Raw genomic sequence first — 144,179 nt, 5'->3', positions numbered from 1 at the left:
AATGCAAACTGCTCATGAATCACACCATCTGGGGACAGAGGGCTAGGGAGTTACTCTGCAGAAAAGGACATTGGGGTCTGGCGGACAACAAGCTGAGCACGATCCTACAGTGCCCTGGCATCAAACAGGCTGCATTAACAGGAACAGAGCCAGTACATCAAAGGATGGTATTATCCTCCTCTACTCAAACCTTGTCAGACCATCAGACCACAGCTAGAGCACTGTGTGCAGTTTTTGACCTCCCAGTATAAGACAGATACGAGTAAACTGAAACAAGTATAGTGGAGGGCTGCCAAGACAGTCATGGACAGGGGAACTTGTCATGTGAAGAGAGGCTGAGGGAGCTGGGCTTGTTAAATCTGGGAGTAGCAACAGCTTCAGGAGGACTAAAGAGCTGTTCCCCCAGAGCCTATGGGAAGGCTAACAAGAAAATAACCAGGATCCAGGGTCTTCATGGAGGACCATGGCAGAAGGACAAAAGATTGTGTGCATAAACTGAAACAAGCATGGTTCAGATTGGGTGTAATGAGAACATTTTTCCTTTTCAGGACCATCAAGATTTGGAAGAAGTTTCCCGGAGAAGTTGTGTAGTTTCTGTCTGTTCTGAGATTCTCATGATACAATTAGGTAAAGCCTTCAGCCACCTGGGTCTGACCTCAATTCGACCCTGGTTTGAACAGGAGTATGGACCAGAGAGCTCCTGAGGTTCCTTTCAATCTGAATGATTGATATGATTTATGATTTTGTTTTCTGACCTTTGATTTTAGGACTTTCTCACTCTAAGCTAAGGACCAGAATGGATTGTCTGAGAAGGTTGTGGCATTTTTACCCTGGCAGAATTTGAAGGGGCTAGAGGGGAAAAGGAGGAGTTTGGCAAACACACACCTGCTGGAAACGCATTAGATGGTGTTGTGCTGAGATTGGGACATAGACTACATTCTAATAGTGAAGTAAAGCTCTGAGAATTTATGAACTGATTAACCTTCTATGATGAATATCTGATTAAAAAGACATCAGAACAAAGTAACCAACAAGCTAGAGCGCATACTATATAAGCTATTCCCTTCTTCCTTAGAATTCTACAGAATCTATCTAGTGGGTCAACACTTTACAAGCAGTTTCACTGTTTCTTGCTGCAGATCTGTCTATATTAATCATATTTCAAATAAGATGCAATACAATAATGATTCTCGACCTCCTGTCCACAGACTGCTCATGGTGTATAAGGCATCAGAAAAGGCATCCACAAAAACTTTGCAAAGATGCCTACATAAAAGTATGTACATATGTGCATATTCATACAATGTATGGGCATACCTACATTCTCTTCTGAAGGATGCACACTGATGCTGTCTGCCCCAGCACAACTGAGTACTTACTTTCTCCCAGCTGCTGTTTCTATCTGTAGTAAGGCACTATAAACAAACATGCAGGTCACATTAAATAGTTTTCAATATTTTCAACTGAAATTTTTACAAAAAATAACATTCTATCATTATACTTTGATATTAGAAAACAATAGAAAATACTTTTTCCTAAATGGTAAGAACTTTATTCATCATTCTTTCCATACGTGCTGATTCATTAAATATTTTTGAGATGCAAGATGGTTTGCAGACATATTTCATAACATTTAGGCAAAATTAAGAAAAGTAGACACTTTCATTTGCAGCTTGAGAAATGGCTTTAAGCATGTGCTATCCATTTGTGATGCATGATTTTGCTATTAAGCTTATTAAATAAAAATGTGTATCACTGTACAACTGGTTGTGTTTATGCTCTCAAACCACAATGGTCATCCATAGAAAATAAACACACATCATTAGCTCCCCTTGTTTTCTTGAATTCTTGAAAAAGCAGTGAACAGTTTTGTCTCCTGGTTTAGATAACAAAGATATAATTCCAAGAACTGAGATAGCATTTTTAATTCTTTTGATTTACATAGGAGAATATTTTAACGAGTACTGTATTTATTTATTTATTTTTGCTATTTTGTTGGGTTTTGTTTAAATGACAAAGAGATTTCTTTTGTTTGCTCTCAAACTAACAGATTTTTTTCCCTTCTGTATGTTTGATACAAAAAGAAATGTGCACCATGCAACCTTCTCTGTGGCTTTTATCCTTTGTGAAGGTTACATTCATGAGATCTAGCATTGTAACTGTAGTAGAACATGATATGTTATTCAGCTGGGATTCTTGAAGTCAAGTTGTTTACAGTCCTCTTGTGCACTTGTAGTCTCAGCCCATAGGTCTGTTTATACTGTTCTTGCCAAGCTGAAAGCAATTCTGTCACTGCGCCATAGGTTTCTACATAAGACTCAGCATTGCAGTGAGTTGAGTCAGTGATATTGGCAAGCAGCCAGATTTCATCACTGCCTCAGGTTTTCTGGCATTTAGCTAGTGTCCAGGTCAGGTTGTTATAAAAGATATAAAAAAGAAAGGCTGTGCCTTCCTTTCAAATGTAGTTTATTAAAGCCATTATTTGCCTAGAACATTAGATGAATATAAACCTTTCTGACTAAATTTGTTGTCTGTGTAATAAAGTTATAAATCCTTAATTTAGATGCCTAATTAAACAATCACATATGGATTTTCTCCTCATTGCTAAATCTAAAAAGGAAAAAAAATATATATGAAAATGGAGGAAACCTGGGATTCTTTTCCAAATTTCCTAAATATTGATTCCTTCTCTGCTGAATAAAAGGTCGTAAGGAACCTCTAATCTGGACTTTATCACTGACTGTGATGGGACATCTCTTATAGTTGTACTGTGCAGAAGCTATTCCCATAAGTATAATAATGCCTGTGCACCTCTACATATTATTGGGGGAAGGGAAGGGAAGGGAAGGGAAGGGAAGGGAAGGGAAGGGAAGGGAAGGGAAGGGAAGGGAAGGGAAGGGAAGGGAAGGGAAGGGAAGGGAAGGGAAGGGAAGGGAAGGGAAGGGAAGGGAAGGGAAGGGAAGGGAAGGGAAGGGAAGGGAAGGGAAGGGAAGGGAAGGGAAGGGAAGGGAAGGGAAGGGAAGGGAAGGGAAGGGAAGGGAAGGGGAGGGGAGGGGAGGGGAGGGGAGGGGAGGGGAGGGGAGGGGAGGGGAGGGGAGGGGAGGGGAGGGGAGGGGAGGGGAGGGGAGGGGAGGGGAGGGGAGGGGAGGGGAGGGGAGGGGAGGGGAGGGGAGGGGAGGGGAGGGGAGGGGAGGGGAGGGGAGGGGAGGGGAGGGGAGGGGAGGGGAGGGGAGGGGAGGGGAGGGGAGGGGAGGGGAGGGGAGGGGAGGGGAGGGGAGGGGAGGGGAGGGGAGGGGAGGGGAGGGGAGGGGAGGGGAGGGGAGGGGAGGGGAGGGGAGGGGAGGGGAGGGGAGGGGAGGGGAGGGGAGGGGAGGGGAGGGGAGGGGAGGGGAGGGGAGTGTGCTATCTCAGTGCTGCACTGTGTTGCTGTAGGATAGTAGCCCCTGTGAGCCCTGAACGTGTGATCAGAGAACATTCTACTCAAAGGAGGTCACGTGAATGCCAGTGAGCAGTCTGAGATAGTGAGCAGTCATGAAGTGTCTTCTTTCTGCCTCATTTCCAGTCCATCACTTTTACCTACTTCCAGGTGCTTACTCCTGAATCCAAGAAAAGGGGAGCAAGAATAGAAAAAAAAAAAAAAAAAAAACAGAAAAAAACAAAACTGAGTAGACACACTCAGAAGCAAAAAAGCAAGATCCAGTGGCCAAAACATATGCTGTTGGTAAATCCTTGATTTTTTGTTTCTTTGTTTTGTTTTGTGGAGGACTAATTGAGGCTGCAAATGTCTGAGTATACTGCCAAGAATGACTAGCAGTTATTGTCGATATCATGGAGAGAGAAGCCCAGAGAAGTTGTTAATATCACAAATCCCTGGTAGTGTTCAAGGCCAGGTTGGATGGGGCTTTGAGCAACCTGGTCTAGCGGGATGTGTCCCTGCCAATGGTAGGGGGGTTGGAATTGGATGATATTTAGGGTCCCTCTTCCAACCCAAACTATTCTATGATCATTAATTAATCATTCAGACAGTTTTTTCCCTATTGGTTGACTCCCTTTGTGCTTCCTAAGGAGTCTGAATTCATAATGCTGAGGTGTGAATTGTTTGCTATTTTTTGCAAGGGGGGACTTATTAACATACAACTTCTTCGGACAGTTTTATTGCCTTAACATAGGCCTTTATCTGAATTTCAGACATCCTAATATGTTTGTAACTGTCAATCCATAACCACAAAGATCCAAATAAGATATGTTACAAATCTGATACACAGATATTTAAAAACATTTTAAATGGCGTTCCATATAGGCAGCAGAATCCGGACCTCTACTTCCAAATTTGATAACAAAGTTCCTAAACTGAAGCTAATCTGTCCAGTCATCTTCTATTACCTTGACACATACAATAAGAATGTGTGTACTTCTGAATAGACCACGTGACATGAATCCCACCCTAATGCTGCTGTTTTGTAACAGCACAGAGAAGTCCATCCCTCCAATCATAGCATTACAAGTACCTGTAGAGATCCAACAAGAGACATCCGTATTCTGATCAATCTTAGGCTGGAGATTTCATATGGAGACATACGAAAGACCAGATCTGTATTCATTGTGATTAGGAATAAATTTAGGTTTGGAATATATTTACATAAGAATGTGGTAGTAAGAGAAGAGATTAATTTGAAGAAGACAGTAATCCTGTGGTTTCAACACATGCAAAAAATCTGTCTAGTTTACATATCAAAATTAATTCAAGACACTTGCCTAACATTAGCATCATCTACTTTCAGTTAGCCAAAAGTTGTATGCTTGGTTTAAACGGTTCATATAGACTCCTTCTGTAAAGTTGAACAGGAAGGAAAAAAAAATAATAAATAAATGGTGTGTCCAGAAAGTAATCTGTCTCACCTGAGGCTCATTTAATTTGAGAAAAATCACTATTTGAGGATTCTTTTTTTAGCTCTTAGCTATTAAGGAAACCTAGACAAATTGTACAGATTAGGCATCAAACTTTAAGATGATAGATGAGATGAAACTTCTCCTGTGTGTTTTTATCCAGACAAGCATGGTTCTGACCAAACACAAACTAAAAATCATACTTCTAACACATTTATTAAAAGGAAGAGGGTGAATATATAAAACTCTGCTAGAAGCTTTTAATACTGTCTGTGACTGTGCGTGGATGAATTGGTCGGTGAGTGATAGGGGAATATTTGCCCTTGCAGAAAAACACAATCATCTTTCAAGGTCATTCACTTCTCTACTGTAAAATTTTGAATTGTTTTTATTAAAATAAGAGTATGGAAAGTAGATTATGCTGTTTTGAATGGATGACAATACCACACATATATATTTCAAAAGTTAGAAAGGCATACATCCTGAATTCACTTTGTGTTTTAATGAAGTATGAGCCATTACGGGAAGGGGAGAAAGAAGCCAATTCAATTAAAATAGAACTCAGACTTTGCAAGGAATCCAAAATAACTGTATTTTAAATACTTCTTAAAAAACGTATTTTTCTGGGATGTTCAGCTTTGAGGAGTTTAAACATTCTTAACCTCTAAAACATATACATGTATGTTAAACTGAGTTTGCCTTCAAAGCCACTGAGGGTCAGAATCAAGTGGCCCACACACAGATCCCTAGTGCAAAATGAAATACCTTAGGTGATTAGATGTATCTGCTCAGAGATAGCATATAATAGAGGCCTATGGGTGACTCATGTCTTCCTGAAGGAGTTGGGTACTTCATCACTCTTTCTCAACCCTATTTCAGTATAACGTCAAAACACTGAACACTATTTAAGCAAGATCCCTAAAGAATTCTAATTTCTATTTACAGATAATCTAAAATCTGATTCCAGTTATACTGTAACATAAGGAAAATTAAAACTCGAGTCTATTTTCCTCCTTTTTTTTTTTTTTTTCTGAAAAGGAATGAACAAAATAAAGTAAGAAAAAATAAAATTATTTTTCTCAGTTCTTTGAAAATGTTATAATTTGCATTATAACAGTTTAGAAAGAGACGGTTGAAACTGCTATGAACTATGTTTTATAATCAGGAATGAAGGTGATCATTAGCTGGAAAAGAAAGCCTGTACTTTGCATGCAGCCAATGTGCAATCTGAAGTCAGAACATAAATACACTTTATAAGGGGGCTGCAAAGAATATTCCAATTGAAAAAAAAAAAAATTAAAAAAAAAAACGGAATTTCTAATCCTATTAGAATGGCCAAACACTACTTCTTATCCAAAAACATCTCTACTACATTAAGATGTTGTGGAGAAATTTCCACCACTGTCATAAGCTCCTGAGAGTACCTATGTGATATTACCTTGCATGAACATGGAGTGAGATTAAAAAGCATTGCTATGGAAATAAGTAGGAATATTAAAACAACGGCATATGTAAGGAACGTTCCCTCAAACATAAAACCAAACTTAATAGTTACTAAGCTATATTTTTACTCAAATCTTAGGAGCATGGATAAATTTCTACATGTTACTAAAACCAAGCAAACAAACAAATGCACTAGCCTTAGTCAAGGAAATTTTGAATTTCTATAGGCTAATGAGGCTACAGTACACAATCATTATATGATTTTGAGGAGACAATGAGTTAGAGCATAAACAAGCTGAGATGAGGAAATGCAGGTATCTCATTTTCAAACATTTTCTTCAAGTGCTGTTTATTTTGTCAAATAAATCATATTTCAGTTAGAATTCTTCTTAATCATTATGTACAGGTACTACATGCAGACTTCTGAACCAAATCTTTTGTTTATGCTTAGTCTGTTGAACTGGAGACATTATATAGGGCTAGAAGGAAGTTAAAATTCAGAGACTGGTCACATATTCCTGTTACCCAAAAAAAAAAGGAAAAAAAAAAAAAGTGAGAAAAAGTAGTGTCAGACAAATACTTGGAACAGGGAAACCACATGGAAGAATGGGAAGGAAGCAGGAGTAGAGATTTTTCCAATAGTTTAGGTTAAAAAGCACATGAAGGATAAGGTATTACAAAGAACGAGTAATAAATAAAAATAAATAATAAAATAAAGAAGACAGAGCACAGAAGAGATTCTAAGCAACTTCTTGGGAAAGCCTTAAAAGGTTTAGTAAGCTTAGGTATTTGAATGCTTATCTAAACCCATTTGCTAAATCTTATGAAGATCTGTACAGTATTTCTAACAGGTTGGAGGTCATCCAGGAGATGACATCTTTGTATACTCTCAAACTATTCCTTGGAACATCATAGCCATAAGGAGGGTATAAATAGATACAAAAATAAATACTTTCTGAATCAACAGCTATCATAAGTTACATAGAATGTTGACCTTTGGGCTGTAAGAATGGACATACTGATTTTGTCTCCCTTGCACACTATCAGAGTTTAGTGAAGCTTTGTGTATTGTTTTTTCAGTGATATAACATGGAAAAAAACATCATGCCTGTAGGAAGAATGGAAGAATAATTAAAATGTGTTGTCCTTTGTCCAAGGCACATGCACTGTTTACATTGCCTTTTGAGTCTGGGTTCAAACTTAGACTCCCCTCTTGGACATATTACATGGACACAGTTTGCACTGAGATGCCAGCCTGAGGAAACCTCACAGCACACAAAGCCTTGACTTGCATTGCAAATGGATCTTATACACCTAACATAATTTATCCCATCTGTGCTTTGCTGCTGATGTGTCCACTTCCTCTGCTATTGCTGCAGAAGGCTAAGTGGCACCACATGAGCAAATGCTACTGAAGTTTGAAATCAACATTAGCTTAGCTAGCTTTTTATGCAGGAGGCATGTTTCACCAAGCTACAAGTGTTTTGATTCCTACCAATTCATCTTTGTGGTTCTCAGTGACAGACTGCTTCAGGGTTTAGCCTACCCCTTTCACCCACTTATAGACAATGTCAAGTAATAGAGCATACCTAGTTGATGTAATAAAGGTCACATACTCTGAGGAACTAAAGCTATCTTCTGACTGAGAAATGACATTTTCCTTTAACAAATCATATTATCTCAAATCGAAGGACCAAATGTTCCCAAGAATGGAACTTTTCTTTAATTTATGAATTCAAGACCTAAAAAAGCTTTCCATCTGAAAGAAAAGCTAAAAGTAAATCACTGGAATTAGTCACAGAAAATTGAAACCAAACACTTACAATTTTACTTGCCATTTTTACTCCTCAGTGCAACTTGAATGGAATCTTTTTACATATGAATACACACATATACATATTCAGATGACAGAATCAGAGAGGCAGAGCAGGTAGAAAAATAAAAGAAAAATAAAGCAATAGGTGAAATTGTGTGTCGTTTGTGAAGCTACTTTACACTGGCAGTCCATCAAATTCTGGACTGGAGAGGTAACATATCCAGCTTCATGAAGACTGCTGAGTCAGTATTTTAGATCTCCTGGTAAAGTAAGCTCATCTTCTGTGAGTATTAGGGGAGCTTCTGGGAAGACTACAGACTGTTTTTTAAGGCAACAGATGTAAAAAGGAAATCCATGTGGAAACTTCAGCTGTAGAACTCAGAAATGGTTGGCATTTATCAATCTGACCCAAAACTGCAAAACAAAACACATGTAGAGCCTATTAATAATTAAATTACATTCAACTGTCAAAAGGTTTCTATGGAAACCAAACAAGTAAGACTAATGTGATAGAAATACTCCTGCTTCAAGGAGTACTAGAGTATCACATGGAATTCTATTTTCATACACTGTGTCTGCTGAAAGGATTATTTATACACGATTAAATTCTAACCATAGTTTTGCGATATTTTGGTACAAAAGCCAGTACAGTAATTAAAGTGCATGAATAAATGTACAGTTTAAGCAGGCAAGAGAGAGACACAATGTCTTTGCATAATTTAAAATGTACATAATTTTCTTTTTACAATTGAACTGTGATCAAGGAGTGATGATGTACTAACTTCAGCTTAGCATACAATGCTAAAAGCAAGACATATAAACAAGAACACATTAAAACTGGAGTAGCCATAGGTCAATAAAAAAAAAAGAAGCAATCAAACTTTCTCATTATATATTCCATTCTGCACTTCAGCTATTGCAAGAGGATGGTTTTGGAACACGTAAGTAAGAGGAAGAACAGCAAGTATATCATAAATTGGTGGCATCTTTGAAGGAATCGATTTTACACCAGTTCCCACAGTAATAACTGAGCACTTAAAAAGGTATGAAAGTCCAATTAAAAAGCAGTACTCTCTCTATGTTTCTCATACCTTCCTGGAAATTGAGAGAACAGTTGCATATTCAAGGATGTCTCCCTTTTAGTTTAGTTTAGTTTTGCTTTGCTTTGTTTTTTTTTAGCTCCTTTCACTTCTTTCACCTCAAACATTTCCTTCACATTTCCTTCTCTTTATTTCTTCCTTAAAAAGGAAAAAAATATATAATAATATATATTTAATATATATATAATATATATATATATATTATAAAATATATATAATCCTGTGTTGTTGTTTTTTTTTCCTAAAAAATCATGAGCTTTCTGGTAAGGGTAGCTTCCACTCTCAGAGGGCTAGAACTGGGGAAATGTGCTCGGCTGAATGAAACAGGATTAATTAACTTAATTAATCCTATCTGAAGTCTTTTCTATATATGAAAATAGGAGGCTTAAAATCAAGGTTCTTCTGTCATTCCAAGTCATTTCTCCAGCTGTTGGGTTGCAGAAGAACATGTTCGATGAACATTTTTCCTTTTCTCTTTTGAGCACTACAAACTGACTAACCCTTGCTTAGCTGAAGATAGTTTTGAAATGTTATTACTGCCTTTTCTCACAGGAAAAAATGTTAGTATAAGAGCATGCCAGCATGTCAATATTTTTCTCTGAAACATCTCTTACTACATATGAATTCACACTAAGTATTTTATATACTAAGCAAAAGAATTCAATTTCTTAAAAATAACTTTAGTCCCAGGTTCAAAAATCTGTCTGCCCACTAGCACTACTTAAAATATAGAATTTCTTTTCCTTTTTCTTTTTCTCCACCAAATTAAAAAACAACAACAACAACAAAACTCTGAAAACAGAAATATTGTATGAGATTATTTTGAACATTGAAAAACTCCATGGTAATGCTGCTATAACAAAATCTGTGTTCTGATGTTAATATGCTATAAGTTGGAGATGACAGAAAAATGTGAGCAAATAATTCATGTAACAACAATCTTCAGTGGAGACTGTAAGAACTGAAAACTTTAGCACTGTATAACAACTGTTATTTATGCAATATTTAGTTTGAACAACCTATGGTGTTCACTTTGATTTCTCTGCCTGTAACAGTCCCACTGGAACCTTGACCACCTACAAGTATACATCCCCCAAAAAAATCATGTCCAGTAACTGGATGGTGGTCCTTGGGACCCAACACCCAAAAAGAATCTATATTCTTCTAGCACAAATTAAGACACCTCACAGGCTGCACAAGAGAAATATTCTTCACATATGCAGAAACAAAGGAAATTACATTAATTTCTGTTAAGATACTTTACATAAGACAGACATGTCCTGATGTAACCTTTGTTTTGTTCTTTAAAAAAATAATTAATTAATTAATTATATTCAGGCTGGGTTATTTTTCCTGGGTAGTAGAGGAAAGGTTGCATCTATCTTGGGTGACATTTAAAAATAATGCAAACTGTACAACAGATGTTACTTCTCTTTGGATAGTGAAAACATGAATAATTTTAATAGAACATTTGAACATTTGAATTTTCTTTTCACATTGACTTTCTGCTTTTTCTAACATAATAAATTAAAAAAATGTATTATAATCTGCAATAATTACCACCTATTATCTCTGTGAATATTATAGCAAATTGATTATTAGGAATTATATATTGTTTTGTGGAAGAGAATACCTTACTGGGCATCATCACACAGGTGAAGCTATAAAAAGGACAATTCAAACCTCAGTGTCTCTTGACTCCACTGGTGAGGCCTCTGTTGGAACCAGTATAGCTGGGATGGCTAATAGTCAGAAAAGAAAAAATGAAATCTGAGAACATGCAGAGAAAGATTACTAGAATGAATGGAGAAAATGGAGAGGCTATTTGATGACAGAAGCCTTAAAGTATTTAGGTTTCTGCATCTCAAAGAAAATGGTACTTAGTGAAAGAACTATATGGCAGTTTTATCTGCTATAAACATACGATGTAACACACGAATTAGTTTTTCCGATTCAAAGAAAAAGGCAGATTTACAGAAAGCAACATTAACAACACATGTGCTACATATATATCACATGTAGAAATGGATGTCTGTAAATTCCCAGATCCCACGGTTTCTCCAGTAGTTGGCTTGTACTTGCCCTTCCAGCAGCCAGGTGGTGAGACTCCCCCACCAGGAAAAAATAGAAATGTAGTTTAATGAGACAGGGCAGACTGCAGTGATCAGATTCAGGACATGGAGGCAAGTGTACTGATGAGTCCCAGTTTACACACATCCATACCCTTTTAACCTCTTACCCCTTTATTTTCTACATTTGATCCTTCTCAAATTGCCTTCACCCTTCCCTTTCCTCTCCTTTGGTTCTTCCCCTTAAACAACTCATGATGAGCTTTGAACAGTCCCTAAATGCTGTTCCTGTATTGTAAAATGCCAATCAGTCTGAACACTCCTCCTGAGATCTTCATAGGTTTCACACCCAGGCAATGGGGCTGAGGGTTTCTTGTGACAGCCCTGGGAGGAGGCAGGGCAGGTCATTGTTAACTCTGACTGAGCTAGTGTGATTCTCCTGCCTGCCATTGCAACTGTGTGCTCCCTAATGTAGGTGAGCCTTTCACAGGTTGATCATGCTTTTGTAATAGCCCTGGGAATAGCTGCGACAGGGTACTACACAGGTTCCTTTACCTGCTATTGTGTCTCTGACTCCATGTATGTGGAAATCCCTTTCCTCGTATAACCAAATGCACTTTGTGTTTTGGTCTGTGATTCGGGGCTCATTGGCATCCTCTTTGGTATATGAGTGATATTTCCCCTTTACTTATGACTGCAAATAAAAGAAAAATAAATCAGTCAAAGCAATCACTGACCGATACTGGAAACACACAATCACTTAATGTGTTACATCAATTTTCAAGGTCCAGAGTGCACTACCCTCACTTCTAGGAATCTGAACTTGACCAGCCATCCTGAGGCAGTGTATGACCCTGGTTCCCTGGACCAGGCCTGATCCTGCCTCCACCAATGGGCTGATGGCCTCAGCCCATACCCATCCTTAGGGAAGTTCACAATGCCCATGTCTGGGGCTGTGCCCAGCTGCTCCCAGGCCACCCAGCTTCTGGCTGGAGCATGGGACAGTCCTTGGCTGCCAGACACTGCTCTGCCACCCCTGAGAGACCCTGACACCCCTGGTACTCCAATCACAGGCAATTTCTAGACCTCAGAGCGCTCTTAGAGAAAGCCCTGAGTCAAGCACAATGAGGCCTGGACTCACACTGTACAGGAGAATCCACAAACACTGCACTAAGACTCATCTGAAGCCTTACCCTGAGGCACTCCCAGACCCTATGTCAAATGTCACCATCTGACACCATGCCACCTCACAGGGCCCAGGATTTAATTATCAGTATCCATCCTCCTCAAAGACATTTGCATCTCCAGACCAAAGTTTTGAACCTTGCAGGAGGTTGTCTTGGAAAGACTGGCTTTGCAGGCAGTACTACAGAAGGACTCCAGATGAAGTTCCCTTCACTGGTTCTATGCCTCCTTCCTTCTTCTGGAAATGCAGCTAAAGTCAGTCTGCACGTTCACTACTTTGCACCAAACCCACTTCAAAAAAAAAAAAAAAAAAAAAAAAAAGGAAGGAAGGAAGGAGAAGGAAAGAAGGAAAGAAGGAAAGAAGGAAAGAAAGAAGGAAAGAAAGAGGAAAGAAAGAAGGAAAGAAAGAGGAAGAAAGAAAGAAAGAAAGAAAGAAAGAAAGAAGAAAGAAAGAAAGAAAGAAAGAAAGAAAGAAAGAAAGAAAGAAAGAAAGAAAGAAAGAAAGAAAGAAAGAAAGAGAAATAGATAAAAGACTACAGAAAATCCTGCAGCTTCACACTGAAAATCATATGTAGTATATGACCAGTCTACTGGCAGAATGTGTAGAGTTATAGTTACATATGACATGCTTAAACCTACGTACTACACATATATGCAATTAACATACAGGTTAAATTCCAAGTTTCCATTGATAAGACGGAAAGCAAAAAATAAACTTTAGCTTGGATCATTCTTTATCTAGAGGCATTTGGATTCAATAGCAGTACTTAGTTGACTGACAAGTTAATTAGAGCAAAAATGATAACTCCTCAGAACAAAACTGAACACCCACTCACACACACGCTTGCACATACACTGGTCGAATGAGAAACTGCTTTCTTTAAAATAAAATGGCCTTTTGTTGGTTAGCATTCTGACCATCTTAGCATCCAACCTACCTTCATTTCAAGCTGTGTTACACGTGTAGATACACGTATTATGGTGATGAAGATACTATTGTACAGAGAAATTATATTGTGTAGGCACATACTTATAATCATCACAACATATGCTGGTGTTTTAAGAATTTTGTTACCCCAGAATAAATATGGATATTTTTTACAAAAGCTTTAAAAGTGGGAACCTTATTCTAAATTGTTATTTATATATTATAAATAATAATCTTATTAATATAATTAATATAATAATATTATATTAATATATTAATTTCAATCCTTCTCTAGCTTGATTGTCTCCAAACCACCCTTGAGTATATCTCAAAAAGCTCAGAACATCTTTATAAAAGCACAAAACATGGTATTTTATATCTGAGATTGGGAAGACATTTCTTTCAGATGTAAATAAAACCTTAAAACCTTGTGTGTGTGTGTGTGTGATTAAAAAAATAATAATAAAAAAAATAAACACATATCAGCAGGAAGCCAACTATGCACCACAAAACTTATCATCAATGTCTACTCAACATACATGACAGTCCCTTGAACTGTGGTGGGTGAATTACTTTATGCTGGAAAGCATTGATAGACCAAAATTAAAAATAGAATATTATGTCTCTGAAATACTATATATGCCTCAGTCCTACTTTGTTTCCTAATTGAGTATATTATTAAATATAAAACCTATCCCTATAACTTCAACACACAAAGTTCTTTATGAAATAAATTTTATTTTTTACATCTGTCCAAACATGCGGAGAGTGAGAGGAGAGGAGAGGAGAGGAGAGGAGAGGGAGAGGAGAGGAGAGGAGAGGAGAGGAGAGGAGAGGAGAGGAGAGGAAGAGGAGAGGAGAGGAGAGAGAGGAGAGGAGAGGAGAGGAGAGGAGAGGAGAGGAGAGGAGAGGAGAGAGGAGAGGAGAGGAGAGGAGAGGAGAGGAGAGGAGAGGAGAGGAGAGGAGAGGAGAGGAGAGGAGAGGAGAGGAGAGGAGAGGAGAGGAGAGGAGAGGAGAGGAGAGAGAGGAGAGGAGAGGAGAGGAGAGGAAGGAGAGGAGTAGAGGAGAGGAGAGGAGAGGAGAGAGAGAGGAGGAGAGAGAGGAGAGGAGAGGAGAGGAGAGGAGAGGAGAGGAGGAGAGGAGGAGGAAGAGGAGAGGAGAGGAGAGGAGAGGAGAGGAAAGGAAAGGAAAGGAAAGGAAGGAAAGGAAAGGAAAGGAAAGGAAAGGAAAGGAAAGGAAAGGAAAGGAAAGGAAAGGAAAGGAAAGGAAAGGAAAGGAAAGGAAAGGAAAGGAAAGGAAAGGAAAGGAAAGGAAAGGAAAGGAAAGGAAAGGAAAGGAAAGGAAAGGAAAGGAAAGGAAAGGAACCCTTCTCAACCCTTCTCGATTTCACAGCAGAGCTAAAGAACTTCACACGCACCCATACAAATAAAAAATAAATATATATATATATAATTTTATATCTCTTTTACAGAGGGCAAAGAAGGATGTGTGAGAAGAAAGTGGGAAGACCCAGGACATGTCATACAGCAAATCATTTTGAGCAGGAAATTGAGTTTCATAACTGAATTCTCACAATACATATGGATTTTTTTTTTCCATTAATGGATTACCTTGATGAAAACTTTAGGACAATGTTTTAATTTTCTAGCTTAGAAATCATCTCCAGAATAAAAGTGTCCACCAAAGTCACTTTTCTCACATTTTACAAATATATATGAGCATTCAATATTTACAGAAGCTGGAATACTTACATCAACAAGTGTAAAAGTCACTTATATTATCTGTAGCCAGAAAGAAGCAGACAAATGAACAAACACATTAAATAGTGTATTTTGGAACACGTAGCTGTGCATTTGTGAGCTTTTACTTTTATTCTCAACAGAAACCATAGACTGAGGCTGTGACATGTTCAAATGTGGAAAAGAAGAGGAAGGATGTGCAAAAAGGTGTCCTACATCTTATCAAAAAGATTTAAAAAAACATTCAGAGTGGCAGTCAGACCTTGTCAAATAGGTGAGCACTGCACATTACAGTCCACTGAGGGCTTTCTGAATTCTGACATGTGTAGCACATCTGCCAGTCTTTTCAAGTTTCCCTTGAAGCCTCATCTAGCAGCTGTTTTCCCTCAGTACTAACTTCTGCCCTCTGTTCTCACATTCCTCCATCTCTGTTTTGTGTTGCCTTCTGGTCTCAGCTTCTCAGCAAAACCCACTGTTCCCTTCTGAAATGTAGCCCCAGGAAATGGTTTATTTCTGAAAAAGTTTCTAATCTGAAGACATGATTATGTAAATTACCTTCTTTAAAAAGTCACACCAAGAATTGGATATCAGTGTTCCTATGATGAATACAGAAGATACACATGACAGACACTTTAAATTGAGAGAAAAACTGACTCTCCATGCATCTTGAATCTTGTATAAAGTAGAATATAGCAAACATCTCAAAGAGTGAAAGGACAAATTCAAGAATGACTAGAGTTTTTGCGGTAAGGAAAAAGAGCATAATTATAAAGAGATAGTATAAATACAATCTCTTCCACTGATTTTACCAGTTAGACATATTTATTAAAGAGGATGTTATACAAATTTAACATTTCTAAATTCTGTTTATTTTATTTATTTCTAATCATAAGGTAGTCATTGACAATAAAATTTACTGATATCTCTTACTTTAATTCTTATCACAAAAGGGAAACAACATAACACGTTTGAATTTCTAGCATTACATGCTAACATTTGTAGCAAACAGCCTTCTCTGCAAATTTACAACATTATTTTGATATGGGTATGGAAAAAAAACTTTTTAAATTTTAACAGATATATTCAGTGGAATCAGAATGGGATGCTGGAAAGTTAAAGTACTTAAGAGGCCAGATGTATCAAGTAAGTGGAATTATTCACCTACTTCCACAATTCTGTATAACTTGCAAGACAGATGTAAGCTTGGGAAGCGAGGTTGGATGCAAGAAATGTGACACCGATGCACTCCTACAGAACATACTGCACATTTGTCAGAAACTTGTTCCTTTTTTAAAAAACAGCCATGTCTGTTTTACTTAATATTTATCTGCCTTCCATGGAAACCCTGAATTCATTCCATAGACCATGCAGTACTAAATATTTTTATCACTTCTGTCATTAAATACTGCATGTGACACATGGTCTGAAGGAACAAGTAAACTTTTCCCACCCTTCTTCACTTTTTTTTTTTTCTTTTTGCCTCTGGCTATACTCATATCCTCTTACTTTCACAGATTATTTATATAAATTTATTCCAAGCATCTAGAAGTACTCATTATTATTCTTTTCCAGAATAGACAGCCAGTAGCTATTATAAATAATAGTAAAATATGCACAATTGAGAGCAATAGGTAATCACACTAAAAAGGCCTACACGTATAAAATAAAATCATAGAATCATAGAATCATAGATAGAATCATAGAATCATAGAATATCCTGAGTTGGAAGGGACCCTTAAGGATCATCAAGTCCAACTCTTGACACCGCACAGGTCTACCCAAAAGTTCAGACCATGTGACTAAGTGCACAGTCCAATCTCTTCTTAAATTCAGTCAGGCTCGGTGCAGTGACCACTTCCCTGGGGAGCCTGTTCCAGTGTGCAACCACCCTCTCTGTGAAGAACCCCCTCCTGATGTCAAGCCTAAACTTCCCCTGCCTCAGCTTAACCCCGTTCCCACGGGTCCTGTCACTGGTGTTAATGGAGAAAAGGTCTCCTGCCTCTCGACACCCCCTTACGAGGAAGTTGTAGACTGCAATGAGGTCTCCCCTCAGCCTCCTCTTCTTCAGGCTGAACAGGCCCAGTGCCCTCAGCCGTTCCTCGTACGTCTTCCCCTCCAGGCCTTTCATCATCTTCATAGCCCTCCTCTGGACACTCTCCAACAGTTTCATGTCCTTTTTATACTGTGGTGCCCAGAACTGCACACAGTACTCGAGGTGGGGCCGCACCAGCGCAGAGTAGAGCGGGACAATCATCTTCAAGCTGCATAAATATTAAACTAAAATGCATTAAAACTCATCTATTGTACCATTACATATTGGAATTATCTTCAAGTTTCAGTGCTAAAAGAAAGAATTATAGAACATCTTTCTCCATAATTTGATACTTTAAATATACAGTTTGCTTTGCTAAAAAAACAGGGGTTAGTTCCAGCCCAGTGTAAGTCTTACACTAGTCATACTTAACTAGTAAATAGTTATAAGGAGTCCACTGACTTTATAAAGAGAGAGAGAGATTCCTCAAATATTTAATTATGCCACATTTCAGTTTATGCTGTATTGATGGAGGATAAAGTACCTTAAGCAGAAACAATTGTTTTCTCTTCTGTGCTAATTAGTAAAGGAGTAGGGACAGCTCTTGTACCTTCAGTCTACCTGGGATTTCTTCTGTGGTCGAACAGCTGCCCCTAGAGCCCTACAGCAATTATTTTGTAAGTGTGCTTTTAGCTTAAATTTTCTGGTATCATGGCATGTGCAGATTACATTCTTTCAGAGCAATATATTTTACCATTAAACTAATGCTTGCTTGCATGTTTTAGGGACCAGAGTCTTTAGGGACCAGAAGAAGGCCTTAATTTTCCTGACCAGACTCAGCTAGGACTCTGTGCATTGTGGGGTCTATTTTCTTTGCTTGCTAGGGTAGCTGGGCATTCTGTGTAGTTCTGCAAGGCATGTTTTTGAAATTATTCCCTGTGCTCTTAACTAGCATGGTTTTTTGTTTGTTTGTTTGTTTGTTTATTGCAAATAAATGGTCTACTGAAGGAAATTCTGTGTATCTGGAATTTTATATTTTACATTTGACAACCACTGATTCTTACAGAAATACCCAGGATTAAGGTTCTCTGAGAACACTCTAAAACTACATGAGCAAAAGTAAACACTTTGTTGTTCATCTTCTCATATTATAATTGCAGTTATTATTTGTGAGCATGTTCACCTTCAAGCAGGAACTGGAGAACACATCCACTTGTCATCAACCAGATGGTTACATGCAGATTTCTATATAACTAAGCACAAAAGAGGCTAAACTTTGATCTCTAAGTCTTCAGGGGAAGCACTTTAGTTGCAAAACTGTGTATAAATATACCTTTTATTATCATTGTTGGAACAAATGTAAATACTGTTCTAGCAGATGCAGTTTCAGAAAAATAGTCTGTAAGCTAGGTAGCAAAATGCCTCTGTAAGCTAGGTAGCAAAATGCCATGCTCTGATATAGGTGCCAAAGTGGGACTGTGAGTGGGAGATGACTTGAGACAGTTCTAAATTAAGCATACCTTGTATGTTTGTGTTAAATTGTGATGCACGTGATCTTAGACACATTTTTTTTTTCCCCCCAAGTAGGGTCGTGAAAGAAAGAAATAAAATTTGGAGATTTTTTTAAAATGATCACACCTGAATTCTGTTTGATCTTAATACATATGAGGAATATTACAAATATTTACTAATTAACTGGCAGAAACACCATGAAGTATATGCATGTTATCTCCAGTACCTTTATTGCAAATATTGATCCTTGCAGAAAAAAATGCAGCTCGACTCAGATAATGCTTGGCAATGGGAAAATCTCTTTTTACAATGGATCTCAATATGTTTAGTATATAAATTAAGAGACAGTAAACAAAGAACCTTCTCAAGTCACTTTTATGTAATTAGTTTTATTACTTTAGAGTTTCCTACTTTAATAGTTTAGCTTTCAATACAATCTATACTTTTTCTTTCTCCTTGCTACAACAACTGTTTTATCCTCTAGTTATAATAGAGGAAAAAGACTTGCACAGAAGAAAATAGTTTTCATAGATGAATGTGATTTGATATGCTGATGTTTTATATCAAAATTATATTAACCTAAGGGACTTTGCATTTAAATATCTGATATCCATTCCATCAGGGAAGTGGATTCACTGGGAGATCTTTTCCAACACAAAGTTTGCTGCTCGCATAGATGCGAACACTAGTATGAAGGTACTACCAAAAGACCAGCTGCAAGACTAAAACACAGAAAACATTTTGTTTTGTTTTGTTTTGTTTGTTTACTTTTTATGAAACAGTGGTATATATACTATCAACTTAGAGCACACCCAAACACAAATTTTCTGAAAACAACTGTATTGATCAAGATTTGTTTTAGAAGACATTCAGTGTCTGTTCTTCAGCTTTCCAAACAAGATGCATATCAGTGTTTTCCTCTGGTATTAGTTCTCAGAGATACAATAATAAAAGATAGGTATTAACTTGAAGTCTATTTTTTGAAATCCCCTAGTTTCGGACGAACAAATGTTCAGAAACTTACTGGACTTACTGGAATATGAACAATAAAGGATTCTATCCAGAATTCTGCTTCTGTCAATTAATCTATAAGATTTTCATTCATTTTTCCTAGAACAAGAAGAATGATATCTCTGATGTTATTTTGCATGTTGACTCCAACCTATCAATGTCACTGAGTAAGGACTGTTAAGTCAGTCATTTTGTATTTAACATATTGGAACAGCTGATAAGTTGATAGAGACAACATGCTTGCTAATGTGACAGTATACAGCATTTTGATATTGATTGAAATATTCATTACCTTTCTGGTTTTATAACCAACAAGTCATCTTTGTTTTTAATTGATATTTCTGTACTTTTCCCTACAGCTGCAGATTCACAAATTTAAAAAGGGACTAACTGCCATTCCTTAAATCAGATAATGCATAGCGTAATTCTTTACATTGACACCTCTGCATTTAAGATTAGGCTTGGGCTCAAGCTGTAGAAGTCTCATTTAGACCATATGGCTTGACTGTCATATTTGATTTAGCAAATGGTGAGGGAGTGTTTTGTTAGATTGGTATCTGTCTCTACACTTGTTTGAGAGGTTAGCAGGCCATTACACAGAATATGGTAGAAACCAGTGTAGCATACAGAAGGGGGGGAGGGGAGAGGGGAAGGACAGGGGATGGAACAAGAGCGAGAAGCTCTGTAAAAGTATGCCTTTATACAGATGATACATATCAGCCTATTCTTTCTCCTTTGTTCTTGCACATCAGAAATCCACCTGTGCCCAGTGCAAGTCTAAAGACAATCTCCATTCCAGCATAGCTCTGTAGGGAAGGAAAATTACTGTCTTGTATTTTAAAGCAAAGAAAGCCTTCCCACTAAATTAAGGGGAATGCAGCTTCTCTACTGAGAGAATAAGAAAGAGAGATTTTTTTTCTCACTTTGTGCCACGGTTCAGGAGACTACAGCCAGATTATGGAAAATGACACTATTAGTTTCCCTTCCAAGATGCCCAGGTGCTCATTCAACCAACAACTCAGTTTGAAATTACTACATAATCATACCTTCCTTAAACATATTTTGGGGGTTTTACTTAGCTGGGCAGCTGAGTTCCACCACAACTACTCTCTCATTCCCCCTCCTCAAAGGGAGATGGGGGAAAAAATATGATGACAAGGGCTCAAGGGTTGAGATAAGGACAGGGAGATCACTCGACAGTTATTATCACAGGCAAAACAGAGTCAATACAGGGAGACTATTGTAATTGACTACCTATTACTAACAAGTTTAAGCAGTGGGAAACAAAACAAAGAAACAAACAAACAAAAATAAAAACACCTTTTCCCCATCCTCCCTATTCTACATCCTCCCCCAAGGCAGCACAGGGGAATAGGAATGGGGACAGTCAGTTTGCAACACTTTGTCTCCACCACTCCTTCACAGTCACTCTCTGCCCCTGCTCCACTTGGGATCCCTCCCATGGGATGCTGTCCTTCCTGAACTGAGGCTGTGGGGACTTCCCACAGGGAGCAGCTCTTCAAAACTACTCCAACAAGGGTCCGTACCACAGGGTCCATCCATCAGGAGCAAACTGCTCCAGCACAGGTCCCCCATGGGCGACAGCTCCCCACAGACCCCTGCTCCTGCGTGGGCTCCTCTCCAGGGGCTGCAGCTCCAGCCAGGGGCCTGCTCCTGCGGGGGTTCCCCATGGGCCTCAGCCTCCTCCAGGCCACATCCACCTGCTCCACCAGGGGTGTCTCCACAGGCCGCAGGGGAATTTCTGCTCCATGCCTGGTTGCACCTCCAGCCCTCCTTCTGCGCTAACCTTGTTGTCTGCAGGGCTGGTTCTCACTCCTCTCTCCCAGCTGCTGTTACACAGCAGTATTTTCTCTTTCTTAAATCTGCTATCACAGAGGCGCAAACAACATCACTTATTGGCTTGGTTCTGACCAGTATCAAGTCCCTTTGGAGCCAGATGAAACTGGCCCTTATCTGACATGGGACAGCTGCTGGGCTCTTCTCATGGAGGCCACCACTGCAGCACCCTGTTACCAAAACCTTGCCACATAAACACAATACACATATACATGGACTTTGGCCTTTAGCAGCAAAGAAAGAATCACAGAATCACTTACGTTGAAACAGGCCTCCAAGATCAAGTCAACGCTAACATAGCATTGCCAAGTCTACCACCAAACAATCTCCCTAAGAACTACATCTGAACATTTCTTGAGGACCTCCAGGGATGGTGACTCAACCACTTCCTTGGGCAGCTTGTTCCAATGCTTCACAACCACTTCAGTGAAGCATTTTTTTGTAATAACCAACCTAAACCTTCTCTGGCACAACTTGAGGCCATTTCCTCTTGTCCTATTGCTGGTTGCTTGGGAGAAGAGGTATGAACAGAAATTAAAACCTGTTTGTTTGTTTGTTCGTTTAATACTTAGGTTTCAAGCACTGTTAATTGCAGAGGAAGATTAAAAGATAGCATGTGGTTTGGTGGTCATTCTTATTGCATTGAACTGTCTGTATTTGTTTATAGTTGAACATCTTTATGCTGAGATAGCAATAAACATCATTCCATGAAAAGATGAGCAGCTTTTTTCATAGACGAACTTTTCAAAAGCTCCAGGACAAGTGTAGAACTAATTTGAAGTCTTCTGTGTTAGAAAACTTTAACTTTTGTTGTGACATGATGCTCTTAATGAAACTCTGACCTACATACCATAAGATTGGCAACTGTGGATTTGATCAGATTTTAATTTTACTAAATATGTCTATTTCAATTCTGCAAGTTTCAGCTGATCATTCTCCAGTTTATGTTTTGGTTCCTATTTATGTCATACAACAGGGTTTCTTTCTAGCAGTACTCTCTGCATTTTCTGTTGAACAATTTTTCAAGTATTCAAGTAATACCAGTTGCTCTTGTATACAATAATATGCAAAGATTTGTTTTATATTTGTTTCAGTAATGAATACCATGAGAAAGAATAACATTAGGAACAAACTTTGCAATCTGCTACTGCTATGAAAGCAGTGTGTTGCTGTACTGTAAGACCAGGACCCTACAATACTAACTCATGTAAAACCCACAGATGAAAGAGATTATTCTCCACTCCAAAGAGTTTACAGCCTTTTTGTCCAATATCAAAATTGTGATACATGTGAGATAATGCTCAGCATGATAGGCCATGTCATCAGTGCTCTGGGAGGTTGGTGGCTATCATGATTCCCACTGGAAATTCTTCACAAACAATTAAAAAGCAGTGAGGTATTTCTGAGTATTGCAGGATACAATTGCAAATGTGAGAGACGTGGCAAAAAGCATGAAGGCATTAGAAAGTTTAACATACAAGCGATCCAAGTTGTCATCAGAAATGGACAGTATACATGGAGCTTACCTTAATGAAGATATTTAAGGAATTACCCTAATGATGATAATATTTTATGTTTGAGAAATGTGAGTGGATGTGCATAGCCAGCATTGAAGAAAATGAATAAAGACAATATCAATACTTTCAGCTTTTAATGACATTCATCACAAGAGTTCTTAGGTTTAACCACCGACAGTTTTAACAGGTCTGTCAAAGTCAAGCATATCTTAATCATACAATAGATTTATGCTTAGTTTTCCATGTCTTTGAAATTTAAGTTTTGTACCCTCAGCATTCCAAATCAGAAAACAGAGTTGTCCTTTCCTTTAGTCTGTTTGGTTATGAAACCAATGAGAAACCAATGAGAAAAACAAAACAAAACAAAAACACACTTCTTAATTGTGATATTGAAGAACACATTTTAGAGAATATATAACATGACAAAATAAACATGTTCTGTCTTCTGTCTCCTCTCCAACTTTCTCATATTTTCTGGACTATTTCTGCACATACAATCCAACTACTCTGAAGAATATTGGAAGTTCTTGAATTCTGTAGACAACCTCCTTTCATATATGACATAGCAGCAATAAGTACCACGTGGTACCAATCACTGCCTGCTTCCAATTTCTGAGGAGGTGAGAACTCATGAGAAGATGTGGTGGTTTTACCGTACTGGGCAGCTAAACCCCACAACCACTCTCTCACTCCCCCTCCTTTAGATGAGGAAGGGGAGAAGTAAAGCAAAGAACAACTCACGGGTTGAGATAAGGATAATTTAATTAAAGGGAAATAATTATAATAATTAAATAAAGACTACCATGAACTAACAATTTAACTAAGGGGAAAATAAAAAGGGAAAGGGAGGAAAAAAAAAAGGAAAATAAAAAGAAGGGAGGAAAACAAACAAACAAAATAAATGAAGGCTATATGGAAGTGCAGAGGAAAGAAATTACTCTCTACTTCCCACAAATGAGCGATGATTGACCACGTCCTTGAAGCAAGGCCTCAACGCACGCAGCCGGTGTTCGAGAGGAGGACCGACGTCTTCTCAACAAGAGCCCACCCCTCCCCTCTTCTTCCTGTTTCCACCTTTTATTGCTGAGTGTGACATCACATGGTATGGAATATCCCTTTGATTGGTTTAGGCCAGCTGCCCTAGTGATGTTTCTCTCCTCACCTTTTGCCCACCCCCTAGGAGGGTTAGAGAAAGGCCTAATACTGTGCCACTGCTGCTCAGCAGTAGACACAACACTGGTGTGATAACACTGCTGTTCCAGCTACAAGTACAGAGTACGGCACTGTATGGGCTGCTGCCGGGAAAGTTAACATTCCAGCCAGACCCAATACAGAAGATTAGACAGCCCTCTAATATATCACTAACTCTTATTTTCAGGTACTTTTAAAGTTGTTTCCTCAAATAGCAATTTCCCCAACTTAAGAAGTGAGAGGCAGCGATTCTTTCCATATGCCACCTGTTTAATAATCAATTAAGATAACAAGAGTTCTGCCATCTGCACCTGATCCAGTGACAGAATAGCACTACCATAGGAGAAACTTCTTCAGTTTGTAATCACCTGAATCACAAATACTAAAGAATGTGAACAGAGGAATCAAAGAGAATAAAAGAACAAGCAAGGTAAAGTCCCAGGTGAAGGAAGGAACAGGAGCTTTTCTTGTCTAGCAGGAAAACATTCAATCTGAGGTGTTTCACCAGAGAGCAATAAACCTTAAAACTTCATACAGAATGATAGGCCTCATTTACAAAGGTTGCCCATTCAGCAAATTCAGTTTTTCAAATCTGCTATCAAAGTTAAAGAGAACCCAACAGATCCCATTTTTCACCTAGAATCTCATAAATTTCCAGAAAAAAAAAAAAATATATATATATATATATATATATAAATGCCATTTTAATCGTGATAGTACATACCAAAGTGCTACCGACCCTTCAGCATGTAGTTACAGTCCTGTCTGATATATACTTTTGTAGTGTATATATTGCTAGACCAAGGCTTGAATCCCTTTTTAAAACAAAGCAAATGTCCTTCACCTCAAATAATTACAGTCCTTTGTGTTATATCATAAAAGGGGAAAAGGCCTCCTAGTTGTCAACCTTTTGCAAGAAGTTACATGCATACTGAGATACATGGTTCCTAATTTCCAGAGTGACAAAAATAAGACAAATGGTCAAAACAACTTAAAGGGATAGATACCTTGAGAGAAATTTCAGCTAGAAAACATGTGCAGCCTTATTATGTCTTTGAAAAGTTATGGCTGTAAAATATTCACAGCCCTTCTCTAGTCAGTTGCACAAGGACAGACAGAGATAGGTTGGAGAAAAAAGGAGCAGCAGCAAACAGCAGGTATTCAAAATGTTAATAATAATATTTCTCCTTGGAAAGACCACATATATTTGAAAAATCTGCTGTAACATGAAGCAAGCATGGGCAACGAATAAAGGTCATTCTGTTGTTTGTAACTTCTTCCAGTATCGAGATAGTATTTACTGCTCATTACCATCTTCTCCATTAACTTTCAAATGAGAGACCTCAAAGATAAGAAAACTGTTCAAGATACCTGCATTTTCTTTACTGACCATATCAAAGTTCCATAAATTAGGATTAAAATCATGTGGATTTGCTACTTTTACTTTGCCTTAGAGAAGAACTCACTAAAAATAACACACACATAGTCTATCTCCAATAGGATCCAGTGCCAGATATTAGCAACAAGATCTCCAGTAAAGCCTGTACTAAAGAATTTATGGCATAAGCCTTCTCATTAGGAGGAAAATCCTCCGATTCTGTCAAATTCTTTTTCAGCCCTAAACTGCACACATTTTCATAACCTTTAATTTTTAATTTTATCCCAGCTGCTATTCAAACTATGAAGTCTAGCAGTGCCTAATTAAAAATATATTTTTATCTGAAAAGATATAGACTCAGGGTTGAGACAAAGGTCTGAATAGGAGATTGTTGCATTTAAAAATAAAATATATAAAAAATAGTTTTCCAGAAAGTGACTTTTTATTTAAACTCAGCTAAATTCTCTCCTGTGAGCATTGAATGTTTTTGGTTTTGTGTTGTTTTGTTTTGTCTTTGTTGTTTTATGTGCTCATTTTATGTAAAGGAAATTCTTTGATCAGATTTACAGGCAGATGTCAGCATGTATAACATATATCCATGATGGGGCAGCATCAGTATGGTTCTATTTATATAAGCTGAGGCACAAAAGATTATTCATTTTCCTTTACATGTTGCTGCAATACAAGAGAGAAAGTCCATAGGTTCAAGATAGGATGCTGTAATAGAGTACTGTCAGGTGTTTTTTCTCCTGACAATTTTATCATTTTGAATAACTTGAGAAACAACTTGTTAGCTATGACAGTTTATCTATTTTATTTTCCAGGGAGACAAAAATGTTAAATCTCACTTTTCTTACTCACTTGAATTAATTTATTTCTTCTAGTTCACTCTAGAACTTTTATCAGTGGTAATTTAATCTTCTACCTCTTTATAATAAATGACCACTAGTAATATAAACATATTAAATAAATCATCTTCTTGTTTAGACTTTTTCAGAACTCTGGAGGAGAAAGCTTTAGGATGACAGATGTTTTATGAAAGAAAAAATAAATAAATGGAAGAACAGGTAATTAATAAAGATGTTACTTCACTTTAAAACATTTGGGTAGGTAGACAGGATGATCTTTCAAAACTGTGTTGAGAATAGGGTCCTGAATGATAAGATCATCCAACTATGTCAACAAGCCCTTGAGATGTTCTGAAACTGAAAAGACATTTTACAACCGTGTCCCAACCTTACCGGTCCTGGGTTTCACTTAATTTTACATAGCCTTGAGATAAAGATAAGAGGGACATTTTGCAAAACGAGGCTGAGTACAAACACAGATGCTTTTAGAAATAACATACACATAAACATAATGCATTCTTCTACCCAAGAGTAAAGCTAATGTAGATTCTACTATGCCTGTTTTAAGGGTATCATAGTTCTGCTTTGAGTAAATCAAGTCTGGCTGTAAGAACATAGCCTGGAAGTGTATCGCGCAAACAGGGTGATTCTTGCTGTTCTTCTTTATGTTTGGAAAGAAGTACACAATCACTTCATCTTTTTTTACATTAAAATATCACCAAGTTCTTATTTAGGTCAAGGTTGGAGAGGAAATGAAAATTTATATGAGTGCATTGTTAGTGATCACTCTGGCCTCTTTATTTTGCCATCCATTTTTTGCCTGCTATGTGTCAAGGAAGCAAGAGTTTGAAGTGCTTCCTAAGTTTTTCAAAGCCTCTCAGACTAGACCTGTTCTTCACTGAGATAAACAAAAGTCATGGCCAGCAATGCAGCATCCTAGGGCTCCCATAGTGGACTGCAATATTTATATAATATTTATATTTAGTATTTCAAGACTTGGTTAGATGAGAAACCTTGAGATCCCTTCCAACCCAAGCCATTCTATAATTCTATGATATTATGATATCTGCCCGGTCATCTTAAGGATTTCACAGGTCCATCACTTGTCCCTGTGGAATTTTCTGCTATCAGTCTGTTTCAGAGAGGCAGCAAATGGGTCACAAGAGCAAAGCCAAACAGCTGACCTCTGAAACATCTGCTGTTAACTCCTTTTAGGAATAATAATGGAAAAGTGATGTAGAGGTTACACTCCTAAAAGTGTCTTGAAGGGACAGAAGTGAGACAGTAAGAACAGAAAATGAGTCCAGCATTGACACATTGTTTGAGATGTGACAAACAGGTTTCACACTCCAAAAATGTTCTACCCAATAAAACTCTTTGCACATCTCTATCAAAGGCATTATTTATTTATACAGATAAGATAAGCAGCCAGCCAGAAGAATACTACAGGAATTATCATCTCTTGTTCTCCATAAGGTTGGAAATACCAGACATTTAATTATAGTCTATCTTATTTTCCCACTATTCTGACAGAATATGTTGAAGAGTTTTTAACTGTCATAAAAAACTGAATGTATTTTTTAACTGCCTTTAAAGATACTATAGGAGTTAAATTTATGAAGCATATTGTCTTTGAAAACAAAGATAGTCAAGTATGAAATCACACTTCGGCCACAAGACCTAAATCCGGTATAGAGACAGTGATAATTCTGATTAAGAACTTAATAATCCTCTAAAATATTTTTTAAATGGCAGACAAATCAAAAGGATGCAATTTTAGCTTATCAGCAGCCAACAGCAGCACTATAGCTAAATTTAGCCATATGAATGCTGGTTCTGCTGCAAGTTGTGTAGTACTTAATCATAAGACCTTGTAGCTGTATAACGCGGAAAAACTACTTCTCAGAGGAGAGTAGCAAAAAAATAGGTACTTTTCAAGCAGTGTGACAAATCTTACAAGTTTAAAAATAAGATTTGACATGAGGGCTAGTCATATATAATCTACATGTTTGGCACCTAGACTTGTCCTGCCTTTTCTTAAAAACATTTTCCACAAGGCACTGCCATTTTTGCTGCTGGGCCCAACCATGCCCTGCACTGGGGCCGTTGGAGCCAGCTGGAACCAGCTGTGTCCATCATGGGGCAACCCAAGGCTCCCCTCACAGAGGAGTTCAGCAGCCCCACTGCTAGCACCTGGGCACAGACACACCATACAACATCGTATGCAGAGGATAGTGGCAATAGAGATGCACATAACAGAGATGTTCAGCTCATGACATGACAGAAACATGACGTTCAGCTCAAAAAGGAAAAAAGAGAGAGAGAAAGATGTCTCTGTACAAGAAGTACCTTACTGGGAAGAAGGATCTGTGTATTTTTTATCTGAGCAACTGTGTAAACAGAATATGCAGAGACATATCTGTCTGGAAGACACAAGTCTGAGCTACAGCAGTTATTGAGGAAAAATTCCTCCATTCATATTTTTGTTCTGGGATATGTTGTCTCTCTAACTGGCCCTACTGCCTTTCTCGTCCCTCAAGAGATGCGGACCCCGCTTCCCCAGTGATGTGAGCTACATGAATAGACACATTTTCCCAGCCAAATATGCTAGAGATAAAAGCAGAGAACAATGAAAAAATAAAATATCTTGATATTTAATTGAATGGGTCAGCCTGACCTTGGAGAAGTGGTGGGAGAGAAAACTTGAGGACAAATATATCTGAGAAAATAAATAAAAAAGGAAATGAACTCGAAATTGTGAGAAGCAAAATGCATAGTAGTGAAGGAGGCAGTGGTTGACACTTGAGAGAGTTGTTCTCCAAGGGAACAGTGAGCCCAGCTATTTATTACCAAAGAGCTCACCTACATGAAGATGGAACTAGCAGACAGCTGAGGAGGTATCAGCAATAAATTCCTCTCTTTAGAGAGAGAAGCAAAATACATCAGAGAAGAAAGGATAGTGGATCAGGGTGAGAAAGAGAGAGGCCACTAATTCTGAATTTTAGTTCAGTCAAGCATTCTCACACAAACAGTTGTATGAGGAGTTTCAGCAAGGACTTTCGGTGAGATGAGGTTTACCTTTATGCAGAACGTGTCCTCTTACCTTATCCCTTGTGCATCAGCTGTCATCCTGGCTCTTTCCCCTCTCACCAGCCTTTTTTCTGTCGCATGTATGTTCATGCCTCCCCTTCTTTTGCTCTCATTTCTATGTGATTAAATTAAAAATAAAATAAAAAAAATAAAATAAAAAAAATAAAGAAAAAAAAAACTCAGCTCTTCTTTCCTAAGTAGTGTGAAAATAATTTCATTAGTTTAAGATGTTTCATACCAAAAATATGACACTAACACAATATATTAAAACTACCATTCTTTCATGTTGGTTTCTCACATTATTCCATTTTGGCTTATCAGCTGGTGCTACAACCACTATTTCTTGGCTTAGTGATCATCTACTCTGTATGGAGTTTCACCCAAAGAGACCTAAACAGTCTAACCGAAAACCAATATTTCATGTGTAGTCAGTTATCTCCCCTTCTAACCTGAGATAGTAACTCTCTTGGTCTTCCAAAATATTTCCTGTAAACAGTAACTAATCATTTTATTCTCCAAATGATACAGGAATACTTCAGTGGAATTTGTTTAGTGCATACATTGCATTTTAATTCACACAAAGCTTCAGGTGAAAAAGAGAAGGACTTCAAGCCACTCTTAAGTAATCCCGCAAATGAGAGTGTGTCTGCGTTAAGAATCTTTACATATATATCTCTGTCTATGCATGCCAATCACAAGACTACAGAAATTAGTCAATTAATTATAAATTAATCAAGTAGCATTAACTGTTCAGACAATGAAAATAACAGGCCAATAGCTAAATTAAATGTTGTGACTTTTTTTCACTGAAAAAAATAATTGTAAGAGAAATTCACAAGCTGGCATTCACTACTGGTGTTCAGAAAAATGCAGTCAGCATGTTTGTAGGTTACAATTATCGAGAGAAAAAACACATTTTCATGTTCAATATGTAATGAATGGTTTTTTACATTACTTCTACACATTGTAAGTTATTATCACTGTTTATTCACTTAGATTTTCATCTCTTTTTGATAAAAAACATGTTTTTTGATTTTTGTTTTTTATTGATATGCTACATAAATATTTTGTAATCCCAACAAATGTTTGCTTGCTTTTTTATTATTTCTGAGCATATTGCATTGTGTCAAAATGTTCAGTAAGTGTAATATGATGCCAACTTAAAAAAATTGTTTTGTAAACAGTTTGGAGTTTTATTATGATAATGCAAAATTTAAATCTTTATCTATTTTGCAATTATTTGGCTTATTCAAAGAGAAATGTTAGATTTCTCGTAGTAATATTGTTTATTTTAGGTACAGCTGAACATTTCTCTGTGCTATTTAAAATTTCTGTGGTAAGTCTGTAATGACTGCTTTCTTAATACTTCCCTGATTTGCATGATTTTAAGAATGAGATTTCACATGTGTTAGACAATTCAAAACAAGTAAATGTATGTTCTTTTTCAGGACCAATATCAATAGTCAGCAAAAACTGTTTGGAATATTAAAAGACATCAATAATCATAAGATATATACTTTAATTGATATAGTCAAATGGAGGTTGCAAGAAGGACAGTGTTAAGTGTCAAAGTATATGAATTATTTTAATATATTTATAACGCTTCTGACTTTTGTTTCCTTCTTATTAATATTATTTTTAGCATCCTCATGCTTACTTCCTGCTTCCTGCAATCTGGGAATACAATCTTTTCTAAAGAAAGCCCATCACAAGTAACAACTAGTTTACGTAGGATCTTGAACAATTAAGCTATTGCTGGCCTACAGCTACAGTGTTCTAATACCAGATACTCTCACATGAGGGTACTATAATTAAAAACAGAGAATGCAAAAACAACATACAGTTATACTATAAAACATATCTTCGCTAGCTACTGAAGAGTCACATGGTTATAATCACAGCAAATTAATAAGAATCTAAAAATAGTTGTCTTCATTTCCTGTGCATTGCACATTGCACATCACTGATAAATTATTTTCACACTGTGTTGCAGGTCACCAATAAATTAGCTGCAAACATTCTGTCCTCCTGAACAGATTAGTTTATCATTAGCTACGTGAATGCTTTCCACATAACTCTTAATCAGGAGTTAGGAAAACTACCTTCAGAGTTATCACATCTAATCCAATGTATTCAATCAGTACTATAAAAACATTATGAAAGAAATCCATTCTTGCTGTATATTACTTTAATGGGATTAATTGATCTTTCATTGATTTTTTTTTGTTTGTTTGTTTGTTTTGTGAAGAACGGCAAGATAGTGAATATTTTACTGTTATAAATCGTGTTTTGAGTGAAGAGTATAAACACAACAATACCAGAAAGAACTCTTTTCTAAATCATTCCCCTTGGCACAATTAAAAAACAAAACAAAACAAAACAAAACAAAAAAAACTTATTTAAAGTATTAAAAGTAGGATCCATAAAAATTGTAGAGCAAAGAGCATTAAAGTCAATAAAAAGACTTGCTGTGATTGTAATGGGTTGTAAATTCAACTGAAATGTAATAGAGCAGTTGTACCTCGGATCTTCACTTTTTTTTTTAAACTCAGGTTCCCAGTAGCAACTATAGAGCCCCATGGCTCCCTCTTTACCACTGAGAAATGACCATTAACCAGACTATCATTTTTGCTGGGTTTTGGTCTTCCTAGCTGCCCTTATGGACAATGTTCTCTTCAGAAGCTTTAGATGATTCTCAAGAAATAGAGATATACTGACATACACTGAAAGCATGTCAATAATAAGTATAAAAATTTTGCTTATCAAAAAGCATTGCTGTTGTCCATGAAAATGATTTCTTGTGTGGGTGCTAATAGAATTCTTCTGTCACTCTATCATTCTTGCAGAATGGAATGAAAATGTCTCATTCAACAGAACTATCTGACAGCATTTCTCAAACTTTTTCACTGCACTGGGCTATACATGTCTTAAAGGAAAGAAATTTTTTATTTCCAAGGGACTGGAATGAGTTAAATTAGTGGCTATTTTCTCATATTCAGATTCTTGCCTCTCCCTTTGTAACATGCAGTAATAGAGCATTTCTAAAAGATGCATCAAAACTCCAGGCCTACCAGGATACATGGTTCCCTATATTTGCTCTTCTGACCTTTGACTTCTGGTTGCAAAAGGGCCAGATGACGATTTTGAACTTAAAACTATGGTATTCAATTACTTTATTGTGAAATAAATGATTCGTATCATTTATTAAAATCCCAACTCATAATTCATATCATAAATTACATGAATCAATTAAGAGAAATGAGTTGGGATTTTCTAAGACTGAGGAGGTTAAAATTTTGATAGCAAACCAAAACACTCTTCAGATAAGTGTCTCTGCAAATTACCAAACTCTTCTCATAATTAACAAAATTATCATTCCTTAGGTATTTTTGTTCCATAAGGAACAAGTTAAACATCTCAGAATAGCAGCAACCTTTGGAAATCATGGAAGTATAATGGACTTTAAAATGGAACTTAAGGATTTATCACATAAAAGCTTATGACTTTCTTTAAACTCAGGAGGCATACTGATAAAACCAAGGAGGAAAGGGAACTAAAGAAGGAGCTCATCCCTTCCTATGTTTTCTATTTATCCTCTTCTACTTATGGAAGTGGAAGTATCTTATTGCATTCTTTTTAGAAAAATAAAGATCCTAGTAGGATCTTTACACTAGGACATACTACGTAAATCTCATTTCATATTTTCTTGTAAGAAGATCCCAAGCAAAAGCACCATGAGTTTTTTTGGTATGATATGGGGCTTGTATTTTTTCCCCAGTACTGTTCTTTGCTTTTTCTGTGTCATTGTCTTGCATTGTCAAAAACAGAGAGATGAGAATTTAATGAGTCTTCAAATTACTGCAGAGTTACACAGTAATATTTAGTTGTCTGTTTTGTTGTGGGTTTTTTTGTTTTTTTTTTAAGGTGCCTTCCTTGAGTTGTTTTTGGTAATTGTTAGTCACAGTTCTCTGGCAAACTTAAATTTATGCCATATTATAATGATTGCAGCAAAGACAAGGTGAATGAATGCAATAGGTCATGATAGCTATGCAGAGATCTAAGCCCAGATAAATGGGTTTATTGCAGTCCAGAAAGTGAAGACAGACCAAAATTACTTGACCAGGATGTCTCCAGAGAGAATCCCAAATAGCTTCTTGCTGTGCAACTGCTTACATTTTTATTTCATGCAAAAAAGTAATAGAATATAGAAAGAAGTGTTAAAAGTGAAAATATGAGCTGTAATTACTTTTTCTATTTCATTTGTAGTTGGGGCAGGGGGGGCGGGGGAGAATCCACTTTCTTTACTTTCTTGGTGTTGCTCAATAGCAGAAACTAACTCAACCAACTAAAAGTGATGTGACTTCAAGCCTATGCAACATTTTGGGGTAAAATATGGTAACAGAATATCAAGAGCACTTTTTCAATCAATACCTGCTACCAGAAATATTTTTAAATTGGTAAGCTATTTACCTAGTAATTGCAGCATACAGCTGAAAGCAAATAACCAGTGGCCAATTAAAAGAAATGTAGACCTAGAGACGGACAAAGCTGGTTTTAGAGTTAATAGAGAACACATAGCATCTAACACACAAAAATGGCACAATCTACAGTACATTCGGAGTAACATGCAGCTGCAAACCAATGAAAGAAGAGAAAAGTTGTAAAAGTATGCTAACAAGCATTTAAAAGACTCCAAATGTATACTAGAGTAAGAAGGGAGAAACCATTAAGGTCATATATTTTCTAATGAAGGACCAGGAACAACAGGACAAAGACAAAACAGGAGGGGTGAGCACAATACCAGAATAATAGGTAGAAACTAAGAGTGTGTCTAACATTTTTAACTGCATTTTTATTCCTCTTTTCTTGTTGTTGTTGTTTTGGTTTGGTTTGTTTGTTGTTGCTGTTTTGGTAGTGGGTAGATCTAGACTGATAGGGACTCTTTAATTAGATTGCTAAGATTTTATTTCTACCTCAATAAATTCTTGCTTTATAGGTTTGCTTCCACTTTACCCATAAACAGGGTTTTGAGAATAACATTGTACATACAGTATCCTTTTGAAGCAATATAATTCTATTCAGGTGATGCAGCTTAATTCAAGGAAGTATTAAAAAAGCTGCTTTCTCAAGTTTTCAAAGCTGAAGCACAACATTATGGAAGTACATAATTAATCATATTGTATCAATATATTAGATTCTAACTCATTGACATATACAAAGTAGGCATTGCTATGAGCAACTGCTGAATTGGCATAGGCCATTTGCCTACAAAATTCGTGCCCTTTTAAAAAGTAACAGTTTTGCGAACATTATGTGAGGGGCTATAAGGCATCAAGATGTGTATACTTCTGTAAAGCATATTTTAGGATGAAATACTCATCAGCACAAGGAAAATCTGTAGAAAACACTCAGGTCTTGTCTGAAGGGTGCTGTCTGAAAAATAAATAAATAAATAACGTAAAACGTGTTCTCCATTCCCCCCAAACAGGGAAAAGAAAGTACACTTTTGACATACATTTCTTTCATTATTCTTTGAGAACGTTGCAAAAATGCTGAGTGAGGTTTTTTTCTGACTGGTATGAGTTCAGTATCTCATAATCAGATCCATGGAGCTTATTGTAGTATCTAATGATCAGCAAGCCAGCCTTCAAATGACTTTGGCTTTATAATATGAAGCAGAATTGCATTATTCGGGTATGACTGGAACAAAGGTCCTGAAGAACACTTAATGTGTAGTAAGTGACAGGTCAGGTCTTTTTTTGGAAGAAAAGAATTTCCATACCAATCATTCCATTGTGCAAGAATGGGAACAGAGTTCAAGATAATTCTGTTCTACTTCTCATGAGGAAAAAAAAAATATATATATATATATATGTATTTTTAGCACAGTTTCTGTTTCATGAATTGTTTTCAGTTGGATTGAAATGTGAATCCTGAAAGCCTGTAGTCCACATAATGAATTTAATCACACAGTAAAACTAAATTAAGGAATTAGCCTGAAGCTCAAGAAGCCACACAGCTGGACACTTGCTCTCTTTATCACTACCAAGCATATTCCTAGACTTCATCAAAATACCCAGTGATGTCTTTTACAGAGTGCCTAGAAAAATCAGTACATCTGAGAAAGAGAAGCAGTCCAGAGATTTAAACACCTGCTAATTTTTTAACAGAAAAATGTTTTCCAAGAGTCTGTGCTCTGAATGCAGCAAAGGCAGTAACACATGGAGAGAAACATCCCTACAAGTGAGAGCAGACCCACTATATAAATCATATTATACCTTTATATTTGACAGGAAAAAAAAAAAGTCACTATTTTTTGTCTGCTTGTGTGTATGTATACAACTTCTTTTGCCTGCAGTACTGTGAATATCAAAGTTCATGTTCAGCAAAGCCTTTGTTTGAATTAACATTTTTATGTTGAAAAGTTAAAGTACGATGGTGTAAAATCTAAACATCTAACACGTCTAACCTCTAAGAAACAAACAATAAAATAAAATAAAATAAAATAAAATAAAATATAAAATAAAATAAAATAAAATAAAATAAAATAAAATAAAATAAAATAAAATAAAATAAAATAAAATAAAATAAAATAAAATAAAATAAAATAAATGTGGTACAATTGACTTAGTAATTGAACTGGTTTATCTCCTCTAAAGTCCACGAATGCAATTTCAGTGTCAGATTTCAGGCCTGAAGTACATCATTAAAAACTTCAAAATATTTCAATTCTAATAGATTAATATGTTCTGGGTGTTAATATGTGTTCTATTACTATGTGGGATGCAGCAAGTGTAAAAGCACACAGAACAGTTGGTATGTTTGGTTTGTTTGCAAGTTGTTTGCAAACTTATCTCAAGACAGTGACAGTGGTAAACGTTCTGCAAAACCAAATATGCTGTCCTTAATCAAAAGTGGATAAGGGAGTTTAATGTTCAAAAAATAATTCTAAGGTTGACAGCTGTCCCTTGTCAGTGGGCAACTCTGAGAGCTGTGTCTTACTCTCAATTTGTATTTCAAACCCCTCAGCTGAGAGAAAACCAAATCCATCCATTCACAGTTCCACCCATCTTACACATTTTCCTTTTTTAAACAAAGAGTTGGTACCTTACCTTTCAATTCTTTACATGCCTATATATCAAATAGCCTTCAGCCTAGTACAGACCTATATAAATTGCATTTGCATGACTTTCAGAGCAAAGTATTCGTCTCCTCAGCACCTGGGAAACACTGAGCACTGTTTGACCTTCCACAGCCTGAGAAACAACATGGTGTCCCAGTCAGGAAAGTGTATGGATTCTCAGGTACAGTGGCAGGTACAGTAGTTACACATTAAGTAGGAGGAGGTAAAAGGGAATGGGTTCTGTTGCACCAGGAAAGGAGAAAGCAGAGGATGTTGAATAAAGGGCAAGGAAAGGAGAGAAACAGGAAATAGTTAAGAATTTTGTGAGAAAAAGAAGAGCAGTACTAAAAAAGGAGAGGAGGGACATAGACATGGGCAAGCTATTGTGGGAAGACAGACCAGACACTGCTCCAGAAAGGGAATATACCAACCCTGTTTGTTGTCTGTTTTATTCTTCACAAAGAGAAAGAAACAGTTGACTTTGCTGATTTTTCACTTTGAAGGGAAAAAAAAAAAAGTATCTCCAGAAGTTTTGGGGCCTCAGACTTAACTTGTATTAGCACCTATATTCTAAACTGTTAGGTGAAGGAGATAGGGAGCTCAAACTGTGCTTGGGATCTTCAGTCTCCAGTCCAGCTTATGAAGAAATACCCTTTATTTAAAAAACTTCAAAATTCCCAAGGTTCAGTAAGGAGATGATGACATATATATGATAACATATTGTTCTCTGGTCTCTAGCAAATAGGAAACAAAAAATATAGCCTCTGGAAAATTTGAGGATGGAGGTCCTTAAACAGCTTCAAGGACGGTGAGTGGCCTTATTGTTCATGTTTTAGATTCCACAAAAACAGAGTACTGGTGCAGCTAATCCTTCCCTTTGACACATAATCGGTAGGTATAGGTACTGGGATTTCCCTTTGCCTCTGAGCTGTCTGCAGCATTACAAGTAGTGGTGATTAAAAGCTAATGAAATGAAAGCATGCCTTTGTTGACATTTTTTTTTTACGTAAATCCAGAACTGATTTGGAGGGAGGTATTCAGGTTCTTTATATCTCCTCATTTTACCCCTCAGAATAATTTAGAAACAGGGAGTTGCAACAAATCATATGTCCTTGCAAGAAGTAGTGTGGCAAAACTCTTTCTGTTTCTTTACACTCACAAGGTCACAGTAGGCTGGCTCTTAAATGTCAGCAATATTAGAAAACAGCAGTATGCCCTTGCTTCCTGATAAGGAATCAGCTTAGCCAGCATAGGACTTCATGTCCAGGCAGCAAGGGCAACACGTGCTTTTCTGAGAAGTTTGTACAAATGCCATTGTTGATATATAAACATTGTGTATATTTGAAAATGATCAGTTATAATTTGACAGGCCATTCGTGTTCCCTAGTATAAGCTTTGAACCCCAATGCAAAACTAATGGTGCATTGGCTATCTGCCTCCTCCACTGATCCATCGTTGATAAAATTAACCTATGAACTTCTTGTACATGTGCATGCTGCTTTTGAAATATATTCACAAAAACACCTTTACAACTGATACTCATGATATAGTCTCCTGATTTGATGTGTCTTAGTGTAGAACGTCATAGATGGTTAGTATATGTGTGCCTTGAATATATTGTTGAATGAGATTGCTAACCTTCTCACTCATACCCATCAGGATTCATTTTCTTGAATTCCCAAACAATCCAACATAAGGATTCAATTATTTCAGTTTTATAAAAAACAGTTTGTCATGAAAAACAAAATTTGGCAGAAATTCATGCAGTTCATCAAGTTTTAAATTAACCGAAGAGGCTTTATTTCAGGAATCCAGTAAAACTTGCAATTTAGGGACATATATTTTCTTATCATTTATAGAACTTTTCCACAATGAGTCCTCACTTTATAAAGGACTCATATAAATAGGGAACAATTTATCTATTCTGACTTTATATTCTGTAGCTATACTGTCTGTAGAGGAAAGTACCATATTAGAAAAAGAATCCCCATTATTTTCTCCAAACTTAGTTGACATGGACTTTATACGAACTCCAGAAAAAAATAATAAATAATAAATGACAGAATAAAATCACAAAGTAACATTTTGATCAATTTCTCTTCTCTCTGGTTTTATAATTTTTGTCTATATTTCAAAAAGAGTTATATCATTAAAATCCATAGTTTATGCAAAAGTATGTAACAGTCAAATTTCAATTATACTTAGATGCAAATCCAGTTCTGCTTTGTAACACACACATGAGGAAGATTTAGGGACACAGTTTCTCCTCACAATCACCAAAACCAGATAGCCTCACTAGAGTTCCCTTGTTTGCAAAAGAGCTCTAAGGCATCTGACCCCCAGATTAAAACTGCATAAATAAATTCATTTTTCTTCTTTCCCACAAAAATGCTTCACCATACCCATCCTTTATTTCCATTACATACATAGAAATACATGTACTAGCCAAAAATATTCAAAGCAAGAATGCAAAGGTATGGCTGCAAACGTACTTTTCCTACTTGTGTTGTAACAGTGAGCCTTCTGAAGACCATTTACTTCAATACGTGGCAGTAAGGAAGATGAAAAACTTCTTTGAACTCTAAAGTAGACAGTGTTTGTCTTCTACTCTCATCTAAGAAAGAATTAAACCCTTCCATTTCTCTAGGACATTTTAAATTGCATTTAATTTTTCTGAAGACTAGACAAATGGGAGAACAAATTAGTAAGGATAATTTTATTACTTTAATGTTCTAATTCATAGGCTCTTAAAAATTATGCTAAAAACTTCTAATCAAACATGCTGGTCAGAGGTAACTTTAACAGCTTCAGAAGAAGCTGTTCAGTCATCAACAGCAGCAGCAATCATCATGTGTGATTAATCCTAAGAAAGTCCTGCATTTTTCTAATAGTTTGGTTCCTATTAACAGACTATATTTATTTCTCAATTATGTGCATTAAAACAGGTAAATTGGGGTTAAAGCAGCAGTTCTTTCTAGCAACTCATTCATATTCAGGCAAAGATACCAGTATGCAGCAACTCTTCCTACTTCTCATGGAAAAATGAAATAATGACCTCCTTTTTCTCACCTCTTAACCCCTATAGACAAGAGTACTGTAGGGGTCATATTAAAGAATTCAAATTGGGTTTGGAGTAGTGAAGACTGACAGCTGCCCACCCTCCTCCTGCCAGGAGATGGAAATGTACAAGACGGAGACAACGATCTATATTCTAAGCAGCATTGGGCAGTGAACCCCAGGGGAGTTAGATTGACAAAGTTGTGACCTAATTAAAGAACATCTCCTAAATATCATTCTTCCTGCATGTCTAGGACAAAATTCTTCTTTCTATAATCACAGTATTAACGCTGGAGACAAGATATAGTATTATATTAATATTGTGTCATGACTCTAAAGTATGTACACATAAGACCAAAAGACATTCCTGAGACTGCCTTGCATTTACTACATTTCAAAAACAAGATCTATCAAACAAGATCTATCTGAACTTTGCAAACTCCAATGTTATTGTTTTGTGTTAGAATCCCAAATTTGAATGAAGTAGTGTTAAACTTTAAAAAACCAAAACAACAGCAACAACAACAACAAAAAACAACACTCTTTTTTTTTGTTAAGCTGTGTGGAAATGTTATGTCATGGATGTTATTAACAAGTGACTTTCTTTAGTAAATCAGATATTAAAGATTTCAAGTGAAATGAAGACATAGTAGGAAGATCTAGTTCCACAGTTTCCATAATCCAGTGTAATTTAGCACTGCAGACAGAAGGAATTATACTTCCCATGCTGATCTCTCTCCTTTAGTCTCTCCTTTAGTTCAGTAAAAATATTTGTGCAACTGCAATGTGAACCACATAAGATCCAGATATTACTAACTCAGGGAAAAAAAAAAAAAAAAAAAAAAAAAAAAAAAGCTCCACTAATGATAAAGTCACTAATACTAGTTGACAGACCACTTCTTTTCCACTTCTTTTAACAGTAGGCAAATGTAAGCAGGCCAAGCCTATAAAGCACAGTTAGTGTACCCACACAGCTAAATTAAGATAAGCTTTCTATGGTGTGGACTCTGCCATGTAACTCATCATTAAATCTAATATTTGTCAGCATCTAACTTGTTTCAATAACACTGTACAGTCACAGTACAGATTGAGTGGGACTTTTCGCTGTTCCCACTTCTCCAACTCTGAAAATTTCTATGAATATGTTTTGTCAGCACTAGCATAATTAATGCAAAAATTCTGAAAATCTATTCAGATATTTTCTCCCCAATAAGTGTGGATCTGTTCTAAAAATGCATAAAAATCAATGAATTGTAAAAGGTTTGCATTATTTTTATCAGTACAGTGAACTCAATAATAGTTTTGACTATTGGAATTTGACTAAGTGGAATTTTACTAAGTGGAATTGAAAATTAGGTGTCATACACAATTTCTTTACTATAAATAAATAAATAAATAAAAGGCTGTTGCTAGCCAACTCTAGACTAATCTTTAGTTTATAATCTCTAATCTTGTTAATTCAGATCCCAAATGCCCAATAAATTAGGATGTCATTGAATTAACCTTCTATGTGATTCTCATCATGTCTGGCATGAAATTAAAATAGAAACTGTCTGTATTAAGCCCTGTACTTAAGGGGTATTTCTTATTTCCAAAAATGATGTGATATATTTTCTTCCCACTGTGTTATCAAGTATGAAACCTCAGAAATAGTAAGTTATATTTCAAAATCTTCAGTTAAGGGATTTTATCCTGTAAAAACAAAATGAAGACTACTTTAAGTATCAAGAAGTCTACATTATGACACCAGCAGAGAGATCCTTATCAATACCAAAGTCAATGTTGTAGAGTTAGTTATCTGGATTTGTAATGCCAGAGAAGACAAGGTGAGGACTCACCTGTATGAGGAAAGGTGAAAGACTTCATTGGTTGTCTAGATAAGGGTGAAGTCATTGGGTTGATTGTGGATACCAACTATTGAGAGAAGGATAAGTCTGAAGCCAGCTAGGCAAAATTTTAACAAAAATCTCCATCACAACATTGGAGTTTATGCAGTATGATTGATAGGACTAGGCACAATGGTGAAGTCTGGTGTTAAGCTCATAAAATACTATGGAAGTAGATTTAGTAAAAGTTGGAGAAGATTCTGCAATAGTAAAGACATTTCCTAGAAAACAGAAACACCAAAGAATGGGTTCCCTGCCAAAGATCATATGTAGACCAAAAGAAAAAAATAATACTGGAAAGGTTTTTAAAGACCAACAAGGAGTATCAAATATGATGTTATGCATATGATCCTTCACTCATGAAAACACTGAGCTTCCAAATATCAAAAGCAGGAACAAGGACTGCCTTGGTATACCATTCATTCCTTAAATATCAACTAGTTTTCACAATGAGAAACAGTTTTTCTTGCCCGTTTTCTCACTTCACCAAAGCAAATATCCGTATGTTTCACTACTTTTTTTCCATTTCATTCTTAATAAAAACTCATTTGACCATCAGATAATTTAATTAATCTTGGACTCAAAGTCATATATCTTTTCTGCCTCGTTTGTTCAGCAGGATATATAATCAAAGTGGTCATATTAGCAATACCTTGTTATTTTGTCAAGGATCCAACATGGTAATAACAGAGAAACCAATAGTTACTTATGTAAATATAATGCAGATGGTTCCCCATTGATGAACAACATATTTCGGAGAATAATGAGTTTGTCTGGTGCCAATTAATGTTCAGCACATGCTGTTCCCTTTGTAAAAATTGCATGTACTCCAGAGGGAACTGAAAGAAAAATATCTTATGGTAGAGGATCATTGTATGGGCATAAACATGTACAAGGTATCCATATGGATTACATACAGTGCTTTGTGAAGTCTTTGATTGATTCTGCCTTACATATATATAAAACCATACCCACTGTGTGGGTATGTGGAGAGGTCACTAGTGAAACAGTTTTCTATTAAAATCAGAATAGTTTGTCATATTTCATTTGAGCAGTTTGGTTGTTTGCTTGGCTGGTTGGTTGGTTTGTTGTTGGTTTTGTGTGTGTGTGTGTGTTGGGTTTGTTTGGTTTGGTTTTGCAAAAATATTGATTTGAAAGATGCAAAAAGCCTATATCCCATGTATCTTCCAGTGGGACTACAGAGCAAAATGCATTCACATCCTTCTATAACCTGGAAGTGGATATCTATGACCTTATAAAAACCCTCATTGACTAAACTTCCTTAATTTTCATTACTTTTATTACGATCAACATCTAATGTGGAATTCTCAAAAGAAACTCATGTAACTAAAACTTGCCTCTGAATTTTATTTTTCTAAGTTTGTTTTAATGTTAATCTAGATTCAAAGTGCTTTTTTTATTTAAAAAATATATATATATATAAATTTGTAGTATTAACTTTATCAACATTCAGAAGTTAAATCAAACTTAATATTAAATAAATAAATAAATACAGATGAACATAGAGTATTAGTGTGCAGAATGTGGTTTTATTTTTCAATGTTATTCTTTAAATATATATATATTGCTGGAAAGTCGCAAAACACTGGAATATTTCAGACTGCATACACCGTTTTCCTATTCCAAAAAAATTATTTTAAGTTTATTCCTCTTCAAACTGAGCATGAAGAAAAATCTTTAGGGGAGGAGAAAGCAGGGTGCAACCTCACTTACTTAGGAGACTTGTAGTCAAATAGCGGGAAAGTTTGGGGCGTGTGTACTAAATGGTGTAGTCTAACCTACTCTACAGAATGAAGTTTGCCACTGTCTTCATACTATGACTCCAAATGTCATCCTCATCAAAACAAAGAAATATGGTTTTAAAGAATAGGCATTTCTGCCCTGTTCTCCATGCCTGCAGAATAAAAAATGATTTTCACTAGGAATTTTCCAGTTACTGCATTGAATTACAATAAAAAAATCAGTCTACTTTCACTATAGGTCTCAAGCGCCAGCTTTGAATCTGGCATTCAATTCACTGCTGATCATTGGGGAAAAAAATAAAATAATAATAATAATAATAATAATAATAATAATAATAATAATAATAATAATAATAATAATAATAATAAAGCTGTCTTTGCAGGCTGATCTAGGTCACAGAGTACTTGTTTTCCAAGAATGAAGCTGTGGTGTATTATTACCGAAGAAGTCAGTAATTGCAGGTTCTGATGGTCAATTGCTTTCCTGCATATTAACATCTGTTAGCTCAATTTATAGAGATGGTCAGGTAAATAAGTAGTCCAAGGGCTAAGAGAACAAAAGAAGGAAGCAAACAAACTAAACACTTTAAATGTCACAAACTGCTTGTTTTATCATTTGTCAGTTTAGTACACAATTCTGAAGTAAGTGTTGGACAAATAAAACCAAAATAAAATCTTCCTAGACAGTCTTTGGGGCTTATTGTTTGTTTGTTTTTGGTCATGGTGGTGGTGGTTCTTTTAATATTGTAAATATTTCATCCATAAGTAGCATAACGTTTTTGAACTCACATTTCTCTTGGGCAGGTATTTGAGTTGTCCACTTACCTTCAGAACTGGGAGAGTGCTACCCAACATCATACCCAGAGCTTTAGTTAGGCAATTTCCAACACATGCTATCTGCAGTACACCATTTCTGCTTCTATTACTATCCTGAAAACATTACCTTTGGTGCCAGGAATAAAATTGAATGAATGATAATAAAGAACATGGAGCAAGATAAGGATGTCTATCCTTGATGTTTCTTCCATTTTATTTTTGTCCTTATTGCTGCCTATAATATCTCTGCTCTGTTCCCATTGGCTTTGATTCTCAATTTACAATTGCCCAAGATTCTATGAGCTCCAGCCTCATATTTTAAGGGACTTATTAGAGTACACATACACAAATACGTACACTTTCTCACTGTATATGGCAGTTTTAAATAGAACACAGACAGCAGATCAGTTAATCTATTGGAGAAGGGCAGAAAAATAAATCTTCACACTAGGTTTTTCAGATTTCCTTTTTTTTTTTTTACCACAACCAGCTTGATTGTACTTTCTGAAATGAATGCGTAACAAATGGATACATATATGCAAATGATTGGACAAAATTAAACAACTCTGCAAAAGAAGAACATTTTGTATCTATACTCTTTATTGTTTTCAGTAATCTTTTAGTAATTATGTGATCAAAGTGTTGATACATTTGCTGTATGGTTCAGGAGCATGATAGGCCATAGGAACCCTTGGATGAACCTTTCTTTAAACACCTTGAAGAAAACTTTTTGTGCCTTCTCATCCTCTGAATTTTTGTAGCTAGCAATGCTGCATAAACTTTAACATCACCCTCCCCATTCCAAAGGTGATTGTCCAATTTGGCCAGAATATAGGCCCTTGCAAGCCAGGAAACTGAACAAACTTATTCCCACTGCAGGAATGTCCTCAGAATTCCAGTGTCTTTATTGGCACTTTTTATGGAGGAAATATAGAAAACCTATATCTTTAACTTATTTTATTTTTCCCTAGACCTCACACTGAAAGTCTGTAACTTCTTTTGACTTTTAGCTCAACGCCAGCTAACAGGGTCAAAGTTGAAGTGAAATTTGTTACTTTGCCCTCACTGTTGTGTCAATAGTAATGCCTTTGAAAAGAATGCAGAGTTTTGTTTTTGCCTGTTTCTGCTGACACAAGATTCTCTTGTTACTATTTTTTTGATGCTAAAGGTTTCTTTTTGCTCCATCACACATAGAAGAACAAGTTGATCCTCTTGACTCGCTGTGGTGAGACATACTTTGCCTAGAAAAAAAAAAAAAAAAAAAAAAGTAACATGTGGCCCAGTACATAGAAGTTTTGTCCAGCTGAGGTCTCTGGGGTTACATTTAAATTCTTCTTATTCAAGCATTCTGGGAGAAGGACCACACAGATGTCCAGTCACAAAGAGATCTGTTTTAATAGCAGCAGAACTGACCTTAGTCTCTGTGGCTATATACTGGTAAATAGTCCATAGCTCACAAACATTCACATTAATTAAATATCAACACAGTTCCTACTGCAGTTTTGGCTCAGCTACTACTCTTTCATATTATGATTGGGAGACACTGGTATATGTTATACATAACAGGGACTATTCCTAGAGATGTGTGACTACTATATTTGGGAAGGGGTAAAGTTTGGGCATGTGAGATATAGCACAGCTTCAGGGGAAAAAAAAAAAAAAAAAAAGGAACAAACAAACAAACAAACAAAAACAGTCACAGGTCTCCTTCATTTAGGAATAGTCAGTAGTCAACTTAATCAGATTTAAAATAGCCCCTTGGGCTGTTGATCTTCAGGCTATTCAAGATCCTTAACCCAAGAGTACAGTGAAGTGGATAAGGTAACTAGAAAACTCAGCAGTGCTGACCCTGCTCATCATCCCTTCTAGAGGATGGGGCCATGGAGTGCCAGAACAGAGAGAAACTCCTAACACACAAGCTGACACTGGAGAATACAGGAGAAGAGCTTCGGCTGGTGGAATCAGGAAGAAATCTGGGTCATATCAAGAGTTCATGTCCTTTGTACGGAGAATTTTATGAAACAAGACACCCCATGACATTTGGCATCAAACAACTAAGAGAGCACAGTCTGGCACTGTGGGTTTAGTAGGTGACAGTGATGTTCTAACAGCAGTATTTTACAAGAAACAGCAATTGCCATGAAGAGGTGATGGTTTATATCAACACTAGTTTTGTTTGCTGACACTTAGCAGAGATGGCACATTTCTCAGCATAACACAACCAAATTCAAATATTACCAGTATAAGATAGTAGCTGGAATTTTTTTAGCCCACTGGCTACTTTTGTTCTAATTCACACAAGACATTTACAAAGTCTCTATGATAAAATAAAGAACCTTTTAGCCCATGCTACTATAATGAACTATACGTGTCTGTCAGCTGCACATGCTTTATATGCAGTGGAGTCCATTGTCACCTGCAGAGACATTAATTTTCTGATTTAAAACACCATAGACCTATAAGCATTTAAACATTTAAACATTATGAGTAGACTTTTAAAATAAAAAGCAGTACAACATGAAATAGTGTGAACATTTTAATTTAAAAAAAAAAAAAAAAAGAAAAAGAAAAAAAGGTATAATTGTTTTTCTCTGTTATTTGGGTGGGTTTCCAGCTGAGAAACTCTGAAATATGAAAAACCTTTTAGATCTATTGATGAATATTACTTTATTCACTTACAGATTTGGGTACATGGATAGACTATACTAGCATTTTGCCTAGTTAAAACAACCTTTATTTCCTCTGGGGACATCCCCTTAGAAAATCCTCACACAGTAGAGTGATCTTCAGTATTTGTTCAGTTTCAGTTCATTTTCAATCTATAAACAAATTTTTTAAAAAAGGGGGGGGGAGGAAGGGATTTAGTAGAAATATAATTGTCTCTAGCATGTGGATCATGGACATCAAAATGCAGTTATATGGAGTAGACTAAATGAAGTACCACTTACTCATGTTTCTTTTTATGGGTCTAAAGGATATTCCTGCTACTTTGCCTGTGCTCATGTTCTTAGGAACTAAGCTCTGGAGCTCCTCGAAGACACAAGAGAAAGAAAAAAGCATCTTTACAACTACATAATATTGATTTTAAAAAAGAAATAAATCATAATAATCATCTCACATTTTCTAGCCTTATACATCTAGTCATATTTATTAGTGATTTATACTATGCGGTCATAATAGCAACTATGAAGAAGAGCTTTCTTCAGTGTTCAGCAGTTACAGAGCACAATAATAAATACATCTCATTTTTGTGTAAATTCTATCTTGGAGCTTTTTACAGATGAATATCTTTCTTCCAAACTGTATTCTAAAATGACAAACATACAAAAAGCTAAGACCACAAAACTGTATGTAGAAAGGTATGGATTTCAAAAAGAGCATAATGAATAGTAATGGAGACACTTTGCTACACTGCATGCTTTCCTGATTTGCAATTCCAGAAGACAACTTTCCAAAAAGATGATTTATTTATTGTCAAAAGTTTATATAGCTCCCCTCCCCCTCCAAAACAAACAAACAAACAAAAAAAAAAAAAAACAAACAACAACAACAACAAACGTTTCTAGTTCCATCTAAAAATCAGTGATGTTTCTTTAGACCATGACTCTTGAGAGGGAGCTTGAGAAACCTCTCATCTCCATTCTAAGTTTAATTTTAGCTGCTGTTAAAACCACATTTCCTTTACTTTCATTCCTTTCTCCAACTTGGCAGTAATCTGCCAGATTTTTTATTCATACCAATAATATCTTACAGTTTATTTTACTAGAAAGATGAACTCAGTCTCTCCTCATAGTCTCCTTAGTCCCTCTCCTTCCACTGAAGGTCTCTACATTCCCCAGTCATCTCTCCTTTACATCATCCTAGGTAGAATTCATTTTTTTGGATGTGAATGATATGACAGTCAAGGGTGGTCTGATTTGAACCCTACATGATGTCAATTCTGGCTTCATGTCTCTAATAGAAGAACTTCGACTTACAAATACAAGAATTTCAGTTTCCTGTGGATTTATTGCATTCATGTGTTGCTCACAAGAGCCCCATGCTTTTGACCACTATACAAAGCTCTCATCTTCAGTCATCTTCAGCTGATAGGGGCCTATAAAAAGACTTCAATTTGAGAAAAGGACTCTGTCCCAGTTCTGTTTCTACATATTACAGCTCTTCATCCTTATATCTTGATGATATGTTTTGATGTTGGCTCCCAGTTTTGTGACATAAACAGTTCTTATTACCATAATTCTGTTTCACTCACATATATCATTAGCTTACATTGAGATGATCTGGAGAACAACCTTTGACTTTCACCAACAATTCACATTTAAAACCAAAGAGATGGTTTTCTAATGCCATGTAAAATTCTGACTTTTTATTTTTAAGCATAAAAGTCAAGGAAATTTGATAGCTGCAGCTATGTTTGTCAAATGGTTGCAAGGGTACGTAGGGACATGGCTTATTGGGTAATATTAGTGGTTGAGGGACAGTTGGACTAGATGATCTTGGGGGTCTTTTCCACCCTTAATGTTTCTATGATTCTGCGAATCAAAATCTAGAGCTAGACTATATATTTGTGTGACCTGCTCCCCCACCTCAAAAAAAAAAAAAAAAAGTGTTTATCTTCAGGTGACTTAAGATCCTGCTCAAGATAAGTTAATGCAAAGAAGTTGAGACTGTACACCTACCGATAGATGGGGACCATAAACCATTCTGAGACTTCATGAACATAATGGAACATTATCCATAGTAAGTAATGTCTTATTTTGAGTTACCAAAACAGTACATCCCAAGCCTTTATAGAAATGTAAAGTATGTAGTTAGGCAACTGAAAATCAAAAAAATACTCCAGAAGGAAATATTTTTCCAGAGCAGTGACACTGAGTATGCTGTGTTAGTTTGTGCTTGTGTGCTAAAAGTCATATTCAGGTACGTAGAAAAGGTTGTGCTTCTGTCATAGAAATGAGAGACAAATGAAAAAGAAAGGAATGATTTCTGAAGAGGAGGCATTGGTTGTCATTTTCTGGCTGAAGTCCAGTCCTATCTTATCTTTCTTCCTCAAGAAAAGCACCTGCAGAACAACAAAACACAATGCAACATGTAGTAGAGACTCATCCCTGAGTCTTCAGTTCTGAGATAACCTTAGCTGTAGATAGTCCTGTAAAAAACTGCTATAATTCATTACGAAACATTAACTAGTAATGTCTGACTGTGTGTCATGTTTCTATGCATGTATATTTAAAAAGGACTGCTGCACAAAGACGTGCAAGTGGAACCTAACCTTACTAGTGGAAAAATTACTAATGGAGTTGAATGGATAACAAGTTTTATGAGGAGCAGCTGAGGGAGCTAGGGTTGTTTATCTTGGAGAAAAGAAAGGTCAGGGGAGACCTAACTGTACTTTACAATTATCTTAAAGAAGATTGTAGTGAGGTGGGGAATCAGGCTCTTCTCCCAAGCACCAAGTGATAAGACAAGGGAAAATAGCCTCAAGTTATGCCAGGGGAGGTTTAGGTTGTCTCTTAGTATTAAGAGAAATGTATTTACTGAAAGGGTTACTGAATGGGCTGCCCAGAGAAGTGGTTGATTCACCATCCCTGGAGGACTTCAAGAAATGTGTAGATGCAGAACTTCGGAGTATGGTTTAGTGATGGACTAGTGCTAGGTTAAAGGCTGGACTAGGTGATCATAGAGGTCTTTTCTGACCTGAATGATTCTATGATTCTATTGATTATAGGTAGATTTCCATGTGTAATAGTAATCTCTGACCATGCTAATGGCTTCATAAATATATCATAGCTTTGTATGGTTAAGGCAATAGTCAAGATGTCTCAGTTTGTGCTGAACAGAAAGTAGTCAGGAAGAAATAGAGAAGAACAAAGATCCTCTTGAAAAGTAAAAGTAGTAGCCCTCTTTTAGTCTGGCAGGTCAAAATAGTTTTTAAATGAAGTGGGAACCATTCCCTTTTTGAAACATGAGCAAACAAACACAAAACATCAAACACTGAAGTTTTAGCACTGCTTTGGACACTTAGCTCTTATAATCTCAGCCACTGGGACTGTACAGACTCTACTGCCTTGAGAAAAATCACATTTAACGAGAGGGAAGAAGCAGGGTCACCTTTCCTAACAGAGGTGAAAAATACAGATTCCTGTATTCCAGTCATTGCCTAAAAACAGGGCCATACCACTTGGCCTCACCATCAGAAAGCATGTGTCTATGCATCACACATACTCCAACAGAACTGTAGTATAGGAAAATAGCTGAGCAAGCTCCATTTGTTAGTTGCAGTTAGGCTTTATTAATTTGGGGAAACTAAGAGATCTGCAGGGCTGCGTTGTGGACACAATGTAAGTCATTAGTGTGAAACTGTGAAACAGGGAGAAGCAGACAATGTTGTGGGTACTAGGACTTCTTTACCTCCCCGGGTTATCAGCATCTAAATGAAAGTAATCCTCCCCACAACCCCCATGCCTGGAATGAATCTAAATTCTAAGTGTGTATGTGTGTGTGTTTCTGATCTCTGGGGTTGTCTTTATATACCTTCTGTATGTTCTGTTTTGTTTGTTTTTGTTTTGTTTGTTTGTTTGTTTTTTAATTACATCTTTCCTTTCTTGAACAAGTTCAGCTTAAATGACAAGAAGAAAAAAAAAAAAAAAGCATAGCCAAAAGGCTTCTGTATCCTGCTGACAATATAACCTGTGGAAATTATCTTGCTTCCAATTAAAACTGATGCTAATTATAGTATATCATATCCAAAATCTTTACTTTGCTTTCTTGATCAAAAAACAAGGACAGGTAATTCCCCTTTCCCATTCTTTTTAATTACTCCTATTGACAGCAAGGATGGTCTCAGATCTCAGAGCCAACACTGAGAGATTAAAGCATGTTTTCTTTACAAAGCCCACAAATTTAAGGCTCAAAATGAACTTTAATGGGAATAGTTTCAACTGCAAATTTAAAATTTAGCATGAAATCTTAGTACTATTGAAGTAGATACGACATTTTCAAGGAGTGATTCAGGTGGAAATAATATTTTATGTTGACCTCCCTCTCATCCCTTAACCTGCCTAAGGTCATGAATATCATCTGTATTTATTCATAATTTGTATTACGTCTTTACCCAGCACTGTTGTGCTAGCTGCTGCACAAATATCTGGTGATATCTAGTTCCAAAATAAATTGTTTAACACGAGTAGAGCAAGAAAGTAAGAAGAGAGTGAAAATCCGAGTGTTAAGTAACTGAGACCATTTTCATTTAAAAAAAAGTGATCCAACAGCTAAGTATGTCTAACAAAAGGAGAATTTCAAATTCGTTGTGTAACACAGACTATTATGCACAATAAGCATACATTCTCACAAGTTTTATTGCATTCAGGTGTTGACTCTTTTCCATTCCACTTCTCCAGTTACTTCTCTGAAGAATGTTTTTTATCTTTTTTTTTTTTTTACTTCTTGGTCATCCTATATGATTAACCTCGGTTCCTAGGGGTCTTTTTGCAAGTTAAAAAATACCCTTAATATTTGAGAATATTTAAATTAATTAAGATGAACATGTCTTACTGCTTCTTGAAATGGGTGCATCTTACAAACAAATAAGATTGATGTGAATAGTATCACATCCTCTATATGGAATGTCTCAATTTTTTAATTAAAGAACCATCTAATCATCTTGTAGATTAAATATTATATATATATATTATATTTATTTATATATTTATATATTTATACATTTATATATTTATATAAATATATTTTTATATATGTTTTTATATATTTATATATATAATAAATATATATATTTCATCTACATATATGAATATCATACATGATATATATATATCATATTCCAGTGTTACCCATAGCTTGCGGGACAGAGAGAAGGACATGTAAAATTAACATAACATTGTTTACATGTTTCTTGTCGCAGAGGATGTAATTGCACTAGCAAGCATGTTGAGACTACTCCTGTGAGCAGTCATAGCTATTGTGCATTGAATGTATGGAGTTGTTAGGAGTTTTGCTCACTTTTTTGCTAGCATGTAAAACACCACCTTCTATGAACAGGCCATCTACACCACTAATCCTTCTATAGAAGGCAGGCTGTCCTGTTTGGGTTTGGGAAATTTGAGATGTTAGCATACTGCAGGTGCAGCTGACAAGACAAGTTGCAGCTTCAGAGTTCATCAAGAGGAGACAAGTCAATTAAGCTAATTAATACAATTTCTCACATCTAGCCGTTCCAGGGGCAGATGTAGAGGAATAGTCTGCTCAAGGCAGAGAGATGAAAGGGATGGTCACCTACCTGAAAGTTACCACTTGCTCCTCATTAGTATGACTGCCTCATGACTCTGTTAATACTGTTAATTGGATAGACTGTTAATACATGCTGTCCAGAATTAAAAACATGTTGCTCACAGAAGATCCTCCTCTTTTTATGCAGAGATGCTGTAGAAATGCTATTGTTCTGTCTATGGAAACAGCTCATGTTTTTGTTTTCTCTACTACTCTGGAAGTTCTCAATAAGAAGTTCACAGATACAGTTTATGAGACATAAATTCTAGCTGTAATGACTGAATTACACATTTAAATTAAGGCAGGATTAAAAGCTTTTGTATCATTTACCCAACTCTCAAAGCTAAACACGTGATGCATACGGCATCATGAGTGCAGACACTGTGTTAAATTCACTATATTCAAACTGCCTCATTTTAAGTGATCATGCAACACAGTTGAACTCTGTGTTGAACTGTGATTAGAGTGCTTATACAGCATTTTAATGACAGAGACAATAGCAGTACTTGTACCTTCCTGTGCAAAAAAAGTTCCTTAAAACTAGCAATATTTTACATAAGAAGGATGAATTGTTGTTCTTTTCCCCTGCCCACTACCAAACACTGGATGGCAAAGCAACGTACTGCATCAAGTAGGAAGTCATGATTCTCTAGTAGCACAGAAGAAAATATCAAGATAGAGGTTCTTCAAGAACTTCAAGACTATGAGTAACTCCAGACCACCATTGCTATATATGTCAGGGTAACAAAATATTGAGTGTCCAGCAGGGTGAAGAGAGGATCAAACCACAGATTTTGTGTGGGAGCTTTGCTCCTTTTATTGGATTATTTAAAAGGGCTTTGAGTTTTAGTTATATAAATTTCTGTGTTCAGTCATGACAAGTTCAAGTGTCTGGATTCATGAAGACTTGGCACATGTTGTACAAGCAGGCATGTAAACTGGATATTAAAATTTTAACATCTTTTGCATTTTCTGGTCCAAATACTGGTTTCTAATTTGCCTTCCTGTCATTTTATTTGTCTTAGGCTAACGCAAAATGATTGATAGACCAAATGGCCACAGGAGAAAAACAGAGATGGTACTTTGCTCAGAGAGAGAGTTGGGTGAAGCCAGAAAGAATCATAAAGGTCATTCAGCCTAATCTTACATTATTGTTTTCAGGCAGTGATTCCTGCATCTGATTAGTAACTGCAGTAACTTATAAAACAATAGGGAAAAAAAAAAAAAAAAAAGCATCCCAGATTTAAAGACTTAGTATGCCTAAGACTCACACCTTCTCTGGGAGTTGTGTCTGATAGCTCTTTATCCTCATGTTAGGAAAAAAAAATTGCAGTTTGAAATATGACCTGAAATTTTAGTCATTTTACTTTTTTTTTTCTGTTATGTTATAAAGTGCTTCCCATAATTTAATGAATTAGGAAAGACATAATGAAAAAAATGCAGTTCTTCCCCCCCAGACTAATACAAAAATATTATTTTTGTTCACTCAATACTATAGTTATGAGAAATTTAGATTTTATAAAAAATATGCAGATTTCTAGTAGATATGAAAGCCATATGTATTCTCGTATAAATTTAACATTATCAAGTGAGTCAGCTTTCACTGCCAACAACACAGTGTATCACCACCTAATTTAATTAGGGTGAGAGCATATTTTGTGGGTTATGTTTAATGGGCAAGCACAGTTGAAATAATGAACATAAATAGCAAATAAGCAAACACTGGAGGTAATACAACCATTCAGAAGCATAACAGTTTCTGCGTTCCTCAGAACAAAACATATTGGAACTATGAGTCCTGTCTGAGAAAAAAAGATTTGAATATAATAATACATAGACATTTGAATACAACCAGCATTTCAATGTTGTCTATGTCAATGACAGAGATGCGCTTCATACATGCAAATAAATTGCAATTGAATGAGAATCTCTGAATCAGCTCCTTGGGCTAAAATGATATTAAACCTCAAACACAGGCAGGGATAATATATTATATGTGCATCAAAAAGCCCTATTAAGTTGAGAGTATCAATAAGGTAAGAAGTGAAACAGACTGTAAAAATTAACAGATAGCAAATGATAAGCACATGGCCAGTGTTCTATGTTAAATCTATGTTAACATAGACTTAGGGAATTGACTATGTACTGTTAAAAAAAATATTAAAAAAAAAAAAAAAAAAAAAAAAAGAGTTGTCCTGCTTGAATGGTGTTTGGTTTAAAGCAATGAGAGATGTCCTTGTTTAGTATTTCAGAAAAAATAAAATAAAAAAATCTCATAGGTCAGTAATTTATATATGTATGAGGTGTATGTGCATGTGTGTGTGTATTTGTATATTACATGTATATCTGATACGCGTTGTGAAGGCAGTTGGCAACTTCTGTTGGTAAGTATGACTAATCAAAGATTTTGTAGAAAGTGACAGAACTCCAAACTGCATCTGTGTAGAGTCCAAGAGCAATTCTGTGTTTTGCAAGAAACACATCAAAACAGATTTTTGCCCTGAAAATATTTTCCATTGTGGTGGCAGGAGGATACCAGTAGTAGGAGGATACCAGTAGTAGGAGGATAGTAATAGTAATAGTAATAATAATAAATAATAATAATAATAATAAAAGCTTACTATTTAGGCCACTAGTCCAGTAAAGGGAACTGTTAGCCATTGAACATATTTATGCAGTTGAGAGAGTGCACAGAAATAAATCCTGCTTCAAGTTGCATATAATGGGTTGAAAATTCTAGAATAAACATTTAACTTCAGTAGAATGTTGTGTACCACCAATTTAAAAGTCCACTAGAAAAGCCACAGTTAAAACCATACAAGCAACATATCAAAAGAAAACTGTCAGAATTAAACAACCATTTGCAAATCATGCACAGAAACAGCAGGACAAAGGGTCTGTTATCCTCTGTTTATTTCCTTGAACCCTTTAGCATATATTATGTACTCCACTGAAATTAAGGAAACAGTTGAGCAATCCGTAATTTGTCCCAAGTTTGGAGCTGGTGGGTAGAGACATTTGCCTTGATGGTGTCACATGCTTCCAAGCAGAATTATGCATGGGAACAGGCCTGATTCTCCCATCAAGATTTAATCTTGTTTTGGACCGTATAAGAGAGATGTTGCAGGCAAAGAGTTTGACTAAAATTCCACCAAGACAATTTTGTTGTGGAATATTAACAAGTCTCAGTAAGACAGGGGACTACTTTTTTTGTTATATAAGATTGTTTTTCTTCTTTTTTTCTTCTTTTTTTTTTTTTTCAATTTCCTTTGACATAGGATTCGAGTTCAATGTTATGTTTTCGTGCAATCTTAAAAATTTAGTTCTATCACTGTTATCTCAAAGCTGTGTAATTTTCTGACTTTTCAAATCTGTTGATCAAGACAGCTGGCAAGAGGCAGAAAATAAAGAAGTCTAGAGTCTCAATCTACAGAGGTCATCATTAAGTTATTAGTGCTTATCTACAAATAGTATTTGAAGACTTTATTTGTAGCTATTTTCTCCATCTAAAGCAATTTCTTTTGATGAAATATATTTGCAGATTAGAATAAGTCCAAATATATTTCACCGCCAGTTTTATAAATTGATATCCTATATAGTACATGCATGTTTTGGAGACTGGTCTGGTTCTTTATATCAGAAAGTATGACAGATTTTCCCGTGCCTCAAAAACCAATAATCAATTTCTGAAATATATTAAATAGATAATAATTTATTTAACTATCTCTTAATACTCTGAATATTTCAGTTAAGCACATTTTAAGATCACTTCACATGCTTTATTAGAGGACTGGAACCTCAGATATGTTTTATTCAGAAATAATAATAATAATAATAATAACAACAACAACTACTACTAGTAGTAGTAGTAGTAGTAGTAGTAGTAGTAGTAGTAGTAGTAGTGGCCAATATTATCTTGTCCTCTTTTTCAAGTTCTGAATTGACTTCCTGCTACGAGACAAAAGAATGAGTTGACTTGGTCTGCCTTAATACATATTTTATGCATATATAGTCCTATATATACTTGGCTACCAAAACAGTGTACTTACACCTAAAGCCTTAAAAACAGATTTTAGGTAAAAAATAATGGTTATAAAGGAGAGCCAAGAATTTAAAATGCCTTATATTTCATTTCCCAAAGCTCTAATTCTCTTCCATGTCTACTCAATAGCCAGTGATATGATTCAGTGAAAAGAACAGAACCAGCTACTCTCAATAAGCAGATTAATGTGTATCACAGGAACATGAAACATGATTTTAATTTTATAAGTGTTGAGAGCAAATATTTTGATTATTCATCAGTTCCTTCTACAACCATGTAAAAGTGTAAGAATTCAGTCTCGTGGAGTTTTCAATGCCTTCTGTTCTCACTTATGATCCCTTTTATTCACGTGTTTAGGGAAAATAATAAAATTTACAGAGGGAAATAAACTGCCCGCAGAATAATGGTTGAATGTCGAGTTGTTACCTGTTATTTCATACTTATATTTACCACCAGACTGGTAAATAAAAATCATGCACAATTTGAACAGATGTTGAGGGGATCTATGGAGGCAATAGAGAATAATTCATGTTAATGTGGTTCTTTCCCATCTCCCCAGTCCTTTCTACCTGTACTGTTGTTCAGAGAAAAAGAGATTTGGAGTTGTAAAATATGCTCTTTTATAAATAACATATATCAATGACTGGGGTGCTAGGAAGTATTCAGGGGCAAATCACCCAGTTTCAGCAGCTTGATCAGATACTAATGTGGATTGTCAATTTTTCCAAGCAGTAACGTCTATTCTATTTCACAAGAAGATTGAAGGTCTGACTTAAGTATTACTGCTGCATTGGAGGTTTTATAGACCCCGGAATATCTCTGTGCCATTTGTCAGAGTACTGTAATGAAATAATAGCTCTTGTCTCCAAGCAGAGGAATATCTAGTGCCATAGAAATGCCCTTAGTGAACAAGGGAAGTGATCCTACCACTTTTATTCACTTATGAAGGGCTTTACCCCTTTAATAGAATCACTTTTCCAAGACCCAATTTGTAAGAGTGAAGGAGGCAGAATCTGGCCTTTCATAAACCATTTGCTACCTCTGAAACTACATTTACATTTTCCAGGATACAATTAAAAGCACAACATTTTGCCAAAGACATTTGAAGTTTAAATACATGTTATTGCAGTTTGGTATTTGTGGGGATTACTTGGGTGTATAACCTTTAAAAGTGGAAAAAAGCCAACATTTTCAAGTTGTTTGGATTGTAAACATTTAGAGATTACACACTCATGTAACAGAAAAAGAACTTTGTTCCACTTACATAATCATGTCACTAAACATATAAAGAAGCCTCTTCAAGCTGATATTGTGCAGGCTTAAAAATGACTGCAGTGTTACATACATCATGTCATTTTTTTTATAACAAATGCCTTCAGGCACAGTACTGCATAAGAGAGGCCAAGTAGCAGCACCTCCACAAGGGAACCCTAGGGGACAAACAAACAACTTTAAAAGTCATTACAGTTCCTTTTCTGTTCCTCTTATTCCTAAGTGTATGGACAGAAGTGGGAATTAGCTGACATTGGTGTCCCCAAACTATCTCTTTTTGTATCACTTATTGGGCATTTCAGAGATTCCCCCCATCTAAGAACACACAAATATGAATCATAGACATGCTGAAACACATAAAACAGGCAATCTATTTCTGTAGGGAAAAAATATTAATCACAATCTTAATATACCTTAGAATAATTTCCACTGTAAGCTAAGTGAAGAGAGTCTGGAAAGGATTTAATACTGCACAGCTTACATTGTCTTCAATGGATGTAAGATTAAAAATTCCAAAGAAAGTGTGGCTTGCATGCTAAAGTATTCTGCTTCAATAAGGAGCTTTATATGTTTAAGCTACCAGCCATTCTCTTTTATAGGATCAGGACAAATTAAAACACGCTGGAGCTAAGTAACAGACAAGTTACAATCAGATCGCAATGCAGAAAATAAAATATTCATCTGTTGCTTATTTTTGTTGAAAAAAAAATAAAGTTAGCCATAGATTGAACCCATGTTCAGTATTGCAAGCCCAAATCCAGTAGGTAGAACATTGCAGACATAAAGGCACTTCCAAATGTATGTTTCCAAATGTCTACATTAACTAAGTCAAGCTGACAAGAACATACTGTGGATATATTTTCTTCTATATTGTGATCGACTCAAAGCTGTGTAGTCAGGGAATACTTACTAAAACACTTTGATTTAGACTTGTATGACTCCATGATGTGTTCCTTTTATTTGTATTCTAGCTGTTTTATTTATGTGGTTTTTTAAATAAACCATTAAAATAACCTTTCTTCAACTCCTCTTTTCCAAGTATCGCTTTCCTTGGAGATGTATTTGGTCAAAGAGGGCACGCACCTCCTTCTAACACTCACTCTTGGTAGAAATCATGGAATCTTAGATTGGAAGGGAGCTTAAAGATCGTCCAATTCCAACCCCCCTTCCATGGGCAAGGATGCCACCCACCAGATCAGGTTGCTCAGGGCCCCATCCAACCTTGTCTTGAACGCTTCCAGAGATGAGGCATCCACAGCTTCTCTGGGCAACCTGTTCCAGTGCCTCACCATCCCCTGAGTAAAGAAATTCTTATATCTAATCTAAACCTACCCTCTTTTAATTTAAAAATAAATAAATAAATAAATAAATAAATAAATATGACATTATTTGACTAAGCAAAAAGTTGCTCTCCAGAAATATACAGCTTGCTTGCTTACTTGTTACTATAGACAGTCTTGCACCTCCTGCCTGTTACATATATGTATTATTAAAAGGGCTGCAACAGGAAAGTCATTGTTTGAATTCTAAATTTGGAAAATAAGCAGTCTTTCCATATAATCATCTTCTTTCCCCTTCTTTTACCCACATTTTTTCCTCACCATTGTAAATTAAAATTTTCCCTTTTCCTTCCCTGTTTGTTTTTTGTTTGTTTTTTTTTGTTTGTTTGTTTTTTTCACTTACCAGAGATATATCACTTTTTCAAGAGGGCCTATTTTCTTGAAGAGAAATTAGAATAAAAGTAAACTTCAATAAGGAACTGTTGGGGAAAGGACAAGGTGGATTAGACAGTTCTTTCAAATGACATCTATCTTAGGAGATGTTGTGCTTTTATTTTTGGAAAGGACTAAACTTCTTTTCTTCATCACAAATGGGGCTAATCTTTCTAAAACAGTGCAACTTCATTCTAATGAGAAGGATATTACATTAGAATGCTCTCTGGAAAAATGGAAGGGACCATACTTACACATGCATAAAAATTTGAGCAGCCCTTAATTTCTTTCTGATAGACTTTCACTTGTACATGGAAATGGGTGTAGATTAAGAGAAAGAAAAAATGTTCAAAGAAAGTAAAAGACTGCAATGTCATGCTGTTAACCTCTGCCTCTGGAGAATCACTGTGCTCATGGCACATCTGAAGCCATGCTAAGTTATGGGCACACACTAAAAGGTGAGGTCACTACAGTGCAAGCAGCTGGAACAAAGCCTTTGAGTACATGTGTGTGCATCTGGGTGCACGTGCATGAGTATACAGCCTCACTAGTACCGGCTCGAAGAGCAAAACGCTGATCCCTCAGCACAGTGTGCATGCCAGGAATTAGTTTTATAATATGTACAGGAAGATCACTTTTGCCATTTAGTCATTTAAAAAACTGAAAGTGTGGCTTTTTCATTTTCTTCAGGGGAATCTGTACCCACAATAGAAAGATACTGTAACTACAGACATATTACACCATATTATATCACATTATTTATTAGATTGTATTTCACAATATTAATGTGAATTGTAATTAACACACTGGGCTCTCTCAGTTAGATATATATTGTGAATGTAAATGTCATTTGCCCCAAGAGTTAGTTAGGACTTGAAGGCAAACTGCAGAATAGCTAATTTACGGCACACAGTAGGATTGCAATGTCTGGAATCCTCCATCAAGAGAAGAATCACTGGAATAATTTAACTTAAGGAAACTGGGCATGCAACATGATCCTGGGGAGCTATGCAATTAATGTTCTGTCTGCCACATTAAAGATTTACCACGGAGATGGTCCATTTGCATACAACATACCCCTAGTGCCAGGAAAAGCTTCACTTGCTTTCACCACCCAGTAAGGCACCAGACAGAAATAGTGAGATGCTGTTTTGATTCAGTTACTGCTCAGCTGTATATCAAACATGTTATAGAAACAGGCCTTGACTTCAACATGTTTGGTTTGGATCAGTGAATTGAGCACTTGCTGAGCTCTGGAATACAAATGATCAACCTATCTGTCTGAGCAGTTCCCCTGTCGGTGCCATCCTCTCTCCGCCTATTGCTAATGCAGTAATATGTATGCAGCACACAGCATCCTATGTGACTGCCACTTGACAAAATGTGCCAGCTCATCATTGTCTCCAGACGAGACAGATTTATTATAATTCAATATGTTCCTCGTGAGCACTTTTTTCTGTCTTATGTTACAGTCTGCATAGCATTCAGAATAATAACTACATGCTCTTATGACATTGCAGCACTGAATTCTTGCGGCTGAAAAAATCATTTCCTTGGCTCTGACAGAAATTCACCCACAGCAATACCTTCTTGTTGTTGAAAATTAATATGGGATTTCCCTGCCCCATCCCAAAATAAGCAGTTTGTGAAGTAAAACTAAGTGGAATGATTTTCCTTTTTTATATAAAACTTGTTCTGTATTCAAAAACTGAAAAGACATCAGATTGACTGTGTTGTGCTGAAGAAAGCACTGCAGATAAAAACCCATTGCACAAGTGAATGAAATTCTGAGATTCTAGATGCAGTTTTTGTACTCTTAAAGTCAAATAAGGCACAGCAAGAATCAGTGAAAGCTGGGCAGAACCAACAGCTGTTCTTGCTAAATTAAAGCTACACTGTATGTTGGGGCTGTCACCTGATAATGGAAACAGAAGTGTTTACAAGTGGCCCACATAGACTACTTGAAAATGCACAGGTTTCACACTTTCTGAGAGAATGGTGTTCTTTTACAGTGGAACAGTCATTTTAGTTAACTTTAGATGCCAGAATGACCTTTACAAAGTGGTATAGACAATAGCATTGAATATGCAATTCACCAAACGTGAATATTGGCACATTTTAGCTCATGAATATTTACCATCAAGACTGCTGCTGACAGCATCTCAGCAGCTCTAATCTGCAGTCTGGCAGCCAGCCAGGTTTTCCACTTTTCCTAAACACAGTGAAATTCCAGCCCTACTGGCCAGGAGGCAGGGAAAGATCCTGGCATCCCCATTTGATTTGAACTCCATCTGTAAAAATAATAACTATAATTCTCTGGTTAGAAGTAATTATGAAACTAGATACTGTAGAAGGCACTACACCCAGGATCACCCTGCAAAGTGTGTGAATGCCATAATAAGCATTACAACATGAGGCAAAAAAGGGGCTACGTATTCCCTACCCCGAGGCAACATCAACTGCACTTTGAATGGACCATACAGCATTTTGAGGTGAGAGTAATCAAATGCCTTTTGTAAACCTCTAGCCTATGTATTTCCATCATACATACCTAGCTGTAGTTGACGTGGTTGTTGTGCTTCCCTAACAGCTCTTTCCTATGTCTACGACACACACTTCCACACTGCAGGTTTCTTATTAACATCGTTCCTAGCCTGGAACTGGTAAGCTCCTGCTCCAGTGGACATGAAGAAGAATAAAACTAGTGATTACTTTGGTTTGGTTTGTTTTCATTGTGTTTGTTTTTTGGGGGGTCTGTCCCCTGTCTTCCTTTCCCCTACAACCCTTCTCACTATTTTAATATGTACCTCATATTACATTTTTCTTCTGTTCTCGTTGCCCTTCTCTCTGGTGCCCAGACCTGGATATATCAGCTGAGGCTACACTTGTTTAGAGGGAAAATTACCTGCTGGGTGCAGAGGAACAATTTTATTGATGCATCCTAGCAAGGTATTTGCCCTTCTGACAGCACACTGTGTTAAGTTGAACCTGTGAGCTCAAACCTCAAGATATATTTTCTGCAACACAGCCAATTAACCAGTTATTCTCCATTTTGTATTTCTAAATTTTGTTTCTCCTACAAAATAACTATTCTTTATTGAATTTCATTTTATTGATTACTAACTCTGTCTAATTCATCGAGGACTTTTTGAAATCTAAACTTGTATCTCTCTCCTCCTCTTCCAAATTACCATAACAACATTTAACTTCATATTGCCATCTTAAAGTATATTTTCTTTTACATCATTCTTATTACCATCATGATTAAGTAAAATATCGACTGGTAATAAATCCATCTAAGCCCTCATGATTTCTCCTCCCATTTTTGGCAAAAAGTTAATAAAAGCTGCACAGTTTTCTTCAAACAGCTTTTACTCCATACTAATTTCACCCAACCATGTCTTCCTAATTTGCATGTGCAGAATCATGTCCATGTTCTTACTAAAGCCAACATAAATTTAATCCCTTGTTTTCTTCTACTCGCCAAACTGATTAATCATTGGTTTCCACTAAATACAAACACTTAGGCCCACTTCTGCAGCAGCATCACATCCACCTGGGAATTGGTACGTCCTGCTTGGTAGCAACATCTGACCTAAGCTGCCATTGATCTTGCAGTATGACTTGCTTCCACCACTCATTCCCATTCATCATGAAACTCCCTGTTTCCAGTTCAGCTCCCACTAGCTGGACTTTTTCCTTGCCTGCCCTGCAGGCCTTCCCTGATAGCTATGCCTTACTACTGCCCGCTCCACCAACTAGGTTTTGGATTTTGGATTTGTCTTTTGTCAGTTCTCCTGCCCAACTCCTGCTTGGCAGCTGCTCTCCATGCCTACTTTTCTTGCTTTCCCAGCTACTGCTGCACAGGGCTTTTGCTAACCCATCCAGCTATAGATATTCTTAGCAAGACTGCATGTAACACTGGGGACTAGCACAGTTCTCAAGCATAAGAGACCCACAAACACCTTATCTCACTCTTAAGCAGATTCTCCTCCTCTTCTTTTTCTCTTATATGCTGTTATCTTGTTATCTTGCTGTTCCATGGTGCTGGAGGACATTGCTTATACTGATTACTCTCCTGCACATTGGAGCTCCATATTTGCCTCCCTGCTTCCTTTTTTGTCTCCCCTCTCCTATAGTGTTCCCAGGGGAAGGAGCAGATTGTGTCATCCTTGCCGTCATTTTTACATCTCAGCCATCAGGTTTATGTTTTGTTGTTGTTTTTGTTGTTGTTTTGTTTTGTTTTTGAATACAATCATAGAATCATTTAGGTTAGAAGAGACCTCTACAATCATCTGATCCAACCTTTAACATAGCACTGCCAAGTTCACCATTAAACCATGTCACTAAGTTCTACATCTAAACAATTTTTGAAGACATCCAGGGACAGTGACTCAACTACTTCCCTGGGCAGCCTGTTCCAGTACTTTGCAACTCTTCCAGTGAAGAAATTTTTCCTAATGTGCAACGTAAACCTCCCCTGGTGTAATTTAGGGCCATCTCTCCACTTCGTGCTTGGCAGAAGAGACCATGTCCCACTTCACTGTAGCCTCCTTTAAGGCGATTTTAGAGAGCAATAAGGTCTCCCCTGAGCATCCTCTTCTCCAGGCTAAATAACCCCATTTCCCTCAGCCACTCCTCATAAGACTTAGTCTCTAGACCCTTCACGCACTTCATTGCCCTTTGGACATGCTCCAGCACCTCAATATCCTTCTTGTAGTGAGGGGCCCAAAACCAAACACAGTATTCAAGGTGTGGCCTCACCAGAGCTGATGGCAGGGGAATGACCATTTCCCTGGTCCTGCTAGCCACACTATTTCTGATACAAGCCACAATGCTATTGGCCTTGGCCTCCTGAGCACACTGCTGGCTCATATTCAGCCGGCTGTTGACCAATATCCCTAGGTCCCTTTCCACTGGGCAACTTTCCAGTCACTCTTCCCCCAGCTTTTATAATTACATGGTGTTGTTGTGCCCCAAGCGCAGGACACAGCACTTAGCCTTGTTGAACCTCATGCAGTTGGCCTCAGCCCATCAGTCCAGCCTATCCAGATCCCTCTGCAGAGCCTTCCTTCCCTTGAGCTGATCAATACTCACAACTAATTTGGTGGTGTCTGCAAACTTACTGAGGGTGCACTCAATCCTGTCATCCAGATCATTAATAAAGCTATTGAAGAGTGGCCTGCCCCTTCTTCTAAAGGTCACAAACCCTCTTTTTCTTCCCAAGCCCTAGCCACAGCTCTCTTATTCAGCTGTGATCCCTCTTTTCTTTTGCAGACCATCAGGACAGTTTGCTCCTGTGCTTTAGTATTAGTTGTTAGGAAATGCCATCTTTTTCAGTAGATCTATTTCCTTTGGAACATTATTTACTGGTTCAAGACCTAAGGTGTTTGTTTGTTTGTTTTGTGGTTTTGTGCTTGCTTGCTTGTTTTCCTGAAATTTAGAGTATTTGTTTTCTCTAACTCTACTTTCTTCATAGACACAAAAACTTACTAGGGAATCACTTTCCCTAAAATTGAGTTTCACCTCCAGTTAAGAATTTCAGTCTAAAAGTCATCTCCAACAGCTTCTGCTGCATTTGGAAACAGAAGTTGCTACAAATATACTCTAAAGACCTATAGGATAGTCAGTATTATCTTCTTATTCTGTTTTTAGATTGTAATTAAAGATTCCCTTTATCAACAAACAGATCATTTGGACAATTAATGGTGACATTCAAAATTTGTCTAATTTCTTTCTTTTGATCTGGTATTTTCCAAGAGCTGTGAGTGTTATCCTGAGTCCTTGTATTTTTTTACAGAGAATTTTGATAAACTTGTCTCTTACCTTTTACGAGCTTCAAAGAGTATATGTAGTTTCTTTATATAAATGTTTTTATCCTCTCTCTTTTCACTTTCACCCCATTCACCCTAAATAGACCAAGGTCCAGGTTTGAGTGCTTTAACTGATCTCACCAAATCCCTGAAGATGCTTCCTTTTGATATAAAGGACTATTTCAGTCTTCTGACAAAAAATAAAAAAATTAAATTAAAACAAACAAAATCACTGAATGTGGGAATTCATCCTATAAGTCTTGCTAGCTCTTGAAATTCAGGAGGATAAAAATATGAAGTTTAAATTGTCTTTAAGGAGCAAACCTAGCATTTTCTGAAGGAAAGAAATTGTGATGTGGGGATTCCTGTTGCCATATTAGATTTCTTCAGATTTGGAAGTGGAGAACAGACGGATGGATGACAGAATTATCAATTAGAAAAATAAACATTTAGCATTTTTCTTTTATTCCAGAAGAGATCGCTCCATTTTTTTTTGTTTTTTTTTTTTTTTTTTTTTTGGTAATGAAGGCAAAGAAAATGAAATGTCAAACCTGAAGCTTTTATAAATTGTGAAGATTTTTTTCTTCCTTATGGCAATTCTGTATTCCTTTCTAATATCACACCTGTAAAAATAATCATTTAAATTGATGCATAATGAAAGCAGTGATCATAATGGCCTCATATTTATAATGGCCTATACTTATTATCTTCCTTTTGCCCTAAGCCACCCATGACACTGCAGAATTGGTAAGATTTAAAAGGCTTGCATGCCTCAGTACACTTTTTAAATATCATAGACAAAGCGGTTTTTTTGGCAGAAATGTCATGAGATAATAAATTATCTTGGATGTGGAATAAGTTAATAATGAATCATTTTAAATATTTTTTCCCCTGAGAATCACCAAATTCTGTAGAGAAATGAAAATCTGCAGCAAACCTCTGAGGTAAGATATGACCATATATTACATAATACAAGCACAGTAAGGTTAAGTTAAAAGTGTCATAAAGCTAGATAACTAGGTCAAAAATAGAGCTTAAGAATCTCCATTGCCAGTTCCTGCTTCAGCCACTGAAGTATGACACATTTCCTGCTTCATTATAACTTGCTTATGTTAATACATTGCTCCTTTGGGGGCTTATTTTTTTCTGACATTTGTCTTGCTCTTTAAACATGAAAGAATTCAAGAGGTTCTCCCAGCCAGCACATGCTTGCACTCAGCAATGTCAGGGACCACTGAAAACCACCTCTGTGGTCCTTCAGAGAGATGGAGATGAAGAAAGGCCACAATATTTCTCACCACCCACTCCTTTTATTGCATGCAAACTGTGCTGCATCGTATATAGAGTTTTCTCTACTGGCAGGATGGGTCTAGTTGACCAGAGGATCCCACCTGAAATATTTAGTAAGAGCACTGTATTCGTTATAGTAAAGACTATTCTGGGAAGCAAAGTCATAAATATCAAAACTTGTTTTTTACTTCAACAAGAACTTTCATGGCAATATTATGATAAGAAAATAATAATAAATAATAATAATAAAAGCAATGGTTGTCACAAAGATGGGGAAAATGAAATGGAGTGGAAGACATTTCTCATCTTCCTAGGTACAGACCTGAATCCTCATTTCAGGAAAGCTGTACAATCAATTGGAGAGAGTTCAGAAAGGAAAGAAAAAGAGCCATTGAAGAGCAAGCCCTTTGAGGGAAGATTTCAGAAGTTAGAAGCTTGTGAATAGAAAAGTTTGAAAGTGACTATTGCTCTGCAGAAATATTTTGCATTGGATAGAAGAAAAAAAAAACTGACAAAAGGAGGGACTCCTCAGCCGTGCTGACAAAAGTATAGCAGGATTAAGTGCAAAGAAAAAAGTCAAATATGGATAAATTCAGCCTTGAAAATCTCACCTATAAAGACAGATACTGTATCAACAAGGCAAGGAAAGTGAATGCATCCCCAGAGTTTGCAGTACTTGAGCAGAGATACTGGTTTCATAGATCAAATGTATATATATATATATCCAGTTTCTAATGTAATTTTTGGACCATCTTTGTACTACTCTCAGTTGTCTCTAACTGTTTGACCTTGATTGTTACTTCTTCTTTCTGCATCCTAAGAAAAGAACCACCAGGTGGTTGCAATAGAGCAAGCTGCAAAGCTTCAGTTCCCCATGAGGCAGACAATTCCCTCCCCATGAACCCAGAATAACTACTGTTACAGACCAGCCATTCCTGTTAAGCAATTCTACACTGATGGGGTCTCATACTCTTCCTCTTCTCCTGTGACAAGTGACATATAGTTTTGATTAAAGCAGAATACATTTGGTTGTCTGATCTAAGCTCTTCAGCACAGTGGTGGGGACACTAACTGAAGTATAGTCTACAGCAAATCTGTCTGAAATGTTAAATGGTCTGTAGTGGGTAGGTTTGGGCAGTGGGGTTCCATAGGAGTAGCTTCTGTGAGAAGAATCCAGCAGCTGCCCCATGTCAGATAAGGGCCAGTTTCAGCCGGCTCCAAAGAGACCCAATGCTGGCCAGAGCTGAGCTAATAAGTGATGTTGTTTGCACATCTGTGAGAACAGATTTAAGAAACGGTGAAAAAATAATGCTGGGGAACAGCAGCTGCGAGAGAAAGGAGTGAGAAACTGCCTTGCAGACCCCAAGGTCAGTGCAGAAGGGCAGGAGGTGCTCCAGGCACTCAGCAGCAGTTCCCCCGTGGCCTGTGGAGAGGTCCCTGGTGGAGCAAGCTGTCCCCCTGCAGCCCATGGGTCCCACATGGAGCAGATCACGCTGCAGCCCGTGGAGGAGCCCCCGGTGGAGCAGGTGGATGTGGCCTGGAGGAGGCTGCAGCCCATGGAAAGCCCCCACAGGAGCAGGCCCCGGGCCGGAGCTGCAGCCCATGGAGAGGAGCCCACGCAGAAGCAGGGGGTCTGGGGGGAGCTGTCGCCCATGGGGGACCTGTGCTGGAGCAGTTTGCTCCTGATGGATGGACCCTGTGGTACAGACCCTTGCTGGAGTAGTTTTGAAGAGCTGCTGCCTGTGGGCAGCCCCTGCAGGCTCAGTTCAGGAAGGACGGCATCCCGTGGGGGGGACCCCAAGTGGAGCAGGGGCAGAGAGTTACTGAGAAGGAGCAGTGGAGATAAAGCGTCAGGGACTGACCACAGCCCTCATTCCCCATCTTTAGTTCCTGATCCACTCTATTAGGCATTCCTTTCAGTCAGAAATGTTTATGATTGGCAAAATTAACTGAAGCTAGCAGAGCAACAAAAGTTGGAAATATATATATATATATATATATATATATATATACACATAAGGAAAAAAAAAATAAGGAAACAGATGGTATTGAATGTTTCTGACCAGTTGCACTCACACACCAGAACCTAGCCACAAGCTATGTCAAATGAACATTATGTATCATGACAATTTTATTTTGTTTCATAAAATTTAAAGATGAATAATGAAAATAAAATATATTATTAAATTTTTAGACAACAATTCATCCAGTGTACTGTTGAAAATACTATTTTACAAGAACACTGTTTCATCTGCTGTAGAAAAGAAAACCATGGTAGAATGAAACAGAAAGCTGAAGAGCATTCAGCAGTGTTAAAAACACATTTAGCGAAGAAAGAAAAGAACCAGGAGGTAACTGGAAGTTAGGTAACTGTACATGTAACCTGGTTAAAGGCAACACAATTTATTGTGTTGGAATTTGGACAATTTATCTGTAACAACACTTTATTCTTATGTGCTCAGAGGAATTAGGTTTTCATCTCAACTATAATGTAGATAATCTTGTTAAGTGTGTGACAGAACCATAAAAACATAGGCTGAGGTGATTAGTGATGTCCTGAACTGTATATCTCCAGTACAACTGTACATCTCACCAAGACCTTGTTTTTGCAAAGTTTCCCGTTCAATTGCTTTTCATGTTGCTTTTGTAGTCTGGTATTCAAAATTAAGAGGTAGTAGTGCCTCAAAAAGCGAATCCTTCACTGTGGTGGAAGGCATGTAAGTTGCATTTGGATTTTGATTGTCTTTTGTACATATATAGCATATTTTGATTAAAAAAAAAAAGAAGTCTGAGAAAGGAATAGCCTGACTGCAGGCTAGGCAATATCTCCTTGGCAGCACACTAAGCAGGGAGACTCATTGTGCAAGGCAGTAGGAGTTATAAGAGCTGAAATAATCAGTGAATCCATATCACATGTAGTGATTCCTGAAATCTTTAGAATCATAGAATCATAGAATATCCCGAGTTGGAAGGGACCCATAAGGATCATCAAGTCCAACTCTTGACACCGCACAGGTCTACCCAAAACTTCATACCATGTGACTAAGTGCACTGTCCAAACACTTCTTAAACTCCAACAGACTTGGTGCAGTGACTGCTTTTCTGGAGAGCCTGTTCCAGTGTGTGACCATCCTCTCAGTGAAGAACCTCTTCCTGATGTCAAGCCTAAACTTCCACTGCCTCAGCTTAACACCATTCCTGCAGGTCCTATCACTGGTGTTTACAGAGAATAGGTCACCTGCCTCTCCACTCTCCCTCATGAGGAAGTTGTAGACCACGATCAGGTCCCCCCTCAGACTCCTCTTCTCCAGACTGAACAGGCCCAGTGACCTCAGCAGCTCCTCATATGTCTTCCCCTCTATGCCCTTCACCATCTTCATCGCCCTCCTCTGAACACTCACCAACAGTTTAATGTCATTTTTGAACTGTAGTGCCCAGAACTGCACACAGTACTCGAGGTGAGGCCGCACCAGTGCAGAGTAGAGTGGGACAATCACCTCCCTCAACCAACTAGCGATGCCGTGCTTGATGCACCCCAGGATACAGTTGGCCCTCCTGGCTGCCAGGGCACACTGCTGGCTCATATTCAACTTGCTGTCAACCACAACCCCCAAATCCCTCTCTGCAGGGCTGCTCTCCAGTGTCTCATTGCCCAGTCTGCACGTATTGCCAGGGTTGCCCCATTCCAGGTGCAGGACCCGGCACTTGCTCTTGTTAAACTTCATGTGGTTGGTGATTGCTTAGCTCTCCAATCTGTCCAGGTCTCTCTGCAAGGCCTTTCCACCCTCATCTGAGTCCACAGCTCCTCCAAGCTTGGTGTCATTGGCAAATTTGTTCAGAACATCTTCTAGTCCTACATCTAAATCATTTATAAAAACATTGAAGAGGACTGGCCCTAAAAAGGAGCCTTGAGGTACCCCACTAGTGCCCATCCGCCAGCCAGATGTGGCCCCATTTACCACAACCCTTTGAGCTCTGTCCGTCAGCCAATTGCTCACCTATCATATGATATTTTTGTTAAGTTGTATGCTGGACATTTTGTTCAGTAGGATCCTATGGGAAATTGTGTCAAAAGCCTTGCTGAAGTCCAAAAAGATCACATCAGCTGGTTTCCCTTGATCAACTAGACAGGTGATCTTGTCATAAAAGGAAATCAAATTTGTTAGGCAGGACCTACCCCTCATGAACCCATGTTGGCTGGGACCAATGACTGCATTGTCCCCCACGTGCACCTCAATAACTTCAAGAATCATCTTCTCCATAATTTTACCAGGCACTGACATAAGACTGACAGGCCTGCAATTGCTAGGGTCTTCTTTCTTACCCTTCTTGAAAATTGGCACAACATTTGCCAGCTTCCAGTCTACTGGGACCTCTCCAGATTCCCAAGATCATTGAAAAACAATTGAGAGGTCCCACGATGACATCAGCCAGCTTTTTAAGCACTCTGGGATGAATCCCATCTGGACCCATGGACTTATATGGATCCAGGCAGAGCAGAAAATCCCGCACACATTCAGGGTCAGTTGGGAGTTTGTCATTCCCACCATCATGGTCCTCCAGCTCAGGGCACCCTGGGTCCCGAAGCCCATCATCAGAGTTGAAGACAGAGGCGAAGAAGGCATTAAATGTTTCTGCCTTGCCTATATCATTGTCTGTGAGGAGACCTTCCCCATCAAGTAGCGGACCTATGTTTTCTGTGGTGTCCTCTTTTTTCTGTTCACATATCTAAAAAATACTTTTTAATTGTCTCCCACAGGCATGGCCAGTTGCAACTCTAGTTGGGCTTTGGCCACATGAATTTTCTCCCTACAAACACAAACAGCATCCCTGTATTCCTTCCTCGTCACCTGACCCTCCTTCCAGCAGCCATACACTTTTTCTGCCTAAGCTCCAGTAGAAGATCCCTGGTCAGCCAGGCTGGCCTGACTTCCGATATTTTGGAATTGCCTGATCTTGTGCTTTCAGGAGGCAGTGCTTAAAGACTGACCAGCACTGATGGATGCCAATGCCTTCAAAAGCAGTTTCCCAGGAAACCTTGCTGACTAGTTCCCTGAGCAACCTGAAGTCTGCTTTCCCCATATCCAGTACTGAAGTTTTGGTAGCAGTTTTCCTCCTGTTGCCATAAATTTTTGGAGGAGAGCCTACAGACAAATCTGGGAGGGGGGTGGGGGGTGGATGTGGACACTTTCTCCAGCTTGTTGTATTGCAGAAGGTTACAGAAGGTTACAGAAGACTGGAGTGCAGTCTCTGTCCTGCACGGACTAGCTGAGTTCTTTATTTTCTGGGTAGTTACATTTAAATATCACATTACTTTACAGTCTGATGAAACAGCTTCAACAAATGCAAAGCTAACTTGCAATGTGCCTTTTACATCCTCGTGATGACTAGTGTTCCGTTCACTTTCCTCTTCCAACATCTCTGTGCTTTTAGGTACCCAGCTATGACCAGGTATTAGACCAGAATCTGTTTTGCCTGTCTGTTCAAGGTATAGTGAGAAATGAATCAAAAGCTACCATATTATTTCAATGACTTTCCCCACCCGTCTCCAAAAACCCACAACTTACAATTGGAGTGAAATGCACATAAAGATTATGGTTCAAGCTCAGTCAAATAAGAGAACTAATGAACATTGACAATTTCCCCCTGCATCACAAATTTACTTTATGACACTAAAAATTAGTCACACTAATCACACTGTCACACTGTCACACTGGAGAAGCTCTGTCACACTGGAGAAGATCTGAAATGCCCCATTTTTTTAGCAGCTTACCAGGTGTGCTTCTGTGAACTTAGTATTCAGAGTTCTTCTACAACACAAGTCCATAAGACCTTTCAAGAGAGCAAGGGCTGTTGTGCTCCTCATGTCGCAGGCCCTCAAGACCTAAGGCAGTCTGCTGCCAAGATGGGAGCTTGTAAGTGAAAATAAAGAAACTGTTCCTCTTCTCTTCAATGTTTCCCAAAAAGCAATCATTGTCTCTACAACTCCCGATGAAGGAAAAGAAAGCATATTTACAACCTTTTACTTTAAGCTGGGAAAAAAAGTTGATTTTTTCTCTTTTTTGCAGAAATGCAAAAATTTCCTAGGAGGTGGAAATTCCAATTTCCAGTCAGTTGAATATAAACACATGCAATGATGTAATAACAACCTTGTCTATGTGAGCTTTTTATTAAAGTATACTACAAATGTGTGGCAGACTACCAGCTATAAAGACTGGCAAAGTTAACAAGACTTTCATCTGTCCTGAAGAGAAACAAATACTACACATGCCTAGAAGAAGTATCAGGTAACTCTGAAAGAAACACTAATCACAATATTTAGTTAAAAAGCATCATAATTAACTAGAAACTTTGCGGTGGGTGATTGCAGAGCCCACCTTTGGCAGATGGCCTGGGTAGCAACACTTGTTAACACATAGAGTGTACCCAGTACAAGTGAATTAAATGGTCAAAAGCTACCTAGGAGGGCATTTGCTGTAACACTGACTATATTACAGAGGATGACACCCTTCAGGCAGGTTGAACTGTGACCAGAGAATTACAAACAGACTTTTGAAAAACAGAAAGAGTCAGCTTGGGAAGACGTATGAAAGGGTGAACATCTGTAATTGGAGGGTAGATTCTTTTTACTGGAAACTGCACAAGTCACAGCTTGGATTAACACTGACACAAGTTGCTCCCAGCATCACAATTTATGCCTGGGCCAGAAACAGCTGCCTTTCCATCCGGCAGCATTCACTGATTACTGTCTAATTTCATGTAAAGGGTAAATAACTAAATTGTTTTGATACTGATTTCATATAAACTAAATGAACTGAGCAGTTTTCCCTGCCACAACACCTATTAAAAGTTAAGAAATATTTCCTGCCTTGTTATTTATTTTAACTTTCCAAAATTTCTCTGTTTTCCTGTATTCCCAGATTTCAAGGGCTTCCCTTTATTCCATTACTTAACACATTCAATACTAGCAGCATTTACCTCTTCTTAAGGTTGGACTATAACTATTCAGGTGCTATACCTCAGACATGCATGCAATGCTATATGTAATAACATCCTTGTCTATGTGACAGAAATCAAGTGAAACAAAGTGTGGTTTAGAAAAATGATTCTTTAAAGCAAGCAACAAAATGTTTTTGGGCTTAATACATCTACATGTTAATCCCAGACTCTCTTCCTGTCTAGAATATGCTTCACTGTATCATTTTTATGTTATTAGAGAAAAAAATGTGTTTTCCAGACCCACTCTAAATTGAAAAATCTTTTTTGGGCTGAACAAAGATGTACTAAAAATTAACTGTATGCAATATAATACACTGGCCATTTCTGTAGCATCAGTAAGACATTTAGTTTGCTGTATGCATCTCTACAAGAATCTGCTAAGATATTACCTTAACTTTCAGCAAATTCCTTTCCAAAACAAATAAGGGAATAAACAGTTTAGTTTAGAGATGATTTTAAGTTATTGTGACATTTTGTGCATAAGGCATCTGCTACTAAGACATCTTATGAGTCAGGATGATCTGACCACTAAGGAAGAAGCAGAAGTGAATCAGGTCATGAGAGGGAACATATCAATTTTTATCCTCTCTATATAAGCTTCTGGGCATATAAACACAAAAGTTCTCTTATAGCACTCAAATATCCTCCAAAAATTCAATGGTTTGGTTTGGTTTTCAGAAAAAGTTGTCAATTCTAAGTTTTGGGTTGAATTCTCCTCCTGACTTACTATCTAGAAATTTTGTAGAAGTTACCTATCTTTTCACTGGGAAGAGTATGCTGGCAGGACCTTACAGTTTATATTTTTTCTCCATCTGTTTAAGAGAGAAAGAAGGCTGTCACTATACATTAACCTCCACCCCTTTCCCACTTCTGAACCAAGAGATTAAGAAGTTTTGATAAGCAACACTGTGAAGCTCAGCTAATGAGCAAGCCAGCCAAACATACCCAGCGCATAGGTTTTCAGAGGAAGATGGATGATGCTACCAGGCACTACAAGTACCAAGTAGCGTGTTCTTTCTCAGCCTTGAACAGTATCCCCTCCTTTCTGACACAGCCAGGAGGACTGCATTTTTCATAATTCCACAGCAGTGTATATCTCATGTGATCACAATTAAACATGTTAGAGCCCTTATTCAGTGTAGAGCTGCGTCTACAGTGAATAGTCAAAATAGTCAGCTACTATTTTGGTATGATAGATTGGTCTTAGAGCACTTCTAAATTAAGAACAGTCCCATTTTGGTAGAAGAAACTCAGGCATTTCTTTTTTCAAGTAAAATGCTTGGAATTTCACTGAACATATACTTTGAGACTACAGATTTTTTAAATTTTTATTTTTAATTTTTTGTGATTCCTTTTGCCACACATCTACTGTAAAGGAATGGAGAAAATTCTGAGTCTGTTACAAGACTTAAACTAATGGAAAATCCTCACTGAACAGGAAAAATAGGAAGTATATGTGCAGGAGCTGAATACACAGCAATGCTGCAGTGTTAACAATCACTGAGCTGCTTTTAGCAGCATAGACTTATTTGGCCAGTTATGTAGAAGTATTCAGTGAAGAGTCTGAAATTCTTTAGACATAACAATTCTGAGTGGAAACAAATATTAGCAGGCTTTAGCATGCATCTATTATGCTACAGAAGTAATATTTAACCTTTCACCTAGTACACTGGAATTCTGTTTAATCGTGTATTTTATACTGTATGTATGCCATCTAATGGTAAATGAGAACAATTTCTATTGTTTCAAATGGACCAGTATTCATCTATTTCTTGACAGTAAATTGTATTTTTTATTCAGCCTTCCCACAGACACACACTTCATTTACAATATCATTGCAAACTTCACGGAGGTAAAATAACATCAAATTCTTTTCAACGTATGGTTTTGTTACTTCTGTAAGATATACTGTGAAAAAATGGTCAAAGTTGAATAGAAGTGATAGTGTGCTGTGCTGCAGTGGAACAAGCTGTGACCTGAGGGATTCTTCTTTAAAGAATCCTTCCAGTATTTCTCAGTGTCAGATTGCACCAGGTATACACTAGCACAGGTTGGGAACTTCAGCATTTCAAAACAAAATACTTCAGAGAAACTAGAAGTTCAGGCTCATAATATTCTCTTATTTTTCTAAATTACTGCCAGAGTAAAATTGCAGTTAAATATGATTTCAATTCTACTTCAAAATAAGCTGGAGAAGGGAAAACACTGTTCAAGTCCTTTGTTGTGTTTTCTACCATAAAGATAACTCTTTTTGTGCAGGTGTAGTTACCTTAAAACTGAAAAATGCTATTTATTATATCACTTTATTAAGACTTTATAAATGTTTGTAAATGATTTATACAAAGAATAAATCATTTCAGCACATTATAGCATGTTGTAAGATGATATAAAAATCTCATTTTTTCCTTTCTCTTTTCCCATTATAAATGTAGAATTATGCTTGTATGGAATTCATGTGAATCAAGCCTCAAGGCTCTGAATATCTTTCATAATAGTGTTATGGATAAAAATATTAAATAAATAGCAAATAAACAACCAAACAAATAAAAGTATTGTTTTAATGGTCTCTAAAAGTAGACTTTGAGTGGCCCGTGGACCTGTTCTTTAGTTAGCCACAGCAGGAGTGTTCCTCAAATAATGCAGTTTAGCCTAAATTCATTGTATCCTGTAGAAAACGGTCATTTTACACCTCCTTCCAAAACACCGTTTCTGATTTACACTGATGAAAGTCATATGTTTTCAGAGTCTTTGCAATTGTAAAGGCCTAGGGATCATGTTTATTATCCCAGCTGTCTGAAAAGTCTATATATTTAGCACTTTTAGAGTAGCAGGTAGTTCCAAAAAATACTTTTTTAACTGCTGTTATAGACAACTGTAATTTAGGAGATCTTTTAAAAATGCTTTATCTTTTTAATATTTTAAAATTTCCATCTTTAGCATATTATCTTTTAAGAGTAGCTTTCCTTTTCAATAGCTGTGTTTGTCATATCATGACATCTTCTTTAGACCAAGTGTCCTACAAGACAGAGAGAAGACATGATAACTGTCTTCAGCTATATAAGCTGTTACTACAAACACAAAAAGAACAATAGTTTTCAATACATTTAGAAGGATAAAAAAGAAATAATGGATGTAAATTGAAAGGAAAAAAAAAAAAAAAGGAAAAAAAAAAAGCATTATGAAATAATCTAAACATTAAAGATAATGGAGCACTGGAACAGCATGAGAAGTTGATGAAGCCTCCACCACAGAAGGACTCAAGGAACAAGTTAGACAAACACCTGCAAAGAAGTAATGCTAGTGCACTTCAAAAGTCTTTGAGATTTTTCTGTCATTAACATCTTCCCTTAATAAGTTTACTAATGTGATTTCTTTCCATATATTTGTGAATCAGACACTATTTAGTATCCTAGAAAGAAAAAAAAATGAAATAAATGGGTGATTGGATGAACAGATGAATGGATGCACACATGCACATGCACAAATATAGTTAGATTTCAGACAGTAGATTGCAAACTACAAGATCCCAGTTAACTCCTACCTCACAAGATTAAGACATTTGATTTATCTAAGCCTCAAACCCTAGTATCTAAAGTGAGATGATAATCATTTATTTTCCCCCCTTTAAGAAAATTGTTTATGTTGATATTTCACAATCCAAAATTATATTCTATCAGATAGGAATATTTATATTATTTTTCTAACAATGCTGTACTATTAGACATAACAACTAAATACCATGGTAGCTATCTTTCGTTATTACAATAAGATAATTTTCAGTTCATGAAATACGTAGTGAATAATGAGAAGTACAATGGTATTACCCATTAATAGGAAATGTGTGTAGAATATCTCAATAGCAAGTTCTGGTAAAAATAAACTTGTTACTCAAACATTGAAGATAATCTGTAGATCTAATTTTTTAGACAACTTAACTTGCATATTTTCCACCATTTATGAAAGGTGTGAAAAAGACCTTTGACCCAAAGGGAAAAAAATCTGAAATTACCAAACATATTTTCTGTCATTTGAAAACAGAAATATCATTACTGTCAATAAAACTACAGCTGCAGTGGGTGTCTGCCAGAGATTTGATCTCAGCTGAAAAAAGCCAGTTCAGATTGTGAGTTTACTGTGTTAGCACTTCTGCCAGGGAGACCTGGGCTGTTGACATTACTATTGAGTGCTCTCTGTCAGCTCTGATTCCTTTAACCAGTTGGATTCTGTAGAAACAAATTTCTGAAGGATATTTTTTTATTTATATTTTTTCTATGAATTCTATCTTTTAACCAGTATGAAATCCCCAACAGAGACTTTGTGCATGTGAAGAAGGAAGGGGTAAAGGAATCTTAGTTCATGGTTGTAACATATCACCTAAACATTCTACAGATAAGCTATTTCTTAAAGAAAAGACAAATGGTTTGCAACCAGTTGCTTGTTTGTCTTAGTTAAAAATGTTCAACTAACTTACCTGGCCATGGACTTCAGGTCAAAATCCATTTCTGTGCATTTTACCAGAGTGTTAATTCACAGTGGCTTCATACTATGTTTGAGTCTCACTATACATTACATTTCAGAAAGATTCTTATATTCAATTACCTATGTCTGAGTTATAGCTAAATTCTTCTGTTTGGTTGGTTGGTTGGTTGGTGGTTTATTTGTTGTTGTTTTTTTTAACAGTAGCCAACCAAAATGGATCAGTAGGAATAGAAAACACATCTGCACACAGCAGGGACTGGGAGAACGATGAACCACCCACTGTTGGAGAGGATCAGGTTCAAGACCATCAAAGGAACCTGAATATGCACAAGTCCATGGGACCTGTTGAGATCTGTCCATGGGTCCAGACGGAACTTGTGGATGAAGTTGCTAACCCACTATCCGTTATATTTGAGAAGTCATGGCAGTCCACTGACTGGGAGAGAGGAAATGTAACCTCCATTTTTAAAAAGGGAAAAAAAGGAGGATCAAGGGAACTACAGGCCAGTTAGTCTCACCACTGTGCCAAGCAGATCCTCCTAGAAACTAAGCTAAGGCACATGGAAAATAAGGAGGTGATTGGTGACAGCCAGCATGGCTGCACTAAGGGCAGACTATGCCTGACAAATCTGGTGGCCTTCAATAATGGGGTTACAGCATCAGTAGATAAGAGAAGAGCAACTGCCATCATCTACCTGGACTTGTGCAAAGAATATGACACTGTCCCAAATGACATTCTTGTCACCAAATTAGAGAGATATGGATTTGACAGATAAACTTCTCAGTGGATACAAAATTTGCTGAAAGATTGCATTCAAAGAGTTGTGGAAGAATGGCTCACAGATTCCGGAGCTGGGTAGACAGCTCCCACAGTGCCATACAATGCATTTATGGAATGATTTTATAGGGCTTCTTAAATGGGACAAGAAGTTCAGGATATATGACTTAATGGTAGAAGACAAGGGGAAAAAACGGAAGTAAAAGATTCTAAAAAAAATAAAATCAAAGCAAATAAAGCCTGGTACCATGCAGTTAAAAAGAAAAGACAGGATTGCCACAAGCAGAAGAATAGTACTTGTTTACAGCTCTAGAAGAGAACAGGAAATTAATACAGTCCTGATGGTGTGCTTCTTGTTGTATGGAAGAAAAATGTGTAACATGTTTTGATATCCATAGCTATGATGGCTCTTTTACTCTCCGAATTAAGAACAAATGTAATTTCTAGAAAACATACACCTTATATACAAAACTCATAATGTATGTCAAATTGAATTCAGAAAAAATAGTCTCTGGAGAGGAATCTGAGGGTTTTTTTTGTTTTTTACTTCAATTCTTTTGCAACTTCTTACAGTATTTTATGATTAGTAATGCATAAAATCAACATACTGTACATACATAGTATCAGTAAGTATTTTTTGATGTGATTTTTAATGAACACACTGAAATACAATCTTCTTTTTAGCTATGAGCTCAAAAGATAAAAGGTAGTGGGATAGGACAAATAGTAGAAAAACATGAATGATCAGACGAAGAATTAAAGTAAATATAGAGGTGTTAAAGACGTGAATTCCATGTGAGGAACTTTTAGTGGTACTGTTGTTCCTGGACACAGCTGCCAACATTGCAATTTTGTTAGAGTGCACTTGGCTGCCTTTGTATCTTTGTCAAGACAGCACATTTCACAGCTGTAAATATGTAGACACCCCAGCATCACTGCATATTGTTGTCTTTCTTGCTTGTATATTCTGTGTCTCCCTTGCAATGTCATATAAATGTCCTTTTGTGGCAGGTATTCCATGGCTGAGTTTGCTCAGGGAAATCTTCCATGGCCTTGGGAGGAGAAAAGAGGAGATTAAAAAGCTAAATGTGTGTTTTCCATTGAGCCACATTTGTGTGACCACAGAGATGGTCTTGCTAGGCCTATTTAGAGAGGGGAATCTGACCTGCCTTGCTGGCCTCATTTGCACCATGTGGTCTCTATCCAATTAGAGATCTTCACTTTTCTCCTAAAGTGCTTCTCAAGATGACTTTCTCTCAAATTTTACTTGGCATTCCACTGCCTAATGTTTAATTCCACTAATGGCCAGCTTAAGCAAAGTTTATCTTTGTTCATTTCCTTTGGACATTGCCAGTTTTGGAGCAAAGCCCTTCTCAGAACAAGCATCTTGGGGTGATTTATTCACACGTGCATACAGAATTTACATTCATTCTTCTTATCCAGGCTATAATACCAAAAGGAAGTCACACACTTTTCTACAATACTTTGTTGAATCAGCTCAGAAAGACTGATCAGACTTGCTCTTTCCATGGTCCTTATTTAAAATAAAGAAACATAAACAAATGTTTTTTACATGCTTCTAAAACATGGATGAAGTCAAATATGTGCTTTCAGGAAGAAAACATTACCAGAAAAACTGTGCAGTGTACACTAGCTCAACCAAAATCATGACATATATTCATTTGCAGTCCCCTGGTAAAAGTGGATAAATCTAAACTTTTTTTGAGCCATTTTTGACAGTATAGCTTGAATTTCTATTAGGCCATTGAACAGATGCAAAGCTTTGGCTTGTGGCTGGGTGTCAACATGGGACACAGCATTTTGAACATTACAGTTATCTCCATTGCACAGCATCTGGCTAGTCCAATTGTCTATGTTATTAACTAAAGAATGGAAATAAAGTAATGAATTTAGACTCTTTCATCCTGATTCAAGCCAGTGAAATAATACTAATATACATCAGCTGAAGATTTGCTCCACAGTGTTAACTCATTTTTATTATTCTTCTATAAAGAGCAAAGAAAAGACTATTCTCAGAAACTAGATACATTTCAGCAATAACTATTCAGGTGGTATAAACATATGTGAGGACTGCAATCAGCAAAATAGATCTATTAAACTGTAAAATTAAATCAGTCATCTGTTAGAAGAATAATTGTTTCGGTATCAGAGGGTGTGAGGGGAAGAAAAACAAACAAACAAACAAAAAACTGTTACGTTGATGAATGAAATAAGGCAGAATTAGAAAAGACTTTGTCTTTGCAAGCTTGATGAATTTGTATTTGAAAGAGTTGAACAGTTGACTATCAATAAGGAAAACTTTCCCCTGGAATAAAGGTAAGCAAGTTCATTCTAATTCAGAAATGCCTCCAATGTACTTTGAACTGTCATTTCCATACAACAAACATTAGCACAAAGACCTAGAGCCAGATTACAAACATCAATTCTGAATACCAACTTATGCCTCTCAGTTTCTGACACCTCTGTGCACCTAAAAATGTATAAACTACACATTATCTTTGACATGAAATCATAAAGGGAGATTAAGCAGTACTTGGAAAGGCAACTGGGGTCAAGAGTCAAGCAACCTCAAAAGCGGGGAAAGTATAACGGGAGATACGTTCATGGAAAAAGACAGGAGGAAATAAACAGATGAAAAGGAAAGAGAAACTGAAAGAGATTCTGCAGTCCAAAACATTAATACAGACTGGATGGAGAATGGATTAAATCCAGTTCTGAGGAGAAGAACTTGGGAGTGTTGCTTGACAAGAAGCTCAACCTGAGCTGGCACTGTGTGTTTGCACCCCAGAAAGCCAAACATATCCTGAGCTGCACCAAAAGAAGCATGGCCAGCAGGTAGAGGGAGGTGAGATTTAATACTTATTATTTTATTTAATATAATTAAATATATTTAAATTATATACTTACATTATTGTTATTATGCATTATGTCATATCACAGAATCACAGAATCACAGAATTTCTAGGTTGGAAGAGACCTCAAGATCATCGAGTCCAACCTCTAACCTAACACTAGCAGTCCCCACTAAACCATATCCCTAAGCTCTACATCTAAACGTCTTCTGAAGACTTCCAGGGATGGTGACTCCACCACCTCCCTGGGCAGCCTGTTCCAGTGCCTAACAACCCTTTCAGTAAAGAAGCTCTTCCTAACATCCAACCTAAAACTCCCCTGGCGCAACTTTAGCCCGTTCCCCCTCGTCCTGTCACCAGGCACGTGGGAGAACAGGCCAACCCCCACCTCTCTACAGCCTCCTTTAAGGTATCTGTAGAGAGCGATAAGGTCGCCCCTGAGCCTCCTCTTCTCCAGGCTGAACAAGCCCAGCTCCCTCAGCCGCTCCTCGTAGGACTTGTTCTCCAGGCCCCTCACCAGCTTCGTCGCCCTTCTTTGGACCCGCTCAAGCACCCCGATGTCCTTCTTATAGCGAGGGGCCCAAAACTGAACACAGTACTCGAGGTGCGGCCTCACCAGGGCCGAGTACAGGGGGACGATTACCTCCCTAGCCCTGCTGGTCACACTGTTTCTGATACAAGCCACAGGTCACACTGTTTCTGATACATTTCTGATACATATCATATTATATTATAGCTATTGTACATTTATCCATTATATTTCAAGATATTTATTTAATATAGTTATCATTTAATATTATTTTACTTAATATTTAATTTTTAATAGATAAATCCCCTCTCTACTCTGTTCTTGTGAAACCCCACCTGAGTATTATGTTTAGCTCTGGGGCCCCCAGCAGAAGACATAGATGCATTAGAACAAGTCTAATCAAGAGGCTGGAGCACCTCTCCTATGAAAACACGCTAAGAGAGTTGGGGTTGTTCATCCTGAAAAAGAGAAGGCTCTCGAGAGACCATGTAGCAGCCTTCCAGTACCTAAAGGGGGCCTGCAGGAAAACGGAGGAGGGACTTTTTGACAGCGAGTGTAGTGATACGACAAGGATTAATGACTTTAAGCTAAAAGTGTCTGGGTTTAATTTAAATATTCAGAAGAAATTATTTACTCAGAGGGTGGTGAGGCACTAGAACAGGTTGCCCAGAGAAGCTGTGGATGTCTCATCCATGGTAATGTTCAGAGCCAGGTTGGATGGGGCTTTGAGCAACCTGATCTAGGGGGCATCATCCCTGCCCATGGCATGGGGGGTGGAATTAGATGATTTTTAAGGTTCCTTCCAACCCAAGCCATTCTATGATTCCATGATTCCAAGATTTTAATATTTAGACTGGATAGGGTTGTGATGGCAAGCAGAGAAGGTAGACCAGACAATAAACATAATTTCATGTATGAATTTTAGGAGAAATGTAGGAGAAAAGGAAGTTAAGACAAAGAGAAAAAAAAAATAGAAGAGGAGATGAAATGTCTCTGTTATGGATCAGGACAGCATATCGAAGATAGAAACATTTCTGTAGGAGTGGATGGCTGCAGCTTCAGAGGAAAGCAGCCAGGACATCCTCACTGAGAGCTGTGAGCTCTGGGAGACACATGGATGTGTGAGAACTTTACAGAGCATGGGGAGGTTATACAAGAGACACAGACACAGCAGCAAAATATTGCCCCAGATACAGTTAGGTATCACAAATAATGAGGAATAAGGATGTGTTATGTGAGGAATCTGAGTACCTACTGTGGATTTAAATAAAAAGACAGGGCCATATTGAGGGTTGTACTAGGTTTATGCAGCAAGCTGTTGGCAGCAGGTTGCTGGCTGCAGGGGTGGCTTTTGTGAGAAGAGCCCAGAAGCTGCCCCATGTTAGGTAAGGGCCAGCTCCAGCTGGCTCCAAAAGGGACCCAACACTGGCCAGAGCTGAGCCAATGGGTAGAGGTGGTAGCACCTCGGTGAAAGCATATATAGGAAAGGAAAAAACTACTATGCAACAGCATCTGGGAGAGAGAAGAGAGAAAATGTGAGAGAACCAGCCCTGCAGACCCCAAGGTCAGTGCACAAGAAGGGCAGGAGGTGCTCTAGGCAGGCAGCAGCAGTTCCCCTGTGGCCTGTGGAGAGGTCCCTGGTGGAGCAAGCTGTCCCCCTGCAGCCCATGGGTCCCACATGGAGCAGATCTCCACGCTGCAGCCCGTGGAGGAGCCCCCGGTGGAGCAGGTGGATGTGGCCTGGAGGAGGCTGCGGCCCATGGAGAGCCCCCACAGGTGCAGGCCCCGGGCCGGAGCTGCAGCCCGTGGAGAGGAGCCCACGCAGGAACAGGGGGTCTGGGGGGAGCTGCTGCCTGTGGGGGACCTGTGTTGGAGCAGTTTGCTCCTGATGGATGGACCCTGTGGTACCATGGTGTCCATGTGGGAGCAGTTCCTGAAGAGCTGCTGCCTGTGGGCAGCCCCCGCAGGCTCAGTTTGGGAAGGACAGCATCCCGTGGGAGGGACCCCACATGGAGCAGGGACAGACAGTGACCATGAAGGAGCGGCAGAGATGCAGCATCAGGGACTGACACAGCCCCCATTCCTTGTTTCCCTGCACCACTCAGGGTAAAGACATAGAAGAGTATGGATGGGGGGGAAGGTGTTTTTAGTTCATTTTTATTTCTCACTGCTCTAATCTGCTATTAATAAGCAATATGTGACTTTGATCTCCCTTACACTGTGTCTGTTTTGCCCATGAGACTAATTGGTGAATGACCCCCCTGTCCTTATCTCAACCCATGAGCATTTTTTTCATATTTTCTCCCCCTGTTCTGTTGAGGAGAGGGAGTGAGAGAACAGTGTGGTGAAGCTGAGCTAGACACTGAAGTGAAACTACCACAATGGTTAAGTATTGCAATGATAAAGCATTTTTAAATAACTCTGTGGATGTAGCCATCCTATCCAGTCACAGAATCACAGAATGTTAGGGATTGGAAGGGACCTTGAAAGATCATCTAGTCCAATTTGCCTGCCAAAGCAGGAGCACCTAGATCAGGTCACACAGGAATGTGTCCAGGTGGGTTTTTGTTTGTCTCCAGAGAAGGAGACTCTACAATACCTCTGGACAGCTTCTCCAAGCTAAAAAGACCCAGCTCCCTCAGCCTTTCCTCATACGAGAGATGTTCCACTCCTTTAATCATCTTTGTGGCTCTGCATTGGACTCTCTCAAGCAGTTCCCTGTCCTTCTTGAACTGAGAGGCTCAGAAATGGACACAATATTCCAGATGTGGTCTCACCAGGGCAGAGTAGAGGGGGATTGCAGGTTTCTGTGGGGTTCAGATTGGTGCCATCATCATCAGGAAGAACACTCAGCTGACATCATTATAAATGGTGACAAACCATTTGCTGGATACAAACCTAGCAGTAACAATTAGTGTCTAGTGAAACAGAATGAACTAATACACATAGGGATTTTACTGCTCCCATCTCTGTGAATAAAACTAGCCTGTTTTTGAAATATTACTATTTTTTAAAATTGGAGTATTCTTTCAGAATTGAAGTATTGTGACAGATACTACGTTCTCACAGACATAGTGAGAACTGTTTGGTTTCTTTCCCTCTGTTTGCCAGATTGCTTCTATATTGCAGCATCTCTGTGATGCTGCAGAGAAAATGAGCTGGACAGCTTCTACCATTGCCTGGAAGTGCTCTGCAGGAGAGACCGGATGCCAGCTTCTATGATTCATATCACCTCTTACACAGCAGCACAACTGAGGGCACTGGGGTACCTGACTTCTTTTAGTAGTGACAGGACCACTGAACACAGAGAGTGAAAAGGGAAAAAGCACAGCAGCTGCTGTGGGAGGGAAACATGACCCCTCCAAACTGCTGTGACATAAGTGTGACCGACAGGCAGATCCATGCAAAGGAAAGAAACTGGCATAGCGGAAGTCATGACACCACTGTGCAGGGACACATTCTTCCCTTCACTTGCCACATGGGAAAAGCAGAAAAAAGGTTTCATCAGCTGTTTTAGCTGAATGTATTCAAGTGTGATTTTGTCTGTGGGGTGTGTGTGTGCATGAAAGACAACAGGAAGAAGCACTTAGTTTGATTGCACTCTTGCCATTTGCTGATAATGTGGTTGAAAGCAATTGTGTCTGATAATTTATGTTTTTAAAAGACTGCTTTGCAGTAACAGCTTTAAAAACACTGAACAAGATTAAAATAAAAAGGTGGGGATTGGAAAATTAAATCTGTAAATGGAATTTAGAATTGGTAACATGCAGTGGGTTGAAACTGCATATAAATAGCTTCATATGCTAAAACTACATATGAAAAACAAGTTTTTTTATTAAAAAAAAAAAAGTAAACACTGTAACTTATGAGTTCCAATAAGTCATGTCTTTTCACAAAAACAGGTGATATAGCCTGTGTGTTTGCTCTGCAAGGTGTCTGAAGATAATGAAGTTATATTCTTCTTGAAAGTACTATACCAAAGTCATGGTTCAGATGCTTCACAGCAATGGGATAGATAATAGCTTTCTTAGGGACAGGGTCAAGTTAATATATCAGCTCTCATTGTACAAGACTATAGCTTCTTGAAAAGGGATAAAAACAGAGAACAGAAATTCCTGTGAGTGGGAATCAACAACAGGATTTGCATTTCTCACCACCCACAACTTTAGGAATACCTAATTCTCATAGAAACTCTACCTCCACATCTTTTATCAGAACTGATTTTCCAATAAATACCTGCTAAGGCAATTCTATTATCCTACCTACTGTCTTCACAAGTATGAATGGCAAGAAGCAGAATTATTTTTATTTGCAAATTTCTCATGAAAATCTTACCTCAGAGATGGAGTTCCTAGATTAAAACATTCTGCACAAACACTCATCCTGGGGCTACAGCTCTCTAGTTAGGATTTTTAATTTAAGTCTGCAACTCAATGTCCATATATTTTTCCATGAAAAAAAAAAAAAAAAGAGAGAGAGAGAGAAAAGGCAAAGTATCTAACTGATTACATTAGATCCATTTTTAAAGTTAAAATAGTCTTTCATTCAACAACTTCTCTGTGTTCAAAAACACCTACAATAGTTAAGGTCTGATTATAGTGTTAAAAATAAGTAACTGTATGAAAATTAGTATAGCTTGAATCCTTTCCAAAGGTTAAAAACTTAAATGTTTGAATTAGTAAGATACCATGCTCAAAAGCTTAAAGGCATTAGCTGTATTCTGTTTCTGGAAAATAAAAATTAAATAAATAAATAAATAAATAAATAAATAAATAAAAGGAGTTTAATTATAAAGAAAATAATATAGGGAATTAAAAATAAAAATTAAAATTAAAAATTAAAAAAAAAACAAGTCACCTCCTCCTATTAAGTCATGCAGTACTTGTGGATATTGTAATGCACAGCTTCTGCTGCTAAAGACAAAAAAAGAAAAAAAAAAAAAAACTTCAAATTTAAAAGGCCCATGACACTCACAAAATGTCATATAACTACATTTTTTGGCTTTTTACCATATTGAATCATTTAAACTGTCTGCTTTTAATTTTGAAATGAAAGCACTGAAAAACTCAAAGGCCACAATGACCGGACTTTGCCATGATCAACAGCTCAGGAACACTTTATTCAGATTAAAAATAGCTTCAAAGTAGAGTTCTCTTAAACATCCATAATTCTGAAACATTTTTAAAAGATTTTTCCTGAGCTATGGTTTCCTTGTGAAAAACCTGAGAAGTGGTTTTATGTCACACAACTGCTTCTGCTTCATATGTGACAAGCAGGACCTCTTCCTATGCAAAATGGGGTGCGATTCACAAAGCCCGTTGCTAATGCAAATTTTATCGTGTGTATTTGCCTTGAGGTGGATCAATGGCAAGATCAATATAAACATTTCTCTCAGTCTTTCAGATGTTTCCTTGCCTTCCTGTGTAGTATTCCTGAAGCCTGGCCACAGTTTTAGGGAAAATATCATCAGTTTAGGCCAAATAAGCTAATCAAGGCTAAAATTAATAATTTACTTACCTAAGCAATTTTATGAACTGCCAGATTTGTCTTCAGTGACACCAGAGGTGAATTCAATGAAAGAGGATTTTATTTTGTGGAAGACTGATGAACTTCAAATACTTTCAATGCTCTCAGCTACAGGCATGAGGGCACATATCTACCTACAGTACAGCGTCACACAGTTGTTTGCCAGCTGAGGACTGGCCAGCCCCTTTCTGACTACATCAATTCATCATGTAAAGAGAAATGAACTGTTCTGGAAACAGTTGTTTCCAAAATTAATTGATCTGGAAAGAAAATAATATTCTTATGGTAGAACAAAAATACAAGATAGAAGAAAAGATCGTTAATTTGGACTTGGCTTTGGAAAACAGGCAGGGCTTTTTTGTGACACACAATCTAAAAATACCACTTGTTACAGTTTAACCCAGCTGGCAGCTAAGCACCACACAGCCATTAGCTCACCTTCCCCACTCCCTCTCAGGCATAGGGAGAGAGAATTAGAAAGAAATGAAAACCCATGGGTTGAGATAAAGACAGTTTATTAGTACAGGAAAGAAAGGAAAATAATAATAATAACAACAACAACAACAACAATATTAATAATGTGTACAAACAAGTGATGCACAATACAATTCCCAACCACCCACTGACCAATACCCAGCTTATCCCTGAGCAGACAGCCCCCCCATCCCAGCTAGCCACCCCTGTCTATTGTTTAGCATGATGTCAGATGGTATGGAATAACCCTTTGGCCAGTTTGAGTCACCTGTCCTGGGTCTGTCCCCTCCCAGCTCCTGCTGCACCCCCAGCCTGCACACTGGCAGGACAGAGGAAGAAGCTGAAAAGTCCTTGGCTTAGTGTAAGCACTGCTCTGCAACAATTAAAACATCAGTGTGTTATCAACACTTCTCATCCTAAATCCCAGCACCATACCAGCTACTAAGAGGAAAATTAAGTCTATCCTAGCTGAAACCAGGACACCACTCCAGATGAACTTTCAATATTTAAAAATATTATTACATCATCACAGAATCACAGAATCTCGGAATGGTGGAGGTAGGAAGGGACCTCTGGAAATCATCCAGTCCAACTCCCCTGCCAAGCAGGGTCACCTGGCCCGTGTTGCACAGGATCACATCCAGGTGGATTTTGAATATCTCCAGAGATGGAGACTCCACAACCTCTCTGGGCAACTTGTTCCAGTGTTCAGTCACCCTTACAGTAAAGAAATATTTTCTCGTATGCTGTCAGAACTTCCTGTGTTTCAGTTTGTGCCTGCTGCCTCTTGTCCTGTCACTAGGCACCATCCTCTTTGACACCCTCCTTTTTATATATTTGTACACATTGATCAGATCCTTTCTCAGCCTCCTCTTCTCCAAGCTAAACAGGCCCAGCTCTCACAAACTCTCCTAATATGACAGATGATTCAGTCCCCCAGTCATCTTCACAGCCCTCTGCTGCACTCGCTCCAGGAGCCCCAGGTCCCTCTTGTACTGGGGAGCCCAGAACTGGACACAATACTCCAGGTAAGGCCTCACCAGGGCTGAGTATAGAATCACATAATCACAGAATTTCTAGGTTGGAAGAGACCTCAACATCATTGAGTCCAACCTCTGACCTAACACTAACAAGTCCTCCACTAAACCATATCACTAAGCTCTACATCTAAACATCTTTTAAAGACTTCCAGGGATGGTGACCACCACTTCCCTGGGCAGCCTGTTCCAATGTCTAACAACCCTTTCGGTAAAGAAGTTCCTCCTAACATCCAACCTAAAACACCCCTGGCACAACTTTAGCCCATTCCCCCTTGTCCTGTCACCAGGCAAGTGGGAGAACAGACCAACCCCCACCTAGTTACAGACTCCTTTAAGGTACCTGTAGAGAGCAATAAGGTTGCCCCTGAGCCTCCTCTTCTCCAGGCTGAACAAGCCCAGCTCCCTCAGCCGCTCCTCTTAAGACTTGTTCTCCAGACCCCTCACCAGCTTCGTCGCCCTTCTTTGGACTCGCTCGAGCACCTCAATGTCCTTCTTGTAGTGAGGGGCCCAAAACTGAACACAGTACTCGAGGTGTGGCCTCACCAGAGCCAAGTCAAGAGAAACAATCACTTCCCTAGCCCTGCTGGCCACACTGCTTCTTATACAAGCCAGGATGCCAGGATGTATAGGGGTAGGATCACCTCCCTCAACCTGCTATCAGCACTCTTCCTCATGCACACTAAGATACCATTGGCCCTGTTGAGCACAAGGGCACAATGCTGGGTCATGGTTAACCTGCTCTCCTGCACCAGGACTCTCATATCCTTCCCCTCAGGACTTCTTTCCAGCAGGTCAGCCCCCAGCCTGTACTGGTACATAGAGTTATTCTGCTCTAGGTGCAGGACCCTGCGCTAGCCTTTGTTGAACTTCATGAAGTTCCTCTCAGCACAACCCTCTAGCCTTTCCAGGTCCCTCTGAACAGCAGCACAGCCCTTGGAGGTATCAGCCACTCCTCCCACCTTTGTTTCATCAGCAAACTTGCTGAGGGTGCACTCTATTCCATCATCCAGGTCATTGATGAATTGGTTGAGCAGGACTGGGCCTTGGGGGACACTGCTAGCTACAGGTCTCCAACTAGACTCAGTGCCACTGAGCACAACCCTAAATATCATAAATATCATTAAGATAAATTATTATTAAATATCATAAAGATATTTAATGACACTCATAGTCTCAGTTTTTGCCCATCTATGAATATAAGCAAAAATTGTTGATGTTCATTTTGATATTGGGGAGATATTTAAAAGCCAGTCTAAAATCTATAGTTTTTTTACATACTCTGTGGTGCATTTGATACATTATAGGTCAAGCATCCTGTATTTTCTCATTACCATTACTGCAATAGTATACATTTTAAATCCATGCTACACTGGGCACTAAGTGGTAAGTATACAATGCTTTAGTTTGGATGCAGTTCAGCTTCTAAACACTCTAATATAACTGGAAAATAAGTCAGATTCCATTCCTTTTCTACTCCCCATTGACATAGTTACATTACAATAAGTATCATTACTGTTACTGCACTTATTACCATAAGTATTATGCACTGTTTCTCTTAGTACTGTGCAAAAGAGTTCTGCAATTTCAGTCATATTGTTATATGTTGTCATATGTTATAATCTACACATAAGAGCCTTAAATAAGGCCAGGTACTAATACGATCCTCTGCTGTAATATAGAGCAAAGCATGTCATATACACCATATAAAATCATTCCTACAGACTTTTTCAGAGCAAACCAAGCTGTGCTATCATAAGTATATTTATGGTGGGATAACTGCATCTACCACTGGCCAAGTGACCAAAGTTGCTGTGTGAGTCTCATATGTAACTTTGATTAAAAATCTTATCTCATCTCATCTTATCTAACATCCACAGGCAAATGGCACAGAGTTAGCTGTTAAATTGTTCCTGCAAATGTTATGAGGCTATGTATTTTTATCAATGCAAAAGTGCTTCTACTTGGACATCATTTCTCTGCATACCTAAGTCTACCATGGAACTTCTACAAGCATAACTATGCTGTTAAAAAATAATCACGCCTCTTACTAACAATTTAATTTTCATAATCACTTAGGGTTCATAGTTTCAATTCTCTTTAAGAGAATTAGCTGTGCAAGGACCCCAGGATCTCTAAAAAAGTCTCTTCAGTTTGCCTGGACTATTTTTTACTTATATGTTAAAAAAGAAAATTCTCACCCTGTTGTTTGCAATGTTGTCTTTGAACATGATAAGCTATGCTGAGTATCTGTCATAGATTTGTTTCCTGAAGATCACTGGTTACATACGTTACATTCCCACAGCTGTTGCAGTCATCCTGCACAAGCCTTCAAAGTCTCTGAAAGCCATGGCCATTTTGAGAAAGACTCAGTTTGCAGCTGTGAAATGTTATCTGTATCTGTAAGAGAAACTCATGATAGCAAGCATGGCAGCAATTGTAGAGCTTCATAGTGACATGGCATGTTCTCCATCGTAGTACCTGCCAAGCTGCACAGAAAACCACTCTCTAGCCAATTTACAATAAGAGTATGCCACATAAAAATAACAAATTCCACATCTTGCAACACAAAATAAGATACAACCCTTTTTAAGGTACAACCCTTTCAATCTCATGAAATCAAACAACATCCAACCTGTTGAGGCAGAGATGCATTTAATGAATATTTGGTGAGATCTGAAATATTCCAGTTATCCAGAAAATAACCCCAATGGATTGCTCAGATGACCAGTCCATCATTAGGTGATCAGAGTTCTTTCATTCTGCCTCTTTATTATTATACTTCAGATATAGCTTAAGATCTTAGCTTCTTTAATTATAACATTTGTCTCTCATAGCGGGACGCATATAACAACCATTCATTCAATTTCTGCCCTGTTTAATTTTGCTAATTATTTGGTTTAAGCACAAGTTTTTACAAGTGAGTAAAAATAAAAATAAATTTAAAAAAAAAAAAAAAAGACCACAAAAAAAAAAAAGGAAAAAGGAAAGGAAAAATAAAAATTAAATAATATAAATGCAAATGTAAATATAAATGTAAATATAAATATTGACATTAAATAATAAAAATAAATAAAAATAAATTAGGGTAATTTCATCTCTGTTTCATATAGTAATGGGCAAAGAGTATCACATACAACACCTCCCCACTTTACATAAGCGTAAGATTTTTCAACTTCAGAGATTTGATGATCAGACAGATTGTGCAGCAGTGAGAGCGAGGTCTGGGCTACACTGTAGTCAATGTACAAAATGTCAAATGTAGTCAATGTTCAAAACCTAAAATTATATTCTAAATTCCCTTCTGACTGGGGAGGATGCCCAAACTGGAGATGATCTTGAGTGACTAGGAAAAGCATATATATATAACACAAATATTCTGTTCTGTGGCTGTGACAACAGATTTCTTGGTACTCTTTCGGCAGATGGTGCATTGTGACAACTATTTATCGCTCTGACCAATGCTGCCTTTTTGTTGCCTTCTGTTCTCTCATTGGCATGTCATCTCCACCTGTTGCCTGCTTTTATGTGCTCAGGACTTGTCCACGGGAGTGTTCACACTGTACTAAGTGGATTCAGCAGGTGTTGGCATTATGCACTCAATGTAAATCTGCCTTTAACAGTAAGAGCAACTTCATGCTTGTTTAGGAAAATCAAAGTAGATTATTCCTAGCAGGAGTCTTTTACCTTTATCTTCTATTCCAATACAAGAGTCCCTTCCCTGAAGAATTTGGACACCTGTAGGAGAAGGTATTAGAAACTAGTTGCTGATTTTTGCAGAAAAAATAGTTGCAGAGGGTTTGCCCTCTCTGTTGCATTTATTTATTTTTTTTTCTCACCAGGTAGACAAAGCAATAAGAGAGTACCTTCCTAACTACATGAGGACAAAAGTGGGAGGGTGGGGAAAGAGCTGCTTTATAACTAGGATCCTTCATCTCATTTAAAAGTGAAGATATATTTTCTACAGATAATTTATAAAGGACAAAGTTTACTGATGTGTTAAGAGACAGGACAGGTCCTACACTGCTGGCCATATCTTACCCTGCAGAAGTACTGGATATTGTTATATACTACAACATAAAACTTTATTTTAACTTCTTCATCACCTGAGCAGCTACATACATACAGATATGTGTATCTACTGAGATAGATAGCAGACAGACCATTGAACATATTAACATCTTTTCATCAGGTGTCAATGTGTTGAAAGAAAATTTATCTCCTGAAGGTCATCACTAATACCATTGCAGTAAGAAGTATGTAATCACTTTTAGCTGTCAATAGTGTAATAGCAGAGGTGTTTTCCATGTAGATGATCTATTACATTTTTATGGGGCTGTCTGGGAAATTTTATAGGACTGAATATAATCCAGGTTGCTAAATTATATACAGCTGGTGTGAGTGAACAATTTTATGTTCAAATAGACTTAAAGAAAGCACCTTATTAACAAACATATTAAAACAACTTTCATTAATGAAGATATCAGTAGCCAACATAAATCATCTGGCTAAATTATCTGACCTTTAAATTAAAAAATTCTTGCATTTTAAATATAGTTAAATGTATATAATAATTTTCAACCAGAAAGCTGAATTATTCATACCATTTTGTATGTGAAAATATTTTAAAATATATGGAATATATAAACACGATATAATGCTGAAAAGATTTACCTAAAAAAAAAAAAAAAAAAAAAAAGTGTTATTTTTGTGCATACACTGTGAGAAGCTTTCTCTATTTGGCACATATGTATACACTCTACACATTAATCGCTGCACAGTATGTTTCAGGGTATGCATCATTCAAATAAAAATCAGTCCTTTAATATACAGGCATTATTTATTTTAACATAATAATAATAATAATAACAATAGCCTATGGCACAGCAGTTCTGTCATATATGGTATCACCTAGAATAAAATAAGCAAATGTTGTATCCTAATATTGTAAGGCACCAGTGTGCTTAAGTTTGTGTGTTATTTATTCAATTGAATAAGTTGGAATATGTTTACTCAATTGTAAGTTGAATTTAGTCCCCCACACACTTTCAGAGCAACGAAAGTGAATGTTTGTCCTCGTATAAATAAATTGAGTCCCATTTTCAATAGAAATGACCAGGATATAGTCAGGCTTTCTTATTTACGATGCGGGTAAAAGATGAGTTTATTATGCTGCACCATGAAAGAAAGCAGGTCTGGCAAGGCAGAAATCATAAGTATAACAGAGATTTCTAACAATTAGCTTTGCCTAAAGTTCCTCATTTCAGTTGCCTTGCTCCATTACTAGTGCGGTTCTTAACATAACTGCTGTAACTGTCATTGCATCAGAGGCAGTCTGATGCAATGAATACTTGTTCCTAGAGTAAATATCATTGTGTTCTGCTCTCCAAACAAAAGAAAAATTCAGGCATTCTACAGTCAGATTACAAGTTTAATATACTCCTATTTACCCTGCTCAAGGGACGAGTGGCTTCAATGCCTCCTAGTCAAAACTGTAGATAGCTTTCAAATGGGTGGAGCTTGACAAAATATAATTACAGTAATGTGAGAAGTTGTTGTCAACCAAAAACTGAAAGGAGAAAGGAAAGCATTGGCAGACATTTCTATAGCACAGAAATCCAGAAGTACAGGTTTTACTGACCTTGATAAGGTTTCACTGGAATTCTAAAATAGAAAATTGCCATACAGTGCAGCAAATGCACACCTGCATCTGAGAGTTGGGCCTTCAAGAAGAGTGGCAGCACAATCAAAACAGTGAGTCCAGATAGGCTGCCAGACCCCCAGGAATCTCAGTTCATGATTCATGGGCACATTTACCTTACAGGATACTCAAGGAGTCCAAGGTCTCACATGCACTGAGAAGATACCACACAAGTAGTTTGTGTGAGTACAGTAAAACCAGTATGCCCCACATGTGTAGAATTTACCACAAGTGAGCTAAATGGGGCCTATGAACATCTTTCCAGGAAATACCAGAAAGAAACTAGGGAGCATAAACTGAGATGATATTAATGTGCTAACTATTTTTCTAGAATTACCTTTCATTGGAAGACAGCATCTTCACTGATGGCAGACAGCCTCACCCACTTCCAGTGCAGGAAAAGTTGGGAAAAAATTACAAAAAATAAAAAAATAAATAAAAAAGAGGAAATAATAGTGTGGAGGAACAGAGGAAATGGTGATCAGGCATAGGCTAGTGTGATTCATTTATAGAAGTCCCTGCTAAATATACTGTTCATGATCCCCTTATCAGCTACATAAGGATGACAGCACAGGATTCTGTGCATTTCAGTAATAAAAAAATGGAAATCTATGCTAATTCCAGCACTCCCCAGTCTGGGTATCCATCTGTGGGGTATCTTACACCTTACCATAGAGTTAATTAAATCAGTGCACGTTTACACATTTCAAGGAATATTTGATGATGTTGGAGGTACAGCACGAAATTTTCAAGATTCTGGTAATTACGATAAGATGATGATTATTTAGATGGTGCAGTAAGCATGTTCTAAGCTTTTCCTAAATAGCTTAAGCAAAATTTGCAATACACCTACTAAGTCAATCTCTCAGCAGTTAAAAAACAGCATGGTACTTTTCTGTTCTATGAGCTGGCATCGATTTATGCGAATGAAAGAGTTGGCTCTGTTGTAAACTCAGATTCCTTTCAAGTGCCATGGACTTACATTTTTTATGGACTTACATTTTTTATGTCAACTAAACAGTTAACATTATGCAGAGCTAGTTGTTCACAGGCAGTCTGTGTTGCAAGTATCAATCAACTTAATGTATCTCAAAGCTGGATTTCTGATCTAAACTAATCATCTAAACCCCCAATACTCAATGCCAACAAATAGTCATTTTTCCTTGTGTTAGGGCACAGTTCACCTCTCCTAACATGGATTCATTTGATCTATTTTAGATGTCTACTTTAAGAGAGATGAATCTTGCCCTAAAACTGCCTTTCTCTCGCTGTTGACATTTACAGGCATCTGAACAAATTAACTACATTTCTAGTCTTAAAATAAGGTGACTATGCCCTTAGAGGGGCCTGTAGTTTTTAATGTAAAAGAATCCTAGGATACTAATCATATGTATAATGTATAATTATACATAACATATATATACTATATACATGTATATATACATAATATATATGTATAATTTCTAGACAACTAAAATTTGGGATGGATGAGCACCATAAATCACTCATAAAAAAAAAATAATAATAATAGGGCATATTGGGCAGAGGGGAGCTGGAGCCAGGAATTTTTAAGTTCATTGAATAATTGTTTCTGCTCACAAACCCACATGTCACCCAAAAGGATACTAGTCTCCTTAATGATACAGAAAAGTGCTAAAAGCTTTACCTAGTATTAAAAGATAGTATTAAAAGATTAAAATGCAATGCCCAGAACTTTAAATATACAGAAACACATGGAACAACAAATGGATGTCCTGAAGGAGAAATACCATGTCCTCTTTTCTCCTCATCACTCATGATCAATTTAAAACAGATTAAAAATCTTCAGTGATCTTCAGTATGTGTTCATACTTATGAATTGCAGAGATTCTGACGCAATCACTTCAGCCACTCTGTGCTCATTACTTTCTCTTATATTGAACACACCAGAAATGAGTGTGGACAGTGATAGAACAAACTGGCATAACAATTAAGCCTAAAAACATTCATTTATTCCTCTATATGTTCCCTGATATTGAAATATATATATATATATAGTCATTATAAAATTATAATAGGTTTATTGTTCTGTGAATGACAAATAAAATGATTGAATATATTTGAATAATTTTAGGAAAAGAATATATGTTTTAAGGTAAAATACTACTAGTAATAAAATAAAATAAAAGAAAGACTAACCCCAGTATAAAAAAAAAAAAAAATCTTCACTGTTTGAAGACAAATACCTTCCACACTAATCCTGTAAAAAGTGACGTATCAGGGTTAACACTGTAACCTATTCCTTGTAATCATCATCATTAGGAATGCAGTACTGAGTACTTTATGAACTATCAGCTGCTGTTTTCTGTAAAAGGTTCCAATAGTTTTATATTAAATAAACATTTTTATGTTTACTATATTTATTTATGGGAACCTCCCCAGCTACTGAATTAGGTGAAAAAGAGATTAAATGGTCCACATCAGAACAAAGAATGAGTATTTTATGAGTTTACTGTTCAGATTATTACTCTGCACTGGCATTTTCCTCTCCACCTTGACAGACTGAATTTAGTAGATTGTGTTCCATCACTTCTTTAATTACAATGCTTCACTGAGCAGTCACTTGTGTACTTGCTAAGAATTTTCTGCTAAGGAATTGTGCTGTCCATTGCCATCAAGGCATAACTTGAGGACTTAATACCAGAGGACTTGGTAGCCAAAGCTAGTCATGTGGAGAGAATGACAACCAGCAATTCATAAAAAACACTACAGTCAGATACAAAAGTTGAGTGTCAGGCATCAGTCCAACAATCAATCCATCAGCATTCAGCTAACTGGCTATGTTAGATCTCAGTGCTGCAAAGATCCAGGTATCCTCTTTTACCAGTGCAGCTTTACTTAAGTTTATATAAGTACTGACTTCCTTAATCACAAGCCCTTTTCTCTATAAAGATATAACTTGTCTATCACTCTCCACAATATTCCATTTCCTGGATGTAAACAGAAATAAATCAGGTACGAGAAATGAAATTCTCATTATGATTCTCATTAGGAAAATCACAATATCCTTTCATGTCAAAAATATCTTCCTTATATAGAAATAGCTACATTAATGTACATTAATGAATAGCCAGCTATTAGCCCAAAAAGGGGGATTGTTTGTTCCAGGTTCACAGACAGAAAGACTGATGTTGTTCTGCATTGTGGAACCTGCTCTGTCTCAGATTTGTAAAAAAAAAAAAAAAAAAAAAAAAAAACATACAGAATTATTTTCTAGCATATGTAGCACTACTAGGAAGAAAAGAAGCTAGGTTACCTGGTTCCCTAGCCTGGTCCTTTAAGCATGGAGACAAAATATTGATTCCTTTCAAAACCAAAGGCTTGCATTTTTCAGAATAAATATATGTAGCCATAAACTTCCCTGAGGCTATTTGGAAGACAACTCAGTTCAGTTTGGAAACAGTTCAGAAAATCTGGCAGGATATTAAAAATAAAATCTCTACAATATCTTAACTGTAGGAAAAAAATAAATATCCCTTTCTGTTAAACAATTGGATCTATGTAATCATGCTTGGGGATGGAGGGAGCATTTTCTGGTTCCTTTAAGAGAGAGATCAGCACATACAGAGTTTAAGCCTTGAGAAGTAGGACAGAGTCTCCTTTACCCTGGAATGTACATTGAGAACACACATCACTCTTAGTTTAATGTAATTAAACTTAGTTAAATACAATTAAACTAATTTATATTAGGGTATAGGATAAGTGTTATCTTGCTAAGAAAACCTGGAAACAAGGATACAAACTATCCCATGAGAAACAGATTTTCAGACAGAAATAAAGCTTCCTTTGCACAAGGATGTGGGCACTGAACTGCACAGTGGTTCCTGTAATGGAGTGACAGAAAACCTCTACTGAAACAACCCAAGAGTTTTATTGGTTTGTGTGTCAAGCCCTGTTACTTAAGGGCTGCAATTACATGATTTTCAACTCCACGCTAATTTGTTTTTCTACTCTGTGCATCAATATCAGTTTCTATTATCTTTTTTTCCACACATAAACATAATCGTATTTTGACTTTTTCTTAGCCCTCTTCCAAACAGATCCTAACTCCTGGGATATCTTATTTTTCTCAACTCACACTACTTTAATTATAATGTTTATTTACCCCTACTTAACAAAACACTCTTTATTTAAATAAAATAGATATCAAATAAAAGAACAATTATAGAAACCATGGGAATTCATAGATTTATAGGACAACTTGGGTTGGAAGTCTCATTGAAGATAATCTAGTTCCAACCTCCCTGCCATGGTAGATTGGGTTGCCCAGGGCCCCATCCAACCTGGTCTTGAACACCTCCAGGGATGTGGCATCCACAGCTTCTCTGGGCAACCTGGTCCAGTGCCTCACCACTCTCTGAGTGGAGAATTCCCTCCTAATCTCTATTCTAAATCTCCTTTACTTTAAGACCATTCCACCTTGTCCAGTAACTGCTTGCCTGAGCAAAAAGTCACTCTCCATCTTTTTTATAAGCCCCCTTTACTTACTGAAAAGCTGCAATAAGCCTTCTCTTCTATAGGCTGAGCATGCCCAGCTCTTTCAGCCTATCTTCTTAGGAGATGTGCTCTGGCCCTCTGATCATCTTCATGGCCCTCCCCTGGACCTGTTCTAGTGGGTCCACTTCTTTCTGGGGGCCCCAAACTTGGACACATTACTCCAAGTGGGGCCTCACAAGGGCAGAGTAGAAGGGGACAATCATCTTCCTTGTCCTGCTGGCCACTCCTCTGTTGATGCAGCCCAGGATGCAGTTGGCCTTCTTGGCTGCAAGTGTGCACTCCTGGCTCAAGTCAAGCTTTTCATCCACCAGAATCCCCAGAATTAACACTACTTGCCTCAGAGTTTTCTATCATTTTTTTCTTTCCAGCTGGTATCCAGCTTTTTAGCCAGTTATGCAATCCATGATAATTACTTTTAAGATTTCCTTTACTAATTAAAAATCCAAACTATGAAATGATTAGGTGTAGATAAAAACAGACACATATATCTACGTTCACTTTCTCCCACAAAATATTCCGTGAAACGTTGAGGAAGTGTCATGTCAGAAAATCACCATTCCTTCTGGAGTGAATTCCTCAAATACAATGAGAACTTAGTATCTTTGAAGTTCAATAAGCAATACAGATATCCAAAATCTTAATTTAGTCTGGTATTAGCAGGCCCTTGACAAGTTTTCAGCAAGACTCTTGTTGAAAGACTTTTGTTGTCTCAGAAATTACAGTTCTAAATACACTTCCTCTGGTGGCACAAATACTTTAATCAACTCATTACTGCCCCATCATCACCCCCTCCACTGCTCTGGGAAGATTGTTTCTGTTTCCAGAACAAGAACCAGATCAGTGAACACCTGTGGGTCAAAAAAAGCTCTGCAACCAAAATCAACATTTTTTTTAGCCTCAGACAGTTCCTTGTTCTGTTCATTGCATAGTCCCACAATAAGCTATACCAATGCAAATGATGCTTATGAACATCTGTGACAGAGAATGTTCATTGGCTGGCACTGATACCAACAAGTCTGTAAGTGTAGCAATATTGAGATGGATTTCACTGTTTCACCAGCTCTGTTTCAGCAAGGCTACTTCTGCACATGCCTAAGAGATTTGCAAACACGCTTTGAGGTAATTAGGGCTCCAGTCAGATGAGGAAATACAAATCCTACAGTTTGTACTGAGACAATAGGAATTGTCTTTTGTTTTCAAAGATGAAGTCAGAAAAAAATAAAACATTTTTTTTCATACATTTCTATATCTATGGAGTATCTTAAAAGAAGTATCTTCATTTAGAAATAAACTAAAGTTAATAAAATAGAAACAGGAGCAGGCAGCATTGTTTTAAACTAATTTATTATAATCAGTATGTGACTAACAGGTACTAGTATGGAAATTCAAGTCAATAGTGTTTATAATTTTAATTAGCTGGGAAAATTCTAAGCTTTGATATACTTAACATGTGCATAAACATTTTGAAATCTGGCTTATTTAGATAGATTTCCTGTATTATTTTTCATGAATGGTTGCATCTGAATTTTCTAATTGTAAATGCAACCACTTTATGAAAGACGATAACCTAGACATGAGAGAAATGTTGCAATATTTACTGCTGCATTTTGATAATCACATTAGACACACAAATCACACCTATGTAGAAATGTAACAAAGCTTTGTTGAAGATTCCTGTGATAATATTACTACAAACACATTTAATGTGTGGAAGAATTCCAGTAGTGCACCTGAATATAAAACAATATTTCATAGCTTTTTAAATTAAAGTAATGGTGTCATTAATATAAAGTTCCTATGGAGTATTTCTTTACACAGATAATGATAATATGAGGGAAAGACCAGAACTGTTTTCTCACTTTTCATTGTATTCTAAAGAAACAGTTATATTAAATAAGGCCATGCACTTTATGTAGTCAATTCTCAGTGGTATTTCAGGAAAGATTTATTGAACCAGTAGATTGTTTCCTCTCAGATACTGCTGAGACATGTTCATGGAATTCTAAGATGTTTACAGTAAATTAGAAGCTAATTAGTTGAACTGAAATGCCAGCACCTGCTCCTGCATTATTAAAAAAAAAAAAAAAAAAAAAAAACAAAAATAAAACATTTAGAGTTTCACAAACGGAGCTAATTCTTCAGGGCCTGGATTTATTCAAGCCTATTTAATCATTTGAAAAGGTTGTCAAAATTATTGGGTTATGAAACTGAACCAGTACATCTTAGATATTTTTCCTTCCTGCAGCTTTATAGTCATTATTGTATTAAGACTCTGGCAAACAAGGCCAACAATATTTATGGTTCCTGCCATAACATTAAAAATGCATATCCCATTCAGATTTTATGAATCTTGCATTGTAGCAGGAAATGAACAGTTTAGATGATAATTGACTTGTAAGGATTAGAGCCGTTCAGGTTTCCCCTGTGCAAAGTGAAGGTTCATCTGAGGTCTTAGAGAGAGATAATAATTCCTCCAAAGTATCACATCTGTCTTTACAAAAATGTGCAAGAAACTCTTTTGTTCTGGTAATTCTATATTCATAGAATATACTCATATTCTATATTGACATATAGATATATAGATATATATACATGTTCATATATAGATATATAGATATATGTCAATATATGTCAGTATATGTCAATAACAGTTTTAAGTAAAAAAGATAGATCAGGCTCTGCTAACCAAATTGTGATAGGAAAATGAGGGTGAAATCTAAATCAGATATTAGATCTATGTGGTATTTTGTGTAATGTATAACTGAATAACCTGCCAATTCTAATGAGCTTATATTTTAATCGGGAGAGTATAGTACTCAAGCAATTCTGGATGGGAATGTGTGCCACCAAAGAGAGGATCAAAGTAATAAAAATGCTCTGAGAAGGAGTCAGGTTTCAGGTGGGGAAGAGAAGAGATTTGCATACTGTAAGAATAAAGAAGATTTTCATATCAGAGAAGATCCCACAAATAAAAGTATCAGGACTACAGGTGTAAAAAAAAGGAGAGTATTGGGGAGAGGATGTTGTTGAGTACAAAAAGCTGTAATTAGCAGAGTACATTAAGAGCAAAATTGCAAGAGGTAGAGCTGAAGAGACAGGGAAACTACCTGAAATGATGTGAGAAGGAGGGCAGCAGCACAGAAGAAGGGTGAAATGAGGGCAGTCAGCATGCTCTGTTATTAAAGAGAGCCATTTTCCAGTAGTATTTCCATTTCTTAATATTGTATTTTCAAGATGTTCTCTCCTCCCAGGGGAGAGAGACATGGAGACATGTTCATGAAACAGTTTACCATAAATTAGAAGTTGATTAGTTGAACTGAAACGATTTTTGTCTATTTCAGCCTTGCAAGAGCACAACACATGCACGCTCCTGGTACTATTTACAAAAAGCTGCACTGAAATCAGTCTGGGCTGTGTACGCCCAGGCTTTCCAGAGGGTTGTGATTAGTTCTTGGTGATTGTTACCAGCAGTGCCCTGATTTCACAGAGTAGAGGTTTTATTCAAATATGGTTGAGAAACCACTGTCCTCTTTTCTTCTCTTTCTTTTTTTTTTTTTTTTCCCCTAGCAATCTTTGGGGACAAAAAGGGAATTCAAACAGTATGAGGAGCATCCTTCTGCAGAGGTCCTTGTTGCTGTTCTTTTACATTTACTTATTTCATATATTTACTTACATCTTGTCACAGTATTACACTTGCATTCTTCGGGGGGGGGGGGGGGGAAGAGAGAGAAAAAAAAAAAAAAAGATACTCCAAAGTGCCTCCAAAAACACTAGCAAAGGGAATATAGCCTGACATTAAGTAGAATGAGAACAGCTAATGTGTGTGGTGCTCTGATTTGCTAAAAGATGTCTAAGAGACTTTTCCAGGCTTCAAAGATGGATTGAGTTGCACTTTGACTAAGAAGCAAGACAGAAAACATGGTTTGTGGTTTCTTCTTCCTTGGGCTTTCCTAAAAGTAAGCATTAAGGAAAGAAACTGTTATGTTTTGTGCTTGTTAGACCAGTCTCACAATGTCATCGAAATAATCGAAATATTCTCCTCTTCCTTGTACCAGCTTCTTTTGCTGCCCTGATTCTTTCCCTTGTATTGTTTTTAGATGCTTCTCTGGTCAGCCTCATCAACTAATTGAATTCTCTTCCCCAAGACTAAACTAAAATTGCAGTTATTGGGGGGGGGACGGGGGGAATGTGGGGGAGTGGTTTTGAATTAACCTTTCATTATTCCATTTCAGTGAGTAAGTTGAAATATCTTGTCTTGCCAATGTTGTGTAAATGGCAGTTTTCTCATTCAATTTCTCTTACATTCTACTCCAATATAAAGGCACAGGAATCAAACAAAACCATAAAATGCACCTTGCTATCAAAAGCAAAAGCTGAAAAAGCATCCCACAAGATCCCTGTTAACAAAAAAATCAGTTTTACAGCATAGTTCTCTGATTGTTTTTCTCTACTCTTTTCCATACTTTTCCCTCTGAATGTCTTAAGTTTTGTAGCCATTTCAATTGTTTAACCTGGCTTTCAATCAAGTTTCCACATCTAATCTGTCATTCTATAAAAAAAGTGAATATCTTTGAGTATTGCCTTACTCACTTCTTTGTGTTTTTGTTTGTTTGTTTGTTTGTTTTACAACAGCAAGAAAAGACAGAGATATGTAGATATGTATAAGTTACTTGATTTTTGGACTCAGGTTTTTTCCCAATTTTCCATATAAATATAGATGAACAGCATTTTAATTTATCATCATGACAGTAATGTGAATATTGGACTATTCAGATATACTGTAGACCATAATTTTATTTTATAACCAATGTAAAAGCTGCTATTATTAGAGTTTCTTAGACACAACAAACATAAATATTAGACCAAACTTTTCCAAACAGTTATTTAAGTATGAAAAGTCATTTTTAGAACTACATAAGCTGAAAAATCATATATGTCACTGACAGGATTTTCATGCTGATCTGCAGTCATTTTCAGAATATGAAAACATGTCATTAATTAAAGAATTAAGCCTTCTATCTCTGCATCTAGCCCTCTAATGGTAGTAAGTTTACAAGTCCCCAGAAAGCAAGAAAATGTTTTTTGTATGACTATGTGACTGTAACTTATGCTGTGATTTTGTTTCAGAAATTGCCTTTTAAATCAGACCCAATAACATTACCTTGTTCATGGTAATTATTCTTCTAGTAAAAATGATTTTGCAAAGTTCTTAAGAAAAATTATATAAATCCAATGTTCTGTTGGAACAAGTATAAAAACGTTTATTTTTTTAACTGAACTGAACTGTTTTGCATCAGTGCGATATTAAACTGTTTATAGTACTACGATGTCTCTCGGTATTCATACACATCAGGTCCCCATTCAGCTAGCCTAAAGAAAACATACGTCGTGCACTGTTGCACCATGTTTTCCTCACACACACTGTGGGAGATGGAGACTGTAGATCACAGGAGGCATGAACTGTTCCCGCAGCACCATAGTTTAATGTCAAACAGAATTATTCCATTAAAAAAAGCATAAACATTTCAACATTGTGGGAGGAGGGAGGAATTCTTTCATTTCTCAAAGAACAGCAATTCCAAATTTCACTCATGATATGTCCCATGAGTCTCAAACACAGATTCTACTATATGGACACCTGTGATCTCTCTTTAGAGGTGTCTCACTCTATCCATATTATGATGAGTATGAGGGAGCTGGAATACCTGTGTATTATGTGTGTAACACCCAAATCTAACTTTGTCATGACTGAAAAAAAATGACTATTTTATGAATATAGAAGTTTTCAACTCAGATATCTTTCTTCACAGAAAAAAAAAAAATGTCCATGGGGAGAGAAGGGCTTTTGTTTCTTGAATATGCCAGCGGCTTTGGAAGGATTATACTGAAAATAAAAATAAAATTAAAGAAAAAAAAAAAATGGAAAAGAGACAGCAAAGAAGCACCAGGCATAGGTTAGTAATGTGGGCCCCCGAGAAAAAAAAAAAAAAAAAAAACATTAAGAGAACTAAAAGCTGTCATAGAATAATAACAAAAGAGACTTGAAGCTGTGAGCAGAGGCACAGGATCTTTGTGTCTTATTTTTACCATTTTCATTAAAAAGAGAATTTGTATATTCTCTGGAAAAAAAAAAATAAATAAAATGAGAATATGAAGTAGACTCAAATTTCTCAACCCATTCAAAGCCAAGTTTTTCTGAAACTGGAACTGAACCAAGTTTCAAGCATTATTTTGAAGACTTTCTTTAACACTTCCATCCCCCCAAAATATTCTGGCTTCCAGTTCAGAAGGGTGGATTGGCAAGATTTGCAGAGGGACCTCTTCCACTCAGCCTGTCTACATGTTTTGGGATGTCCTTCCCCTAATCTGTCTCTCTCACCACATTCATGGCCAAAACCTTCAGCAAAAGATAATACCTTTGGATTAATTTTGCAATTCATTACAGCTCTACAAATGTAGACACCCATGTATAGCTGCTAACACAAAGTCATGGACTCTCTTTACTCCTTCAGACCCCAACAATCTCATACGTCTATATTCTGCAAAGAATTAATGGGGGAGTGGAGGGAGGGCAGGAACAGGCAGAAAGGTCTAACAAGTTTCTAACCTTATTTTTTGTCACAGCTTCAGAGCTATGTTTATTCCAAGTACAATATAATGCTATACCTTTCTGCAGCTACTACAACACTGTATGCTGACTTCAGGGAGCTGCAAAGAGGCTGTGATTCCTCCTTGGTGGGAAATGCTGCCCGCTCCCGATTGGGGATGAAGAATCCCTCCATGACTAAAACCTGTGCTGCATGCCTGACCATACCACATGGCCCTTTTGAAATCAAAATTCTGGACTGATTGGCCATTTGCAAATACAGTGTTGGCTTGAATCCTAACGAAAACAGCATCATTTTCAAAGGCACCTGAACCAAAGTGAATAAAAATGTTTGGTATTGTTTCCCAAAACAGAAATAATTTCATTATTATCTCCCTAAGTCTACTAACTACAAATAATACAAATTTGTGACTAATCATTTGACAAGTAAATCAGAAAACTCCACAATGCTTCATCACCAGATAAATAATATAGAAAATACAAATTTCTGCACCTGAATGTCTAAAAAAAAATGGGACTGGAGAGTAGACCCTTTAAAGCAATGCTTTTAATACTTCTGCAAACTGTTATTATGAACACGTTTTATTTATTACTACTTAAAATATAACTATGTGCTTTTTTGTTGCACACTACGTAATACAGAAAATTTGCATGGCAATTTCAAAGCTGTCATTTTCAAAATCCCACCACTACATTTTTAATGTAGGTGGATTAACTGCTCCTTCTGTAAGTGTCATTGGGCATTTCTTGTTCTGAATATTTATGCTTCTTTCCAACTGCAGTCAGTCATTAGCCAGCCTATCACCACCATAAAAAAATGCAATCTATTCCATTCATTGATTAAACCAGCAGAGCTTGAAGAAACATTTCACAGTCTTGGAAACCAAACAGGTATTTATAGTTTCTATTCATTTTCTCTTTGTATATAGGTACTGATATTGTATAGGAGACATTTTTGTTTCTGAGCTAATGTGTTCAAACAGATGGATCAGTCAATTTTTGTTAAGCAAGCTGATCACAAAATTTAAATGTTGCACAGTCTAAGATTAAATGTCCCAGTAAGATGTCATATTTTAAAGTGAACATTACACAGGTTCAAGCCTGAAACTTGAAACACCTACTTTAAAGGACATTTTGCTTCATCTTTCTTTCCAAATTTTCATAGGTGAGATATGAACAAAATAAGGAAAGGATCCTAAAGAAAGCAGAATCATCCAAATTCTGCACAGCTAACCTAGATACATTACTCACACTGCACCCCACTCCTTCCACCTGGAATGGAACATGGGAATTTCTAGCGTAGCTTCCCTTCTGTCTCCTGGCACTTGGGTCTTCCCACCCAGATGGAGACTCCTCCACTGATGACATTCCTTCTGTTGAACCCTTCCTTCTACCCTGTCGCCATTACAGCTTCCTTCATTTTTTGTACCTTTGAATGCATCATTAAGGACCAGGTATAATGTTTATACAAAATGACATCTTCTCTAGGATCATATGCATGGATCACTCTTGTTCTGGGTCATATCTGTCTTTGGTTGAAATAAAATGAGAATGCAGCATTATTAACTCCTGTCTTATTAAAATTCAAAAACCTTTTGTAAAGAATCTGGTATATGGTAAAGTTTGTTTTCTATATGAGTGGGTCCTCAGGTTTACAGGTACCCATAATGTTTAGAAATTGTTGTTTCTAAAACATACTAGAGGACAAAGTTGTTGCTTAGAGAAGAAACATGAATTATTTTTAATGATTATCAAACATCCTTATGTGATGTTTTCAGAGTCAGTAGGCCAAACTGTTGAAATAATACAATTTTCTAATTCATTCAGAACATAATTTAAACACTGTAAAGGGTATTAGGATAAACAGGATTTATGTTCAACTCAGGAAACACAAAGTACTTCTGAATTCTCAAAAATGAAAGATGTTCAGGCATTAACCTGTAGCTTCTAGCATCTGTTCCATATCAGCTTTGTTTGAGAAAAATACTAAATAAATAAATAAATAAAATAAATAGAACGTAAATCCATTCTGAAATTCAAAACATGACAGAGATTAACAAATTATTAAAAGCACCTAAAAGACAAAAAGCACAAATAGATGGGCTAAAACATATTCTGTTATTCTATAATGACATGAAGATGCAACAGGGGAGGGTCAGGCTGGATATCAGGAAAAAGATCTTCACTGAAAGGGTGGTCAGGCACTGGAACAGGCTCCCTAGGGAAGTGGTCGTGGCACTGAGCCTGCCAGAGGTCAAGAAGTGTTTGGACAGTACTCTCAGACACATGGTCTGATTTTTGGGTGGACCTGTGTGGAGCCAGGAGTTGGACTTTTTGATTCTCACGGGTCCCCTCCAAGTGAGGATATTCTATGATTCTATGATTCCAAAAGAGACAACAGAAATACTGTAGACCTATGTATCATCTAATCTCCCGGGGGGGGGGAGGAGGGAAGGAATATAAATGCATATATATACATATATATAATTAATTAATCTACATAACTACAAGTAATCATGTAAAGTAATAAAGAAATTATAGTGAAATCAATAATTCTCCCAAGTCTGCATACATAACAGCAGACAACAAATGAGAATTGAAAAAGCTGAACAGATCACAAAATCACAGAAAGGCTGAGGTTGGCAGGGAACGCTGCAGATCATCTAGATCATGCAGAGCACAACCAGCTGCTGTTTGCCTGGGACCATGCCCCAGCAGATTTTGAATATCTCCATGGTCTGAGATTCCACAACCTCTCCAAGCAACCTGTGCCAGTGCTCTATCACCCTCATGATAAAAAAGTTTCCTGATGTTCAGAGGAAAACTCCTGTGCATCAGTTTGTGCTCATTATCTTTTTTACTGTCACCAGACACAACTGAAAAGAGACTGTCTCTTTCTTAACTGTCTATCATTAATAAGATCCCTTGTTTCCCCCAGGCTAAGCAACCCCAGCTCTCTCAGCCTCTCTTTCTGTGCCAAAGTCTCTAGCTCCTTAATCTATTCTGTGGCTCTTTCCATGAGCTCTGTGTATTTCTTGTGTGACTTGTTAGCCTATTGTGTTCATTTTTGTGTTCTGTATTTGCTGCATAAGCACTTTCAGGGACCCAAACTAGTGAAGAAATTGCTAATATAAATAAATAAATAAATACTATAATTGAAAAAAAGGACTTAATATTCTTAATAGGGATACTTTAGTTCTGCATAAGTCTGGACTTTAGTTATGTTTACTTACACAAGCAGAAAACATTGTGATCTCAACTACATTAACATTTTATTTTTGTGCTGTTTGTGTCCTTTGTAATTTAGGTATTATAGTTACCTGTCAAACCTACATGAAATACCGGTTTGTGTGGAGAAAGGAGAGCTAGCCCTTTGCTGTTTATGCTTTCCAAAGCAAAATATAACAATTTGTGCATCTAAGGTGTAAGAATATAGCTTTCCTTTTTAAAATCGTGTAACTTCTTATATATTCTTAGGTTATAGTATGAATCTTTTTTATTTTTATATTATAGTATGTATCTTTTTTCTTGACAATAAATATTACATGTAAGGACAGCATTGATTTTATTTTTACCATCTCAGAGAGATACAGCACTATATACATAGATAGCAAACTAGCATTTTGTTAACCATGCTACCTGCATTTATATTATGTCTGGTACTAAGTCCATCTATGACACTTCTATATTGAGGGATGGGAGTTTTCAACAGAAAGGAAAGGGTTTTGATAATAGTGAACAATTTCAAGACACTTTGGAAGTACAATTTTTCATATGAGATTTCTGGAAGATGTATCACAAATGATTAGAACAAGTGTGTTCTTCAGTAAATCACTGTTATTCATGTGTGGAAATACTGTAGGTCTTGTCATGCAATTGTGCGGAGAGGAAAACAACAACAAAAACAACAAATGAATGATTAAATAAATAACTGCATAGAACTGCCTGCTCATTTCTTGTCTTCATTTAATTTTTAATAAAGTATTCTTGCCATCACATGCTAATAAAAATATTAAATATGTGCCTGTGCAACTAGCATATGCTTAATAATCCAGTTTAGATCAGTAAATATTGGTTTACTGTGAGCAACACATACAGTATCTCTGTGAGTTCAGACATTAAATGATTTGCCAGAGCATTTTGCCAGTTAAATCTGGTTCATTCTGTTGACTGGTATTGATTTTGACCAAAGCAGCTAGCATTGCATTTTTCAAAACCTAGACTCCATAAATTCACAACTACACCATTGAGCTGACAAACCAGAAGCCATACAATACATTTACATTCACAGCCGGCATGCCTTCTCTGATCTTTTTCCCCCAGACATGAGGCTGTAATATGATTTATTCTACTCTATTATTGCTTTCTATGTCCCAGTCCATGTTTGTGCTTGGGGACGCATGATGAATCAACTGCCAGGGGCCAGCACACTGCAAAAGTGAGAATATGAAGACATGATGAGGTGAAAATGTGATTACAGTTCCAAAACTTGCCCCGAAAGAAAGTCCCTATCACTACCAATTGCATGCTACAATTCAGACAACTAATATGAACTAAGAGTGAAAAGTCAACAAGAAATTTTAAGCAGTCTATTGAAATAAAATCATTGTGTGCATGCAAAAAAATGAGCTGAAATGAGAGGGAAAAGAGAAAAACTGAGGTCTTACTACATAAACTGATAAAGGCTAGCCAGTAATCCGTGCAATTTATCACACAGTTTTCATCAGCTTGGACAGAACTGTTATCGCAATATTTTCATTTCCATGGACTGCCTGGTACAGCAGCTGTGAAACAAAGATTTAGAAACAGAGCTATGATAACTACTCCTGCTTAGCACTTCTCACCCCACTGGAGTTCTTGCTGCCATTTCTGCTGCAGACAATTGGCCACCCCTGAAGCCAAGTGCTGCAGCATCACCCTGCTACTTCCACTTGCCACTCGTGGAGGAGTTATTTAGGAGAAAGTGGCTGAATGCTGTTGTAACAGGAGATGTATTGCGGACACTAAGGCGGTGCTGCTGCCCCCAACATGCTGCCATCATTACCACACTTAATTAAGATAAAAAGAGAACATTTTGCAGCAAGGCAGAAAAATGTCCCAGAATATGAGACTTTTCTGGAAGGCATCTGGAAGGCTCTGCCTCGGCAGCAATGAACTTCTGAACCTGGGTGGGATTTCAGCCACTTCTGACTGAAGGCAGAAGAAGACTAAACAGGGCAAAAGCTCACCAAACCATATCAGCCCTTATAATGAATAATGATGGCTCAGGAAGCTCCTATTAAGTCAACTCACAGTTGAGTCCAGTGGTGAGCTTGAGTACCAGTCAATAATAGTAAGCTTTAATGTGCTCTGGGGGCAAGACCCAAGGATAGATGTTAGCTGTTCCAGTAAAAGAACGGGAATCACCTTGAGGCAATTCGGATGACAATAAGTAGGATGTCTAGATCTGAATTTGTCTCCCCAGGCTCCTATTATAGAAAAATAAAAGAAAAACATGTCTTCAAAAAGTGATTCTGTCCATATATTTTAGATATGTGTCTTCAGCTGAGATGAGTCACTACATGTAAAAATTAAGTGTCTTGTTCTTTTCTGACTGTAAAGATGAGCTGGTGGCAGCACGTCTAAACTCTGGAAGACAGGGCAGGGGCCGGAGAATTTCAACACATGAGCAGAGCAGTATCACTGCTGGACAAATCTTCTGTAGGCACAGGCTGAGAGAAACCATGCAGTACTCAGTGCTTCTGAACCTTTGGCATATCTGAAGAGCTAAAGGACTTTTGGCTGTTTCAGAACAGACACCAGAACAGTGAACACATTCTCCACATATGTCACTAAGATTAGAGCCACTGCCTGTGTCATAGAGTACATAAAGAATCAGATCCTGACCAAGATAATTTTTGCATCTGACTGAGGTGATACTGAAGGCAAACCAACATTCAGTTAAGTTATTCACTCAAAAGCTGCCTATTCTTTGCTATAATATCATGGTGACAAGAGGCAGAGCCCTGCCATTCACACACACACAAATAGGGTCAAGGGACTGGAGAAGGATTCTAGTACCTGCTGTGTGTTTTTGTTCTCCAAACTTTACTGCTATATCAGACTCTCCTTTCTCCTTCCAGTTACCATCAAATTTTAATCTGATTTTTGTGCATGGCTGATGGGGATGCTATGCTTATCTATATATGCATAGGGAACTTACAGAATTATTTTTCCCCAGTGCCACAAGACAAGTCCTGGTGTAACGATTGCTCTTTTCCTCTTTGGACATTCTCTCACTGTCCCAGCTGTAATTGTATTTCTCCAAAAGCAGCACTTTCTTTCCACTTTTTATTTTTTTTTAATTAAATTATTTCTAAAGTTGTCTTAAAAGTTTCCAATGAAACTTTTTCAGAAAAACAGACCATTTCATCTCCAAAATTCCACTGGCTGAAAACCTAAATCTCTGGAAAAGAATGAAGAAAAGTATCTAAGGAATTTATTAACCTCTATACTTTTTCACAAAATAAAAAGTGATTTTCTGGTCAGCTCATTTCACTCATCATCATGTCTGATTTCATGAAAAAATCTTATTTTTCAATAAAGAATAGTTATCTCAAGTCAATACCAAGTAATTCTCCAACAACTGAAACAAGAAATGCTTATATAACTAGAGATCATTTTAAATATTTATACACAGTATTCCACATTATATTAAGGTGTTTTATATTAATGTGTCAAGCAATAGAGGGTGAAAGCAGAAGTGATGGAAGACAAAAAACTGACAGAATAGGGTATGTTATGGTCTACTACGAGACTTCTGTTATGTTTTATAAGTAAAGCAGTGTGACTTTTCCATGGCATATGACTCCCAGAATTTGAGACCCAGCAGCAATAATGAAAATGACAAAAAGAACAGAACATATACAAAAATGCACATATTAAAATAAATATTACGGTTCTGCAATTGAGAGATTCAGAGTTAGACCCTAATGTGGTCCATATCATTTCCTGCAGTTAATCAAATTACATCACTCTTAACATCACTGAAACAGCCCCAGGATTCCACGTTTGTTTATGCAGTATTATGCACATGATATAGCTGATACATCTGAAGACTATTTTCAGCCCATACATACTATCTGATGTTAACCTGCAAAGTGAATGTAATCCTTGGAGCCTCTAGATAAGAAAAGGAATTAGGTGTAAATTAAAGGAAGCAAATGTGGTATATTCATCTACAGTTTTAAAGTATATCCCGAGCCAAAAAGTTAAGATATTTAACCAGTTTTTGATAGTCTCATCTGAAAAATTCTGCCTCGGGGAAAACATTTCTCTCCTTTCCAGTGTTTTCTCTTCTTCCCATTCTAAGGAGGAGTTGGTGACCCTGACAGTGAGTTTGTGATTGCATGCACAAGCTTATCATATTTTTGTTATGATGTAAATATAGTGTATGTATAATTTTTGCTTAGCTCAAGCATTTGGTTAGTAATTTTTATCTAAAAGTTCTGGTTTTATTATCTCAGTGATTAAAACATACAGGAGAACATCTGCACTCTAAATTCATCTATTAAATAGCTTCCAACCATGGCAAAGGCTGGAGTTTAATAACTTTTGGTAGGCACTAGCACAAAGATTTACAGATGTAAACCCTAAGGTCTCTTGTTCAGTTGCAGAGTAAATCCACTAAAGTTTGAATGGCTGGTAAATATTTAATGAAACAATAAGCTCCTTGAATTTTTTAATGTAATATTTCTTTTCATCTGTTGTGCCCCAAGAAGAATTTCATATGTCAAAATGCATGAAGTAACTTAAAGCAATTTTCAAGTGTCACATAGATTTAAAATATTTCCTCTCACTAGACTCATCCTTCAAATTGTGTCATTATTAAACAATAATTGGAAGATTCTCTTTACTTTCCTAATTCTGCCTTTTAACACTAAGATATATGATGAGCCATATACAAAAGATTAAAATCCTTTTGTAGTATATCCTTTTGTGAAATTAATCACTGATAAAGAATATGCATAATGAAATTTTTGATTTAGCAGAGGCTAATATTACTAAAGGGAAAATAGGTTAGGAGGGTGTCTTGAAACTACTACCCTTGAAATACAATTGTTAGTCGACTGGCATTTCTCCATTCCTTATTCTACAAAATTATATTATTAAATGGTGATATGGCAATAACAAAGAATAAGCTAAAAGCCATAGTCGGGACTTTAAGGGAAAAACATTTTGACCAGGACATACTTACAAGTTTGCTCTCTTCTAGCACTTGATTTCTACTTTTCTTTGCTCATAATTACCCTTTTACATAGATTATTTTCTCAGCCAAGAACAGAAGCAGCAATTAAGTATGAATTGTGCATAGGCTAATGCTTTTATTTTATCTGGAACTAAAATTCTTATTAAAATTTTCAGTGGATAATGTTTTCCCCAAGGGTTTAAAGGTGCAATTATTCAACATTTTCTTTTAAAAATTGTTTCAGTATTTCCTAACAGTGTATGCTAAAACTATCTGTACTCATGATAAATTCCACAAAATTTAGGGAAATTTGATGAAGCCACTTTGTTGCTCCCATTTCTCGCTTCAATGACAATCACCCATAATTTCAGGTTCAATCAGGAATTCAGACTTTAGGAGATATGGCAAGGGATTATCCAACCTCTCTATTTCTTCAACTAGAAAGAATTCCCACATGCCAAGTTCCAAATAAATAAATAAATAAATAAATAAATTTTATATGTGTCTAAATGTGAACTCTCTGGTCTGTCTTTATACCTACTCATCCATCCTACTCAGTCAGCCTGAAATCAGAAAAGCTTGTACACTTTTGGAGAAAGAGCTGAACTGAAAATACAGAGCTTGGTTTCCAAAGTCACATTATGGACATGGGTTTCATATCCTGTCTAAGCAACTTGGAGCACAGCCAGAGCTCATTGATGTCCTCTTGCACCTGTTCTTATACACCTGCCCAAAATGATGACAAAAGCAAGATAGTCCTAAAAACAAACAAAGCAAAACAAAACCACGAAGATCTGTTTCTGTACAGATGACTCTCTGTAACTGCAAAAGACAAAGCAATCATGAAGCCAGTACATCCTATCAGAAGAAATCTATCTGTTGAGAGGAATCTTTAGAGTATGCAGTATCACTGTAATGACTCCAACATTACTTGTCTACCTTGCCACAAAGATAGAGATCACACATACAAAAAAGGATACACAGCCAAGGTATCAAAATATTGACATAGTTATTAGTTGTTTAATTGATTTCGGACACAGCTCTGCTACCAAATACATAAGTGTAGCAATTTAATTTTTGAACTGATCCACTTCTTTTCACCCCATCACCTTGAACTGCAGCAAAAACAGCTCAGACATTATTCTGAGATTGATATGCTCATGAAAAACATACACTAGAAAAGTAAGCTACTCAAAAGGATAAGTCCTATCACTGAGATAGTCCCTCCAAAAAGCATATGCATCTGCTGGCAGTGTCAGTCTTACCCCAACGATTAAAAATGCCATTTCTCATCTTTTCTCTATTCTGTTCACTTAAATGTCTCAGATAGCTGATACGAATCTAGTCCCAAGTGGTTTGTGAATCCTGAACAACAGAAATGAGTGCTTTGTACCTCCCAACAGGGGATTTTCTGCTTTACAGTGATGTGCAGCTGAGTTGGTCTGAGTGCTTTTGACTTGTGTCTCTGATATTACATGTGATGTAACTAACCTTAAAATAATGTTTAGATTTTACACACAGTTTGTCTGTGTATTTGCACAATATATTTGCATCCTGGTGTGTGATCACTCATGCTATTCCACAGTGGTGGTCACTGTCTCACAGGAATCTCTATATCTCAATTTTCAAGAGGATTTGTCTGCTCTTCATTAGCCAAGGTCAAATAGGACTAATGCATGGAAGATTTGTACCTCATTAACATTATCTCTATTGCCATTATTTCACTAGCTAACAAAACAAAAAGGAATTATTCCCCAGTTACTCCCAAACATTCCTACCCTTCTCATTAGTATTGGCAAAACCCTTTTCTCCAGGGCAGCTCAGAGCTCGGTTCTTGAAGGAAAGGCTGACAGCAGCAAAATTATAGTACCAAGAGGGACAGGCAGAAAACACTCTTCTGATTTATAATCAGATTCTCTTATTGTAACAAGCATTTCCTCATTGCTGGGCTACTTAGATCAGCTCATGTAATTTGTCACTTATTAGAAACTACTTCTCATTCTAGCTGACAAAGAAGGGTGTGTTTCCTCCCTATATTTAGTTAAGACATTTAACCACCAAATGCTGTGCAGAATCTTTTGAGGCACTATTTTAATTCATGTCTTAATATAAAAGAAATGCTATTCTGAAGGTCATCTCCTCTTCAGAAATGATCTATCTTGCCCCTCAAAGAGAGAGAAAAAAAAAAGGATGGTTTCAGGGATAAAATATGACACAGAATTTTAGATGCTCTTGATTCTTCGTGGGTTTCCCATACAAACTTCTGTGATCTTTGCAATTCACTCATATCCAAATGCATCCAGGAGATAAATGTGAGGTGTGGCCAGCTTTAAAATTATAAAGTCCTTGAAGTAAGGCACCTCAACCAAAGAGGGTTTTCCAGGGATAGTCAAACTTACTTGCCCATCAGAGGATTTTGTTAGTAAAAATAATTAGACAACAGATCAAGCCAAAATATATACACTTAAGAATACTGGTACATAATACCTAACCATGAATGGTTATGGGAATGTTCAGGTAATGGAGGCATTGTATATTTAGCCACAATTAGTTGAAGCCAAGCATGCTTCTTTTCGGTAAAGTCAGACTCAGATTGGGACTCATCTCATTGCATTAATCAGAGAAATAGTTATCTTCAGAGAGCGATTCATCCAACTTAATTTAGGATAAGATGTTGTAGAATAAGAGAGATCACCCTCTTTAGGTATCTTTTTCGTTGACTGGGAGAGGTTTTTTTGAGATTTCCCTCCACATTTTGGATGTTCCTGATAAAAGAACAAAATCACCACCAACAACACTTTGGCAAGGGTTTCCACACCACCATACTTCATGTCTGGTGCCAAACAATCTAATTTCCCTTTGTATCTCTTTATGGCCAGAGAAGGAAACGCAAACACCTAGATTAGATGCACACTTACTTTGTTGTTATTTTTTGATCTTTATTTCTAAGCATAAAATGAGGTAATTCAGAGCAGTGTTTTGTGTACAAACATTTGTGGGAGGCATTATAATAGTATAGTGAAGGCATATATTAAGTCTCCTCTTTAAGCAAAACATTCTCAGTTCAGCAGGACTTCAGTTCAGCAGTGTCCTTAAATATATCTCAGAAAAACAAGTGCCTAAATCCATTGCTTTTCTGCCAAGCCCTCAGCACATGCTTTAATCTCACCAATGAGAAAGAATCAGAAGTGCTTACAGACATCATTTATGCAACACCAGAACTGTGACACCTACTGAGTGAGAGGTGATCTTCTTCTATGTCCTGTTTCACTAGATAGCTGAGGATAAAATCATATCCCACTAGCTAGGAGGTTTCACTGAACCAGGGACAATGAGGTTCTACTCAGTAATTACCACAAATCTAATGGCTAACAGCCCAGCAATAATCCCCATTTCCTAACACCTCAGCTCAGCTCCCTTCCCTCGACAAGCCTTTAAACTCCATAGAGCATATACAAGTGCAGGGTTTTGGCTTGTCACTGTGTAATTCTCTTACTGTCACACATAAATAAATGGGCAAATGTTATAAATAAAGGTCAACTGGAATGCAAAGCTGTAACTGCCTAGCCAATGTTTTATAAAAGCCTTCTCTCGTTTACCCTCCAGCATTTTTTCCTGTGAGAGGGTTCAACAGATTATGTGACTTCTCAGAAAGTTCTGTCATGACTCTGCCCTTTTATTATCATTGTTATTTGTAAAATATTTGTAAAAGGCAGAAGATGGTAAAGGTAACTGTGCTTAATATATATTTTTCATATTTTATAGCATAATAGGCAGGAAGCAAGGAGCCTACAGCTGATGTGAGTTCCCGAAATGTTTTCATAATTGGCAAGTAGACAATTGTCAAGTGAAAAACAGACTACCAGAAGTCAAAGGAGGGCATGACAGAATCCATTAAAGACAAAAGTTCACCATTACATTTGATTTTTTGTTGTTTATGCTTTTGTTTTTGGTGGTGGTGGTTTGTTTTGTTGTTTTTTTTTCATCTTGACTGACTTAAGGTCACTTAACTGATTGGTAATTTGACTATAGAGCTAATTGAAATAACTTTTATTTGACCCTCCTCCCAATCCTTTCAAGAAACACTCAGAAATGGCAGTCTTTCCTTGCAGATACAAATATTGTGTTAATCCACCCAAGAGAAATGGTTTATCCAACACTGACAGTCTGTCATGTCCTTATCTGACCTCATCAACTGTTAGTTCTAGGGGACTGCCAGAGGAATCAGTCAGTGCCTCTGTGATTGATTACAGTATTGATTTCTTTCTCTAAAAAGAAAGAAAGAAAAAGGGAAGAAAAAAAAAAAAAAAAAAAAAAGGAAAAACCTGAAACCAAATGATCTGTCTTACCAACTACAAAAACATTTCAGAATTCTGTAAAAGAAAAGGCTGTGAGGCTGTGATCCTTTTCCTTTGATAAAAATACATAGATCTAGAGTGCCAAAGATTGAACAGGTATTTGGAGTCTGTGCATCACATCGGATTCTGGCTTTCTTTAGTTTTCTACCGCCTACTTTACTCCACTGAAAATATGCAACAGTCCTTTCTTCCAGCAGAACATATTAAGCTGTTTTTGAAACTGGTATTTCATCATATGCTGAGCATAAGCAAGGCAGATTGAAAACCTAGAAAAAGTATAATACTTTTCATGCCCCTAAAATAGCATAAAAGATCTTAAAAATGTTCTTAAACATGAAGATCAAAAAAAAAAAAAAGTTTACTTGCAAAGTAGTACAATAAGTGCTGTTTTCCAGTGTTATTATATGATTTAAAAATGATACCTAATGATAGTTCAAGATATAAATAATATTTTAAAAAATAGTCCTCTCCCTACCCCCCCAAAATAAACAAACAAACAAACAAAAACATGTATTTAACACAATGCTTTAAGGACAAAAGCTCATCTTAATTCAAAATGGTTTCACTGCAATGCTTCATAAGACTTAATTATAGCTCACCATAATTTTCTTAATGTCTTCTTATTAAAACTTGTTTAAATATTAATAAGGATCAAAGAAAGAGGATGCAGATGGGTGCTAAGGAATTTGTTTCTTTGAGATTAGATCAATGACCTTATTACAATTCAGAAAAACTTAGTATGTTACTCCAGGTATTATGATTTGATTTTTTGCACTGTGAGCCACACACTTCATAGGTTGCTCATAACACATATTCTAGCTTTTCCCTTAATTATGAGATTCACGTGCAATTATTTTGTAAGGTTATAGTTGCCTTGCATATAGGTAACTAAGTGTGGTAATTTCTGGTAAATAGATTTTTCATTTGAAATTGAAGGCATCAAAATCAGAAATTTCATAGTAAAGTGGAAACATACGCCTTAATTAAGTGTATGTTTAATTAAGTTTATTTTATATTTTTGACCTATGCAAATATAAATGATAAAATAAAAAGACATAAACATTCATGGATTACTTTATAATCTGTATTGATATTCCTAAAAGAAAAAGAAACCTCTCCCCTTCCCCAGGAGAGCTAAAAGAAGCTGACATAACAGACACACAAAACATCAACTTAAGAAACAGATTTCATTAAGTGTGCTGCAAAAACAATATCTGAAGCTTGTACCCTATGGTATGTTGTAATCTCATGAGGCTAAAATATTGTAAAACACAGAGTTAAAATAATGTTTATTCTGTGCTGTGATGCAATTTAAATTTTAATTTTTAAAAAATAGAGCTTTAATTGTATCCAAACCATGAAATATGATAGCGTAAACTTTCCTCTCCGAAATGTGAACATTAAGCAACTCAGGACATGATCATTTAAAAAGGCAGATAATCATCCACCCTCATTGGTATTAATGAGGCTTTCTTATTACACTGGCAGTTGCATCAAATATGGCAGATTAGACCCATTGACAAAATGGATGCTTCTAGTTTCCAGCAGGGGATTAATATTGATTTTTCCTTTGAAGTCTTAAAAGCTTGTGATAAACAACCCAAGTCATTCAGAACAATAAAAATGATCATCTCCCAGACACTTGGTTGGGTTGACAGACATGCTACCAATTTTTACTGCTACACAGTTAATTTTCCCAAAAAATGGCACATGAAACTGTACAAAATATGGGAAAAACATATCAGTCACACATAGAAGTTTTAGGAAATAAAATGAAAACACTCCTACTAATTGCACTGGAATATAAAACATTAGTTACATAACTGGTCTCAATAAATCTACAATGATGTAGGGGACTGTCATGATTGATATTCCTCTTGCTGAGTCCAGATCAAGGGCCCAAACATCAGAGGCAGTTTAGGGATTTAGGAGTGATCTGGAAAGAAAACTGTTCCTACCCTTTCTTCATATGGTTTCTTGAAACCAGCAAAGTCATCACAAAGGCAGGGGAAGAGTGACAGCTGGGTAACATAAGACCCCAATAAAAATAGGCTATTTAGTTAAAAATAGAAACCTAGTTTACACTTCTCTGTTGTGTTGGTTTTTGTTTGTTTGTTTGTTTGTTTGTTTTAATTTCTCTTGTGGACAGCAAGCTGAGCAGAAGCCAGCAGTGCCCAGGCAGCAAAGAGCACCAACAGCCTACAGGACTGCATCAGCAGAGGCAGCATACCAAAGGACTATCTCCTCCCACTCAGCCTTCTTTCAACCACATCTTTGACCACTGTGCCCAGGTTTGGTTGTCCAGTACAAGACAGACATCAATAGACAGGTGTGAGCTCAGCACAAGGCTGTCATGATGGCTGGAAGCTAGAGCACCTGTGAGGAGAGACAGAGGGAGGTGGCCTTGTCCAGGCTGGGGCTGAAATGGCTGCAGGTAGAACAAACAGCAGTCCCCCAGCACCTGCAGGGAGATTGTGGGAAGACAAACCAGGCTCTTTACAGTGGGACATGGTAGGCAAACGAGAGGCAATGTGCATAAGTTGGAACAAGAGATGTTCAAACTAGATAACGTTTTTCTTCATGAAGATGGTCAAGGATTGAAAGAAGCTCTCAACAGGGGTTGTACAGTCTCTCACCATCCTCGGGAATTTTCAAGATCTGACTGGATAAGGCCATAAGCCACCTGGGTCTGACTTCAAGCTGGTTCTTCCTGAGGTCCCATCCAGCCTGAACTGTCTCATGATCCTATCATGATCCTATCAAGCACGGCAGCAATGATTTTCAGGCCTGAGTCCAGAACAGTCACTCCAGTGGGTGCTAGGATACCCACTTTGGAAGCTGTCCCCTAAAACTGGTCAAGTTTCATATGCTCACCTCAAAACACACAAAACCTGTCCTTTCTTGTTCCCCCACAAATGGCTTGCAGCTTACACATTCTTGAATTGCTATAGTATATCCTAGGGCCCCAGTCCCACCCTATAGCCCTAGCTGGTGGGGCCATGTTATCAACATAAAATCACATGCAGGATCCCAGCACTGTAGCAGTTTTACAGCTATGTACATAAACATTGAGAATGAACAAAAACATCCCTAAAAATATCTTGCTTATGTCTTGTTTTACCAATGACAGCCATTTTAACAGTCAGTAATCCACTGCATCATCCTGATTACCTTCAAAGATCAACAATGCAGAAATGCATGCAAAACCTCAGACTGAAGTGAAAGGACTTGTAAGTCATAAAGGTACTTGAAATCTCACACACCCCAAGATCTGCATTCTGAGACTATTCTTAATTACATAACCACGGATCATTTTGTCTCAGAAGAAGAAGGAATTGAGTAACCCATAGGTAAAGAAAACGTATATAAATATTACACGGTGTTAGTTGTTAGAGGCTCATGTTTCTACAGCACTGTCATTTTATATAGCATAACATCTAGCAAAACAATCTCACATTGAGAACCATGTGGGCTACGTTCTGACCATAAAAATATTCTTGGCTTCAGTAAGAATTATTTCAAATACAGCCTTTCACTTGCATGAATCACCACAAAGGAGTGGAGGGTTGCTTTTCTGTTTCCTGTGACTTATTATTTTGATTTTGGAAAAAATGATCCCTTCATATTCTGACCTTGTAAAATGTTGAATGCATATAACCACTCCAATCACAAGACATGGCAAATAAAATGTGTGCCACAAGAGAGATACGCAACCTCTGCAGGGAAAAAAAAAATAGACTGTAATAGATAACTAGTTAGTATCTATTTGTTTGAGATAAAATGGATGATATTTTAGTTTGAACAACATTCATAAAACTATTTAAATTGTGTCAGAGTTTCCAGAATACTAAGAACCCCTTGCATAACAATTTTTCAAATAAAACAAAACAGTAACATGCTTAGTAAATTTAAAATTGATCTGGTAGTTCAGGAGAAAGATAACAATCTCTACAGGAGTTATCGTTTCTTGACTTTTCATATCTAAACAACATAGACACCTGGAGGAGGTATTTTTACTATTGATTTTTAAAGATTTTTGGTTGGTTGTTTTTTATCTTTTGATTTAGAGAATAACATTTTCCACATGTCAAACTAATGAATATAAAATCACACTTGAGGATTTTTCCTATCTTGTTCTCTTTTCCTGTTTTTGCATCTCAGATAGAATCTCAGATACACAGCTGGAAATTGTATGCTGCAGATTAGTCTCCAAAAAAATAAGTAGTGCAATGTAGGCATCTTTGCCTGAATTCCTATACAGCATCAGAGCAGTGTTAGAAATTATATTCTTCAACCGCCAGCTGTTCTTTGTATGGGCAGACCCCCAGCACGCTGACTCTGCCCCACGCTGCCTGAAAAATAACCTTCTGTGTAATAATGTCTGCACAGATATATTGACAATCAGGAAAAAAATGGCTTCACATGATAATATTACCAGCTTGAAAGAAACATCTACTCTAAAATGCCATAAACTTGACAGCTTTATACCATCTGGCACCAAAAGCAATTAAATCTGATTCAATTTCTAAACTGTATCATTTGTATTTGGCTTTACAAGGAAAAATAAAACACTTTCTATAATGTCTAAAAAAAGTGGTCAAATCTTTTAAGTAAAGCACAGAAAGTTTTCTTTTTTTTTTTTTTTTTTTTCTTTTTTGGATATAAGTATTCTACAATCTGTGAGATTTTTTCTTGGAGCAAAAGGAGTTCTGCAATGCACTATAATTATTGCTATTCTCTATACGTGCTAAAGTTGCTCTGACAGCTCTCGAATGGAAACATGACCTTCTGTTGGAAAGCATAAAAAATGTCCTAAACATTATTAATTGCAATATAATATTTTAGTGTAGTTAATTGGTTAATTTTAGTTTTCCAGACTATTTGACAGAAATCAGAGAGACTAAACAGAATTTAGAGTCTAGAACAAGCATTTCTAGGAATTTTTGAAGACTGCAACAGATAAAATTGATTCTGCTTATATGCCATTGGTTTGAAACCAACCATTGATTTGTATGCTCTCATCATCACCATCAATACTGCAGCAGCTGAATGAGATTTTAAAGGGAAAGTTCTTCCTCTTAGGCAGGACATCTCAGTATCTTCACAGCTCATCCATAGCTCTAATCAGTATGATTCACATTGCTGTGATTCACATATGTAGCCAGAGTCAAAGCAGACTTCATGTTTTTTTTGCTCATCTATAAGAAAGCCTCTAATATTTAATGTCAGAAATGATTAGAGGAAAGTAAGGAGTAGTTTTGTTTTTTGGTGTTGTTGTTCTTGTTGACTGTGATTTTGTTGTAGTTTCCTCTGATATTTCAAAACAAAGATGATATGTGATTATTGGATTTTGGAACAACACATATCACTTTTTTCTGTAGGGATTTGTATTTGAAATGTGGTAGTTCACTGCACTGAACACTTTAAACAGCTTCTCATAACTGAAAATATGTCACTTGTACCTTCTTGATACAGTATGTTGAGTTCTTCACGAAGTCTTTCTGCAACCTAGGAATGGACAAGTTGAACTATTATGCTTATAATTCTTGACTTGTGACTTCTATGTGGCTGAATACAAAGTCACTGTCTCTACACTTTTAACTGTAGAAAGTTCATTTTAAGATTGACTTAAAATGTGTAAGTTATAGGGAGAAAGTGCTGAAAATATGTCTTCTACCTTCACAGGTTGTAGCATCCGTCTTGTGTCGGTACTACAGTTGTAGCATGATCCTGCTTCAGTTGAATCTTTCTCTTCAGATTTTTTTCTCATTTATCTACTACTATTCCTTCTTTTCAGAAATTCCAATGAGGATTAAAATAAAACTCCAACACAGAATGTATGTTTTGAATGCTGAAAATAAATTAGGTACGTATGGAACAATAAATTCTTTAATACATAGTACGTATCACACAATCTGTTGCAATGAGACAAATATATTAACCGGAAGAATAAATTCTCCCAGCTCTCCCAGCTTTTGTCACTAGCATCAGCGAAGTGTGCTCAGATTAAAACAAGAACAGAAACAAAAGCCAGTGTCTAATTTATCCATTCTGCATCTTTCTCTAAAAAAGAGATACAAGCTTCTATTTACTGTATCATACTCTATCCAGTCAAAAGTAGCCTAATCTAAATTATGTGCATAAACCCTTATGTTTGTGGTGGTTTTACCGTGCTGGGCAGCTAAACCCCACAACTGCTCTCTCACTCCCCCTCTTTTAGATGAGGAGGGGGAGAAGTAAAGCAAAGAACAACTCACGGGTTGAGATAAGGATAATTTAATTAAAGGGAAATAATAATAATAATTAAATAATTATTAATATGCACTAAACAATTTAACTAAAGGGAAATAAAAAGGGAAAGGGGAAAAGGGAGGGGGAAAGGGAAAAATAAAAAGAAGGGAGGAAAACAAACAAATAAAATAAATGAAGGCTATATGGAAGTGCAGAGGAAAGAAGTTACTCTCTACTTCCCACAAATGAGTGATGATTGACCACGTCCTTGAAGCAGGGCCTCAACACACATAGCTGGTGTTCGAGAGGAGGACCGACATTTTCCCAATGAGAGCCCACCCCTCCCCTCTTCTTCCCGTTTTCACTTTTTATTGCTGAGTGTGACATCACATGGTATGGAATACCCCTTTGATTGGTTTAGGTCAGCTGCCCTGGTGATGTTTCTCTCCTCACTTTTTGCCCACCCCCTAGGAGGGTTAGAGAAAGGCCCGATGCTGTGCCACTGCTGCTCAGCAGTAGACACAACACTGGTGTGATAACACTGCTGTTCTAGCTGCAAGTGCAGAGTACGACACTGTATGGGCTGCTGCCGGGAAAGTTAACATTCCAGGCAGACCCAGTACAATGTTTTTGTGAGGTGATCCCAGCAACCTTTGCAGTAGCTACCTCTGGAGCTATTCAAGTGGCAAACTAAGGTATCACTTGGACCAACGCAGATATTATTGAGGTATCACAAAGATTACAGACAAGTGTACAGTTCATCCCATCTAACTTCCAGTTGATGGAAAGAGCACGTAAATCTAAGGAGTGATCTGCTTCATCTGCAACTAGGCAGATATACCCTAGAACCCATTTTTTCCTCCTGAACCTTAAAAGGTTAGAGATTTTGGGAGGTCTGATTTGGGTCACATAGATCATAGAATATCTGAGTTGGAAGGGACCCCCAAGGATAATTGAGTCCAACTCCTGAATCCTCCCTATCTTCCCGTAGAAAGTAGATTTATATTAACATTCTTTCAGGCTGCTTGGAGCCAGCTAGTCCCAGATGCAAAACACTGAAGAAGGTGTGCTGAGTGGGCCTTCTAAAATAGCCATATGGCTTTGGTACAAATTAGCAAATCTCACCAAAATGTGACAACTGAATATTTCTGTTCTAGGTGCCGTGGAAATGTATACAAGGAAGTACAGTTCTACTGGAATTGTCTATCAAATGCAATTGTAAATCATGTTAAATAATACCAGAAGAAAGGAAAGGGAGTCAGTCCTATAAATTAATCATCTGTAACCTTCTTTAAGATTATTGTAAATGCTACACTTTATTTCCCCAAATTAGAGCTGAGTTAAAATAAGAGGCAAGACACTCAGGGATTCCAAGGTCACACAAGCAACTCTTCCTGCCATTTAATGCCTATTATGTTAATTCAGCAATGTTTGTTTTATTTTGTTTTATCCTGTTATCAGCACAGTGAATGTGTTCCATTCAAAACTGTTACTATAGGAACACTATGGTAACATTAAAATTTTTCTTTTCTTTTGGATAAAAATATCAGAAAATTGATGGATAAGTTGTTTGGTTAGAACAATAGGGCATTTGATATTTAATCCACTAGCACTTAATAAGAAGTATTCCAAGTAATGGCACAGCACTATTATCATATCACTTAGTAAAATGGCAGCAAATTATTGTATTATTCACATCTCGTTGGGTCCATGCTATTATCACAGAGATGCCTTTAAAGATGACATTTAACATACTCGTTTTACACAGTAAAGTGGTTAAAAGCACATTCAAATTTTAAAATGTTTCTGATCTCTTGACAGCTCACCGAAGCATTCTGTGGGCCCCCCTGCCTCTCCAGTTGTTAACTACAGCTCTAAAACTTCTTATAATTATGAACATTGCAGTCACACTAAATTAGACTGACAGATGAAATACTGATTACTAAGGACTTATTAAGGACTACTTTGCAACCAATTATGCTGACATTTGACTTGATTTGACAGTTGAATTGAGTGGAAGATTCCTCCAAAACAGTAGAGAAGAATTTAATTTATATCCTCATCATTTTAAGATAATTGTTTGGGGCAGATTCATTAATATACCACTACAAAATTTATTTTTATCTCATCTTGGAGCACCTATGATTTAAGTGATAGACAAATCATAAAAGCATGGGGTCTTATACGCATTCATTCTCTCATATTTTGAGATTTGGTGACTGCTACCATGGGGTGTCTGAAAAAAATAAATAAATAAAATAAAATAAAATAAAATAAAATAAAATAAAATAAAATAAAATAAAATAAAATAAAATAAAATAAAATAAAATAAAAATTTACTGCCAGCTTCCAGGTATTTTCACTGACCATCAAATTCAGCAAAATAAAAATATAATTTCAAGTCATTCAATATTTTTCCTTTAAAATGATCAAAATCATTAAATAAGATTACACCTAATTTTCAGTGTTGTAACTTTGTTGCACCATTACATGCAAATTCACTGTCATTATATTGTTTCCCAGTAATTTCTAAAATGTTTCTGCAATTTAGTGAATTTCACCTGGAAATTCTCTGAAACGCCTACTCCATCTTTTTTAAATGTGCAAATAGGAATTAACAGAAAAATATTACCCCTTACTTTAAACTCAACAGGTATAATTTATAAATTATAATTTATAATCAGGAACGAAGTTTGCTTTAGCAGAATAGTGACAAATATTGATTCCCAAGAAACCTTCTCTGAAAGACGTGAACTGGCACAAACATGGGAAATGAAGAGAGGAATTTTCCTCAGTCAAATATGTTATGCCAACTAACTGAAGACAAAAGCATAAAGCAGATCTTTTCAGCCACCAAAGATTTAAGACAGATTATCAAAGCATTTTTGAGTCTATTCTAGGATGCAAGAAACTTCACTAATCTGTCACAAACTCATAAATTAATGGCAAATAAATTAGGTAGTGTTTGCCTATTTTTATTTTCAGTTGTTGCCTTTTGCACTGTGCAAAATTACACAGAGAAAAGAAATTGAGTAGATTCAAAAACAAACAAACAAGGAATGATTCTGCTCCATGTAAGGTACCGATTCCGTGCATGCTTCCTTGACCAACCAAAATGAATGAGAATTGGTATCATTGACACAATAAATGAAAATAAAAGAGTCCAGAGTTTGTATTAGATAGTTAATATTCTTCAGTTTTAAATATAATTGGTTTTATAGGAGTTGTTGCTATTTCCTGAAGTTAGGTAAGACACAAATATAAAGATGACAAGGTTTTCTCATAGGACGTCATTTCAGTTCTTTCATTTCTTGTCTCAGAAATCCAATAAACGGAAATAAATCTTCTTTAATACCAAAAATACCAATATTTTTTCCAAAATACTTGGCTTGGCTATATGATTCTAACCAGTTAAACTCTTTCACGGAACAGAATAGGCAAAGGAGGCTGATCCACAATCTAAATTCTAGGAAAAAAAAAAAAAAAAAAAGGTTTTACATAGTACTTGGGTTTACTCCCAGATTAATGTGAGACATCATCAGCATTACTGCTTGTGTACCGCTTGTGTGTGTAACACACACACAAAATGTGGATTCTGAATCTATTATTCCACCACCTTTCTGAAAATGGGGTGGGAAAGGAGGAATGGGTGTTGACTGAAAGTGATTGCTTCAAAGTAATTATATTGAGTGAAAATAAAGTTTCTGGAGTAGGCTAAAAAGTATTTTATCTGCCAGCATCTAAGTGAAAAAAAATACGTGTTTTTCCTGCCATAGTAAATTTCGTCATTCACACAGCAGAATCACAGCACAATAGGATATTTTTTCATTTACTTCTTATTCTAAGCAACCAGTTCTCTTCTTTGGAACACAGGGTAATATATTATCACATATATATAAAAAAAAAATTCTTACCTAGAATTTCTGAAGTAAAAAGCTGAAGGGTGTCAGACCATGCCAAGATGAGGATTTTCCTCTGTGCATCCTGAATAGCATTCCATACCAAATCTAAAATAAATAATAAATACAAATAAAAAATAAATAAACAAATAAATAAAAATAAAATAAAGTAATAAAATAAAATAAAATAAAATAAAATAAAATAAAATAAAATAAAATAAAATAAAATAAAATAAAATAAAATAAAATAAAATAAATCTGGTTAGTTTTAACTAGATTTCAAGGAACATAGACTATTCTATGCCCCCAAAATAATCTTTTGATCAAACAGGAGAAAAAACTGTTGAAAGGCATGCAAGTGGTAGAAATCCATAGTCTAGAGGAAGTTTATCATTGAGATAAGTGAAGAATGTCCCAGTCACTTCAAAATCTATTGCATCATGTGCAAATATCTATTTGTCTTGTGGAAGTCAGTCTTAAAAAGAAAGTGGATAAATTATGAAGAATGATCACCTTCTAGCTGGTATGAAATGCTTAATCTTCTTTCTGTTGTCACTATATTAGTTTGCTAGTGCATCAAGCTGTAGATGACAAATTAGCTATACTTTAGGATGCATTGGTTACATATCAGTCTATTTGAAGAAGACACAAAAAAAAAAAAGCATTTGCAATTTTCTCTAAAATGAATACAATCAAATAGTTAATATAAAGGAAAAAAAAAATCTTTTTGAATTGTAAATGTTGAATGAATAATAGTCTTCCTTGCTGTAGTATCTGGAAACTTATCAATATTCTGACTTTTTATTCCTTGTATTTCTCCAGGTCTTGTGCTACAATCCTACAATCAAATAAAAGAAGGATTACAGCAATTTTCATCTGTTGAAGCCCACTATCTCTGCTGAATCAGCTAAATCACTTCCCCAAAGATGTACAGTCTTTATAAGCAACTCCACATACAGAACCTTTTTCTACATGATTGGTTTAGCTTTGAAAAGGTGTAGGACTTTCCCCCGCTGAGAAAGATATCCTTTGATACTAGCAAGTACTCAGCAATTGCACAGAATAAAGGGTGCACATTAATCAGTATAGCCAATTACGTTTTTCCAGAAACGAATTTAAACATTTTGACTAAGGTCAAACTTCTATTAAGCAGTTTACTGGGCATATTGCCACTTTCTTGTAATTGAAAAACAAACAAACAAACAAAATTCCATTTACATAGGAAAATTCTTAATTCGATGTTATGCATCCAGAGCTGTCCTCTTTAGAGGACAGAGTTTATCACAGGCCAGCAGAAGGAGAGAGAGAATTTCACTGAAGCCTTTCGTTAAAACACTGTAGAGCAAAGCACTCAACGCAGAGAGCTGCATATCTGGCATTTCCTTGACAGAGCCTGCAACACAAATAACCCAGCTAGTACAGGCTGAGTGGCAGGGAGATATCTTTTTAACCTCATCTGCCATTTTAGTCAGATGCAAAAGCCACACTGAAAACTAACAAATGCAATGTACATTTGGTCTACATGTCATATCCCACATTCCATCAGAAGCTTCTCTATGGCATTGTCTCACTTAAGTGATGGGTTGCTTATTTGGTAATGGGCACTGGTGTGTCCTTATATATATCATCACTGAATATTGCAAAACTAATGCATCCATTTGGTGTTTGCTGATCACATTATTGCAGTGGCTAGCAATTTTAAAGGTAAACATGATTTAGACATTTTTCATACAAAAATAAAGATATTTTTTCCAACATACTCAGTATTTTCCTTTCCAGACACCATCTCTATGTACTCTTCTGAAAAAAAAATAAAATTAAAATTAAATCACCAGTACTATCCCCAAAACAAGATGTGTTTTTGCTATTTTGAAATTACCTATGTTTGAGACCAGTATTTTGTGCCAGCATAAACTCATGTTTTTGCAATAAATTGTATGAAAAAAAATCAATAAATCTGAACTAGGTAGAACATGTTGTGTTACTGTTTGACATTGCAAGGGGAACTCTAATTCTAGATGAAGGAGGAAGAAAATAACCACACTTCTCATCTTTCAGTTCTTGGTACTTCACAGTGGATAGAATAATCGTTCATGCAGTCCTGAACACCTACTTCAGTAATAGTTGTTCCTTCCACTTTCCACATGCTTGCACAAGGGAGTACACTAACTATAGAAAGCTGATTTTTCACTATGGAAGCAAATGTCTGATGTATTTAGTCTGAAAGAATAAGCAAAGAATATGGCCTTACCACATTTCTGTATAAAATCCACAAAATCACAACTGCCTAGCTCTTTAATAGGTGCACAAATTAACTGTGTGTACACTCAAGCCTCAGAAAGAAAAACATTTATGATGAGATGATGATAAGATCAAAAAGATAAGTTAAAGTGATAGTTTGTCAGATTAATATATATTTTTAATCATTTTCAGATGCATTAATCATCCACTGATGTACAAAAGTGTAGTGTGTTTTTTTTTCCTTTAAGGCCAAGTAACTTAGGAGACATATGCAACTACATTAAAAGGTATGTACATGATTTTGCAACTACATTCACATAATCAGTCTCTGAGCATGCAAACAACACAAACTTTGAAGAAACAGATTGCCATCACTCTCATAAAGCAGAACACTACCACCTTCTTTTTCTTGGTTCAGTGAACTATTGGGTTTTTTTAAGTTATTGCACAGAAAATTTAGACTGTTCAGGAAGAGACAAATGCTGTCTCTTCACACACAAGTTAACAGGATGTGTCCTTTGAGCACGGCATTTATCTATTCTGGTATAAGATTTATATTTTAGAAAAAAATATTCAAGGAAAGATAGTAGGAGTGATCATTTCTACATCTGTTTGATAGATTTTTAATCCTTTCTGCAATAACTACTTTAATGATCTCTTCTTTGAAGATTTTAACTTTATTAAACTGAATCCAAAAACACTACACTTAAATTGGATTTTCTATGTAGGCTATATAAAATCAATACTGATTTGTTCAGATACATTACTATCCAATAAGTGCTATGCAATTTAATTTTTGTGTTTTATATAAGCCAAAGTCTTTAATTCAGCTTTAAAATAATTAGATGACTGTTCTATTTGATGGCTCATGTTACCTAAACAAAATGGTAAGACAAAATGTGGCATTAGTCTTTATGTTCTTGATGATTTAAAATATTTCTATTGTTAGCTCTCAGAAGTATAGCTAGGTATATATATGTAAATAGCTAGGAGAATAAATTGCAGGTCCTCAAGCTCACAAACAGATAGAAAATTAGCAACTAAATGTCCTGTTTGGTGATGCTCAAGTTAGAATTTGGGAAAGAACAGAAATGTTTGGGGGTGCTGTGTTTTTCATCTGGTAAGCTTATTCAAAAAAAAAGAAAGCTTGTTGTATTAGTAATAGGAGTACCAACCTCTCCATGAGAAAGTATAAATGTTCCACAATGGAAACTTATGTAATGAAGGCAATAATTTCTTCTAAGCCTGGAAAGTTCTCATGAATTTCATCTGTAAATTAAACTAGTACCAAACTTGGCTTCTGAAGTATGCTGCCAGAAAAAAAAAAAAAAAAAAAAAAAAATCAGACGCCAGTATTATGGACAGTTTACAAACAGTTTCAATTTGCAGTGGGTTGGAACCAGAAGTAAGAGAGGACAATCAGAACTGCCAAAAATGTGAACAGTCTTACTGAAGCAGGATTTGGGGCCATATTGTTCCCAGTTATTGCCTGGCACATTTTCAGCTGCTGATATGATTTATCATGCTTTTCTCTCTGTGCATCAGAGTGAGGAATGGCACACTGTTTTCACTCATCACCAATGCCTCTCAAAATATAAATGCACAGGATTCAATAGACTCTGATCTTCTACAGCATAATGTAAACAATGCTTTAAGCCATGCTAGCTCTTATTAAACCCTCGTACATTTCTCAAGATTTAAGTCACGCCCCATTACAATACCATATCTTAAGTTGCTTATAAATTTACCAGTCTTTAACCACTGAATTGGAAAAATTCCCTTATGAGTGTCTGTTTCAGGATAGAAATGTATCTCTTGAAATTTCATAACAGTACTTCAGATATTTCTTAAAGGAAAATAATATATTATTTTATGTATACTAAAAACGTTGCTAAACAGGGTCTTTCTGTAGCTGAGGGTTTGAATCTTTGGCAAGGAAAGTCTTCTCCTGTCTCCTTATGTCTTCGCGTGTTTCCATGAAAAATTGCCTTTTGCCTGAGCTTCAACACTGAGAACAGCCTAGAAGATGTTGGAGATGTAGGACTAACAAGAAAGCAAGTGGCTGAGATCAAATGAGTAGTCCAGGGTGTGGAAAGTGGAAGGAAAAAATTATATATATATAAATTTTATAAATATATAAACTTTATAAATTTTTATATAATAAAAATTATATATATATATATAATATTTTTTATAAATTTATATATATATAAATCAGGAGGGCAAATAGGATAAATAAGATGAAAAATTTGGACATGAAAAGAAAGTAAATGGAAATTGATAGAGGATTCCATTGCTGTGATGGAGTGACAGGGAAGGGAAAGAAGACATTTGATTTGTTATTCGATTAGGCATCCAGAGGAGAGATAAAGATAGCTAGACAATAGGAACTATGAGGAGAACTGAGGAAATGGGAATAAGAGAATGAGAGAGTTACTGGAAGAGGTACATGTATGTCCCAACACTCTCTTTCCTAGAGCTTGCAGTCGCACCTGGGTTTCCTAGTTTTTCCTTAGGACCACACTCTTAGGCAAGGGTCAGGAGTACATCACATGGCAAATACAGCCCAGGGTTATGCTGTCAAATAAATCTGTTCTTTGCCTCTCATCCTGTCAGTGTACACCTCTGAGAAGAATATGACTTTATACTCTCCATACAGAAAAATGTTGTAAAAGTACTTAGAGCTGTATAAGTTTATTTAAATAATAATAATAATAATAATAATAATAATAATAATAATAATAATAATAATAATAATAATAATAATATGTCTGTAATAGCCCTTTGAATAAAGCCTCCCTGGTTATATCTATTCACTGCCTTTATTGAATGGTCTTAAGGGCTTAGAACCTACCTTGCTACTATCTACTTTGTCTCCTATCAAGAATATGCTTTGTTAATATTTCTGATTAGCTCAGAAGTAACCTAGATTAATTATAAGATTACAGGCATCTAAACTGGATGACATGAATGCTATCAAATATCTTAATCTACTTCAGTAAATAAAACATGTCTACTCTTTGATCCTAATGCCCACTGGCAACATGCAACTTGCTTCCCTAGAGCTAAACTCTCTTCTCTTCCCATCATAGGATAACTTCTCTGTCTGTTGAGAACAGTCCTCTGCTATTGAGACACTGGGTATTTGAAGCCAGGTCAAACCAGTGCTTGACTCTATATTGTGGTTGTCTTTGGTTTATTAGTGTGGTTATGACTGTATTAACAGTATAGTCATACGATAGCACATGACTGTCAAAGAGTGGCAACAATTTCTTCCAGGTCTTACTAGAAGAGCTGATGTTTCCTGTTTCAAATGAATAAATAGGTATCTTTCAGATAGGAAGTCATGTACCTTTTAAGGGTAATATGAATTCATGGATACAAAACTAGAGAGCACCCATTTCATTCAGAGAGCACCCATTGCATTCATGATTGGCTACCTCAGATACATAGCCTATGTGCTCAGTTTTTCATCTGTGAGATAGAGAATAGCTCTTCTTTCTGCACAGACACGGTGAAACAGACTTATTACTGTCTAGAAAGCACTACATATCACATTGATAAGCACAACTGAGAACTCCAGAGGGGATCTTCAGTAGTGTGAAATAAATGAGAGGCCAGACATTGAAGAATGATAACAATATACTGAATAACTGTTCAGTCAGTGAGCACTGAGTGAGACAGAGATCTTATAAAACATAATGTGTTCCTATAATTAAGGGCTGTGTAAAGTGCACACACAGAAAGAGTAGTAAAATATGCAAGACAACCTTATTTCCAGAATTTCAATAACTTTTGAGCCTTTCCTGGCTTCTATCCTTAACAGGCTTCTAACATACTTTTTATTTGTAATACTCTCTGCTAATCTAACACTTTCTTAAACTCAAAGAGCTTGAGCAAGAGCTGTAAACCATCTGGAGCAGTTGTAAAGTACATTATTGCCAAGAAATCTGAAGTACATCCTATCCCATTCCATGTCTGCCCCGCATCAGCTTTAAGGCTGCATGACTATAGGAGAATACATGCCCTAATTAGCCAATAACACTTCATGATGCCTCCTAGATTTGGAGTCTTTCCACCTACGTCCAAAATTCGTTAATATGTCAACATTCAACTATTACTAAAGACTTGAATGAAAAGAATAATAGCAGTATGTCCTGTGGTGGTTTTACTGTGCTAGGCAGCTAAACATCACAACTGCTCTCTCACTCCCCCTCCTTAGATGAGGAGGGGAAGAAGTAAAGTAAAGAACTCATGGGTTGAGATAAGGATAATTTAATTAAAGGGAAATAATAACAATAATTACTATTATTAAGGAAAGGCTATTATTAACTAAACAATTTAACTGAAGGAAAAAAAAAAAGGAAAGGGGAAAAGGGAGGGCGAAAGCGAAAAAAAAGGAAATAATAAACAAACAAACAAAACAAATAAAGACTATGTGGAAGTGCAGAGGAAAGAAATTACTCTCTACTTCCCACAAATGAGTGATGCTTGACCACATCCTTGAAGCAGGGCCTCAACTCACATAGCCGGTGTTCGGGAGGAGGACCAACGAGAGCCCACCCCTCCCCTCTTCTTCCTGTTTCCACCTTTTATTGCTGAGTGTGACATCACATAGTATGGAATATCCCTTTGGTTAGTTTAGGTCAGCTGCCTAGGTGATGTTTCTCTTCTCACTGTTTTGCCCACCGCCTAGGAGAGTTAGAGGGAGTCCTGATGCTGTGCCAGCACTGCTCAGCAGTAGACACAACACCGGCGTGATAACACAGCTGTTCTAGCTACAAGTGCAGAGCACAGCACTGTATGGGCTGCTGCAGGGAGAGTTAACATCCAGCCAGATGCTTTAAGATGTAGTGATCTGCTCCTTACACATGGGCCCATTCACAACCTGCTTTTATCTGCCTTGAAAGGAAAATATTGCTGACTCTTTGTAAGGTTTAACTCAGAACTGAACCTGTTATGTGACCTACCTGTGTGTTATTTACAAGACAGTGGCATGTAGTCCAGATAAGAGAAGTATGTATCATTTTAATTTTTCCATTTATAAAACTCATTTTTTTTCTTGGATATTAATCATATCAGAATGCTCCAACAACATATAATACTACACAGGCAAAATCAGGAGTTGAGGATAGCCATTGTAAATCACAAATGTAAATCTCACAAGTTAGAGTTCTATCTATGGACAGTATGTAGGAACACAAGTAGAAAATACAATTTTTTATCAAATATACTACCTTCTGATAAATTGGTATTGGGACTAAAAGGTGACAACTGCAATCATTCTAAGACATGTTTTACTTTAATAATGAGCACTGATGTGTTTCAGATTTGATCTTTAAACCTTCATCACATAAAGTCATATGTGTTAATGATGGAAAAGCTATGATGTTGTAGCAAATACCTGCATTTCAGCCTATCTTAGTTGACACTAAGTATCATACATTTTTGACAATCCAGCTGTGTGAAGACACTATATTTCCTCTTCATATTGTCATTTTACCTTTTTATTTATACCACAACAGTAGTATATAAACCTACTTATGAACAGTTAGCTAACCTAAAAAATAAGTTTTGTCCAGGTTTTTCAAACTGATTTAGAGCTCATTCCTTGAGAAAGTCCCTACTTGAAAAGCTTTATTAGTGTAAATTAATTTTATGAATACAGCAAGAGAGCAATCTCTTTCTTAGACAAGTCTCTTTTAACTAGAGATACTCTTTCCTCTGGGAAATGCTTGTGTCATTCAGGGAATGATTCACTTCACCTAATTTTAGATGATTAAGAGTTAAAATCTCGGTGTCTAAAGGAAGATGCAGGCCCTTTGAAGAACGCATGTGACTTGCAGAGGAATGCAAGGTATTTCACATACTTCAGGCATTTGTAATATAATGCGTAACATAATGTAACATAGAGCTGCTACACTGGAAGAGCCCAAAAGCACATCTAATCCAATATCCTCTCATGTCTCCAAAATCAGATGCTTGAGAAGGGGTTCCAAAAAACACAAGTTATATTTGATCTACGTAACCTGCAGGCCTCTAGCTACCAAGTGTTCAGTGTCTCAAGAAGACAAGGTCTCAAGAAGATGGATGTTTTGTATGTGCTTAGTGATTTCCTTAACTTTTTTCCCAAGTAACTTCACCAGGCTGACCATGAACTTCTGTAAGCTTTCAGTGCACCCAAATCTTGTGGCAAGGCAATCTTAGCTAGACCTTGTGAAAAAACACTTTTAGGTGTTCAATCGGTGTCTGCCTCCTAATTTTATGTAATGAGTCCTGGTACATTCAAGGGAAGGAGTTTAGTCCCAATACAGATTCTCCATGCCTCTTATGATTTCACAGATCACTATCATGTTACACTTGAATTTGTTCTGCCAGATCTTCAAACTCAGAAAATGGAGATGATTGTATTAACACATATGCTAAGCTTGAACCATGCCTGTCAGCAGCATTTATGAGCTCTGATGCATTAACTTTTCAAAGTGACCAAAGCAAGCTCTCAAATAACCTCAAATGCATGGCAAGAGCATATTCCCAGATTTTTAGGGAAAGACTAAAAAAAAAAGAGTATAAAAAAAGAAGAGAAAAAAATATTCTCTAAACAAAGGAGTGTATTTTTTTCTTTTTTTTTTTAAGTTCAGGGTATTGTTAATACATACAAACAGCTTCATCTACTGGTGCATAAAAGAACTGGTCACATTACTCATAAGTCTGTAGATTCAAGACAGAAGAATTATTTCTTAGCTGAATATGTCTGAATGGTACCTTTATGCAACTTTGATCATAACAAGTCACATTTCTGAAAAATATATATGTTAGATCTGAATGAAGCAAAGCCAGCACAGACCCTGGCATCCTGTGACTACTATGCCTATTGTTAAAGATATTTCAAGAGTTGGCTGGGTCAGTGGAGGCTTGCTGATGGAGATTTATTGGAAAAGTACGAAGGCTTTAGACTCCAGGTGATGTGGTACATGCACTTATACCATGCAATGTGATCAGAAAAAAAAAATAAAAAAATAAAATAAACAGACTGCTTTTGCACCCTTGGCAGATGTCACTGTTCTCAGATGCCAGAACAACTTTTCCAATCCAAGTGTAAATTAGATTAGCATTGGAGTGGCTGTAGTTTAGGCCAACAAGCCAGAGTGCAAATACAAGAAAATACAAAGGTGGCATAAAAACACGTTTTTTTCTTATTCATTTGTAATGGCTATATCTCAGCTTGAACAAAAAATCAAGACCACAGACTGTGCAGTAAGGAACAGGAGTTGACTCAGAGCTCAAATCCCAAAACAGAGGAACATAATATCAGTCGTGTTTTTTTTTGCCATTGAGCACCTTTCTTGCCCATTCTGTATGCTCATTAGCTGGCACTACAATACTCAGTTTGGATAAAAAAATAAGACTAATGAAACATTGTGGAGTTGAAAGCTTTCATTTTTCCAAGAACCGTGCTCCTTCTTAAGACATTGGAATGCAGTAGCGCAGCCATGCACGGCTGTTTTAATATACCTCTGGGAGAACAAGGTTTTCCTGGCAAATCTATCTCTTTTAAAAGAGCCACAGTGAGCCCCTCTTCCTTCATTAGGTGGGAGGAGTGGGGTGCACATTTTCACTGAGCCCCAAGCATCTCACGTGGAGCGTAGACAGCCTGACAAGTTTTATGGTTACTTTGGTCTCACTTATCACAATGAGCCTTATGAGTCTTATTCTATAGAGGCACTTGGAGATCATTTTGCAAGCTTGCACACTCTGTCAACATGGAAAAAGCCAAATAAAATACGTCTGTTTCAGGTAATGGTCTTAAATTAGAGGAGTCATAACAGACTCTAAGAATCAGTGTGAGTTCTTCATTCATATAAAACAGTTACAGGGTGACCTGATTCACAACAAATCCTGGTTCTCTTACGGCAGAGGAATATATAATTATTAAAAAAACTGGAAGTAGCGAGGATTAAATTACGTTGCCAGAGCAGCTTGTTTCTAAAGGGCTTATTACAGGCATGAACCGCAAACCTGTGATTTTTCTTTTTTCACATGAATTGATGTCATAATGAGGTTTAAATGGAGACTCGGTGTCTACCCTGCCTCCCAAAGGAGAGGGGTTCCCCTCTACCCTGGGCACAGTGCCTCCTTCTGCTGTGCTACTTAATGCAAATGTAAACAAAAAGGAGAGTCAAACCATGAGAGCTGAATTCATTTCCAACTGGCTGTCATGGGTTTTCACTTTGGTCTCTTCATGGTTCACAAGGGTACCTTTCAAGTCTGGTTTATACAGAGGATGCTTATATGATAAAAGGGTACAACCTAAAGCAGAAATATAGTACTGATTGTGAGGTGGAAACAAATCTGCTTATAGAAGCAATCTATGTGGAACCTTGGTTGTAGAAATCTTTAACACTTCTGTTTTTGGAACAAATGAGAATATAGCAGGAAATCTCAAATGAACAGCTATTTTTTTCTACCAGTCCTGAAAGCTAATGCTTTATTATAAATCTGTCCTTTCCAACACATATTGCATCCCCTCAGGGCTAGCTCCACTACGTAGGCAGATTAAGTGGTTGCCTATGGCAGCAAAATGTTAGGCACAGCAAAATGTTTAGTGACTGTTTATTGTGTGACCATAAGCTGGGTGAAGCAGACATTTTCCAGTGTGTTGAGGGCTACAAAAACCCTGGAGACATCACCAGCTTCCCTGGTTCTTCCACATACAAGTGAGCAATAAAAAATGTGCAAGGTTTCACAGCAAGGAAATTGTTTTTAAATTACAAAATCAGCGATAGGGAATAGCAAAAGCCTGTACATTTTAATAAGAAAGATAAAGAGAATATTGAGAAATTGGATGCTGTAACAAACTGATTAGCGTGGTTTGTACTCTAACCTTCAACAGAGCCAGAACTGTCATTTGTATGTCAATCTATTAAGAGCTACAGGGTCATCACCTTGAACTTTTAGCCATGGAGCATTAAGGCAGCTGCTGAGTATTTGAGAAGGCACTTGCCAATCCCAAAGTGGAACGAATATAAGTATGAATGTTTATTCATGCTAAGAATCTGACCACAGGGACTTTTACTTACTACACTTCCTTTAAAAGAAAATTGAGTCACCTATTAAGGATGTATATTAAAATATTTTCTTAATAGAGCAAATGTTAAACGTAGACAAAGGATGACCAAAGACAAGAACACAGAAGCAGGGCAAAAGAGGATATATTCCTCATGTAAGAGCATCTGCTCAGTCTCCAATCCCAAATCTGCTTCTCATAATATATTCCACAACTATGCTTGGCTTATACCTGAAGCCAAGTTTTGATCTGTGTGGCCATGGGAATGCTGAATCAGACCAAAGCACTAGCCTCCAGCACTATACACCATGCTCAGCACTCCATCCATGACAGATCTTTCTACATATACAAGTATGTTGGTTATGAATTTTATTCAGTAATTAATTGGACAGTGACTGCATCACCCAGAACAGGTTTCCAGCATGCCAGGGAACAGCCATGACATTTAAGAGTGTGATGTGGGACAAGATGTAGGGATTTAGGTACAGAAAGACATCCCAACTTAGAGGTAGTACAGATCCCCAGGGCAAAAGGAATTTCCAAACACCTACCTTTCAGGCCAAAGTAATTAAATGTTCTTTGGATTTGCTGGGAGATGGAGTCCATAAGAAGCCATTGATGTAATGAGCCATACACAGGGCTGTTTGAGTTACGACAAGCCCCTAGGACAGAAATAAGGTTGTTTTAAGAGCAGGCAGGGATGGACAATTCTAAATAAGGCCTGAAATGAACAGGCTCCTTGAAAAGTAAGTATTGTACACTGACTGCTTTCATACTACTATCTAGGCGTTTCAGGCTTCATTTCTTAAATGGCACAGACTGATCACAAACAAAGGAATTAGAGAGTGGGTTGGTGGTGAAGTTGTTTGAAGTATAAAATAAAAATAACAGCAAATCAGAACAGAGAGCTTTGAAAAAAAAATCAGTCAAATCTCCTAAAACTGGAGTTATCAGTGAAACATCCCATTAAAAATATCTAGTAATTTCAAAAGTAACTTCTTCAGACAAAAAGGCAAGCAGAGCAAAGCACAAGCACTCTTTCTCCCAAAGGATTATTAAATCAAGGTTGGCTGATTTGTGGTTTCTGCTTTCTTGCAGCTCCCAGGAAGCCCTCAGCAGGGTTGCTCAGGCTGAACCATAAGATGTGGAATGAATAAACCATCAACATGGTGAAGACACAGTGGGACATAACTGCTTGCCAGTTCTGTTACAAATGGGATGTGGAATCCCATGGGTGCTGTTTTTCTCCACTCTGGCATTTTTGAGTTAGTCTTCTGGATCATGTGTGACTTCTGGATCATTGCTGTGTAAAGATTTTAATGTGTGACTTTTGGAGTCAATAAATCTACTGTAGACATCACCAGTCAGCAAACAAATAGCAACTTTTCTGCCAGTATTTAGCTAATTATTTTATTCACAAATAATATACTATTCCCTTGACCTGCTTCAACAACTGAATTTTTGTCACCTTTCATCAGCCTAACTATCACATATAAATTATTTTTGCTCAGATGTGCAGGTGCAGTGGTAGCAGTCAGTGTTTTGCTGTAGACATCAAAAAGGTCAAGATGACACTTAAGTATGAAAGTTTTGCCTTGAAAGCTCTGTCCAGTAACATCTGCATGCATTTGTTGACTGCTTCAAAGTAAAATGATTTTAGAATATTGAATCTGGTTATCAGAAATGTGTTGTTACTCTTCATACATATCATTTTCACAATTTGTAGTTTTTTCACTGAATACAAAGTCTTGAAGAAATGCACTCTTTAAGCCAAGTGGGTCTGTCTATGGATAAAGCTGATAGTTTATGTTACATGTATGTCGTAATGTCAATAGTCTAAATGTTTGCCAGAAAAGAAGGTGATTACAATCAGAGTGATTTCAGGGAAATAAAAATATTAATGAATGAAATAACTAAATTAAAAGAAATAAAATTATATTTTATTATCAACATATTTTGCTTCTATATTCTAACACTTTCTAAATGAACTTCTGAACTCTTATTTCAGATTTTTTCTCCATCTGTGTCATAAATCTAAGCAAGTAAAGGATAAAAATGGTTACATAATTGCTACAGATTTACATTTATAAAAAAAAAAAAAAAGGTAATTCAGCTTAAATTAATGTTTTCAGATCACCTAAATTTATTAATACAGGATTTTGCCAAAACTATTTTATAATTTCTGTTTCACCCCGTCTTGGCCTGAAATTCATTCTCATTACTGGTTTATTTACTGGACTTAAAAATTGTATATTCTTCTATCTCTAGTTCTGAGGAGTCACAGACTTGCTTTGGATCTACACACCCGGCTCTGAATTAACCTCTTTGGAGGTAATAGAATCTTTTCTGAATGCCATTAACCTCCTTGCCATAAAAATTCTCCACCAGAGATGAAAATTTCAGCTATAAAAAATGTTGGGTGAAGGAAATTATAGTTTTATGGCCCAACTTTTATGTATCAAGTTCAAATTCACAAAACTGATTTATTTTTATTTTAACCTACCCCCTTCATGGGATCCAGACCACATATGCAGGGCACTTTAATTTCTATCCTTTCGCAGAATCTGAAACCCCCTAGGAACAGTTCATGTGCACTCATTATGCATCTCCAGGGCACACAATTCAAACAAGAGCTACCTTGTGCTAACAGAGTGTTGATTTGCTTGTGCTCACGAAAGCAAGGAGAGTGCTTTTCAGGATGGAAGTGGGGTAGGCGGGTGGGGAATGCTCTAGCTTTTTAATTAAAATATTATTTCAATAACATTGCAGATTTATTTAATGGTTGCAGGTTTCTTTCTTCCAAATTTTTAATATTTCTAGAAGGCCAGTCACTTATGAAAATAGAAGTTTTTTTTCAACACATAACATCCATGAAATAGTTGTCTTGAAGGATACCACATTATTTATGGTTGAAAAATATGACTCTCCTTTTCCTTTCCTTAAGACTTTTTTCTTTACACACAGCATACTGAGATTTTTAGGACTCTCCTTACTCTCTACTCATGCATAAACATTTGCAGAACTATGGTCTTCAGCTCCAACCTTGCAAAGATTGTTCTGTTCCTAAACCAGTAGATATAAAGTGGCTACTGTTAAGCACATAATTTACAAAGACTCTAAAATTCTGGAGTAATGACTGTACTTTATGATTTCTCTGAAGCATCCTTCTGAAATGCATTAATTCTTGCTCTGGGATATTTTCAGTTTTGTAATAACTCTTGGTCTGTAGCTATCTGCTGTTCTTTTAAATTGTCATTAGTCCACTTCAGAGATGAATAAAAACTTTACTTCTCCTTATTTCCAGGAGGAACCAGGAAAAGTGGGTTGTCTTTATGCTATTTGTTACCCACTACTACCCTGCATTTCTTCTCTTATTCTTAATTGCTAGAAACCCTACAGATTTACTTTTTCAGAGTAGATTATAATATCTTCTTCAAAGATAAAAATACTGTTTTAGTTGAACCAAATATATTATTCATTTGCCAAAAATTTTCTGTTTCCATTCCTTGAGGAGTGGGGGTCTTATGAATTGAATTGTAAGTGGGAGTGGCCAAGGTCAGGCAGGGCTGGGGGAATTACCAAAATTGGTGAATTACTTCTCATCTCCTGATGAGAAGGATCTAGGGGAGGGGAGTCAGTTGACAACAAGCTCAGTATGAGCCAGCAATGTGTACTTGCAGTCAAACATATCCTGGGCTGCATCAAAAGGAACACGGCCAGCAGGTCAAGGGAGGTGATTCTCCCCCTCTATTCTGCTCTCATGAGACCCCACCTGGAGCAATATGTTCTGCTCTAGAAATCCCAGCACAAGAAAGACATGCTAAGTATTAGAACGAGTCCAGAGGAGGGCCACAAAGATGATCAGAGGGCTGAAGCACCTCTCCTAGGTGCTTCAGGCTGAGGAAATTGGGGTTATTCAGGCTGGAGAAGAGAAGGCTCCAGGAAGGACCTTCC

General features: G+C 36.9%; 1 long non-coding RNA gene across 1 annotated transcript; it reads right to left on the bottom strand.

Moving 5' to 3' along the window:
• Positions 1–44,903: 44,903 nt before the first annotated feature.
• On the bottom strand, positions 44,904–140,889 carry LOC137849744 (uncharacterized). The gene is made up of 3 exons (XR_011092044.1): positions 140,777–140,889; positions 128,933–129,025; positions 44,904–45,489 (listed from the first exon to the last, which is right to left on the bottom strand). It is a non-coding gene; the product is annotated as an uncharacterized lncRNA (long non-coding RNA).
• Between the last annotated feature and the right edge of the window lie 3,290 nt (positions 140,890–144,179).

This window comes from Anas acuta, chromosome 1, assembly GCF_963932015.1.
Source record: "Anas acuta chromosome 1, bAnaAcu1.1, whole genome shotgun sequence".
Classification (NCBI taxonomy): domain Eukaryota; kingdom Metazoa; phylum Chordata; class Aves; order Anseriformes; family Anatidae; genus Anas; species Anas acuta.
Note: the sequence above shows the minus strand (reverse complement) of the source record. Positions and strands in the feature narration are given on the sequence as shown.